We start from the raw sequence: 105929 nt of genomic DNA on the forward strand, positions 1-105929 counted from the left end.
GTGAAGATTTAAAAAACGACCAACCAATCAACAAGCTGATCTTGTCTGTCCAGACCATGCAGATTGAAATAAGATTAATTCCTCCATTGACTTAAAAAGAATCAGGATGAGTACCTTGATTTCAGTAAGTCAAACAAGACTTAGCTCGTGGTCTAAAAGGCAAGGGAAAAAAACAAGCAGAGAAATCTCTTGATACTGTTTTCTGTTAGAATCTTGTAAGTTACACAGAAAATGCACAGCTAACATAAGAAATTATGATTACAAATGATATGTAGCTCTTTCAAGTTTCTCTAACAAAAGCAGAGCTATTAAAAAAAATCAAAATCAAGTGATAGACCTATTCAACACAGCATACACATTCCCAGTTCTCCTAGGTAACTCTTGAAAGATGACAATACTTTTTAGTTGTTAAATGTGAAGAAAGTACACAAGTGTAACTTGGGGCAGATTGAGCAATTGCTTCTGGGTCCAGGTCTTTTGAATAGGCATTGCTGTTGCAATTGAAGGGCAGAATCCACACTTGGAAACACAATGAGCATGGTAAGCCAGTTTTAAGTTTTCTTCTATAAACTTGATGCTTTTCAAGTTGCATCAACTGTAAAATTTTTGCTTTCTTCTTAAAGTACAAGGGTTACATATACACTCATTATACCAGCCATGGCTCCTTAGTTCTGAATACACTTAAACAAAATCAATTCACATAGTGTAACACTAAATTCCACATTTATGTTCATCTTCCAGAACATATTTAGCAAAATGCATAATTAAAAAATGATGATTTTTTCTCCAGGACCCAATTTCTACAGACATGACCAACAAAAAAATACTGGAAAACCTGAAATCATTCTGTCTGCTGTGTTCTGCCAGCTCTTTCTAGGCAAACAGAATGAACAAAGTTTACGTACTTTATACAAGAATACACTTTCAAGAAAATATCTGTAATATACCTATAATTACATGTGTGAGCTTCGAGGATATGAAGTATTTAATCTTTGAGCCAAATTTTGCACTGTTAGAATCACAAAAGATTGATTCTGCTTTAAGTTCAATAGACGAAGTATAAATTTCTACATAATTCTTCTGGAGATTCCTTTGCTTACATTGGTGGAGTTTTCCATCATACAACAAATTTTCTCTTACAAAATATTGTGATATGTTGGTAACAGGCCATGAATTTTGAGAAGGTCATATTTCCTGTTCTGTAGCGAACACGCTTATGTGATTACTACACATACGGAAAGCACATGAATGTAGACTGGGTTCTGGAGAAACATATTATATTTGGTTAAAATAAAAATAAAGAAAAAGACAGAATAATTAATGTCTAACTAAGCTAGCCTATATGCTGAGGTAACCTTAAATATCTTTGGTTTTCTTTATTTGCTGATAAAAAGTACCTTAATAAAACATGAAATAAGGAAAGGAGTTCTGGATGCACTGCCCTCTGACACTGAATATTTTCAACTCTTTGGCTATTAGAGCATCTATATCAGATTGCCAAATTTTATGTGAAGTCCATTTCTTTCAGATTATCCATGAGGTAAACTATAGAGTGGGTATCTGGAAGAAAAACTTTAGGATTTAAAGTATTTACCTGTAACGAAGGTTATAAAATTCATCCGATTATCAGTACTTACAGCAAACAAGTCTTTGGAGAAGCAGTTACCACCTGCATATCAGCTCTTTCTGAACAAAACTAAGAAAAGAGGCTACTCTGAAGGATGAAGTGTGAAACTTCATGCTACAGTTACACATTCTTAATCTAGTTTTGATTAATTCACACTTTACCTAACTAGAAACAGTACTCTGCTGTACACTAGACATTCTGTCCGACGAGATCAAAAATAAATCTTTGGTGAAAAGGTTTTCTTTTTCTTCAGCAAGTAGATAAAAAACTGTTCAAAAATAAATTTTTTAATACTGTATTGTTGATCAACTACATGCTGGAGAAAAAAATTACACTTGGAAGTCTTTGGAGAGATCTGCTGGTATTATAACTTTTTTTAAAGGCTCTCGTAATAACAAGGTAGTTAAAATTGTAGAAGCATACAACTCATCTATGCAATCAACTACTACAATCAAGAACCCCTATTTTTTTGTTAGTAACTACTTTTACAATAAAATGTATTCAGCTCTTCAAACCTATAGCTTTTAACTAGTTCAATTATTTTTGGACAATAAGTGGCTTCCTTCTCTTCTACAGAAAAGTCTTTGGTACCAAATTCTTTTTAAAGCATTTGAATCAACACTGTTATGACAAGGTGAATGTGTACTGTCTGGTTCAGAACTAGCAAACAGTTACAAGGTAAAGAACAACATAAAAGTCAGCGTGGCCTACCTTAGGGTGACATCTTGGCCCCAGTAAAGTCAGTGGGAGTTGTGACAGACTTAAATAGAGCCAGGAGTTCCTATGGCTGCTTTCTTACAACATTACATTTTAAACAATTTTTTAAAGTTAAAACATATGCCTAATTTTTTTTTCTTTCCTTTTTTTTTTTAAAGTAAAACAAGGAAAGGGGAGGAGTGGAGAAGAGACCTGGATCTAGATACCAGCGAGTTTATAACATTGGATGATTCCAACCTCCTCCCTCTCTCCTATTAAAAAAAGAAAACATGATACCCTGTCAGTTTGCTCCACGTTTCCGTGAGGCAGCTTAAAAGTAATAAACTGTTCCCTGAGTACAGGAAAAAAAAAAAACAATGAAAAACAAAACAAAAAAAAAAAAACCCTACTCGAATAACTTTTAAAGGAGGTAGTATAAAACGGGAATTGCATGGGTTCAAGGCAGTAGCAGTACTCACCTCTTTCAACAGACTCTTCAACTAAAGCTCTGGCTTTTTTATTTTGCATGGTAGCATAATCAGAGTTTTCAATTGACATGTGGGTAAAGTCACTTCCTGAGCTAAAATTCCTGGCTAACAGCACACTAGACGAAGGCAAGGAGCAGGCTTGCATCCTAACAACAGCTCTGAGACGTACTACAATGATAGCAGTGCTTGTCTGGGTAAAAATGAACTATAAACTCATGATATAGTTTACTTAAAATATCCAAGAAGCATTTAAGGCATCTTTCTGTACTCCAAAGCAACTATATGAACACTAAAAAGGCATAAGGCAAATCAGTAATTTCATAATATATCATGCAAGGCACCATTGCTAAGAAGTATTGTGATACTGGAATACTCAACATTGTTATCTAGTCCATGACTCTCTGGCAGAGCCAAACTGTTCAGAAATGCTGAGTATTTCTTCATTTTGCCATTATTTTTAGAATTAACTGTCAATGAAGGGGCAACATTTGTCACTATGGGGAACCCAACATGTTCCAGAGCCCTAACGATATCACATACATCCTGTCAGCAGTTGCTGGCACAAGTTTCTGGGTGAAAGGCACTGTCCTAGGCTTACCGAGGTTATGAGAAATCAAGAGGTACAAAAGATTTCATGTGGCTGTATACAGGGAAGCACCAACTCCAGTTTTCAACATCGTCTGTCAACCACATTAAATCATTACATTTTATACTCTGAGGTTTCCTTCCTTTTAAAGACAGAGCTTCAGCTAAACAATCTTGTTCACCTACCTATACAACTCCCTGATCACAGAGTGTGCACGTGCACACTCGCACACGCGCGCGCACACACACACACACACACACACATTCTACACACAACAGAAAACAAACAAACAGAAAAGAAACCCAAAATAAAACACGACTACTAGGAAGTATCATCAGTTCCATAGCTGAGACCAACTAGAACACAAATGAGGTAAAGCAGTCATCATTCAGAGTTCACCTCTCGGCAAACTGAGGTAGATAGTCAGCAAAAGGGCCAACAGCCTTCCCTTTGCTCCAGTGATGTATTTTTAACTTTAGTCAGAAATCTTCACTGTCCTTTCACATTTGTTGACCACTAAACATTCAAAATGAGTGAGTTTTAAAAAAACAAGGAAAAAAAAGGAAAAAAAAGTCCAAAAAACATTCAACAGAAATATGGGATCACCTGCTAGGTTAGTCAGGCTTTCCACAAAAAAAACTTTGGCTCCCTGTTCATTGTCCTTCGAACAGACATGCACTGCAAGAATGTCTGGCGTGGCCCTAAGGATGTCAGTTTCGCACCGTAGAGTGTATCTGAAGAGGAGAGGTAGGAGTCTGGTCAGTAGCAAATGGCAGAGGAGACTCTGTACAGTTACTTATGGCAGGGCTCATCACGTTCATACCCAAGTCACTGCTTACAAAAGGACTGGTAGTGGGAGGAGTGGCACTTGTCACCGAGGAGAGGTGTATGTCATCATTGGACTCATGTGAAAATCTTCCAGAGTCACCAGTCTCGTGGCTTCCTTCACTGTTGGCGGAATGCTCTGTGTCGGCAGCAATGCTGAACGGCACCTGGAAATTAGACTGCTGGCCAGGAGAGCTGGGAGAGTCATCCTCGCTGACCAGCACAGGGGTGCCTGGCTGATACAGACACACTGCCTGCACAAACCTTCTCTGAGGCTACGTAAAAAGCAGAGAGAAAAAGATTGTTCAGCCTCTGAAAGCTCAGCCATAATTTGATTTTTTACGGCATTTCTTAGCTGCTATTCTGCCAGAGTGCCTCTAACAGCATCAGCTCAGAACAATCTGGGTTTTCCTACATGAGGTTAAAAAGAATCAATCTCAAGTCTTGCTTATACATCTCTCTTCCATAATAGATTAAATAATCCCTTCTAGTTAAGCATGGCTAATCAAGAATGATTTCACTGGAGACAGCGGAATGGTATTCTAAAAACACACTCAGTAGAGCTGTCTCCCATCCCTTCATGCATATTCTTTAAGCATTACTCCTTGGATGGTAGCAAATATTTTTCTTATAGAGGCCTCAGAAATATGCAATTGCTTCTGGAAATATTTTGGAATACAAATTTACAAGATGGATATCAAGGCTTCCTATTTCTTAAACATACAAGAGTGCAATAAAAGTTACAATTATTTAACATTATTGATGTTAAATATCTCATAGGTGTGAATTTACATGATAATGTTCAGTTTTCAACTGTTAATTTTCTCATCCAAAGAGCAAATGTATCCAGAGCAACAATTTCTGAAGCCAGATGGCTCTACTCAGATTCTCAATTTTTTCAGTACTTTGGGTAAATAATTTAATTTCCTTCTTTTGGTCAAGCAAACAAAGTTGTGGCTTTCAGGGTAGGAAGGGATTGTTTGTATTTTTAAATACTATTTTTATTTAAGAGTATATATTTAACATATTTATATTTAGATAAAGTCTCTACATATGTAGTACTGTAAATGCTACACATAGACCCAGTACACAGAAATCCTTTTGCTCATACATAAAAAGGCACAGGCAAGGAAGTAAGGTGGAACACTATCCACCTTAATATAGCTGAAACTATCCAGTTAGGACTTAGACCATTAATTATACTTTTCCACAAACAGAAAACTACATCTCTTCCTTTTCAATCACAGGGTATTACAGTAAGGATTGTGCATCTCTGCCCATTAGACCAATTACCTCCATAGTCTTCACCTTCTTAGTATCTTGGAAGAACAGCCACCTTTTCTTGCAGTTCACCTTTGTGACAGGCCCATAGCTGTTAATAATCAGATCAGATCCCCCCTACAATAAAAGTAAACATGCAGACATATGTTTTTAAAACTAATTTTCTAAGACATTTGAAAATGTGTTTCTATTCCTACCTATTAGCTTCATACTGAACAGGAAGACAAATGAAATCTTAGTGCTTAGTCCTGTTTTTGTGGTGTGGTATTCATCCACCACTCAAGACCAGATCCACTAAATCTGGCAAGCCCACAGGCCAGACCTAACAGCTGTAATACTGCAAACACTCATCAAAATATTCTAGCCACTGCTCTTTGTACTACTTTGAACATAACCATTCATAGATAGTGTCTGTGACTATTGGGCTCTATTTCCATTCCCTAGCTTTTGCATGTACCCTCATGGAGCAGCTCCATTCAAGTCCGTAGTGTGCACAAACAAAATCTTAAATGAAGTACGGCTGCATGTGAAACTAAGACCATGTGGTTTTGTCATGCTGGACTCTTGGACTGTAAGATTCTACACATCCACCGCTCCATCCTGCCACTGAGATTAATTTATAATTTGGACAAATATGAGTTTATAAAATGTAACATTATCTTATCAGTAAATATACAGAAAAGTATATTATCTTCAATACCTGCTTAGTGTCATACTTGACTAGATTGTGCTCAGGCACTTTCTGAACTAGGTGCTGACAAGGACTGTCTCAGCTTTCTTCTTGGAGTAGCAGAGGTGACCTAGCAGCTCTAAGTCTATGGAGCTTTTATTGTTTGATGTTGTGCCAGAGTCAAACTCTGCAATCTGCAGAGCACTGTGGAAGACAACTGTATTGAGCTGAATAGTAAGATAAGTCTTGAAAATTTGACCCTGGATTGCCAAACTTGTGCTTGTCTCATTTACAAAAAAAACCCCAACAAACAACAAACCCTCTTGTGGATTCATAGCATAAATATTTTACTTTTGATAAGGACTCTGAATTCTAGAACAGATTTCTGGTTTGGGAGTGAGTAATGCTCGCGGTACCTTAGCATCGATGAAGCTGTTTCCCACTATCATTGGCAATAAGGATTCTTCATTCTCTGCAATCCCTTCACCTTCAATACTCTTCTCCACCTCATTACCACTGGCTAATGAGATGCTGGTATGTGACAGCTGGTCAGTGCTTTGCTGCACAGGTTTAGGAGCAGATGTTTTTCTACACAATGTTAAGCAGGAATAAAATTGACACACAGGGAGAAAACAGAAAAAAATCAAGGATAAACTTCAAAGCTATTATTAATCAAGTAATACTGGTACATTCTTGGCATTTACATTTTGTTACATGATACTCCTACTTCTCAGGGAATTTAAATGTTATTGCTTGTGATAAAAAAACCCCACCTGCTTCTGGTTAATCATATACAGCTTATGTGCAGACAGGAATTGTCATGACTAGTAATATGACTTGGAGAAAGTAACCACTAATGATACAAGAATTTCTACTATGCTACGTATAGTCTATCTCCCAATCTCTATTTTTCCTGCATGTATGCTTAAAAGCCCTTGGAACTAAAACATATTTTCAGTTTTTCAATTTATTATTTCAAGTAACTTTTATTTGTTCTGATGCCAAAGTTATGGGCAGAGTCACTGAGCCAGTTTATGCCCCATAGCAGCTGATGACAAGACAGGCAGTGGCTTGCACCACAGCACATAAACTGCATCATGGAACTGCTTTATATTAGAGTTCCTCTTGTCTAGCAACACCAGAGGGTGAAAGCCTTGCAAACCAGGTCTGGGCAGGCTGGAGGGTTAAGCAGGAGGAGCAGATGATGCAAAGCAGCTTATCTGACTCAAAAGGGATTCTTTTTTTCATTTGTAAACATGCCCCATACTTAGTTGTCAAAGCACCACTGACTCTATGGGTCCTTCCTTCTTGTAATTGAAGAATCATCTCAGGTAGAGTAGGAAAAGCCAAAAAAAGTGCTTTGTTTCCATTGCTGGCAGGAATAGCTGAAGAGATAAGGTACTTCATAGAACTTAGTACTCTTGGAGAAGAAGGCATGTCCCAAGAATCAGTGCTTTGAGACAGAGCTTAGCCTTCAAGAACAAAAAACATACCTGGCTTTACTGCGATAAATTAAGATCAGGATGCAGATAAGGATGCAGGTCAAGGCTATGCAAACCCCAACAACAATGCCAGTCATTGATTTCTGGTCCAGATGGTAATAGTCAGAATAAGCTACAGCAAAAAAGAGAAAATAAGACAAGTTACCCCCCATCCTCTGTCAGGAAGTTAATACAGTTACAGTCACAAGCGCAGAGACAAATGTTTCCTTTTAATGAGATTTCCAGACCTTCTCTGTCATACATTTTGACACTTTTGAAAATAGAACGTGTAGACCAGGCAGAGGAATGTATGCAGTCCTATTGTGGGAGAGGAAGAAGGGACTGTCCCACACCACAGCCTCTTCAGTGACCTACATACAACATGGAGCAAAGGGCCTCTCTCCAACCCTTTCCTTACAGGATGATACTAGACAAGAAAGGGAATAGGCTTGGAGAATTCCAGCCACTGCCACCAGGGAGGGTTGACTTTGGCTTATGCTTTGACATTATATGCCTATTAACCTAATCCTGAGGACACCACTCTCTTGGCTTATTCAGGCCTAAAATGTAACTGAATCCTAAGAGCAAGAAAAATCCCTGTATCTTAATCACAACTCAATGTGTAACCAAGATGAATCCCATTCCGTGTCAAAGACAATGTTTTCTTCTGTTTTTATATGGAGGAAGCACTGATGTTGCCTTAATTTCTGCAAGGTAACACAGGGTTTTCACCAAAGGGCTGCAGCTGGGGTGGACTTCTTTGGCAAAAACATATGCTGGTATATCACTGACCGATGGGTTTATTTGGGTTGCTGAAATACCAGGAACCAGCAAATTTCAACAGATTTATTTGAGATGCCATCTCATCTCTGTTGGACCTAACTGACTCAGTGCTACTGGCATCTCAAGCCAAGTAAAGGACTTAAGTCTTTAAAGGAAGTACCTTAGAAGTGTATCTGCAAAGTTGATGTTGATGTAAAATTCAAAACAGCTGTGTGTTCTGTGTGAAAGGCAAGCTTCCCATTTTTGAGCAAAAGAATCAAGCCAGTTCTGAGTTGAATTGAGATAAAAATTCAAAAATGGTTTCATTTAGAAGGAAACACCACACTGTTATGACTGCCTCAGATTAAACAGAATGGTTTACCCAGGAAGCAGTTATGAGCTAAAACAAACAGGGATCTTTTTTTGAGGTACTTGTTACAGCAGTAACCAAAACATTGCTACTGACTTGTGGTATCTCCTGAATCCAAGCGTTTAGGTCTCTGATTGGACTCTGATGTCTCCTTTGGCAGGACAGCAAGTTCTACTGCATTTGAGAAAGGTCCTTCTCCCACTTCATTGGAGGCTGCTATTTTGACCAAGTAGACATTTCCTGCTACAAGATTTTCCAGCAAAGCCATAGTCATTGCTCCTATGAAAAGATTTGATAAACAGTTCCAGTCAGACAAAATCAGTGGGGACAGACTGACATTCAGACATTAGTACCTATGCTTTCTTTCCAGTTTCACCTCCAAATCTTGCCTGAGGACTGCAATCACTTTGTGTGTTCTAACCTGCATATACAGGGTACAGAATGAACACTGGGGTTACTTGCTTGTCCCTTCTGTCCTCTGTCTCTATACTGCTTGAACAGAGCACACTGTGAAGTTCCAGTACAGTTGTAAACAAAGAAGAATTTGCTACGATACAACATATTAATAAAAAATCTAGTGTTAGCTGCATTTTAGTCTGACAGCATTCATGTTGTGATCATATCCATGAGGAGATGCTCTGAGCATTAACCAGACTTTCAGGTAGAGAAAGCAGAATGTTAGACCTCTCTCATATACTAATCTATGTGTCTCTCTTAGATCCACTGTACCATGAAAATGAAAATTGTCATAACAAAATAATTCAGGTTGAGCTTATCAAATTGCAGGTCTAGTTGGTAAAATGAACAGGACAAACATTATACTATACTTCTAAAATAAAATTAAACCTTATTTAGACCCACATAAACTTCCTTGATTGCTGTGCATCTAAGCTGTGCTACTAAAATATCACAGAAAATGTCGCTCTCATATGCTAAGGATTCATTTCCTAAAGTCCCTGAAGGCAGGTTAAGAACACAAACAGGATTCACCTGGATTGTCTTTAGACAGGCAAAACTCTTATCAAAGTCAATCAGAACTTTCCCTGTCCAGGAACTGCAGATTGCTGCTTCAAATTCCAGTTCTTCCTAAAATGTCCATATTTCTCCTAGCCATAGAAATCGATTCCTTTTCTTTCCCTAAACAGTGGCAGTTACAGGACCAAATCTATCTCTTGTTCTCTTTCCAATATTTCATTCACTTTCTCAGACTTAAGGTCTAAATTTCAACCTTTCAAATCCGTTTTTGAAGTCAGAATTTATAGAATCGTGGGCGCGTATAAAATATAAGGTTGTTTTGTTGACAGAAAAGATTATACATTTGGCAAAAGGGAAGCTACTTCAAAAGCTCTTTCAGCTCTTCCATAAAAAAACACCCATTAGCTCCAAGTGTTTGAAATAAAAAGTGAGGTATCTGTAACCAAAGGAGCTGTAATATTTAGCACCAGCCAGGGCAAAAGGTCATGTTTCAATATTACAGGCTCTTTCCCACCAGCTCCTTTCAAACCTGCTGCATTGCTAAATCAAGTAAGCACTTTGTATTGATTTACTGCACACCAAGTGTGTAAAGGCTGTATCTTCTGAGCCACTTGAAGGGAATTAGGGAAATGGAGGGAGGTGGCTGGAAGATAACTCTTGGAAGAGAACCAGCAATGAACCACAGTTAGTCTTTCAAATTTAGTGTCAGACAAAACAATGCTATTTATTGAATAGGGTTAGCTGATCTTATAAAAGTTAATGCATTAAAAAACTCAAACCCTACTTCTACCTCAAATGACCCATGAAAGGATTGTCACAAGACTATCACAGTATTTGCCCAATTTTGCCTCTACATACTAATTTTCTTTCACACACTTTTTCATCCATACTTTAACAAACAGCATTACAGATTGTCCTAACATATCAAGATACCTGAATTCCATACCATGCCCCAAGCCCTAATATATCTGTCAAAATACAAAATTAGTGACTCTAACACCAATGGACACAGAAACAGACTGAGATTGATAGCTCTCCATTTGCTTATTCCCTCCAACATGTTCAATATGGGAACACATGAAAATATTTAGTGTTATTGCCATCCTCTCATCCTAAAATATCTACAGTAAAATACTATTTGAGATGTTCAGTTTCACAGCCATGGCTTAGCTGAAATATACCTGAAAGCTATTCAGCCACCTTGATGCCTACAAGTGTATCATCACCAGAATGATAAGACTTATTCTTCAAATGTAAGCTCTCTGTGCATTTAAATCTGCTGGGCTTTTTAGTGAGTAAAAATGAATATCAAATTAGTCCTTTAATATGACAACTTTACATCAGTTCTTTCTCTCAAATATTCAATGAGACAACTTTACATCGTTTCTTTGAACAACTTTAATAGCAAAAAAATATGGACTCAATCTTCCCCCTACAGTTAGATCTCATTGATGTTGCAGAGACTATTGATATTTGACAAAAAATGAAGATTAATAGTAATTTTACTGTTGTTATTCACAGCTCACCATCCTAGTTGAGGCCAGACTGACAAAGACCATTCTACTCCAGCAAAGACAACACAGCACTGCCACCTTTCAAAATGGCCGTTGGTCCTTCAACCTCTCTTCGGTAGCAGCACAAGGGACATGCACCAGCTTTGAACTAAAAGAGTTCACCCTCACTGATGGCAAAACAAATTGTCCTCTGTGAGGGCACACTCATTAAGTTTTAGAAATTTTCTCCAGAGAAAATTTAAAGCTTCACTCTCCGCTGAAAAATAAGCTTTAAGCCATGAAACAATATAGAAAAACAATATAGTAAGTTTTCCTGGGCAACCCTCTTAAAAAAGCTACTCAAGACCATGACTTTACTTTGTAATTCTGAGCTTCTGCCTCTGGTTTAATCCATTATTACAGCATTATCTATTCTGAACAGTCTCTAATTTCAATGCCATCTGAACTGTAAATGCCTGTTTCTTATTCTCTGGCTCTAGGAGAAATCTGTTCTTGATGAGGCTCTTCAAATCACAGTATTTCAGAAAGTGCTTATAAAAATTTAGACTATACCTATATCTAATCACAAAGATGTGACTGCAGTTCATATCACCATAGCCACGTTAATTTTAGATTAGTTAGCTGCAGCTCAGCAGTAGAATAGAGCCAGAGAATTAAATTGAATTTGCAGAGCAATTTACTCGGAGTAGGGGAAATTTTATTAAGCAAACTGAGCTAACTGGATTGGCAGTGATCGAAGGAAACATATAAACCCATGCAGTCACATTTATAAATTTATTTCAGGAGAGCAAGGCATCTCAGAGATGTCAGATTTGAAAGAGTGCATTTACAAAATGAAACCATCACGATCATAGTTACAACAGAACTAAGATGAATGTAATTGCATTTATGAGATATTTTGGTTCATAGGCACACATCAGGCCCCAAAGCAATGCAGACAGCCCCTCTCCCCTCATCTTCTGAGTATCGACTGCTGTTTAATATACTTTCACCACAACCATGGGAACAAAACTAAACTAATTATAACTTTTAGGTGAACATTTCTATGAATTTCTCTCTTATTGTAGTCCAAGGGAGCTGAAAGTAACAAAGCATCTTCTGAGTAGCATCACTATTTGTCCAGTTTGTAAGTTTATGATTTTAGTTTACCTTCTCTGTGTAACACTTGCCACTCCCCAGCAATCCAAGACTTCCTGGATGCATAAAGGATAGTATACCGCGTAACAACTGTTTCAGGACCATCAGGTGGCTTCCAGGAAACCAAAGCAGTATCATCCTCTATCAAAGTCACCTTCACTCCTACTGGAGGGCCAGATGGTGCTGTGAGAACAGTAACACAATGCTATTAGGCTAACCTAATTTACATGCAATTACATTGCTCAAAAAGAAACTGATGTGCACATCTAATGGCTACTGCTACATCTCAGATAAAACAATATTGGAATAAACACATACTACTCCTCAAGAGAAACTCTCCTGTTAAGTCTGATCTGGTCAATAACTTAGATTTTGTAAAAGCAAACTTTATATTTTTCTTTCAACTCCAGAAAGAAACAATCATTGACAAAAAAAAACCCCAACACAACAAAACCAAAATAAAAAACAAGTACACTGCAATGCTGAGAACATGAAACTAAAGTTCTTGGTTTTCCCTGACCAAGATGCTAGAAGAGCAAACCAGCAGCTATGGCAATAGATTTGTAATAGTCTCACAGTTTCTAAAACTTCTGCTTTTTAAAATATATATTCATAATGCCTATGAATGCTTCTTCAATACCTATTTTAATTTTTGTATTCAAGTTATTTCCATTCAATGGCTTCTAATGATGTCAGTATATGACATTTTACCTTAAAATTGTTGCTGATTTTAGGTAGATTTTGAAAAAGAATTTCACAGTTTCAAAGCATGGATTTTCCTGACAGCATTTTTCTGTTTCTCATTGAAAACAGTAGTATCCGTATCTCTGGGGAAAGTATTTGTCTCTTACAGACAGTTTAACATTAATAAGCCATTTTTCAGGCCATTTGGTTTACAGAGCTTTCTTTTTAGAGCCATGTGGTCCTCTCCTAGTGCCTTACCTTCTGGAAGAGTAGTATGGTAGACTACTGGACTCCAGGGACTGGAGAGCTGGTCCACATGCAACCGAACTGCAAATTCATACATGGTTTTTGGCTCAAGACCCTGAACTAACATGTGAGTCTCTGACCTGTAGAGATGAAAGAATGAAATAAATGTAATGATAGCAGTTGACTTGAAGATCCCAAACAGAAATGTTATCTCTCAGTCACTGTGAGTAGCTTCTTACTTTTCAACACAAGACAAACCAGTTCAAGTCCAGAAACATGGTCCCTCTGCACTGTCTACCTGAAAACTTACCTGTACTAACCCTGGAGCTGTCTTGATGATTTTATATCTACTGTCAGTTGGCTTGAGCTCAAATTTTTAGGAAGGATGTTTGCACAGCTGATCCATAAGCAAGACCAGGAATACTGTTGCCCAAATCACCAGCAGGTATCCCAAACTCAGCTCTTTCGATATAGGACACTATGTTTCAAGCTGGAGTAACACTTAAACTATAACCAGCAGCAGAGCTAAAAAGGCACATGCTGTTGGCTTCATCTTTGTGGATCTGCATCTCCATTCACAGAACAGACACAGGCTATGCGTGCAACTTCCCCTTCCACTTATGGCCTCTATCCCTTCATGTTTAGCAACTTATCTGTAGAACAAGAATGTTAACTACTCATCTTGTAGGCATATTTGATAATTTATTAATTGTAACATAACACAGAAACACAGAATCATTTCAGTTTGAAAAGACCTTTAAGATCGCGTCCAACCACTAACCTCACACTGCCAACCTCATCACTAAATCATGTCCCTCAGCACCTCATCTATTCATCTTTTAAATATCTCCAGGAACGGGGATTTGACCACTTCCCTGAGCAGCCCATTCCAATGCTTAATAGAATCATAGAATCATAGAATGGTAGGAGTTGGAAGAAACCTTTAGAGATCATCTAGTCCAACCCCCCTGCAGAACCAGGGTCACCTAGATCAGGTCGCATAGGAACATGTCCAGGCGGGTCTTGAAGACCTCCAAGGAAGGAGACTCCACAACCCCTCTGGGCAGCCTGTGCCAGGGCTCCCTCACCTGAACAGTGAAATAGTTTTTTCTTATATTTAAGTGGAACTTTTTATGTTCCAGCTTCATCCCATTACCCCTTGTCCTGTTACTACCTACTATAGAAAAAAGGGATGTCCCAACTTCCTGACACCCACCCTTTAGATATTTGTAAATGTTAAGAGGATTCCCCTCAGTCTCTCCTTCTCTAGACTAAACAGCCCCAGGTCCTGCAGCCTTTCCTTGTATGAAAGGTGCTCCATTCCCCTGATCGTCTTGGTGGCCCTGTGCTGGACTCTCTCTAGAAGTTCTCTGTCCCTCTTGAGCTGAGGAGCCCAGAATTGGACACAAGACTCCAGATGAGGCTTCACCAGGGCAGAGTAGAGGAGGAGAAGAACCTCCCTCAACCTTCTGGCCACACTCTTCTTGATGCATCCCAGGATGCCATTGGCCTTCTTGGCCACGAGGGCACATTGCTGGCTCACGTGTAGTTCATTATCAATCAGGACTCCCAAGTCCCTCTCTGCAGAGCTGCTCTTCAGCAGTTCAACCCCCAACCTGTACTGGTGCAGGGGATTGTTCCTTCCCAAATGCAGGACTCTGCACTTGTCCTTGTTGAACTTCATGAGGTTCCTCTCTGCCCAACTCTCAAGCCAGTCGAGATCCCGCTGAATGGCAGCACAGCCTTCTGGGGAATCAGCCAGTCCTCCCAGTTTGGTGTCATCAGGGAACTTGCTGAGGGTACATTCTGTCCCCTCATCCAGGTCATTGATGAAGGTGTTGAAAAAGACTGGCCCCAGAACCAATCCCTGTGGAACTCCACTGGCCACAGGCCTCCAACTCGATTCTGTGCCATTAATCACCACCCTCTGGGCTCTGTCATTCAGCCAGCTCTGGATTCACCTCACTGTCCACTCATCCAAGCCACACTGCCTGAGCTTTCTGATGAGGATGTTATGGGAGACAGTGTCAAAAGCCTTGCTGAAGTCAAGGTAGATGACATCCACTGCTCTCCCCTTTTCTAGCCATCCGGTTATGCTCTCATAGAAGGCTTTCAGGTTGGTCAAACAGGATTTCACCTTGGTGAATCCCCTTCATAACCATCTTTTCCTTCATATGTTCAGTGATAACATTCAGGATGAGTTGCTCCATCACCTTTCCAGGGATGGAGGTAAGGCTGACCAGCCTGTAGTTTCCTGGGTCATCCTTCCTGCCCTTTTTGAAGACTGGAGTGACATTAACTCTCTTGGTGAAACAGTTCTTCCTAATGTTCAATCTAAACCTCCCCTGCTGCAACTTGAGCCCGTTTCTTCTTGGCTTAATATTAAATGCAATATTGCAGTTTACTATTTGATTACAACATGAATTGTTGATCTTCTGCTTTATTTTGATTCTGGGTCAGGGGGCAATTTTTCCTATACCCCAGGGTTAATTCTGGGTGATACTACCCAAGTTGAGATTAATTTTCAATTTAAAATTGAGTTATTCTACAAATATTGCTTTATTAGAAGTCATTTAGTATTTTCATCTTCTGTATTGCAAAGGCAATCACCAATCACCAATATTTGCAATAGCCTCATCCTGTCATAAAAAGCAGCATTCATTGCCATGCTCCATATTGCACACTAGGAATTTTACATAGTGATTATACTGTGTCTAATCGTTAAGCCAGGAGTTATACAGCAGAGGATGTGTTCTTTGAAGAGAAAACCATCAGTATCTGGATGGAAAATATCTTTGAAGAAAGCATTTTTCTTATTTAGAAGGCTTGAGTAAACCCCAGTACTGAGAGAGCTACACACATATACAGATTTCTGCAACAGCACTATGGCCCCCAGTGTAGGCAGTCACAACAGAGCCAAATCGCCTGCTCCCATCCCACCTGAGCTGAACACCAAGTCTAGACAGAATTTCTTCCCTGTTCTGCCATTGTGCAGCTCATGCATTGCTACTATGAAACGTAACCTGTAGTTTCTACTCACACAGTAACATACTCAACACCTGAAAACTCAAAAATTCTTGTTTCCAGTCTTAAAATCAGACACTGGACTAAGTCCTGTATTTGCTTAGACATGCTACCTATAAAACAGGTATTCAATTTTGTTTGGTTGAAGTAGAGTTTAAAATGAAATTCAACTTAGACAGCTAAAAAGCTATTAACAATTCAAGAGCTTGTCTGGGGATCCAGCACAAGGATCACAGGTAGAGAAGTAAGCTATTCTATAAGTACATCTTAAATAGCCCAAGAAACAGAACTAGCAGCCACTGGGGAAAAATACACAATCCTTTAAGGGAGATAAAAAATTGTTACAGTAAAAGGTTATTAAGAGAGAGCATGAAGAGCAGAAACTGAGTGGGAAGGATATGGAAATGGGAAACCAAGGCTCATTAGTAGCACTGCACTTACGTTTGAAGGTAGAGAACCAGAGAAGCGTTCTGCAGTCCCACTGGGTTGCAGCGGACTGTGTAGTTAATGACTTGGGCAGATGTAAAGGCAGGCTTTCCCCAGTGAAGGTAGATAGAAGATGAAGTGTTAGCTTTGGCATAGAGGTGGTGAGGAGGTGGTGGCGGTGGCACCATACGGTCACGGACAGCTGTTTAAAACAAAACAGGAGTATGAATTATTTAATGAACTGTATACAGATACTGGTAAGATTAAGAGACAGGTCTGACCCCACAAGCATAGATTCAAACCTGCCCTTACCCAGCACTACCTAGTATTCAGACTCAGAAATCTGATTCAGCCTATTAAATAACCATCCTAACCCAAGACATGCCACATATTAGTTCTATACTCCCACTTGTTTAGCCAAAACCAGAACCATAAACAGAAACAAGGGAGAGAGATAAATCTCTCCTAAGATATGTGATATGTCACTGGTTAGATGCAGCTGACAATGTGCTTGGTAGCTATCTTGTGAACTCAGCTGCAGTTCATGAACACAGCAGACTCAGTTGCAGGACAACTAGGATAGTATTTGTTACAGGTATGATCTTTCCAGATCTCTGTTTTACACCAAATTAATTGTTTATTTATAGGTTAAAAACACAGAGCTGCTAGGACCTTGAAACAGCTCATCTCTTAATTAATTCTTCATGCAGCTACAAAACTTACAGACACATCCTGGAGTGCTGACTGTTTGGTCTGCCTGATAACCTTCTTCCATACTGTTATATGCCAGCAACCTTACATGATACTTTCTTCTAGGATCTGCACAAAGAGGAAGGAATAATTAAACTCAAGTAAAAAAATAAGGACTTTCAAACTTTTGCAGATAGCGAGATAACTTGATTCTCCTGTAAGTTTGGTTCAAAATTTGTCCACTACCATCAGCAGATTGCTGAACAGGCTGGATGTCTGGAAGCCTGCCTTTCCTCCAGCCCTGCAAATTTCCCTCAGTCTTTGCCCAGAATCAGTCACACAACTTCCAGTCTTGCTTCTGATAGCTTAAACCAGAAGTTTGTAATGGAAATCAGTGGCAGTAGGATAAAAATCACATTTCTGACTGTAACAAAATCACACCTTCACAGGCACAGAGTTAGACTTAATAGTATGATTTGGCACATTGAAAGTGCTTTCAGACTATAATAATGATTTGTTAAAACAAACAGCATGAGGCCCACCAGCGTGAGGAATCAACATTCATTAAGCAAGCTGTAATGAAGCAGGGCAACCAAAGCAAAGGCAGGAAGATAGGAAGACAGGACTCATGAAAGAAATGGGAAAGGTTTTCATCGCATGTTCTCAGAGGAGATATATTGTGAAACAACAATGATTGTTAATGAAGCCTCCTGATTCAACATTTTTTCTTGAAAGCTGATTCTGCCATTCCTAAAGGGACATGGTTCCCAGCTTGAAGGGTCTCCATGTTTCCCTTTCTCTGGCTATGTCTCTGGGTATCCATATTGCAGTTTGCTGTCTCTCTCAGTTCTGTTAACAATATGCTGGCCTTGATCCAAGTGAAAAATTACTACAGAGAAATGAGTTAGAAAAGAGCCTTGAAGTTTCTGTAAGTGAAGATGGCATGGAGTATCCACAGGTGGTTAGAAGTGAAAACCACCAGGCAGGCTGCAATGCTGCTCTGCAGCCTACATCCTTGCAATGGTATTTGTAAAAAACTTGTTCCACGTAATGATGATTTGCAAAGTGGTAGAGTTTGCTACTACTACTTATGGGCACTCCTAGGTTCAGCTGAACTTCACTTCAATACCGATGAAGGCATTAGGACATTCTCCTATTGTCATTAACTATTTCTTTATATTAAGATTTTCAGAAGGTTCAGATGTTATGTTACCACGCTGATCTTGTTTATTTTTTTTCCTTGCCCATAATATCATATAATAATATTATCCCTTCTCAAAAGAAGCTCTCATTTTAGCTGAGATTTGCATGGAATAAACAGGAACACAACTTCCTGACAGGGCTTTACCACCAGCAGGGCTTTTGTTTACATCAGATCCTTGGCTCCCTCTGCAGTCTCTTCACCAGCAATACAGTCTTAACAACTCATCTGACCTTTCCATACAGACAGCATAGTAATTTCCTCATAATGTTTTCTGTAAAATCTTTCCACATTTATTTTGAAATAAACGATCTTTTTTTTTGCTGTAGTTACCAACATCAGTTTTAAATGAGATATTGCTAAGTAGAGTTTACATCTCTGTGTATTTTTAGAAGATTATTTTACCAAAATCTACGTATAGGTGTAAAAGAAAAGGGGCTCTTAAATTTGTATTGAAGTACTTCTTTGATGTGTTTAAAACAAGACAGCAAAAGGAGCCCATTCCGATTTTTCAAATAAACTTTAACATCACAAATCAACAATATCAATAACAGAATGACAAAAATTAGGGTTTTTTTTCTAAAAACTAGAGTATAATCCTGATTTGCTTTTAAGTTGTTTTTTTTCACTTTACAATATCACTTGAACAACAGAGATGTCAGTTGTTCCTAGCCAACAAATTACAGCCAAAGAAAAGGAAATGGACACAAACACACAGAATAACCTTAAGCATGTGATAAAAGAAAACACAGAATCTTAATATAGAAAATTCAGAAAGATAGTAAGTTATTATACAGAAATCATTGCAATCTCTTAAAAATTTGAAAAAAAACCACAAGAGATATGTGAAGGGAAGATGCACTTAAAAACACTAAGCCCAACCAAAAAAGTAACTGTACTTCAAAAGTATCAAGTGATTTCAATGCACCAAAACCAATTAATGCGACTTATTGAAGCTAATTGGAGCATGCATTTGCGAAAAGCAGAAATATATACCTTCCCAGGCTTCTTAACCTGTGGTAGAAACTTATATTTAGAGTGTAATGGAAATATTCAAAAACTAAGCCAAAATTTTTAAAAGAGGCCATTAAGACATCTTTAACATCTCATTAGGATTATGCTTTGGAGGTTGTTATAATACTCGAGTCTCCCATCCATTGCTACTTTGTAGAGCCTTCTCACCACAGGCAGCATCCCGTGGCCCAGTGCCACAGCCTCACTGCTTCCTGACAAGTTCCCTCAACTCTGACCCCCGCTGCATTTCCGCACTACACGGGATGACAGACATGACCATTTATCATCCTGCCGAGCACCTTCAAAAACTCTGTGCCCTTTGAAAGTGGTCACCCAGAACTGATCATCTTCACTGTGAAATGAAGAATAGCTAGGGTCTAGTGCCCTGCTGAGCTGAATGAGGAGCCTGTGAGGTCTGTTTTTCCTCACTGCTTTTTTTTTTTTTTTTTTAAAAAAAACAACCTGAATTCCTCATTAACACTTGATTGAGGAGGAGAGGAAGAATAATGGGATGGGGAAGAAAGGCAAAAGTGTAACCCCCACACAAAAAAAGCCCCTCAAATGTCTTTGAGAAAAATACATTTTAATAACCTTATTTTTAACTGTCTTCAACATTCTATGTTTAGAAAAAACACAATTTTGAACACTATTCATCTTACTCTTGTAAGAGTTTCAAAAATAATTATCTTTATCTAGAAGAACCTGTTTAAAAGTAAAGTCTCTCAGCTAGTCTCTACCATATAAAAACAAAGTTATTTCCACTTCAGGACACCATGGTTCAATTGGTAGCAAAACTAGTTCAGTCCAAAAGTGATATCAGAATTTTTAGGCTGTCACACATTAACACTTCGATGGTTGAAAAAACAGCTGCTGGTATCTGTAACTGAAACAGCAACTGAGGAGGGCTGTGCTATGGAAAAGTGTAAATGTTATAGCAATCTAAAAAGGAGAATATAGAAGAATTTAAAAGACAGTGTCTTGAGCAGAAAAGAAATGGGTATGCAACTTGCTTCAGGTTACATGTATAACATTAGTGAAGAGCAATTCAAAGTACTTGCTGAGATGCTGCTCCATGTTGATGGAACCACATGCAAAACCAGATAACCAATAGCCAAATATCTGTCTTCCGTTCCAACAGATACTTGCACACTATTTGTTTTATAAAGTGGTGGAAAATATTTCATTTGTCTGAAATAGTCTCTTGTTTAGAATATTTTTAACAATTGTTAGTTTTGTTTCAGGCTCATTATACGATTTATTCCTCCACGGCAATCTCAGTACAAATTTAGCATAAACACTTTGATCAAGCAGTTCATCAGCTGGATCAAACATTCAAAGCCAGACACATCCTTAGAGAGAAAACAAACTTCAAGAGCTTTCTTATCTTTAACCAGTGTAGGTATCCTGAATAGTTTACACATAAATCATTGATAAAAGATTGGGAATGGCATGGCCACCTGGAAGCTGACAGTCTCAGATTTAGTGTATGCCATCCATGCACATTATATAGCAACAGGAGACTTGGGAGACTCAGAAACCAGGAAAGTAAGCGTTGAGGCCATCAGTCATGCTCATAAGAGATCCAGAAGCAATGCATCGTTCCACAGAAGATCACTGCTATTCAGCAACAAACTAGCTGCAGTGATTTACTCAACCCATTCAACACCTAAATTTGGTTTAAGTAAAAAGAAACTCACACCAAGATTTCACCTCTGCATTTTCAAAATTCCTCGGAATACCTGGTAGTACCGAGTCATTTCAATTATTTCTCTGGCAATTGCCAGCATTTTTGTAGTGGTTGAAGGCTTGTTCCCAGATCTAAGGTAAACAGGAACAATTTTGTAGCCTATTTATCAACAACTGGCTGAATTTTTTTGAAGTTCATTTCTGTTGTATATGGTTTGGTTTGGGTTTTTTAGTGCTGCTGGCATTAGGTTGTTGTAAAATTGTTACGTCACCTACAGCTTTTTAATAGGCAATTTTTATTGTTACATAAATCAGCTAATGGAACAAATGCAAAATCTACAGTTTGAACAAATCAAGAAGCCAGCACCAATGTTGATATATATGTGCTAGAGCTAATACATTCATTTTATTACAAGATTGCCTCTGAAATGCATAGAGATTTGTCTTGGAAGACACTATAGGCTGGATGTGACAAACTGGCACAGCTTCACACAGTACAATGAATCTGCCTCACACATCCTTTTTATATGACCAAAACCTGTCAGTATTGAAATCATATAAATAATAATTCAAATAGAGGCATGAATTTCACCTCTTGTTATAAAAAAACTGTAAAAAAATAGCAGGAAAAAGTTAAATATGCCTTATCTTTTTTAATCTCTAATTATCAAAATAGATACTGTCCCAAAAAAATCACTGGTTTAGAATTTATGTAGGATCAGCCTCATTTTACTATGCCAGTTTTTGTAGGTAGGTCACTGCTCCCTGGTGATACTCCTCTGGAATCCAATATTCTATCACTCACTTTCCCATAAAAATCTGCAGTGAACACTGCAGATTCAACCCTGATATGTCTTTCAGCAGCTAGATATGTGGGGGAGCCTCTTCTTTATGAGTTTATGAACGCATTCTATACCTTATACTAAAACTATGAAAAAGCTAAATACTGTAAGTCTGAAAAAAAAAATTTAACCTATAATTTAAAACCTGGATTGTAACTTGGAAAAAACATTGTTACAGCAGCTGAAGCTTGGTAACAGTTTGGATACCACAATTTACTTTTGTGTTTTACTGTCTTACTGCATCCCTGAGATAGAATTTTAGAGATTATGTTGAGCTTCTCAGAAAGAAGATGGGAAGCTCATAGCAGTTACTGGTGTTACTGATATAAAAACAGATTATTCAAGAAAAATACTACAGTACACCGAGATGTTCCAACCCTAGTTTTGTGACAAGTCATTTCATTTCCTGGCACGGAGGGAGAACCACAGCTGCTTACCTATCTGGACTCAAGAAACAGAAACTGCAAAATTATCATGAGGAACTGAGAGTTCATTTATTAGCAGTTCTATTGCTCTACAGTTCATTGGAACAGCCACGTTTTATTGCACCAGCTCAAAGTTATTCAGTATTCTTTACTACTGCTATCAGCCTTCCTTCTACATGGATCCTCCATTTCTCTTTCAGTAAGGAGAGAAGTTGCTACTACAGAGCAGCTGTTAGTCAGAAATACTCATATTCAGATTTTTTCCATTTTCTTTTCCAAATCTTAATATTTTACTGTTCAAATTCTATATATTTATTAGTTAAACAGGGATTAAGCATACAGAGCCCAGATTTCAAAGTTTAGGAAAACATAAATGGTCTAGTAAATACATACAGAATGGGAGGTAAAAGTAACTAGAGTTGCTATCTTCTCAAGCCAGAACTAGTTTTAGTGTGTGTTGGTGTAATCTATGGCATTCCATTGAGTTACTGTATCAAACTTAGGTCTTCTAAAACATTGAGACAAATACACAAAGCTATGTAAAATAATCTAGCATTGTTCCACAACAGAATACATGGTGTTTCTGCTGACCCTTACTGGCCTCCGAAATTTGTCTGCTGAAAAGCTGGGTTTTGCTGGGATAACTGCTGTAGCAGCTACCAACACCGGGAGGAAGTGTGGGGGGAAAAAAAGTTCGCTGTTTTGAAGACAATTCCCTAGTGATATCAAGGTAACATGGGGAGAGGAAGGAACACCTTTCCAGTCAGCATGAGTCAGTTCCGTCTGGTAGAGTTATACCCTATTACTGCCAGATGGTGTCCTCATGCGCTTCCAATGAACACAGCTGGAAAAACTAGAGACATCGAAGATTAAATGCCTGTATCAGCAGTTGAACAACTAAAACCAAAAATGTGCTTCTAATCACTTTGCAGCTGGTGAAGTACTTTTTAAGGCAACCACTTCATTCTTAAATTACCAAGATTGCACAGACTGAACTTTTAGGAAAAGTTACTACAGACAATTAAGTCACTTCCATGTACACAATGGAATAAACATTCCATTCTCAATACCTTATATCACATAATTAAGACCTTCTAAGCTTAAAGCAGCATAACAACACAGCAAATTAAAAACCCTAACCCATATAAATTGCATCCTCCCTTCTCAAAAGAATACATGCAAAGGTCCCAATTACACTTTAACACTGCCTTCAAATCAGCTTTCTGCAAAAGACTGGACTATGTTTATCCTATTCAGATTTTGATAGTTTGTCTTCATACCATTCTTCCGTTTCCAGGTACAATAACAGCATTAAAGACAAGTATAAAATCTTTAACAGCAGGTTCCACAACCACATTGTACACGAGACACACTCTGGGTAACTGCTCATTCAGCTGAAGCTTACACTGAATACAAAAGTAAAGGTCCTAAATCCAGAGTTAGAGCTGTGTTTGCTGATATCAATAGAGCCAAAATTTTGGCTTTCTGGCAAATGTTGCATCGAAAGCATCTGTTTACAGGCTACTTAGACAAGGTTACAAAAGAGTGTAATATTTGCAACCCCTAAAAACCCTGTCATTGTTTCCTTCAGCTGCTGCATGTTTGTGAAGCTTGGAAGGCCTTGAAAGGAGACAGAGCACAGCCAACAGGTCAGGGTTAGATAAAATTAAGAAAGAATCCAAGGTCAGACCATGAAAGAAGCTGGGGTTTTTTTTCCCACCCCTCCAGAACAGTGAGTCCACCTCCAGCAGCCTTTCCTGATAAGAAAAGACAGCACTCTACAATCTGGATTTCAGACTTTTTAAGTCCTCTTTGGGGAGAAGAAAAGATAAGGAAGTCCAAAGAAAATGGATGTTTTACCATCATTTACTGTTAACTCATTAAGACTGGATACTGAACATATTTTAATACCTGTTTTGAACACCCCTGTTCTCAGCACTTTAAAAGGAAAATGTCTATATAAATAAAAGCACTGAGGGCTTTCCTCTTGTTTCTAAAAGAATTAGGATTGCATGGGATTTCTAAAAAAGAACCAAAAAAGTCCAGTGGTTTCATGTTCTGAGTCGAGTTCAGCAACTAGAAAACTAGAAATAATCTCTTAAGCTACATCCAATATGGTGATTCTAACAGTTGGGGAAGGGGATAAGAAAAATATTAAAGTTTTATTCTAGCTTTCATAAAAAGTCTTAAATATTTTTTTTCTTCCTTTCAATTAAAGGCATGAAAACCACACTACATTCAGAAAGCTGGAAAAATAGTTGTTCTAAGGACAAAACTTCTGTGGCCAAATGTCCATTTTTAATTCAATCTTTTTGTTCTGTTGGATTTTTTTTTTGTGTAACCTACAGGTCCATTGTTGAATAGTGGTCTGGCTGGATAGCTCATTGGTCTGGTTTGCCAGGGTGACTGCACTGCCCCCAAGCCCGTCCCTTCAACACAATAAACTCCAGATAATTATTCAAAGAAGAGGCCAGCAGCATGGGCTGCTCTGACATCGGGTCACGGCCTTTGACATCGAATCTGGGGCTAGCCAAAGTCTGCTCCAAGCAACAGAGGTCCAGGGGAATTATTAAGGGGGAAGGGTGGGAAAGGAAGAGCACTGAGAAATACTATCCTTAAAAATGTACTTTTGAAGCAAAGTAATATAAATACAGCAGAAACTTATTAGGAAAATAAGCAAATACATTTCAAATACACTAGACAAAAGGGACAGCAAGAAGTGCATCAAGCCAAACAATAACATAAAGCCAGGAAGCAGAAGGATGATACAGATTCAGATCTGATCCTCTCAAAAGCAGGTACTCCCTCTCAGATTTTCCATACTGGATTTTATTTCTCTTTTCTAAAATATGCCCTTTTACCTTGCTCAGGTAAATATGATTAAGCTAATAAACACAGCTTATCAATCCCATTCTATTACATTTTTTATAAATCGTCTCAAGACTGTGGGCAATTTCTAAGGATTATTACTAGCTTCGGACAATCATGTTTAATTCTGTTTTTAAGGGAGTTGGAATTTGAATTGATCACACATTTTAAATAACAACTTTTGAAATATTATATTAGAAGAGTTGGTAGGGTTACAAATTGACAACATTTTACATCTCATGGTTTCTTTTTCAATTTAAAGGTAAATTTAAGCAGTTAGATGGAACAAAGACTGTCTGTGACACTCATGTTTTCCTTTGCAAACCAAATAACTGAAGTAGAAACTAAGCAATTTGTTCTTTGTACAACATTGTAAAAGTTTATTTTGGTAGAAACTAGAACATGTGACATATGTGAATTGATCCAGCTAAACGGTCTGGCTTTCCACGGCTTTGGATGGCTCTCGCTTATTTGTCTAAATGTGAAAAGGATCTGTATCCCTTTTGTAGCTTTCCACTATCCCCTTAGAGGGCCTCAGGACAAACAACTCCTCACACCCCCTTGCAGTAAAAACATCACTTCTCCTACTGCCCACCATCAGCAATAGCAGCCTTATACCAAAAAAAAAAAAGGTGGGGGGAGGGCTAGCAGGGCAGGATGAATTCCCAGCACACAGCATTTTGGCCGTTCGGAGACTACAGCAACAGCAGAACTGTCTAAATGTCTCTGATCTTTTTAAAAGAAGTGAAGCAAATCTGTAGTATTTTAAGTCTGCTTGATTCCCTTAGAGGTGCAGAACATTACCACTGTGCCTGCAACGTTTTGAATCCATCCCTATGTTTCTCTTGTGCTTGAGAGAACTGTTAACAAGCAAAAAGCTCTCTTCCAGTACTATTCCTATAACACGCTCTAAAACTAGCAGACACCCTTATGTTAACTAGCCTGGCTCACCGTTTTCAAAGTGAGCCCTCAAAAGCTAACTTGAAAGCAATACCAGAGGCCTGGACAAACACCTAATTTTGATCTTTTGTGCTCGTCTTTTCTTCTGAGAGGCCTTTTCTTTTGTTGCTGCCCAGTGGAAAGCACATAGCTCATTGGTCCTGCTTTGAAAGATGAGAGCACTGCCCCTCAGTCCACCCCTCAGAGCACAATCACTTTAATGGAATTATGTAGAGAGGCCATCTCTGAAAGAAGAAAGAGAGGGCAAGGTGGGGGGAAGGGGGGGGGGGGAAGTGTCCGAAGGAGCCAGCAGAGCCTTAATTACCCCCAGTTACCAACACAGATATGTCTACTCAGAATTCATGCATTGGTCCATGTGCCACCCTGTACAACAGGTTCCCTTACATACAGCAACTGACTCGCACACAAGCAACCAAGAGCAGTTAGTGAATCAAATATTACAGTAGAGGGTCAGGAAAAAAAAAGTAAGAAAAGAAAAAAAAAACCAAACCACACAAAGGCTGCTATGAGCATGCCTCAAAGCAGGAGTGTGCTATAACAGGTTCTTTTCTGCAAGATGGGAGAGACTGAAAATATGATCTCCTCAGTGAAGATAGACATTTCTGGGTGGCAGGTAGGACGAAAGTTTAGACAAATTGCCTGACCTTCATGCTAAGATGAAAGCTTCCAGAAAATGCATCAAAACACAAGGCAATAAGCACTCTACCAAGTTTGGTTTAACATCCGTTTAGGTGCCCAGCTCTATCGATACGTATTCACAGCCTGCCTGATATCCAGCATCACCTTACAAACAACACATTTTTACACAATGACAAAGGCAATCTGTTCCCAGTGACCAAACTTTCCCCTGAAGCTAGGAAATAAATTTTCTTTCAGAACCAACATTTTCTGCTGGTCTGTCATGGACTCCCCATGCCATTTTGACCCTTTTGTGCAGCAAAATGAAAACATTATCTATCATTACTTGCACCACAGTGACTTTCTAGTTGGTGCACAGTTTCATTGCAAAAACATCTGTGATCTGATGACTCTTCTCAGATCTCAAGCTTTCAGAGTTGTGCTGTTGTAAGCATGACTGCAAGATGCAAAAGTTTCAGGTAGGGCAGCTAACAGTCTATCTCTCTGCTCCTTGAGACAGCAACAAAGAACTACACTAAATCCACTCAAATTGCTAGATGTAAAACAAGTCAGTCACAACAGGAAAACAAAATATATGCAAGTAGAAACCACACTGTATTTTTCTTAAGGCATATATTGTCTGCCTGGCCTATATCCAGCTGCATCTATAATTAGGGCCCAAACTTCAGCAGGACATTCTGTTATTGCAGGTGCCAAGGGCTATGTGTGCTCCTGCTTACACTGCACTCCCTTTCCCTGTCCAGATACCAGGTTGCACTGATACACCTACTCACCTGATAGATACCTAATCTAAAATCTACCCATGGGTTTTGCTGGCCTGCACAGTTGTGTGAGCACTGAAATATTATCACACTGACACTTTGTATATGTAAATAAAGCAACTGTTTAATGAAGCTCAAAATTTGGCACTCCTTTGTTGAATACAGGGTGGAGGGCCAAATTAAGCTAGAAGGCTGACAAGCTTTAAAGTGAATTTGCTAAACTAACACATATGTCAGACAGATGGTTAGTCTGACATACATTTGCTGCTTCTAATATGACAACTCTTGTACTTCATTTGCTAAAGTTAAATACAGATGCATTTAAAAAAGCTTAAAAGGCTGGCATCAAGCTTCCTTTGTATGTTACTTTCAATGGAAGGTACTCATTGAAAACTTGGCATGTAATGCTAAACATTTACCAATTACATAGGTTAGTAAACCGGGAAGCAGGGAAGAAAGCTAATAGCACTTGTAAAGAGTTCAACTCAAACGCCTTAGCTCAGTAGGTAATGTCACCTGAAGTGTGGTGGCATGAGGACACAGGCTTCTGTTTCTTCAGCCACGAAATGCAATGTAGTATCAAGTCTCCATAGATTAACATGTCTGTTACTTTTCCCTCACAGTCTTCTTAGATGCCTCATTCTCTTTCTCTGACTGGTTGCATATCTTTGACATTTAGCAAGGGTGTTCATTTTAATTACATTCAGATTATGCTGAACTACCTCCCTAGTGGTTTGGCACAGCAGTGTTATTTTTAGCCTTTACATTTCATACAGCACATCCCAGACTTCTAAATCACGCCCTGAAGAAAATTTCCATTTGTAATGATAATAAAAGTATCCAGGACTCTACAATGTCCTTGGCTTTAACACGTGCCATTGTTATATTCCATGGCACACGAGTATGGCCTATTTGTAATAAGAAGTTCTGTGGTAGAAATTTGAAAATAAAGGTTTCTTAGAAGAGAGTAAGTGACAGCGTGTCACCAGGTTACAAACCTTCATATACTACAGGCTTATATTCCCTTTTGAATGCTTCCAGTGAGCTTAAATTTGGTACAAATACCCATCTAGAAGGTTAGGATAATTTGCTTCTCTGTAAAAATCAGGCTAACTTCTCACCTCCATGTTGATTCTACCTAAAGCCGTATTTCAATGGCATCTTGTGTTGATCTCTTTCCAGGCCACGACTCTGCTCTTCTAAGATAATTCACCAGGAGGATTACTCAGTCTATATTAGCAGCAGCTAATATAGTTGTTGTTGTTCTTAGTTAAATAGATGTTAATGGTTTACTTCAAGCCTATTTAATTAAGACCAAATTTCTAGAACAATATTCCTGAAAGCACCGTAGCACCCGTTGATGGTGGTATAAAAAAGGGTTAACGTGTGCAATCTCAACTTGCACTTAATGTTTTTGACAGGTGCTCAAATCCTTTTCTCAGAGTAATTCTCTGAACTGTGTTCTGAGTACTAATATCCTTCTATTAAAATGTTGTTTAATGTCCATACAAAGAAGCACCTGAACAAGAAGAGCATCCTGAAAGTTTTCTGGCTTCCCAAAACTTCTGAAAATCTTTTGCTCTTCTGGCCGACAGCACAGCACCTACTATTTCTTTTACACTTTGTGGTGTTTTGTAAAGATGAAAGTGTATTTTTCCCCCCACTTGGAAATGCATTACAACATGGTTTTAATGTAAATACTACTTAGTACAGGTAAATATTACTGTATTTTAAAGGATGCTCAGAATAGCAATGACAACATGGAAAAGTAAATTACAACTTTGCAGAATCTGGAATAGAATTTCATAGATTGTGTCCCTTTTCCCAAGAATGCCTTTTATGTGTACAAAGTATTTTCCATAATTATATTCATGGGAATTCGGTCTGGCTTAAATTTTTCCTACAAAATATTTTTTTTTTAATAAACAAAATCAATTCTCATGGGAAGTAATGTTGCTGTGAAAAATGTTTGACTGGAGACAAGTTGTAATTTAAAGCTTTCACCCATACCTGCTATATTTCTTAATTAGATTCATGAAGAACAAACATCAAACAATGTATTAACATGTATCAAACATTCTATTAACAAACTGGAAGGTACAGAGTAAAAGACTACTCATAACTGAGGATACTTTTGTTATCTTTTCTAATGCATTCAAGATTTAAATCCAAGCTATATAACTATCTTGATTGGAAAAGGGAGAACAAAATTATCTTGATGTAATTCCTCTGCATATGAAGTTTATACAACACTTAGAAAATGGAAAGCATTCTGACTGATTGATTACTTAAGTAAAATAAACACACAGCTACTTAACTCTTAGCTAGCTTTCTTCCTTTGTACAATTAAAAGGGTTTCTCATCATTAATTCAGTTTTTAAAATGCTAAGTTGAGCCTGCAGTTTGTTGAGAGTTTTAAACCAGCATTAGCCAATACTGCTGCTGAAAGAAGCCAGCCTGCTTTCCCTCACCCTTCAGCCACTCACTCCTGCCACAACCTTCCCTTGCAGAGTAATTTTTCACTCTCACCCTGTCCCTGTGGAACCACGCAAGTGTTAACACAAGCACAGAAAAGAGCAGCACAAATTAGCACAGATAGGTACACAAGGAATGTGGGGTGTTTTCTTCCAAAAGTGCCAGCTTTTGCTACTTTATTGTGCCCTGAGTTGCACCTTGGCAAACTGAGAACTAAGCAACATCCCGAGGTACCAGAATGAGCCAGTGGCAGAACCATCTCATGATGCCCCGCTGTGGCCAGTTGGTCAGGACACAGCATAGTCACTGTGAGCATGTTTCATCTCACACAGCCTGGTGAAACCATGAGCCTCAAAACTATCCACTCCAAGACCTCCAGTGACAGAAAGGCATTATGAATTAATAAAAGACTTCCCTCAAGGGGGAGCCGTTATCTAACAGACTGAATGCAAAGCTGGGCATCTGGAAATACACTCCTCAGTTCGGTCCCCGATTCCAGAGATATCTATCATACCACACTCAGTTTAAACCATCCGTACCCAAGCAACTCTACAAAAGTGGCATTTCTTTTCCTTGTGTTTCAGGTACTCAGTTTGTAAGATGGGACACTGAATGTTCATCCACTGGTGAAACTCATTGGAATAGTTACAAAGCAGTGGAAGAACACTGCACATGTTACTAGCAGAAATAGCAAAGAAATGTGAAAATACGGCTAACTGGCTAAAGAGGATTTTTGTCACACTGCTGCAGGCAGCATGCTTCAGCTGCCTTGCACAGAGGCACAAAGAACAACACAGGCTCTGAAGTTCCACAGGGAAGACTCTTCCTGGCTTCAACAAGGGGGAAGATGACCCTTCAGAAGCAGATCTTCCAACAGGGAGGCTCAAGTGAAAGAGCGAGATGTAAGTACTGCACAGTCAGCTGAAGTACCCTGGACCTGCAATCTGAATCATTCTTCTGTGCTACAGCCTAACTGTGCTTTGGTGCTTTTCTTCAAGTATATTAGTGAGTTGATTGGAAGCATGAGCTGGCTGTCATTTGTAAAGGAGAGGGATGATTATCACTGCACATGACTAGGCTCTTCCAATCACAGCCCATGTGTACCTGTCTACTCTGCTTGGATAGCACACAAAGACTTCATATAACCAAGCCACCTCTGGGCAAAGTTTTCCAGCGCAAATAACTGGTAGGGAGTGCTACAGCTACAGGTTTTCCAAAGCAAGTGATTGTCACCAAGGCAACAAGGACTGGTGAGAAACTCAGAGAAATTAGACAAAGTGTAGGAGGTAAGAGGTATGCTTCTGATGAAGAAGTGCTGGACTAGACTAAGACAAAGAGGACCAGGAAGCCTGAAGAGATACTGTTTTTCTCCCAACAGTTTCTATATACACATGCAAATACAGATACATAGATACGGAGCTAGGCAACAGGCTGTGAGTACATGCCTCCCTGAGTCTTAAATATACAAAAGAGAAAGTGAGGAATTCATGGGTAAAATGGACACAAGGCATCGTAGTGCAACACCTACCCATCTGTCTCTCTTCCCTCATATACACCATCCTACCGTACTGCTTCCAAACATCTCCAGTTCAAGTGCCTTAAAAAAACCCTGGGATCTGATATACAGATATAGATCTTAGTATATAAGATATTACGTCTCCACCCTTGTCTGAATATACAAATGTGTCAGTTGTACAAAGAGCCACAGCATGCACAACAGGATGCACGCAAGAGGCAGAAAACTCATGTCTTTAACTGATCTACCAAACAGGATCAAGAACATATTTCCCTGTCCCAGCTTCTATAGACATGTGCAGCAACATGGAGTTTTTTTATATAATGATAAACAGCTGGAGTGAGGGTACCATATTCAGCTATAATGGTACAAACACTATGAAAGTGAGTAAAAATGGTGAACTACACTTGTAATGCAAAACTTATTTCTACTAAATGTTTTTCCCAGATGCAACATATCACACAGCAAGAACTGTTTCTTCCAACACAAGATAGGTTTTCCCCACTTCCCACATATCCTCCCTTTATTTGCCACGAAAGTGTGATTCCAGGCAGCTAGAAAACAAAACAAACAACATATTGGCTTTTCCACAATTGCATCTTTTCCCAAAATTTTTAAAAAAAGCTTCTGTTAACAATAATATCTTCATGGCAAATATACAACCAAGGTGTTACTCAAGGCAGGAAAGCTACAGAAAACAGCTTATTTTTAGAAGTGCGTATACTTATCACCAACACAGAACTTGCAAAGAGCCTCTACTATTCCTTTTCCCACACAACTATCACAAGTAGTAACCTGACTCCAAAAAAGTTAATTAAAAAAACCTCAGGAGAAATTAACATTTCAATCACATCATCTATTTGTTGTTTAACAAAGGAAGACTATAATAAGAAAAAGAAGGAAAAAAAATTTAAAATGTAACTAGCCCTGTACAGCAAATGTTTTCCTCTGTCCACTCTGAAGTCTCTTTCATGTGCTAATGGTGGCATTTTTTTAAACTCTTCCCCTTTGACTTACTCAGACCTTTAAGGACCTCACACATCTAATGGTTCCTCACATTCACCAAGAACAATCAAGAGAGGTCTGGGGGTTGACATGCAGTATGATTAATGGACAATGTTGATTTAATTTCCTATAACAGGAGTTTTCTCTAAGCTTTCTCCAAGGAGCAGTTTATTTGCAATCCAGGACTTAAGTATTTTACTAATGAAGTCCAATAAATAGCAAATTAAATAATGCTGTCTCCCAGAGACAAATCCTCTCATTTCAGGAGAAAAATAAAAAAACCCTACAACTATTGTATTTAAAGTTCTGTTTAAATCTATCAACGGTTGTATAGCAGGAATGTACATAGCTGTTGGAGTTTTTTTTGTTTGGCTTGGTTTCTGTTGTTGATTTGTTTAAGAAACTTGAGCAATTATCTGGTCTTTCCTGGCATTTTTAACTGCTTGCTCTTTTTTTTGTCATTTAACAGGGGTACACATTTCACTTAATTTCCACTTCCAAGAAATTAGTCTTTATTAATTGGTCACTTGTACATTATAGCTATTACAATTTATAGTAGTACACATTCATTTCAAAAGTTACTTTGAGGGGTTTTATTTAAAATAATTTACAACTTTCTTGATGTAAGCAGTGATCAATACATCCTTTTCATGAAGCAAATTTTAACCTTTAACAATGAAACACTATTTGCATACATCCTAACTCTTACTCAATCAACATGACACAATTTCCCAACTGAATTCCCACACAGGTTTAGCTTTAAATGGTGGAATTTCTACCCCGAGAATGCAGAGCAGCAGACAGCATTTCCTAAAATATTCTAATCGCTTTCTCACCACTGAAAATTTTACCTTTCAATACTTGGAAGACACTACATTTTGCTTTACTACAGGCTGACAAGTTATCTTGCCAGAAAGAAAAAAAAACAAAACAAAACAAAACATCTCCTCCTCCTATTTCCAAAGCTTTGGAGCACCCTTGATTCCAGTTCTTTGTGTTGTCATACAGTTAGTCCTCAGAGAAGCAATTGTGTTCGACTCAGTTATGGGGACAGTTACTAAAGAGACAGAAAGCCTCTCAAAAACAGGCAATAACCCTCCATGCTACTGTAGAGGGTTCATGGAACATAATCTCTTCTTTTGCCTTAGTAAAGCCTATGTCTTCAGATTTTTACCTTTAAAATTGCTACAAGGCATTGTCTCATGAAACAACGACACTTCTCCCATCCTGACAGCTCCCGCTATCTCTTTAGAGAGTCGGGCTTACTTGATCTTAGCACTCTCTTTTGTTTTTTGAAGTACAGTACATTCATTCTCTATTCTGCACTTTATTCTTGCACTGCCCCCTCACCATGTCCTTCCCCTTTAAAGAGCCTCCAGCTTGGGAAATTAAAGTGAATTACTGCAAAAGTGTTGAAATGAAGATGCCAGAACTATTTTCCCAGATAAATGGCTCCAAACTGGTACAGTTCAAAGAGCATGTTCAAGAAAGTTACATAAAAATATATCAGGCAATCCTTCCAACACATTATCTACCTGTTTCTGAAAGTTCTTAAATGTCTAAGAGAGAAAGAATGCATTTTCTGACCCAAGAATAAATGCTTTGCCTGTAGATAAATTAATAATTTTCCATGAGTTGAAGAGCTTCTTTGAATTAACTCTGCCGTTAATTCAAAGAAAGACCAGAGATTCCGTTTAGTCTGTCATATGTAAAATTTTAATCAACACCACAACCAGTTATGCTGCTAATGCATGTGTTACAGATTTCAGTATTCCTGTGTCTACTGAAGTTATTGGCTAAATCAGCATCCTCCTGTGCGCCTTGATGATATAATTTAAGCTTGACAAATACATTAAACATTAACCAAAGATTTCCATTGCAAATGAACTGTATGGAAATAACATTTACTTTCAAAAAATAAAAACATGGGCAGAAGTAACGGTGATGTGATTTTAAAAAAAGAATTGACAAATACAATTTCTTTAATACAGGTAAACTTAAATGTTGTCAGAAAGAATACATGGTAATGTTTTTAAAGAACAAAAACTGAAGTGAAAATATGTCATTACGATCCAAATCTGCAATATCACACAGTGAAAGAGAAAGAACAACAGAACTACACAGGAAGGAAGGCACAACATTTTTACAGATGAGGCACTCCTCAGCAAATCTGTCCAGAACAAGCTTGTATTTATCTAGGATTCCCACTCAGTCATGTGTGTGTATAAGAGTGCTTAAATAAAGCTGAGCCAAAGACATAGTTGTTGTAATGGATGCCATGCCAATAAGCTCCAACAAAGGGCTACATAGTTAAACACAAGCTTCAGTTTTGCTTAGTAAGAATTCAATTTACAACCTAAGTGATTCGATTTTTCATCTGAACAGAGCAGTGCAGTATTTTTCTTCCATAAAGAAAGTATGAACCAAGTAGGTGAGTCTGTGCATCAGTTTAGTCACCTCATGTCAGTATATTTGTGCTGTGCAACCTCCTGATACTTCCCACTTACTTGTCCTGGTACATATCAAGCTGCACATGGACCAACAAGTAGATAATCAGAAATGCTACACAAGACATGGGGTTGATTCCTTCTCTGCCTTTTTCACCCAACCTAGTTCTTGCACAAGCAAGAATAGTAAATCTGAATCTAAAAGAAGCTCTCTGTGACAATCATATCTAGAGAAATTACTAGCACTGACATACATTTGAAACAAAGCATGATGTGACAGTTTGTAAATTCCAACAAAAAAGAAAAAAACAGAACAAAAACCAGTCTGGTCTCTATTTACACTTACATCCTGTAAAGAGGTAAAAGCTTATCAAAGGAGCATTTGCTTTGATATTTTGCAGGTAAAAAAAGTTACAGGGTAATAAAGCTCCAACCCTTCTCTCTCTTCATCTACAAGGGTTTCTCCCCCCAACTTTTCTAAACCTGGGGCAGGGGGAAAAGTGAAAAAAAAAATGATAAGTAGATATGCCACGTCTGCATTTAGAAGACAGGCTCATTTAGAGTGGTGACAGGTCTGCCTTTCATGATTGTGAAGTAAGGACTGTGTGTCTCTTGTTTACTGACATGTTCTAGAAGTGTGCTATCATACCAGGACTAGGCAAGAGCTTGGGTTTGTTCAGTATGAATATACAGAAACTGACACATCTGCAAAAGAGAAAAAGGCCACAGTTAGCTGAGGAAGAGGTTGCTTTCAAATGTGCCCAGTCTACTTCTGGGTCTTTGGGGTTTATTATTGTGCAACATGACCAATTCCTCCTCCCCTCTCTTAGCAAATCCCTTATGTTTTAGCTGATAAGTAGTAGTAGCAAGCCTGTTTCACACAATCAGGAGAATTGACAGATAAGAGGTTTAGTTTAAGGATGTAATCAGCATGAGTAAACACTAGACTGACCCAGCTGTAAACAGTGGAAATAAATGGTAATATTTGTCCTGGTCACCTACTGAGCTATTAGACACTTCTCACTATGTAGCAATGTAAATGTAATAGCTACAGTACACACAGCATACAGTGCTATCATTTGGTTTTCCAAGCAAGAAAACAGGGCTTTTAGTTGATCTTTTTCAAGAACTAAAATAATTTCTGATTTATTTTTTTAAAACAAGGCTGTAGTTTGTTTAAATCAACATTTCATTAACTGTGAACATCTGGTATAAATACCTCAAGCAGAAATAAAGTATATCTATAATACTGTATTATATTTTACTGAATGCTATTTGAGAATAGTTAAATATGAAATTAAAAACATAATCGAGTGTGGAGGGAGAATATTCATGTTTATTTCACCTAACTTCATGTAACTGTAGGAATGTCTGGATCCTTGAATTTGTATGGGAATCCCAAGCTACATTTCCATAGTAACTTTCAACCAAAAAGCAGTATCAACTCCCACATACACAGTTTTGGAGTTCCTAGAATTTTCAAAGACAAGTACATGAGACTACATTTCAACACCAACAAAATCTGAGATAAAACTGAAATTATGGCCCTAGCTATTAGAAATAACTACATTTACACATGTTATGCTCTTAGAGTATTCCTTTGTAATATTAAAGCACATGCAGTCCTTAATGAGAAAGATGTCATCAAAAGTGTCATTAAGTTTCTAAAATGTGCATTTTCTAGCACATACATTTGCAATATGTTGCAAACAAAACCACTGTCACCCCTGACCGTCATATGAACCACTTTAGGAAACTTTAGCACCGTACAGAATTATTACAAGAGACACTTGAGTGATATGCATCAGGCAGTTTAACTGCAGAAATTTTTTGCATTGACTCTTCATTTACACCTTTATTCAGTTCATACAGACTGTAGAATCACCTTGTCACCTTTGGTGCCCTGGACTAAAGCTTAGCTATAATTACGGTTGTAATGTGGTATAAATAGATCCAAGGGAAATCAAACAACTGAAGGCCAAGTCTCTGGGGGAATGCTAAGTGTAACAGTTAGTTGGCTAATTCTTCAGCACAAGCCTCCTTTTCAAAGGACAGTGTCATGTAGTGTCACAAAATGTATCTTTGTATCACTGTCATTCTTCACTTGGAAATTTTGTCTACATCAAGGAGGGCAGGGAAATGAACTTTTCTGTATTTCCCCTCTCTGCAACTGGAAAGAGGTAGGACATAGAAAAGCTTTTAAGCAGGGAAGTTTTCTGGATTAAGATCAAACTTTTCGGAGTAAATCACACAAATGAGTCTGACAGAATCTAACTATTTTTCCAAAGGAACTAGATTTGGGCAAGAGAAAACGCCACCATGTCATGTAAAACTGAAGTATCAGGAGAAGCAGCAAAGGGTTGTAACGCCCCTGATACCAAACAGCTTAGATGACTCCAGTCAGCATAGAAGAAGCTTTCCTAGAGCTAGCCTGCAGTCTCTCCAAGCCTCAGAGGAACCGACACCTAATTTTTAAAAATTTCTTTTTAAGGCTATACTCCACTTCATGGCCATCAAATCATGTAGCAGTTTCTGCCCAGTCCCCTGGGGAGCTCCTGGGGCTACAGCTCCCAGTGCAGAAAGCCCCACTCTGCAGGCTCTCCTGGGGACGTGCCTTCACCAAGGAAAGGCCAAGGTATGTAGGCTCTCAGGCTCTAGGCATTTTCACCAAAGCTAACCGACCAGTTTTTCCATCCCCTAAGGTGTCTGCCTGAAAACGGTTATTTGCTGTGAAATCATCTTCAATGCAACAGAAAGGAAAGAGCACCTACAGAGCACACATTTCTGCCACAACCTGCTTGCCTCAGGGTTTCGTGTGCATTTAGCAAGACCCTATGTTAGCCTTGACACCCACGTGCAACTTTCTGAAATCCTCACTGCAACTGCCACCACTCAAAGTGGAATAGCTCCCAGACAGCACTATGGAAGAATTCAGAGTGACTTCTTGCTTTCCTTCCTCCCTGCAAGCATAGAGAACATTAACGGCCCAAGAACAGGCTGCATTCCCCCATCACAAGTGGCATTCATTCAATTAATTACTAGCAAAAAGACCTGAAAACTAAAACAGAGTTCAGAGAGGGAGACTTCCAGACAGCTCAAAGAATAGTAATCTTGTGTTACAGCATCAGAATTAATCATGCTTTCTTGATTTTGTTAACCAAGAAGTTGAATTTTATTTTATTCTCCCTAGATATAAGTTCAAGTATGAGATTCTTGTCAGTATTAGAACCTAGTTATGAAGAACTCCTGGTTCCAGTAAACTAGATAAGTTTAAAATGGGTTCTCCTGAGTCACTGCCCTTCCTGTATAGGCTCTACCTTCCTATCAGTCATACAGCTGCAATCACAGGGAGGTGTGACAGGCAAACAATCCAGCTAGCACAGTAGTGAGTACCAGCAACACTGAGGCAGAGATGCATATGCACATGCTTAAAATAATCATAAAAAAAAATTAATTTGAAGATATGTGAAAAGGGAGATGAGCTCCTCTGGATGCTCTCTTTGGTTTAACTTTCAGACTTTTCCAATGTCTCTCCTGTTGCACGGCAAGAAGGTTCCCAAACAAACTCTCCCCCCAACAAAATTCACTTCAACTTCTGAAAACACATATTCTGAAACATTACAGAAACAGAACCTGCACCAGTAGACTTATCAAGTCTCATAATGAAAGACTTACTGTTAAGGAAAACTTTCTAGAGCAGGAGGAAGCAAAGGAGGAATTAAAAATAGAGGCAAAAATGCATGGTATGCACCCAAGAGTCTGCTCCTGTGGCAAATTCAAGTAATAATGGAACTTTACACTGGACTAGGAAATAGCCTGCTATTGAAAAATAAATGCCAAGACCTTTAACACAAACAAATGTCTATGTGAAACTGTGGATATTTATTTTGAGAATGGTAGCTCTGACTGATCAGATCATCTAATTCTATTTACATGGTGACTATCACACTAAACAATCCAGTTTAAAAATACACAAAAGTAACTGGGTAGACCTACACTGGAGTAAGAGAGGTCACTTGTCAAAAACAAGGTAGGAACCAATAACATATTAAAACATACAGCATAATAGTCATATTGCTATTATTTCACATTCAGTCCTTGTAACCTGTTTTACACTAGCATTGCTGATTCTGCTTTACCTACCACATTTGTCCTTCCATCAAGAGTACTGTAGACATTTGTAAATCATTTACAGTAGTTATACCAATGCTATCAACAATCAGTGCAATCAACAGTACTTGTAATATCAATGCTCATGTTCTCTTTGATTAGACAAAATGATGAATTCTGATTTTGTAATACACTTCAATTACCACAAAGTATGTGAATTGTCTTCTTTAACTTACACAGATTTTGTACAATTTGCAGCTGTACCAACATCTGCTGAAAGTTCCATGGAAAGATGTACTGACATGCTCTAAAGGCCACTAGAAGTCTATATGCAGTTTATTAACTATGCAAGGGAATGGTCAAGCAGCCTTAGGTCATGACAAACTAAGACATGAAGAAGGAATGCTTGGAAACCAGATAACTTCAGTGGCCACTGAAGTCAGACAGGCACTGTCACTATGAGAAGTCTGTGTGAACTGTTGTTTCCAAGCTTCATCATGACCTAATCAAATTGCCTGTGTCAAGTGAATCTTTTGTAGCTGTGGCAACAAATGCCTTTTTTTGTAAATGCTACAAAGCAAACAAAAATAAGAAATCAGCAAATAAAGTTACATAAAAGAACTTTCAGTATTTGATATGCACTTCAAATAACTCAACATATCCCACTAAAAGTAAAGAAAGATTACTTCTACTGAAGTTATTTGAAAAAAAAACCACTGTTCAGTGGGTCTGACCTATGACAGCATAAATTACACATATGTGAAATATATAAATGATGACAATCAGATTATACGGGAAGTATTATGCTTTGGTCTCCATATATAGACACGTATAGTTATGAAAGAAATAAACACTGAACGCATCACATGCACCATGACTGAATGTTAACAAAAGCACATGAATTCTTCCATGCCCAGTTCTTGTAATTCCTATAACAATGTGACCATGTGAAAGGTGTCATTCCCCAAACTGACATGGCTTTTGTTTTCTCCTCTGTCTACATGCTTAGCGGAAAGAAAAATCTAGTAAAAACACACAGATAATTCACATTCTAATATAATTCTGTAAAATTATATTTTAATCTGAGGGGGATTAGTGTACTGTGAAAAGCCATATGATGTGGATCACATGGTTAGTAAATTTGTGTGTGTGTGAAATTACTGCTTTGTAACTACATAATGAGAAGACAAAAAAAAGGGTGCATTTATGTCCTAGGACACACAGATACCACATCTTTTCAATGCACTGCTCTTTTGTCTCACAGCTCTGTTAAACAGTCAGCTGCTGCCAGATGCTCTGACTAGAAATGGTCACAGATGGTCAGTTGTTCACTTAACAGACCAGAATGCTCTCCTGAAATCTCCACTAAAATAGTATCTCAACTGTATGCAGCAGATGAGAATATCTGAGCATAGTCAAGAGGCCATTTGACCTAGTTAAGGCTGTAGGTCAATTTTGATAATTTAGTCAAGATTAATTCTCCATACTACTCTTAAGTAAACTATCTCAACACACTTCAAACATTGTCAAGACCTGTACTACTTTTGCTGATTACATAATAGATCACACCTTTTTATGAAAGAAACTCTCAACTATATATGCAAACAGAGCACCTTCCACTTAGGGATGATACCAATGCATCTGTATTATACACATCATAAGAGCTACAGGGAGAAAGAGAGTCAGGCAATCAGTGGAAGGACTCCAGTGGTACTCAGCAAGATCTGTGCCTTAATCTTTGTGCTCAATCCTGCAAATATTTACCAGAAATCCTTAAAAATATTAACAGGATAACAACAGGCACAACTTGCTACTATAGTGAGCATGCAGTGCTTGTTGTGCAGTATGGCTGCAACACAGTCTACAAGTAACAGAGAAAAAAGCTAGAAATACCAGAGAAAAAATCTTTGTTATTTTGTGTTATCTTTCAGTTACTAGATCAGACAGAAATATACAAAAGATGGGGAAAAAGTATTAAAATGAATATTAAAAAGAAATGACAATTAGTAGCAGCATTTATTAACTCTAAGTTCTGTATCTTGTGATAGCTGGGTAACTTTCCAACTTACACAAGATTTATAAGATCTGGTTATCTAAGTGCTGTGCAATATGTATTTTGGGAGAGGATTATTCCACCAGCAGCATAACTAAAGCTTGCAAATCTTATTGCTGGAAAAACAGACGGCCAAACCTAACATTGTAGACTTATATGTCTAATGATTTAATCTCTCTAGCATGTCTTTTGACTTCCTGTCTTCTGAAACAGTTAAGAAATAATTGATATACTCACCTAAACCACTGACAGTATACTCAAGATCACTGGCATCCAATAGAATTGGTCCATTCTCTTGTTGGCCTTCTTCCTTGTAATACAGCTTGTACCCTTGAACAGTTGCTGTGTCCTCAGAGTCCTGCTGCCACTGTACCATAATGGTTGTACAGTTCATTGGCTCCAAATGCAGCTCAGGAGACTTTGGTGCTTGTTTTAGAGAAATAAATATTCTTATATTCTAGAACAATTCTTTTTTCACACAAAAATCTGGATGCCCATCAGTCCAAAGTTCACTCAAGAACTTCATTCTAGCTCATCTGTGTACTCACATAACTCTGTTATGATGTCTGCGTCCCTATATGCTAACCTAACGACACAATTTAGGAGAAATCATAGAATAATAGTCTCCCAACAGAAACAATTTTTTAATTCTACATCATAATAAATACATTAATAAAATAAATTTATAAGGCAGTTGTTTTTTTAAAAAAAACAAACAACACTCCAAAGATAGTTATAAAATTGCATCCCATTTTGAAGTGAGTCAGAACAAATGCAATTAACAACAACACACTTCATCAAGTGCTATAGTAGTCAAAACTCAATGAAATCCAAAGTGGATGGATGTGGACTACAGCTAAGAAATAAAGGTACAAAGTAAAATCTACATCTTTTTTCAAGCTACTCATGAATAGCTGAATGCACTTCTGCATGCCATTAGTAAATAATAATGTAATTCAAAACTCAAATATAACAACTTAAATTAGACTTCAAATGTCAAGTCAACTTGTACGTTCAAAACATATGCACATTTTGTTTGTAATACAGACATATATACATCAACCCAGATCCTTTAAATACCTGCACAAACTGCTAATGCAAAATGTCTCAATTTGAAGAAAGATATTTTATACTGAATAAGCAATCAGATTTGGGCTTGTTGGACTTTTAGTCAAATTATATAGAAGAGCAGAAAACTGTGTTATGATTAGAAAAGAGTCTACAAGCTAAAACATTTCTGCAGCTCACAAAGTTTCCTGCCACCATGTCAAGTATGTGAACATCAACATGTGGAAACGATCAAAGATTGACACCAAAATAATCTGCTTTTCCTTCTTCTGTCACATATAAGGCCTTTCATAAGACTAATTAGTTCCTCTCCAACTTTTGATCCTGAAATTATGTATTAACTGCATTTAACTTATTAAAGGAATCGGAAGGTTTTGTAGATTATGCACAGAATTATGGTTAGAACATTACTTTCTTGACCACTAGAACAAGAATATGTAAGAAGAAAACCTATTTCACATCTTTGCACTACCTGTCAGAAAAAAAATGTAGCCTTCAGATGAAGCCTGCAATTAACCCCATCTCTAGGCTCCTGGTAACATTAAGAATTACCTTTCACACTTGTAGCTTTGGGAGTCCGGTGGGAAGTCCACAGAGATGCCTCTCCCCAGCCAATCCTTGTTGCAGCAGTGATACGAACCAAGTACACACTGTCAGGCCTCAGGCCTTCAAGGAGATACTCGTCCGAAGTCCCTGGAAGCTCCAAAACTTGGATTTTGGTCTCTGTGCTGAGGCGGAAAGATAGACGGTACAGGACCACCTGACCTCTCCTGTATTTGGCAGGAATTGGCAGCCAAGAAATGAGAATATCTGTAGGACTTCTGCTCGTCAAACTAATTTCAGGAGCTCTCAAGGGAACTAAAAAGGAAAAGACAAAGCTTTTGAGCTCAGGGAAAAGAGAGATGGAAAATTCTTGTCTGACACTTTAGCCTACGAAGAGGTGCCAGCAATGTAAAATAATCCAAGAAGCTTTGTAGATTAATGTTTATTTTAAGGATAACTTTACACTGCTCATACTTCTCACCTTCTGCATGCTGTATAGCCCTAGCAAGTTCCTTTCTGCAAGGTCCAGCAGTAATGAAAGCCAATCAGCACATTACTGTTCTGACAAACTGACTGTCAAGGTTAGATGCAGCAGCTTAAACTGGGAGCCTAGACAACAACCTGTACTGCTGGAGACTCAGTGCATGTTTTCTTCTGCCAATCATGCAATGAGGGTAGTAATTCCTGGCAAAGATACAAGCAGACGACTGGAACTGGCAATGTTCCACACTGCCAAAGCTTCAACTTCTCAGAATTTATTAATCAGCTCTAATGATCTATAGTAAGCAGTTTGTTGTTGCCATGATTTTCAGATTACTTAAATCACTGCACAGAAACAGTCAGTAGGGTCTTTTACAAAAGTGTGACTCTACTAACAAGCACATAGACAAAAGCAAACAAACAAAAAAAAAGTGGGAGTTTTTTGATACAGCAATTTTTTATTCCAATTTTTCATCCACAATCTGCAAAAGATGCAGTGGATATGCAGTTCGATTGACGTTTCAGATGCCCAAGAGGGCCACAGAGACAAAATCCTAGGCTATCATCAAATTCTAAACACTGAGGGAATGCTCAATGATTTAGAATAGTTATTTACATGACTTACTTAAATGTTTTTCAGCATAGAAACAGGTATCATGTAATATACAACACTGCCCTGTCAGAATGTTAGTTTATTCTTGTTCCTTTCATCAGCTGGCTCAGTCTTACATTGTACACACCCAGAAGTCTCACTGATGTCAATGGAAATTTGAGATCCTGGAGATCTCTTTGCACTGGACAGCACATTTCTATCCAGTATAAATGAAAATGTTCACCTAAACCAGTAACATTTGTCTTACCATCTTCAAGGGTGTGCTGAGTCACATGATCTGACATCTGACTGGCTCCCAGAGGCATATAAGCTACAATATAGAAAGTGTAGTTGCTGGCTGGTTCCAAGTCATCAATAATGTAATGGGTTGTATCATTTCCAATGACCACTTGGTACTCTTCATTATTTAAACCTGGTGTAAAACAAGGGGTTAGACAAACAAAAATTCATGACAATCCCTAAAAAAAATCACATATTCTTCCCCAGCCTACCTCTATTTTTTCAACCCTAAGTAAACAGCTTAGTAAAAGCATTTATACACAGGAGTAACTGTGTCTTGCTGTGGTGTAGATTATGGTGTTCCAGGATTTTCCTGAATTAGAGATGCTGAATGCAATTCTAAACCCTATTTAGAATTAGTCACAACAAATTGTGGCCAATGTACAGTAACACAACAGACAAGCACTAATAGCCTTATCATTCATAGCAAGCTTCTAAATCTATTTGTTTAGAGTCAGAGAGGTTTTTTCAAAACCTATTTACAGAGCCTTTCTATAGCAGACTGCAAGGAATGTGAGGGCTCCACTCCATCAAAAACAAAACAAACACCCCCCCAAAAAAAGAAGAAACAAACAGAAAGAATTTATTCAGCAAAAGGATTTAGCCCCACAAATTCTATTACATTTGATTGACACGCTTTTTTCTTTAATTTGGAGAAAGGTCAATAAGAACAGAACAGAATGGCTTCAGAAATGTTTGTCTCCTTATTGAGTTGTTAAAAAAAAAAAAAATCTCAACAATTCATATTAAAATATGCATAGCAATGTGTGCAGTAGTCCCTGTCTTTGTTGGGCTTTATCCCTATAGAGGAAGGCTATAAAGTGGAATAAGTGTGGTGAAAAGATGCTGTGTTAACGAACAATTCACACCAAGTGCATGTCAACTTAATCAAAACTCTGTAAGAACCATCTCCTCCTCTTCACAACTGAATTTATAAACAAAACGAAAGGCAAATTCCACCATTAAGTTTTCCCACATTTATGAATTAACTTGATAGCATTTTAATTAGACAAGATTACAAGCATCTCACAACAGACTAGTTAATGGCTTGTTAATTAGGAATTGCAAGGCACGATTTCTGACCTGCTAAACAAGATCCTTGAGCTCAGATTAAAAGGACTTGTTCTCTCATTGAATGGATTGCTAGGCCTCATGCAGAGGCCCTAATGAAACAGCCATAATAGAGAACAAGGCTTGCCTTCCACCACAATCAGTGTCCCCTTTGTGCCTTTTCTAAATCACTAACAAGGAATTAACACACTCCAACATGCACGCTCATCAGACCCTTATTCCTCTTGCTACTCTGACCCCAATTTCAATGTAAAATATTCTGCTTAAAGAAACAAAAAACCAAAAACACAAAACCCCCACCTGTTAGTTTCTTCAACTAACTTGATTAAAACACTAACAACTTTTTTTTTTTTAATGGGGAAGAGGATCGAGGATCTGAACCTGTTTTTACAGTGGAAGCTTCAGAACACTCAAATTGTGAAATTAAACAATGAGTGACAGTATCTTTTGTATTCAAACACCTACCACATTGAGAACTCGACAGAAAAAAACACTACAAAACTGCATTTGATTAGTGTATTATCAAGTTTTCCTTTCTGTTTAGAGTTGATGGAATGATAAGCAACTTAGGAGACTTGGCAAGCACTGTTTGATGAAATGTACTTCCCTCACACTGATAAATGTGGTTCCTAACTAAAACAAGAGAGCAATATATGAACATAAATGTATAAAGTATAAAAAGTTACATGAGAAGTTTTAAGCAAGTAAGATATACTCTAGCTAAGTCAGATACATGTGAGATAAACTTATCTTCATTAGGTTCTGAAACAGCATGTGAGGGTGGACTGAGGAAAGACAGGCTGAAAAGAATAATGAAAGCAATAGGTTCCTACAAAGTATTTACACTGATACATAATTATCCAGAATTCTTATAAAGTTAGGTGTTGACAATGTCAACGGTGTATGTTTAGGTCCTCTATGGCCTCCTACGGAGTGAATGTCATCAAAAGATTTTCCTTCATATTTAATTTGTATTTCTTTAAATATAGTTACTTCTAAATTTACACTAGAAAGATGGCTGATGTGATACTTTCTCACAAAGGCATTTTCTGGGTTTTTAATACTTCCTCTGATATGTGGGAAACCTCCTCAGAAAGGTTTACAGACTATCACTTAGAAAGCAATTATTTGTACAGAAGTGCAGTTCACTAGCTTTTGAAGTTCAACATTTTTTTGATAAAACAAGAGAAGATGGTTTTATGTTTCTGATGCAGATTTTCTAGTAGTACCCAATAATGTTGCCAAAGGAAAAAAATGCATGCAGATAACCTACATTTTGATTCCCACCACTGTAATTACTTTTCTTAACACAGCCCTATCTACTCGCCCTGTGTGGATTTTTTTTACTGCACAATAGCATTATATTAAATAAATATCACAAGGCAGTCTGGAAAGATGAAAAAGTGGGTTTTGGAGAAAGTAAGTTCATACAAATCAGAGTTTTTTGGTTGCTCGCTGGCTTATGTTTTAAATTTGTTTGGTTTTTTTCAAAACCAAGACAAGCTACAATTTCATTTCACGGATGGAAACTCTGGATAAGCAAGCAAATAAAGCAGAGACTGCAATACTATTTTGCAGAAAACACATTTCAAAAGATACCACCTTTTACTACTATGAACAAATACACACTTGCCTAAGGGCAGTTTTCTTTGAAGTTACCCATCTTTGCTTTCTACACTGGCACAAGACATAAAATTACCCAGATAACGTATCTAGTGTGACTTTATCCATGTTAGCTTTAAGAGAGAGGGTTGTGAGCACAATACTTCAGTGACTGACAGCATAGGGGGTAATTTCCTGCACCTCTTGTCCTCATTATCTTTTAAAACTCTTTCCTTCCTTCCTTCAGAAAAAGTTTTCTTGCGTCCTGAAATATCTTACTTGCAAAAGCAAAGGCAGCTATTCCTGCATCAGTATTAGAGTAATTAAGCTGTCCTTCCTGTCCTCTGCTTAGCAGATGGCAGACTGGTATTCCACACAGAGCTGAGCATCTGCAGTCCTGTCCTTGAATAAACCACTTACTGAATAGAAATGGAAAAAGAAATCACTCCAAGAAAACAGAGCTGCATCACAGCTTAGTTTAAGCCCCACACCTAACAAATTTTCAAGTCATTTGGCAATCACTCTTCCCACTTCTGAAAAATGCCTGTTTTCTACCACTTTAAAGATTACCTTAAGGCAATTACATAATACTACAAAAATGTCTTATTTTCACTCCAGCTATCCATTCCCTTTCATATTGGAATTCATATATCATTTCAGAGAGTAGGATAAATCATTCATTGCTATTTCAGCATATTTTAGAATCTTTTCTTGAGTATATTTTTCTCATCATAGGAGATCAAGGGGTGAAGGATTTTATGATTGAGCCAATACTCATTCTAAGAGAAGATAGTTAAGCCAATAAAGTATAAGTTATTCTACTCCAAAACACATGAAAGCCAGTAAAGCCATAAGAATCTGGGGATTCTCCCCTGAAAAGTTCAACTCTGTAAGCCTCTAGGATTCAGTTGTATGCTCTGTCCTACCCTGCCAAGGATATACACAGAACAGAGGAGGCAGAAGCTCCTGCTGAGGACTGAGGGAAAACCCAGATAGCATTATGGAGGCCCTAGGTTTTCAAGTCCTTTCCTAATTTCAAAATCTACTCACTGGAGTGATGAGACAAAGGTGAGACAGACGAACACTCAGTCTCACAAATGAGATGACGTGGCAAAAGCATTTTCCCTTAAGCATGCCTGCTAACTACAATATTTATTCATTTACATGCTGGGATGCTCTGATGCAGCCCTGGTTAAGAACCATTCAAATCTCACAGTTTTTGCAGGGACACTCAAATTGTTACCACATGCAAGTAGTTAAACAGGATATAAATCAAACTGCTTACCTTCTGCTTTCATATAATGCACAGAGTATGCAATCACTTTGTCTGAATTATACAGTGGCCTCTCCCATGCTAGGAGGATTGCTGAGCTTGACATCGTTTCAGCATGTACATTGTAAGGTGCACTGGGTCTGTCTTCCGACATAACTACAGTAAGTCTGGCCCTGGAGAGAATAGATCCCTGGCTATTCTCAGCCATGCATTGATAAATGGCATCGTCTTCAGGAATGATCTGGTTAATCACCAATTTACTGAATCCAAAAGGAAGAAAAAGCAATGAGAAAACGTCACATCTTGGATAAACTCAGCTCTGCATAATGCAACAATAGTTATGTTTGCCTCTGCTTCATAAGTTTAGTATAATTGAGATAGATGTCACAAACTCTTCTATTAGAAATGGATGTGCTACTGTGAAATTCAGCAATCTGAAGTGCTCCTCAAAACCTGTCATGTTTACATTCATGTCTGCAAAGCCAGGCACTCTGAAAACAAACCCGTAAACCTATTCCCTGCCTGCAAAAAGAACCTTAGGGTTGTCACTTCTTAACCAGTCTTTAATATGGGCCGTTCACTCTACAGTAGTAGTGAAATGGAGCCTCAAACAACTAGTGAGATTCTGGTCTCTGCTACGGTACTGTAAATCTAGAGCAACTATGTGATGAAACTCTTCATTTCCACCCCAGGTAAGGCAGTGATCACAAAAGCTTTGCTGAAGATTCTAAGTATTGACTAATCTGCATTCCTTCTGCATCCATAACTCCATTTAATCTCCAATTTCATGTTTACTTGAGTTATATCTTGGCTATACTTAGCTACTAGAATTTCATCATTTGGTAACACATCACTAGCACAGCTGTCACACGGCAATTGTAATCTTACCTGTTGTACATTTTTATTCTACCATTGGAGTGTATTCTCCTTCCATTTTTTAACCATGAAATTTTGGGGGCAGGATTTCCTTCTGCCTGACAAGCAAAACGAGCAGTACCAGCTCTAGGCCTTGTTAAACTTTCCGGCCATTCCACAAATGAAGGTGGAGCTACAGATAGATAACAAGGGAAAACAAAAAACCAAAAACAAACAAAATAAGCCTCCACAAATCCAAGGACAGTCAGAATAATAATGAATTTTACACACAGAGATCTCTCTCCTCAGGCCATTCAAATACGCATATGTCTACTCATTAAGAACAGTTCATGTAAATAAATTAGCATGCTTTTCTAAAGATACCTGCTATCTGCACAGATAGCAACATTTCTAACCATTTTTATTCATGCATTTATGAATAGAAACAAATCAATCTGAGTCTATGACATACTGCTCAAAAAGCATACATATATATTCTATATTTCTACTTTCATTATGGAATTCTTTTTTGTGTTGAAAGTCTGTCTTCCCAGAGCAAACATTGCACATGGGTATCTCATAAATGCAAATGAACTGCTAGTTTAGAACTCAGTCGCTGAGTATCTGACATTTCTCATCTAAGTCAACATACAGAAGAAAGCAGCCACAATTCTGTGATCTGTTTTATCTCTGTAGTCTCCCTAAAGCCCTTGGTGCACTGTGAGATAAAAATTCAGCCCAGTACATAGCACAACTCCAAATAGATACAAGATACTAGAAGATGCTGTGGAAGTCAAAGCAGGCTCACCCAGCACAGTGAGAGTCGCCATTGCTACCGTAAAGTTTCGTGTGCCTGGAATAGTGGCTCGACAGACATATATGCCTGCATGCTGCACCTTTACGTCAGAGATCATGAGGTTCCCATTTCCAAGGACACGAGTATTGAAGACATCAATGGACTTATGGTCTATTAGAGAGAGTGGGAGAAGTCTGGTTACAAGACTGTTCATTGTATCTAAATAACTTATCTAAACAGGGTTGTCTAGGCACTAATGGCATGGATTAGAGTTTGCAAATCAAAAGATGCAAAGGGATGTCGTAGATGAGCTTTCAGAAGTTTCCATTTTGCAATTGCTTTGCTCTTTAGTTATCTGATGATTCAGATGGCTGGGTTTCATCACTTGCCATGTGATTTATATGAAATTCACCATCATAGCTAAAAACCTGATGCCATTTTCCCCAATCACCCTCCCCAAATGCCTTGCTCTGTGATTCAACATCCACATCATCTTTACAAATAGGGATCATTTGTCTCCTCCTGAATTATGCTGGGGATGAGTACATTTGATTGCCATATATTTTCTCCTATTTTCACAGCAAATGCTCTATGACTGTTAGGTAAGGGTTTTTTCTTATTTTTCTATAAGAGCCACTGAATCAACCAGCAAATATGTGTTTAATTCTCTTACTTTCAGAAATGAAAACACAAGAAAAAATTCATTATTTGTTTCTACAGGTGCATCCTGACTTTTACATTTAGGCCCATGTCACAATAAAAACAGAGGCAGTTTCCAAAGAAAAATGTGATACACTGATGAATGTTATTATTCTTATTTCATTCCCTCTCTTTCCCTCTTCCATGCAGACTACCCAGGGCTTGACTATAACTATAGTCCAAATAGCCCATTAATACAAGGTACAAATCACATTCACATAATGCTTCTAAGAAGAGGGGGAGAAACATTTACAGGATTGTTTCATCAGAAGCAACCACCCCAACCTGCCCTAACTCATCATTGACTCTGCTCCAAGTCAGAGATCTTCAAAGGTGACCACTCTGCCCAGCACTTTGGCCACACTGCACTGGGAACAGTGTGGGACTGACAACAGAAGCAGGGAGTCCAAAGCCTCAGAAAAATGCCAGGGTTTCTTAACAGCAGGATGGAAGTATGAAACTAAAAGTACTTCACTTATCATAACTACCCTAACCTACTAATCATTACCGACTACATGAAGCCTCAGACAGTAACTTAATTGCTGAAATCCTTTTTTTCCAGTTTCACTTCCTCTCCTTGGGCTGAAGGCCGTAAGCTGTAATTTTAAGACCTACCTAACCGGCTCCATGAGATGATTGGCTTTGGGTTCCCCGTGGCTACACACTCCAGTATGACAGTTTGATGAACAGATGCTGTAATATTTTGAGGACCAGCTATTATAGATGGTTTATGAAAAGGCTTCAAATCTGAGGCTTTGGAAGGAAAAAAAATAATTAAAATCAAAGAAAGCAAGAATAATCAAAGAAAAAAATCAATTAAATATAAAATAAAATATTAAGTTTTTAAGGATGCTTAAAATTAAATTTACATGAAAGCCTTATTTCAGTAAATGTGGAAACTTCCACTGAGTAACATTTTAGCCACAACATACAAGCAAGCAAAATTCTTACTTGGGCAAGTGGGCGAGAGGACAATTACAGCTCTTGAGCATATGTGGTTCTGATATGATGTAAAAAAGAAAATAATGCCATTGAAAAACATCTCAAACGGTGAGTACCTGCAACAACACTCAGCACTGCCTCAGTGCTTTTACGTCTATTGGCTATCGTTGTGGCAACACATCGATAATTCCCAGCATCCTTCAGCTCAACACCATAGATTTGAAGAACTCCTGTAGGTAGAGCAGTTATCCTGTCATAGAAACAAAAAAAAAGAAATGTAGATAAATGTTCAGCCAGTGAACACCAACATGGAATTAACTTCTACATTTGCAAACAGCCATTGCTACACTGACCCAGGAACAGCAGCCTGGAGACTCAAAAACATTCTCAATACATGACTCACTTTCCCTCATTTCTGAACTACAGGCGAAATTCTGCCCAGCAACACAATGAGAGCAGAGGAATTTACTTTCAACAAGCAGATGTCTTGCCCTCAGAAGCAACTATCCCAACTTTCTTCAGACAACTACTATGTTCATACTATGCAGACTGGCTGACTGTTGTCATCAACTGGCAAAACCAGAAATCCACCTATGCTTTCAATTTTTATGTTCCTCTTTTGATCTTCCTTTGCATGCTACGTACCTTAGAAATGTTCAATGTAAGTCACATATCAAGAAGGATGAGAGTAGGTTCAGTGAAAACAATATGTACAGGGAAAGAATCTAGCAGGGAGGAGGCTATAGGCTTCAAGGTAATGAATTCAAGAGAAATCCCCTTGTGCAGAATTTCCCTGTACATACAACTTTTTATTGTCCCTCTAAAACCCAGGTTCAGCATCGATTCTTCCAAAAAAGCAATCCTGCTAGTTCAAACCACTCCCACAGCCAAAGTCCACCTGCATACAAGTACATACCAGTAACAATTCATAGGTCAATGATTACTGTGTAGACAATAGCAGGTGACTCTGGTCTGCACTCATAACATCTATTTTAAATTCATTAACAACATCACTGTTACTAGCTATTTTAGCAGTTGACATAGAACCTTTCTTTATGTAACGGCATTGGCATCACGAGTATTCAGTTTTCCTGAATACTCACGAGCTCAAAATTCCACAGAAAATATATGACGCTCTAAAATGTTGTAACTTCATGTACCTGTCCATGACTAAAGGTAAAGTTGTTCGATTCACTTCCCATGTCACAGTGGCAGGAGGGTTTGCTGTTACTTTACAGGCAAATCGAGCTACTCCACCTTCTTGGACCTCAGTTGAAAGTGGCTGGACTTCAAATGCAGAAATGGCTAAAAATAAGAGAACATTAAATTTAAAGGAAGAGTTCCTGGCTAAACAAAACTCCAGATCATACATCAACTTGCAAAAATATGCAGAAATACTTCAAATAGTCCTTTTTTTCTACATGTAAAGAAAGATATGTCTAATCACCTTGTCAACTTCGCTCAATAGCATGGTTTCATTAGTTGAAGGTTTACTAAAAATAACTTTGCTTTAACCTAATTTGGTAAAAAAAATGTTTCAATTAAAATGGAAATGACACTCTCAAATAGAATTAAGCATACAAATTGACTGGCATGCAGCTGGAAAGCATATCAATTATTAAACTAATGAAATTCATATCAACTGGCCACCTTACACTTGAAAAAAACAAAACTGACTGCAACAGAAAATTTCTAAAACATTTGGTTCCTGATGGTTGTAAAGTACTAGAATCCTTTAATAATACTAACTTTAGTAAAAGCGAATCTAACTCAAAAAAAGATCTCAAAATAAGTTTAATCATGTAAGAATACTTTCATCCCAGCAGCCTGAGTGGTCACCAAGCAGATGGCTGACGCAGAGAGCATCAATATAATTTTGAGCATTTACAGCTTAAGGAGTTGACAAAATTAAGCCCATTGAAGTGGCAGATCAATAAATACCTTCCAGCTAACAAACACCTAAGAAATTGATCAGTAGTTGGATTTCTTTGTTCAGAAAATTATAGCTAAAGGGAAAGGAATACAAACCCCTTTAATTAATTGCTTATTCACTGCTACTTACAACATAATTAACAGAAAACATAACTCCTCAGGGGCAACTCCTTTTGGATAACTTGCAACACAAATAACTCTGTACACATCTCCACCCCCTGTAACTGCAGAAGGAACAACCTCTGTGTGAACTCAATGGTACTGATTTAGTTTTTAAAAAAAGATTAGATTTCAAATAAATTTCTAGTCTTGTATAAATTATACAGAAACATTAATTCAATACATAAATCAATATTAGTAAACTACTCGTGCCTTAACATTCAAGTTTTGCATTGAAAAAAACATTCCTCTGTTTTATTTGTTTATTAATTGAAATGTTTGTTCATCCTATTTAACATGTTCTTAATAATGTCCTTTTGCATAGAGGACACCTACAGTACTGATGCACACCAAGCAGTCTAACTAATGCTCCTCCCCCCCATCATCTTAATACTACCGCATAGCATCAACAGATTAATATCAGAGTGTGAAGGAAATGTGACATCACTTTATTGTTTCCCTCCCCACACACAAACTAACTCCTAAAAGAGGCCCAACTACGTAACTTAAAGACTCTTGTAGTTGAATCAGCACTGCAGAAATGAGTGTTCCTAATGATAACAGCAGAATTAAAGTGATGCAGCTTTGTGAATAGACCCCTAAAGAATGTGATTAACATGACAACCAAAACGCCTTGTACAGCAAAATCATCTGAAGGCAGTCACAAAATACAAACACCATGGCCATTGGAAACAAAGTCTTGCACCTCAACTGTGATCCAGACTCCCAGGATTTAAAGCCTGTTGGTGACAGGGGCAAAAACAGTTCCATCCTTAAACAGATTTTCCTTTAATTGCTAAGGAATCAGAAGAGGAAAAAACCAGAGACTTAATGGTTCTTTGCCTACCCACAGAGCTTCAGCTTCAGAGAACAGAAATACTCATTGCACAGACATCAGTTTGTTCCTATAACTCTAAACTGTCTGGATTTGCTTTCTGCTGAATTTGATGCAGTCCAACTCTCCTGTAGTTTTCCACCACAGAAGAGAGAGAGGCAAAAGAAAAAGAAAGAAAAAAAAGCACGTGTCTTTACTTTCTCCTTTATCCATTCTAACTCTTCCCTACACAGGTAACATATTTGTCAAGTACTGTTCTTAACAGATTTTCTAACAGAAAACCTAGTGCTTTGCATAGAATCATAGAATGGTAGGGGTTGGAAGGAACCTTTAGAGATCATCTAGTCCAACCCCCCTGCAGAAGCAGGTTCACCTAGATCAAGTCACACAGGAACACGTTCAGGCGGGTCTTAAAGACCTCCAAGGAAGGAGACTCCACAACCCCTCTGGGCAGCCTGTCCCACTGCTCCATCACCCTCACAGTAAAATAGCTTTTTCTTCTGTTTAAATGGAACTTTTTGTGGTCCAGCTTCATCCCATTACCCCTTGTCCTGTTGCTAGCTACAATAGAAAAGAGGGATGTCCCAACCTACTGACATCCACCATTTAGATATTTGTAAATATTAATAAGATGTCCCCTCAGTCTCCTCTTTTCTATACTAAACAGCCTCAGTTCTCACAGCCTTTCCTTGTATGAAAGATGAAAGCATGATGTAGGAAACTAGGCAAGTCTGCTTAGCTTTCAAAATAAAATCTCTAAGAATGTAATGAAAGTATAGATAATAAGAACAACACAAATCTATGTAATATGAGTTTCAGAACTATAATGCAGCACAGCTGCATCACATAGTGTCATAAGAAGGGACCATTCTAATGAGGCAGAAAGGTAATTATACAGTTTTATCTAAGCAAAGATCTTACACACCTTAAAAAGTTTAATCTCCATAGGAACTATAAAATCACATCCAGAATTTTCTTACATTAATACATCTATTTAAAGGGACAGAGTGAGATAATAGAAATTTAATACTTGGGTTTCATTCATATATATAAAAATAATAATTTATTTCCATGCATCCAGTACATTACAGCTGAAGATTAAAGATAGAAGTGAGACTCTCAAGAACCACAAAAGAAAATAAAGAAAATTGGTATTTCACAGAACACAAAATGTCATTGTGATAGCAAGCAAGAACAGATTCATCTATATTATTTAGAAAATCCAATGCAAGTTGATAATCAAAGCTGATATTTAAAGAGTATATTTCCACCTGAGTGGGAACAATGTATTTCCTCAGAAAATTAGTATTTAAAGATAGCAAAGTCAGAACTATGGAGAACTGCACAATATCTTCAGAAAAACTCAATAATGTCACTAAATGTGGTTTTGGAAACAAAAAATCCCTACTTATCTCCCACCTAAACTTATATATTGCTTATCAGTTTAGCTCAGTACTTGCTCCTTCTGTATCTTGTTTATTTATGCAAATCTCTGGTTTCTTCTTAATTCTGACTTTATTTGTTCCAGTAAAATCTGTTTTTACAAGTCTATTGCTGTCTCGTGAAACCTGACCTCTTTGTAACAGGCTTGTTTTCATGGCAAGCGCTGATACCAACTCAGAACCCCAAGAACAAGTCATTAAAGCAATGCTGTTAAGAGGCCAGAGCTCTATAAAATGGATAAGAAACAAAGTCTCAAGAGACATACGTTGTTCTTGAAAACAACCCAGCAAAATGCAATAAATGTAAGTGCCTTTTTATTTGAGTTTTCCCTTTCTTCTCTAGTCTATTTAATCATTTTGTTCCCAGATTTATAGCCAAAAGAAAACAATTAATGTTACTCAGAGAAGCTGATGCTCCCATTCTTTTTAACTTGCAAGACACCAAATGCTGCTTACAGAAGACGAAAACAATATCTAGAAACCATATTTACTTTTATTAATTCCTGCAATTCATGTGATGGGAAAATGTGTTTGTATGGTTACTTCTGAGAATGAGTGTTTTTTGATGTCATAAAACACACAGTTCTGTCCAATAAATTTATGTATGAAGAGAGAAATCAGAGCAGTTCTGTTATGGGTGCCTTCATTTACCATTGAGGCAAATACCCATAGGCTCAAAATCCAAATAATTACTTGCTGACAGATGCTGATTAAATATTAGAGAAACACTGCTAGTGTCTCCTACACTGTACAGGTTTAATACCATCCTGCAAGCATGCAAAAACTTCTGGATACCTGAGCGGATTAACATATATTTAACTATTAAGGTATTAAAAAATAAAACTTAAGAAGCTCATCCAGCACATCATTTGTTTATTTGTTTAAATACAGCAGTAATCTTTACTCACTTTAATTAAAATAAAATGAAGTATAAATATGAGAGAGACAAACAAAAAAGAAATGCCAACATCTACTCAATCCCTTCACTTCTGAAATGAAATCCTGAAACTTGTTCAAACACAGGCGCAGGTGGCTTTTTCCTTTACATGCTGCACTTTCTACTCACACACTTTGTGTCATTTTCAGAATGAGCTTTCTTAAGAGATAAAAGAAATCCCAACAACCTACATGTTTATTGTTGTTAAAGCTTGCTGGCTTCATCACAGCTGGCACTAGCCCAAGACTGGACTGCAACTGTACAAAAAAGAAACTGAAAGAATGGAAGATAAAACCTCTGAACTGGAATTACTCCCTGAACTAAAACAGTAGCACAGAATTGGACTTCATCTAACCAGAATGCAACAAATATTGAGAAATCCTCCAGCACATGACACTGATCATTTAAGTGTTTCTCAAGAGATAATGGCCACTCAGATAGATGAACTGCTCAGGTGGAAAGAACAAAAGTGCATAATGCCATTTGTAGAACTTACATGTTAATGCTATTGAGAATTACACAAAAGCCCTAACTCTTCAATTGAAATCAAGAATGTTTTCCTTTTTTCAGATTCTCAGGTTAAGAAATTTTACTTGAGAAAAATAAACTTGCATGTTAAAGAAAAGTAATGCCTTTTGTCAAAGAAATGGATTTTAGGACAGCACATGACAAATTAATATTGAATCTTCATCTAGTTTTCATGGTGCTGTCTCTTTCTGAAATAATGTTTTAAAATGCAATATACATGTGTATTAGATTTTAGTACTAAAGCTAACTTGCACATATTTTCCTGGAGTTTAGTGTGATTTCTCAGTCCTTGCAAGACCAAGGTGTAAAACCAATTATGAAATGAGTTCTGCTGTGCCTTTTGCCTATGTGGACACATATTTACATATGATTTCTTTCTCAGATGGCACACTCTTGTCAGGGTCCAGAATGGGAATAACCTTTATGTGAGTGCTGAGAGATCCAGACATGTTACAAGACTACAGAAACACAGCTATTCTCCTCATTTCTGATGGAGCAGTTGAAGTACACAGAGCTGGAGCTGTCATCAAGTGATCTAATGGGTAGATCTTTGCTGAATTTCCCAGCAGATGCTAGTAAAAACTAAAGAAGTATTTTGGAGCTCAAATCCTGCTTACTACATACAGTTCAGAAGTGAATGACACACAAATGGAGCAGTATCAGTAAAGTTTTTCATAACTGTATGTGAAAAGGGATTAGCATGAAAGGGTGTTCTGTACATGATTTCTTACACTCACCCTTACATTTTAATCAAGTGTTGTTTGAGCTGGAGTTATTAATTGTAAAATGTGAGGCATCAAAATTGAGATATTTCAGGAGAAAACAGAACCCGACTTGTACGTAAGGATTAAAAGAGCTGGGACCTGGTTAGTCCTGGAAAAAGAAACTACAGAAATAATTGACAGTCTTAGAAATACACAAAGGAGACATTTGAGAGGACAGGGAGTGATGACTCTCGTTAATCAGGAAGAGCAGAAAAAGTAGGAAAAGGCTTTAGCTCTAGCAGGGGAAGTTCTGGTGAGGTTCTTAAATGGAAACATATTAGCAAGGAGCAGGCAAGTAAGGGAAGCAATACAACTGCTAGTCAAAGAGGTATCCGGGCTATTACCTAACCACTCCAAGGCAGTGACTGCTCCTGCCACTTTCCTCACACCAATTGCTACAGTAAAGAACCTTTCACAAAGAAAAAAAAATTGTCCTTTCATCCAGAATCTACTAGGAGTTCAGGGTTTTTTTCCTCAGGAAAAAGAAAACAATTCAGAGTAGCTTTATATGCAGCTCTTGGGCTTTCCAGCTCTCCACCTCCACTTCACCTCCCTGCCTTCTCTTCCATTCTTCTTTGCTCATCAGAGCTTTATCAGTGTAGTAAATTTTACATCAGTAAGCCTTAAAAATCTGTGAAGATAATGAAGCTAGTACATAACAAAAGAATATCTAAGAAGAGTCAGTATCAGGAGCACCCCTCAGCAGAACACAAGTTGGTCAGCAAACATCCTGAGGTGTGCCACCACTCAGCCTCACCTGGAACCACTGCTGCTGGACAACAAATCTGTACATTTGCTATTCAACAGCTGATGCATTTGAGTAGCTGTATCAATATCCTTACACATTTCTATTCTTTTCAAGACAAGTCAATAGATTTGAGAGCTGGTCAGAGAGGAACCTCATGAGGTTCAACAAGGACAAGTGCAGAATTCTGCATGTGAAAAGGAATAACCCCATGCATCAGTACAGGCTGGGGGTTGAACTGCTGGAGAGCAGCTCTGCAGAGAGAGACCTAGGAGTCCTGATTGATAATAAACTACACGTGAGCCAGCAATGTGCCCTCGTGGACAAGAAGGCCAATGGCATCCTGGGATGCATCAAGAAGAGTGTGGCCAGCAGGTCAAGGGAGGTTCTTCTCCTCCTCTACTCTGCCCTGGTGAGGCCTCATCTAGAGTACTGTGTCCAGTTCTGGGCTCCTCAGCTTAAGAGGGTCAAGGAACTTTGGAGAAAGTCCCGTGCAGGGATACCAAGATGATCATGGGACTGGAACATCTTTCTTATGAGGAAAGGCTGTGGGAACTAGGGCTGCTTAATCTAGAGGAGACTAATGGGAGATCTCATTAATATTTACAAATATCTAAATGGTTGGTGTCAGGAGGTTGGGTCATCCCTTTTTTCTATTGTATCTAGCAACAGGACAAGGGGTAATGGGATGAAGCTGGAACACAAAAAGTTCCATTTAAACAGAAGAATAAGCTATTTTGCTGTGAGGGCAAGGGAGCCCTGGCACAGGCTGCCCACGGAGGGTGCGAAATCTCCTTCCTTGGAGGTCTTCAAGACTCGCCTGAACATGTTCCTGTGCAACCTGATCTAGATGAATCTGCTTCTGCAGGGGGGTTGGACTAAATGATCTCTAAAGGTCCCTTCCAACCCCTACCATTCTATGATTCTATGATTTATTTCAGACTGAAAAATGACAAGATTAACGAGTACAAAAGGCAGCCTGATACCTCAACAGTGGCTCAACTACACTGGAAATAGCAGGAGAGCCCTACTAATTATAAAAAACAAAACATCAACATACTTACTGTAAATGATACATTCATGATTTGAAAACAAGATGAACTGCAGGTAAGTTTTACAGCAATACAAACCTAAACTGTTCAGTCAAAAAAAACCCCCCATGACTATCTTTAATCAGTACAGGCTGCAGTCTACAAATGAGTGCTGCTTTTTTCAGAAATACATCCATGCAAAGAGAACAAACACAAAAGTGCATGAGAAAATCCAAACCTTTCAAAGTAAAATACTGTCAGGTTGGTTTGTTTCAGGAGGGAGGGGTGTTATTATGGTTATAAGCTGTTATGTTTCAATTTAAAATTAATCATTTTCATTTAAGAAACAAAACTTAAAGCCAACTTTTGCATGCATGCAACATACAATGACCCTAGTTCCATACTGAAGTATGGAACCCTAAACAAACAAGGAAAATTTCTCCAGATGGATATAAAGTTTCAGAAAATAGGATTTATAGGATGCAGATCGATGACAGTTCTTGAGGCATTTAAAATGTCATGTTTTTACTAAGCTGCTAAGGAAGAAGCTTATAGATCAATTCAAGCAGAAACACATAGTCTGTAAATGTCATCTAAGAGGTCACGTGTTTTGCTGAAGGACTTGAGAACACATTGCACCCAGTTCACTAAGAAACGTGGCTACAGGTCAGATTTATATTATAACTTGGATACTTAGATTCTAGATATGAGAAAAAACATCTTTGCATTACCATTTAAAGGCAAGACAATATCCTCCTAATGAAGTCACTGAACTACCAAAAATCTCCCAACTGATTCTGAACACCACCAGTTACCACTAAATATTAATATAATATAGAGGATATAGTCATAAAAAGTATGAACATCAGAGAACTCCCAGGAGGGACTATGTCAAGGTTCTTGATCTAATCTGTCCTTAAAATTCACTGTGTCATGATACACTCAAAAAAATTCAGTAACCATTGTATGCTAGACCAAGACCAAACACACAAACTAGGTTTTTGGGGTTTTTTTCTGCATTTGCTGTACTTTTCATATTTGGGACTGTATCTCAGTTTACAACAATCTTAAATCCATTGACAAAGAAACTGGACTTTTCCTCCCTTCAGGTTATCTTCCTTTTTCTTTTTTTTTAAGTATCAGTTTCAATTTTGTCATCACTAATGCGCAGATTATTCAGCAGGACTGCCATATAAACACAGGTGCTACTGTTGATGAAAGGGATTATAATGCTCAGCTTTTCCCTACAGATGTGTGTTGACTCAAGGACAAAACCAGGAGAGCCATAGCCCTTTTGGAATGAAAACTGGCAAGGGAAGTAAAGGAAAACAATAAGGGCTTTTTCATATAAATCAGCAGCAAAAGGAAGATTAGGGAGAATGTGAACCCACTGATGAACAAGGAGGTTGCCCGGATGACAGAAGATGCAGACAAGGCAGGGCTACTGAATACCTTCTTTGCCTCAGTCTTGACTGCCAATGCCAGCCCTTGGGAAGCCCTGTCCCTGGAAGATAGAAGAATAGTCTGGAGAATGAAAGACTTTCCCTTGGTAGACGAGGATGGAGTTAGAGACCGGCTGGGCAAGTTTAACACCCATGAGTGGTGAGGGAGCTGCTGGTATGACTGCTAAACCACCATTTTTGAACAATCACGGAGGACTGGCAAGGTGTCTGAGGACTGGAGAAAGGCCAATGTCACCCCAGTCTTCAAAAAAGGCAAGAAGGACAACCAAGGGTCAGCTGGTCAGCCTCACCTCCATCCCTGGAAAGGTGATGAAACAACTCATTCTGGATGTCACCTCAAAACACATGAAGCGGATGTCATCTACCTTGACTTCAGCAAGGCCTTTGACACTGTCTCCCATAACATCCTCATCAGAAAGCTCAGGCAGTTTGGCTTGGATGAGTGGACAGTGAGGTGGATTGGGACCTGGCTGAATAACAGAGCCCAGAGGGTGGTGATCAATGGCACAGAATTGAGTTGGAGGCCTGTGGCCAGTGGGGTTCCACAGGGATTGGTTTTGGGGCCAGTCTTGTTCAACATCTTCATCAATGACCTGGATGAGGGGATGGAGTGTATCCTCAGCAAGTTCCCTGATGGCACCAAACTGGGAGGACTGGCTGATTTCCCAGAAGGCTGTGCTGCCATTCAGCGGGATCTCAACCGGCTTGAGAGCTGGCAGAGAGAAACCTCATGAGGTTCAACAAGGACAAGTGCAGAGTCTTGCATCTGGGAAGGAGCAACCCAATGCACCAGTACAGGCTAGGGGTGACCTGCTGGAGAGCAGCTCTGCAGAGAGGGACTTGGGAGTCCTGATTGATAATAAAGTAACCATGAGCCAGCAATGTGCCCTCGTGGCTAAAAAAGGCCAATGGCATCCTGAGACGCATCAAGAGTGTGGCCAGCAGGTCAAGGGAGTTTCTCCTCTGCCCTGGTGAGGCCTCATCTGGAGTCTTGTGTCCAGTTCTGGGCTCCCCTGCTCAAGAGGGACAGGGAACGTTTAGAGAGAGTCCAGCACAAGGCCACCAAGATGATCATGGGACTGGAGCATCTTCCTTATGAGGAAAGGCTGCGGGATCTGGGACTGTTCAGCCTGCAGGAGACTGAGGGAGTACTTCATTAATACTTAGAAATATTTGAAAGTTGTATGTCAAGAGAATGGGGCATCACATTTTTCTGTAGTGTTCAGTGATAGGACTAGGGGTAACAAAAAAAAGCTGGAACACAAAAAGTTCCACTTAAACTTAGGGAAAATCTTTACTGTGAGGCTGAGGGAGCCCTGGCACAAACTGCCCAGGGGGGGTGTGGAGTCTTCTCTGGAGGTTTTCAAAACTCGCCTGGACATGTTCCTGTGCAACCTGAATAGGTAGACCTGATTTAGCAGGGGAGTTGGACTAGATGATCTTTTGTGGTCCCTTCCAACCCCTACTATTCTGTGATTCTGTGAGTGACTTTTTTTGGTCCAAATTATACCTATTTTCAGCAAAACACCATAGACAACTCAGGTAACTTCCATATTAGTGCCAGTGTCTGCTCTACAAAAACTCAGAACATGCAGTGTTGAGGGTCAGTGGGGAAGTGACCTGGACCAAGATTGTAAGAGAAAATTTGCAAGTGTCATCCTGACTTTACCCAATTAATAAATTGTCTGTTTTTAAAGAAAATAGATGGTTTTTAACTAGAAAAGGAGAAAGGGGAGAATAAATGGAAATAACTATTTATTATAACTATGTTGAACTCCCTGCTTGGATTACTGTAGTTAATCAGATCACTTACATAGAAAAAGTACTTACTTTGCAAGTAAGTACAATTAGATTCCAAATCTTAAGTCATTCTGGAAAGCAATCAGGCAACAATCTATTGTTGTCACAGGGGGGGCATTGCCACAGCTGCAGGAGCAAGAGACAAGATCATGAGGAAATAGAATTTTATTGATATACTGTCATCAGATGAAGAGAGCAGCATTATACTAACGAATGTGTCTTTATATAATTATTACCTAAATATCTGAGGAAGAAACCATCTGACATCCTCCTCATTAAGCTGGATAAAATCCAGCAACATTGGATAAAGTATTAAAAAACACACCCAAAAACCCCACACAAATACAACAGAGGAGGAGACTACTTGTTAGATTTTGCTTCTTGGAAAGTATTATCCCTTAACTGGTCCTTCTTTAACACCAAGGATCAGACCCGATTTTATTTCATTTTGCTTTTCTTTGAAATGCAACATTATATGTTAGCTTGGGACCAAAACATTAGTCCTCCAGTCTTCTTGACCACTTGACCATATTTCCTTCTGAACTACAGACCTCTGGCAGTTTTAGCTCATACACAAGCATTTACAAAGACTTTATCTTCTTGCAGTTTCACTCATCATTTGCACTGATATTTTCCTTCTCTTAAGGGCTATTATTTAAGGAAAACAACTGAGTTGGAGACTAGTCTGTAAGAGGAAGTGATATCATCCAGAACACATTTGGCCCTTTCAGGCACAAAGGAAAAGTGTCAGTTCATTCTAACTGTTTATAAAAGACTGCAGAGGAAAAGACTGCAATTTAAACAACATACTGAGAATGGTACTTTTGTAAATTACTAGAGTTTTAACTTTGCTGATAAATTGAAAATGAGGCTTCTTCCCTAAAACCAACTGTTATTTTTAATTTCTGCCAGAGTGGTTGGAATAATAATCTTAATTAAAATACACCTTTTCTATATCTTTGCATTTTAAGGAATTGTTCTGAAATTGCATAGTTCTGTACTACTACTGCTTAAAACTTTAGTTTAATACACTTATATTTAATGAATAACCAAAGACATACACAGTGTCAAAAGCCTGATATTTAAACTCAGTTGGAAAAAAAAAAGAGTATCTTTTTCAAAAAAAGTCAGAATCATCACTAAATAAATAAAGTAATCAAAATAAGAAGAAGGCAATGAAAATTCTGGGTAACACTATAACAGGTTCTGAACTTTTTACACTAGATTTTTAAAACTGCTTTTTTTCTCTTTTCTAATCCATAGCAGTAACTGCTACCACACACTGACACATTAATAAGCTGAGATAGTCTAACAAAACTACCCCAAAATCTAAAAACAAGGAGGGGACTGTAGGGAGGGGACACTATGCATCTCCTCAAATTTATGAATTCATTAATTCAGGCTTTCAAGATGTTTTCATTTGCATGCTTAAAAACACCTGTAGTGCAAAGGGGAGGAGAATAACGATGAATCCTGTTCCAGCTACTCATACAGTACACATGCTCCACACCCCTGCATACTCACAGGAGAGAAGAGCAGAATATTGCATATTCCCTTATCTAACACACAAGGAGGTCTAAAAGTCCCTTCCAATCCTACCATTCTATGATTCTATGACTCTATGATTACAGGTTGCACCTCTAACACCAGTATCCACAGATTTTAGTGTCCTTGAACTAACCTTAGTCCAATCACACCTTCAGTCCCAGAGAGGCTATAACTCCAACTGCTTTTCTTAACATTTCAAACAAGCTTTTCCACACAATTTCACTTCCAAAGTTAACATACATCATAAAGGATTATTGAAACAGTTCATCACAATTTTGAAATCCATACAGTTGTGTGTGTGTGTTTGGGAAACTACACTCTACGCCACACCACTTCACCGCTCTGATACCTTGGGAATAGCTTTGCTAGAATAGCATCTTGTATCCTCTAACCCAAAACTAAACTAAATCCTTTTAATGTGCAACAAGAAGATTGCCGCTGTTTAATGAGGTGCTAACACAAAACTGTTAGACATTACTTGAAAATCAGTATTCACTGGAATTGTTTAAAAATGTGTCCATCTTTGTTAAAGGGCATTCATTTCACCTTTCTGGTTTGTTTGCCAGCTTCATATTTTATCTGTGATTTCTGCCTCGCCTTTGTTCTATCAACCTAGTTACTAAGAACTCACTCTTAGAAACTGACAGCAGTATGCAGACATAAGATTACATGACAGAACACACTAGTTTGCTGTGAGTATAACATTTAATTTCCCAATATGCAAAATTAAATAATTTTCCTGAAAAACCTGGAGTTGTCACATCAAAAATGGGGAGAGGGAGGGAAGAAAAACACATCCAATTCAGATATTACATAACAGAAAATAACTATTTTAAGGAAGAAAGTAAAAAAGACAAGAGATACGGAATCAAACAAACAGCAGTGTTGCGTAAATAAAAGTGCTCCTCAAACTACAGTATCCTGTCAGTTTAAAAGCCCTTATAGCCACGTGTACAGTTTTTACTACATACATTGCTACAAAGCAAGGCTTGGTTGACACCTAAATTAATGTTTCTACATACTAGAGTATATATATTTGATTTACTGAAATTAAATCTGAGAAATAAAAACCTTTCCTTTAGCAACTAAGCAAAAGGTTTAAGTTTAAATTCATCAAAACTTTTGCCATGAAAAATCTGAGTTCCAGACAAAAATTTAAATCTGGGTATGTAATGAGTCTTGTTTCCTTCAGTCTACGCTGAAATGAAAACTATTCACAGAAGTGCAAATAACGCTCCCTTTTTTAATAAACTCTCTCTGCATTGTTCAGGAACTTACTGAACAAAAACCCCACAGTCTGCTGTGTATACTGGAAATATTAGCAAGCAGGATAACATTTAGGCTATCACCATGTTATTTGTGAAACAGATTATACTGTGTATTTTCACAGATATTTCTTGAGTTAAATATATTTCCAAGATAAACCTAACACAAGAAGTTTCTCTTCCTAAAGTGAAAACAAAAAGATAAATAAATGTTCTATGACTTTACCAATATGAAGAAATTCTTAGATTGTGCATGTAGGAACACCATAGTAACAGTTTTGAAGGCACTAGTTCAGACTGAAAAAGGAGCCTAGCCTCAGGTTATTACCTCTGTGCATTGGAATTAAATAATAAAGACATCAAATGAAACTGAAACCGCGGCATTGATTTGATACTATCAATAATTTATATGGATTACCTATTAATCTGCCTATCCCAAAGATTTTTCTGAACCATTTGCCATTTAGAATCTTCCAGCAGGCATTTTTAACATTTTAAAGGTAGAGGCACCAAGAAACCTATCTGTCGATCAGATAAGAAGTCACATGAGGTGTGCTGCCTGCCAGGAACCAAGAACCACGACATGGCTGAGAGAGTGCCATGTCTCATCAGGGCCAAGGGCTACTGTCCCCAATGAAATGATGAGTGCCCCTCAGCCACACCCCAAGAGGAGATGCAGAAGACTGACCACCCTGAGGGAGTATCAGATCAGGGACGATCCTCTTGCATCCATCCAGGGAAACCTGTGTGTTCGAGTAATCCCATGTTGCCTCTACACCAACACACACAGCCTGGGGAATAAGCAGGAGGCACTGGAGATGTGGGTGTGGATGCAGGGCTACAATCTCATTGCAGTTACTGAGATGTGATGGGACAGCTCACATGACTGGAACACAGCCATGGAGGGCTATGTATTGTTTAGGAATGATAGGCCAACAAGGTGAGGAGGTGGAATTGCTCTCTATGTGAGAGAGCAATTAGTGTGCATTGAGCTCTGCCTGGGTGGGGATGAGGGGTGGGTTGCATGTTTGTGGGTGAAAATTTAGGGGCAGGGTAATGTAGGTGATGCTGTTGTGGGAGTTTGTTACAGGCCACCTGATCAGGAGGAGGTGGATGAAACCTTCTATAAACAGCTGAGAGCTGCCTCACTATCACAATCCCTAGTCCTCACAGGGCACGTCAACTACCCTGGTATTTGCTGGTAAAGCCACTTAGCCAAGTACATGCAGTCCAGGAGGTTCCTACAGAATGCTAATGACAACTTCCTGTCACAACTGGTTGAGGAACCAAAGAGGAGGGGTGTGTTGCTGGACCTTGTGCTGACAAATAAAGAGGGTCTGGTTGGGGATGTGATGGTTGGAGGCAACTTTGGCTGCAGCGACCATGAGATGGTGGAATTCAATATCCTGTGTGGAAGAAGCAGGGCACCAAGCTGGGTTGCAACCCTGGATTTCAGGTGAGCTGAATTTGGCCTCTTCAAAGACCTGCTTGGAGGAATCTCATGGGATAGGAACCTAGATGGTAGAAGTGCCCAAGAGAGATGGCCAATCTTCAAGCCCAAAATTGATGTATCCCCACAAGTAGAAAAGCAGGGAAAGGAAGCGGGTAGCCTCCATGCTAGGACAACTCAGGGAGAAAGCAGACATCTGTGAGAGGTGGAAAAAAGGGCCTGATTTCTTGGGAGGAGTATAGGGCCATTGCCAGAGCATGCAGGGGTACAACAAGGAAGGCTAAAGCCCTTTTAGAATTAATACTGGCCAGAAAAGTAAAGGAAAACAAGAAGGGAGACGAAGGGGAATGTGGGCCCACTACTAAACACAAGGGTGCCCTGGTGTCTGAGGATGCAGAGAAGGCCAAAGTACTGAATGCCTTCTTTGCTTCAGTCTTTACGGCCAAGGCCAACGCTCGGGAAGCCCAGTTCAGCAAGGACAACAGGATGGCCAGGACAGCAGAGGACTTGCCCTGCATGGAAGAGGTTAAAGACTTGTTGGCCAGGCTTAAGGCTCATAAGTCAATGGATCCTGATAGGATGCATCCAAGAGTGCTGAGGGAGCTGGCTGATGTGACTGCTAAGCCTCTCCATCACTTTTGAACAATCATGGAGGACTGGCAAAGTGCCTGAGGGCTGGAGAAAGGTCAGCATCACTCATCTTCAAAAAGGGCAGGAAGGACAACCTGGGAAACTACAGGCTGGTCAGCCTCACCTCCATCCCTGGAAACATGATGGAACAACTCATCCTGGATGCCATCTCAAAACACATGAATGAAAAGATGGTTATCAGGGGGAGTCAACACGGATTCACCAAGGGGAAATCCTGCTTGATCAATCTGACAGCCTTCTACAAGAGCATAACTGGCTGGCTGGATGAGGGGAGAGCAGCGGATGTCATCTATCTTGACTTCAGCAAGGCCTTTGACACTGTCTCCCATCACATTCTCATCAGAAAGCTCAGGCAGTGTGGCTTGGATGAGTGGACAGTGAGGTGGATCGAGAGCTGGCTGAATGACAGAGCCCAGAGGGTGGTGATCAATGGCAAGAATCGAGTTGGAGGCCTGTGGCCAGTGGGGTTCCACAGGGATTGGTTTTGGGGCCAGTCTTGTTCAACATCTTCATCAATGACCTGGATGAGGGGATGGAGTGTACTCTCAGCAAGTTCCCTGATGGCACCAAACTGGAAGGACTGGCTGATTTATCAGAGGCTGTGCTGCCATTCAGCAGGATCTCAGCTGGCTTGAGAGTTGGGCAGAGAGGAACCTCATGAGGTTCAACAAGGTCAAGTGCAGAGTCCTGTACCTCTGGAGGAACAGCCCCATGCACCATGCCCCATGCACGATGGCACACTGCTGGCTCATGGTTAGTTTATTATTTATTATTATTATGATTAATAATAAACTAATCATGAGCCAGCAATGTGCCCTCGTGGCCAAGAAGGCCAATGGCATCCTGAGATGCATCAAGAAGAGTGTGGCCAGCAAGTCAAGGGAGATTCTCCTCCCCCTCTACTCTGCCTTGATGAGGCCTCATCTGGAGTCTTGTGTCCAGTTCTGGGCTCCCAAGCTCAAGAGGGACAGGGAACGTCTAGAGAGAGTCCAGCACAAGGCCACCAAGATGATCATGGGACTGGAGCATCTTTCTTATGAGGAACAGCTGCAGGGGCTGTTTAGTCTAGTGGAGAAGAGACTGAGGGGGGACCTTATTAATATTTACAAATATGTAAACAGTGGATGTCAGAAGGTTGGGGCATCACTTTTTTCTATTGTATCTAGTGACCGAAGAAAGGATAATGAAAAGAAGCTGGAACAGAACAAGTTCCATTTAAACATTACTGTTCAGGTGAGGGGGCCCTGGCACAGGCTGCCCAGGGAGGGTGTGGAGGCTCCTTTTCTGGAGGTTTTCAAAATCCACCTGGGCACATTCCTGTGTGACCTGATCTGGGTGGACCTGCTTTGACAGGAGGGTTGGTCTAGATGATCTCTACAAGTCCTTTCCAACCCTACCATTCTGTGATTCAGTGAATTACAGTTTGTACAGAATGCAATCACATTCTATAGTGATTGTTATTATTTTGATATTTTGGAAAAGCCTGCAGAGTGGGAAATTACAGAACTGCACTTTTAGGAGCCAGTAGCTTAACACTGCAACATGGGTTCCTTTGCCCTTCCTACTTTCTTTTTTTGTTTGGTCATAAAACAAGGAATACATTTTTTGGAGCTATTGGCATAACTTACTGGCATAACTTATTGGCATCCATGCACTTTATATTCGCAAATCCTAATAGTCTTACAGTCGGACATTTAAGACTGCTGAAACGCTCTTAATTTTTCACAACTTGTTGACCAGTAGGATTCTTATCCTTAACTTCAATACACTTAGTATCAGGACCTTACCTTAGAGAGATAAGAGACCTTTTACTGATAAAATACCGAGCCTCCTCAATTCTCTAGATGACACACGTATTACTCCAGAACTCTGGCATATATTGCTTTACTGGAATCAGATGGAAAGAAAGAAGTCTGGAAAGGAAAGGGGTTGTTCTAGTTTGTTTTACTAATCACTACCAAAAAAAAGAAAAAAAAGTGCTAAATGCAACAAGACTTGAACTGAAAACACAAACTTCATAAATGAAAAAAAGCTTTTTAAAAATGCCCAAATATTGCAAAAAACTAACAAGAAACCTGATTTCTACAGTGTGAAAGATGTGTAAGCATTCAGAATGAGCCAGGTTTGGCCATGAAATTTGATATTCTCTATACAAAACTGATCCTTCATACCATATGCTCCTCATGTTTCAGTTCACAGTATAGTGTTGGCAGGTTGTAGGCAAAGAGGAAGTTTTTCTGAGGCATTAGTCTGGGAGATCCTCCCAAAATGACATTTTGAGTTTTGAAGGGACCACAAACTGCTCTGCACATAGAAGTAATTAGAGAAAGCTTTCACTGATAAATAGCAGGGAGACCCCAGATGAGTTAACGAGTGAGGATGTGGGCCATCTGCCTTTTCTGCTATTCTCAATTCATTACCTCGACTCTGGACAAATCTTCTCCAGAGCCCTGACTGCTAAGCCAAAGGATGAGCTTCTTTGCAGAGATTATTGCAGTTTCACCTCCAGCAAACTGCTAGTCAATTACATATGGGAAACAGTCTGCTCTGCTGAACTTATGGTCACCTTATTGCAAGAACATTTACTTTTAGCCTACCATATACTTAGATCCACCACTAAAACTAAACAAAAAGAGAGAAGAGCAATAGAGAAAGGAATGGAAAAAGGAAGAAATAATGGTATGTTTTCATTTTTCCTTTCCTCTCATATTCTTGCCAACCTGCTGAAAGATATCTAAAAAACATCATTTGTAAACAATGATTTCTAAGCTAAGATGCACATCACTAAAAATTACTCTTCAATTTCTGATTAGAAGGGAAAACAGGCATCATCAGCTTCCTATATAAAACCTATACTTTTTAAACACAAGGCAAAACTGCTTCTTTGTGTGTTAAGATCTGTGCACAGAAATGTCCAGGACTGCCTCTCTCACCAAAAATAAATAAATAGATAGATAAATAAATAAATAATTTTTAAAATAGTAACATTTGCCCAGTCACAAAAGAGCCACTACTTTTCTGGTGAAGAATGCTATAATCTAAAGGCAATGAAATGGATAAGCAAAGAGGTCAACAGCCTGAGCACCTTTGAACAAAAGTTCCCTTGGAGATGTCAGCTTCAACCTCATTTGTTTCCTCTAACACTTTCAGGTCCCCCTGCTCCTTTCTTTAAAGCTCCTCATTCAATGGCTGACAAATGATCATTTAAAAAAATCTCTGCACAGGAATAACCAAGTCTGAATATGTCCACTGAAGATCACTAAGCTCTCCCCTATTCAGACTGGAACTAGACTCTGTAAAAGTGTTTCTGGCCACACACAGACACACAGTTTTCACCACCAGTTTCTCAAAGTTAAGACCAGTTTGAAGTTTCCTAAGTAGTATTTTCTCTTCCTGAAAACGTGCAAGTCAAGTAGACTCTGCTGCACTAAGTGTTCAGGAAAATGTACTCATTCTTTCTTTCCTACAGCATCCTCTTATTCCTTCTTTCTTACAATATCCTCGGAAAGTAGAAAAGTATATTGTTTTCTCCACATACAAAATTGAAACTATTATGAGTAAGTTTCTGATCTGTCTCAGTGCAGATAGTAAAGAAAAAAGGAGGACTCAGCTGCATGTTGCAGATAGTTGCAGAAAAGGAAAAGAAACATAGCAAGGTAAGGAAACATTCTCCTCTCCCAGCCTTTTCCTTGTATATCCTGACTTTCTCACATTTGTTTTTGTTTTCATTAAAAACAAAACAAAATGTTCTTCTCTTGCAAGAGCCTCTAAAGAGAAGTATGAGGTCTGGAGACAGGGTCTCAAAGGCGAGAGTATCATCTTTGACTGCTCCAGAGAAAAAAAAAAAAAACAGCAGAAAAAGAACAAACAAGGGATGTGTTTCGGCAAAAGCATCCTTTTGGCAACGCAATTTTGGAAATGTAGTCCCTTCCTACACACACAGCCACCACCGAATGCAGGAGCAAGCCTTACAACTGCTATTTAAATATTGTTTCAGAAGCATTCAGTCCTGTAAATGTTTGTTTTCTGGGCATAGGACACATCAAACTCCCATGTGGCTGTCACTCTAAGCTTTACTTCTTGGGTAAAACTGTGAATTCAAAGTTATTATAATAAGCATTACAACACACCAGCAGTGTCTATGATCCTGATCCATTTTTTTCAAGGATAAAGGTAATAATTTCAACTCAGGACATCTTGAAAGTTGTGAAAGATGCACTTTCCTTTTGCTAAATAGGCAGCATATGTTCTGGAAAGTGTTAACCTTAGCAACAGAGAGTTCATTATTAGCATGTCTGCTGTATGTTGAAAAAACCCATCAAAACGTTAAAGTTGTCTCCTCAGACATTGATAATCACCCTTCAAAAAGTTTTCTTAAATACAGAAACATTGACAAAATTACTATTAGACTGTACTGCTTCCTCCTCATTTCTTTGGACCACTGTAACTGACACACAACTTGTAATTCATGACATATTAACATAACTGTGACAATAAATGAGATTCTAGGCAGCACCAATGTTCTAGAGAAAATAACAGGAAGATCCTAACTGACTTACTACCAGCCCATGAGGGCCTTATTTTACTGTTTGTTCTCCGGCCCATGGGGTGCACTTAAAGTCACACTGAGACAAGGATCCAGGAGAATTGCAATTTATGGGCATGCCTGTGAAAGAAAAAAGTACAGGGTAATACATCCAAGTCTTTCTATTTTACCTTGGTCAATGCAGCTAAGGATATTGCAACAATGGCACACTCCACCTCTTGCAGCTTTACATGTAAGCTTCCTATATAATCATGCATATTGCCTTATTACACCTCAATCTTTAATAAGTGGCAAAAAATATGCCACTATCACCCTTGCCAATGCAACCAGGCATACATATGACCTCAGGAGTTATCATTAGCACTGTTTTAAAGGAAATAAAAGATCAAGGCTTTAGAAGTAGTAGAGTTTATTGGTGGTGTAACTAACATACTGTACTGACTCATGTAAACAAGCATGAGAGATTTGATCTTTTCACTTTTAAAGGCGTCCCAGCTGGGGTTTTCCCTTCTCAGTCTATCCATCATCCAGGCAACAGTGTGTGGCCTCAGAAGTGCACAATAAATGCTAATGCACTTATCAAGGAATTCCCCTCTGCTCTTCTGCAGACAAGAACTGTAGGAAATAGTACAGAAAAGGCATACTATAAGCCACATTAACCAGCTTCAAAGCTGTTCTACTTGTGTGGCTGCATGCATTCAGGAGAAAGAAAACACCATTTTAGCCCTTACAAGGACTGCTTTCCTTCAACAGTTTGCCAAGTGATTGCCTTCTAGTATCTATACTTAATCCTACAGATGCCTTTCTTTGTATTTGATGCCATTCTGTGAAGAATTAGTTCTGCTTAACAGCCCAACTGTTGCACAGGGAACATCCAGCACAGTTTTGCACTTCACAACATGAAGAGAAGGATCAGAACACAAGCGGGATTGTGTGACAAAAGACACATACCTTCACAAATATCCTAATTTGGCATCCAAAAAAAAAATCCCCAAAAGCCACAAGAAAATATAGAAAGAGAAAAATAAAAGATTAACTGCTATGATTTTAAGGTTCCTTGAAGAACAACCCCAAAATGAACAGTGAAAATGTAATAATCACTCAGTGCAACAGAAAAACAATTTCAGCACTGTTCAGTAAGAGCTTCCAGCACTGTAAGTCCTAAAGTTGCCCCATTCTAATCAATGAATTTCACTTCAGATGCCAGCAGAAGGGCATGACCTCTATTTATCAGACATGTATCTTTAAAAATAAATAAATGCTATTCCTTGCTAAAATAAAACAAGACCCTAAGTAGAATGCAATACCCACTCTTCACCTCACGCTGCCCAAGCTCATCAATCAGATGAAGCACTGCAGAGCGCATCCCAGGACAGGAGCGGGGCCCTGCACATTCCTCTGTTGCGCCGCCCACCACTGAGCCTTCCCGCACATCTGGGGGGAGGCAGAGGAAGGGCTTTCGTTTCATGCAGTGGCAAACTGACACCATCCACATATGAATGAGCATAAGCTGATATGGCGGTGCTGTAAATCTTCAGACTGTCAGTAACGCTATCCGTGAGAGATATGAGCACTCTCCATTTTTTGCTTACAGTGTTTCAGAATCAGCACCCTAGGATGAAAGACACAATTTCACTGTAAAACGTCGAGGAAAGGAATTCAAGCCTTTCAATCCCCTCTCCAAATGTCAGTGTTTTGGTGTTCCCATGGGGAAAGGAGAGATGCCTTCACTCTCAAGGACCAAATGCCTGCAGCTCATTTCCCTGTCACCAAATGCCCCTCTGCTGCATTAGAGAGCCCAGAGATTTATCCCCCAAACCAGTCTTTCTACAGAACATAGTAACTAACAGCAAAAATCAAAATGTCCTAAAATTCGAGAGTAGCAATGAGAAAAACAGAAAAAAATTTCAAACACACACACAAGAATTAACAAAAGACATTGTCAGTACTGTTTATTTATTGGAGTTATTTAAATCCGCTAATTAGATGTTTATCTGAAAATTTTTGGAGGGTGGGAGGAGGAGGAGTTTACAACTCCTGCAATTTTCACAATAAACACATTAGTGTGGCTTCCAGATAAAAATACACATCGACTTCAATGTCACAAGAATCCTTCTATTCCTCTGCAAGTATTTTTCTCTCTCTTCCTTATGTGTCTGCAAAATATCCTGCAAATTTGTTCTGAACACACCATAAAAACTCTCATAACGAAGGCAAACAGAAGAAACAAAAAAAAAAATTGTCTTTTGAGGAAGTCACCTTCCTCTATGTGTGTTGACTGCTTGAGTGGGAGGCAATACATGAATTTTGAGTTTGCCCAGTCATAGAGCAAGCAAACAAACACGTTCTGCTAAGAAGGTAATGCTTCAATGACAACGCATTTTCCTTTCCTATGATTTTCAAAAGTTTGTTATTTAGCTCTAACTCAAGGAAAGTCATGAATCAAGGAAGACGCTGACAGAAGTGTTATCTGGAGCACGCAGAAGCTGGTACCCTTGTCTCAGACATCATGCTCCAGCATGAAGCAAACAAGCTCTGAGAAAGGGGACTGATCCCCAGGAAATGCAACTGCAGATATGAAAAAAATACTACCAGGCTTCCATCAAAGAAGGAGGCCTACTCAACAGGTGGTGTACTTATCCCAGACTTCTGACACATACATAGAGGTGTATAACAGAAAAGTTAAGCAAGGTTAGATTAGTCAGACCTCCTTCCTCTCTTGTGCCCTTAAGATAGTTAAGCCACTCATTTATCTCAGCAAAGATAAAAGTCTCCCTTTTCCCTCAAAAAGAGGCAGAGAAAAGAATATAAAAGACCAAGCCTCATTTTATTTTCTTCTAAATTATTTTCTTCTAAATTTCTAAATTCTTCTAAATTTTCTTCTAATTTATTTTCTTCTAAATTATTGTATTTCCATCAGCAGAGGTACAACACCTTGGCCTGAAGCCAATCTAAAATCCCTCATAATGCGTTCAATAAACTGAATCAAAACAATACATAGCTTCTAAGAGTGGGGTAAAGAAACTTGAAGGTCATATTTCATCTGCTGCAGCTCATAGGGTTCATTCAAACAGAGGCAGAAGGTTAACTGGTAGGATCTGCTCTTTAATGCTTATTATTTCCAGTGGAAAGAGCTAAGCAACAATGTTCTTTCTCAGTACTTCATGAGGAGGATCGGCAAAAAAATCCTAATGCTACAGGAACACAGCACAGACCAAGGGAAGATGGATAGAAGAGCCTGGCAACATGATGATGAGGAACACATCTCCCTAGTGCAACTTAAAGCTGATTTTTGGATGCATTAGTAAGAAAATTGAAAACATGATTCAAGTTTCATAAAGCATGGAAACATCTCCCTCTTGCTTTAAAAAAATAGTCTAAACCAAGAGACAAATAGACAGACAGCACTCTTGTGCATTAGGAAAATGCTGGCTTTATACAAAAAACTTGTTCATCAGGTGAAAACAGGGGATTGGACAGAAAATACCAGACTCTACCCTCAGCTTTACATCTGCCTGTGTTGTCCAAATTTATTAATTTGATCCTACAGAAGTTATTCTCAGTTTTCTCCACATCTGAAACAGAGGTAACACACTAATCTTTTACTTACTCCAAGTTTTTCTGGATTGCTTAACACCATATATGAGAGGTAGCAGAAGCATTAATATTCATGTCATACACATTAAAACTAAGAGTGATATTAAAAGAAAATAATATTCTCAACCGTATGTCATATCTGCTAATCTCAGAAATTTATGGATCCGTTGGGAAAAAAAAAAAAAGGTGGGGTGGACAAATCATAGAAGGTTGGGGAAAAATAAAGAAAACACAAAACAAAACAGTCCTATGGCACTGATGGAACTGAAACGATCTATCCCTCTTCACGAGCGCCACACTGTGCTGATAAACTAAATCTCTCTTTGATTGAAGGCCAAATTAAAACAGAGTAATGCGGGAACTCTTCTGACCCAAAAGTAATCCACTCAATCATATAATGCATCCCCTTCCTTTTAGTAAAATGAATAGCCCTCCATAGAACCTTTTTCTTCCTTGACAAGTCCTTGACAGAAGAATGTGAATCTGGACAGTTAAATGAATCAATCACCAGCTGCTAGTCTAGGGCCAAGATGGTGAGCCGAGGGGCCTGCCAGAGTTCACTGACCACTGGTCAAAGCAGGACAAAGGCTTCATCTCTATGAATAGCTGGCTTCTGGGATCCAAAGGTCACTTAGCTGCCTTGGAAACGGTCCCCTTTGGTTATTTAAAGTTCTCAGGCTATTCTGCCACAGATACTATTGTTTCAGGTGGTCACCATCTTTCCTCTTCACAAGTTCATCAAAGGCCAGGCAACCATTATTTAGGTAAATGCAAAACAGCGGCAAACATGGCAGCATCAAATAGTGAGGAAAAGAGCAATTAAAATAAGTATAAAAATGTAAGTATAAACGATGCTTTATGCTTCCTCGTGATTCCAGCTTCTGAATGTGCCTGTGAAAAATATTGTCAGAGAAGGAAGGTCTCAGCAGCCAAAGGGCCCACTGACAGCACCCACTGCCTTTGAGATTCTTGACATAAATGTGTCAGCAAAAAGAACAAAAAGAGTATCAGGGCTTTTCTGTAGCCATAATTGCGGGGCTGTATTTCCAGAAAGCTGCCCTATGGCTCAAGGTAAGACCTGTAGCCTAACAAGTATGTGGTACTAGGCTATGTGCTGGAGTAATTACTTGAAAATAGAGATCAGATGAAGGAGAAGATGAAACTCACATATGCGAAATCCTCTGCAGCACTGGAGCCTGCCTGGACCTACCTAATACCATGCACCACAAAAAACGCTCTTCTTCTGTACATGAGCAATAAACCGAATTTCATCTCAGGTCATACAGAGAGTAAAGGTTACACTGACAAAGATCAAAGTGAGTATTCACCTAAGCCCTGTCCACACTCAAGCTTAAACTGTAGTCAAAAGTATAAATTAAACATGGGGTTTGTTAGTAATGTGCTAAAATGGCTTCCTAAAGTCAGACTACGCAACCTGATTGAGGTTAACCTGCTTTAGCAGGGCAGCTGGACTAGATGATCTCTAGAGGTCCCTTCCAACCCCTACCATTCTGTGATTTTGTGATCCTTAGATTACACTTTGATAAACAATGTTGCCAACAGGTTTATAGATGTTGCTGCAAACCTCTACAGTATCTTCACTGTCAGCAAATCTTTCTATAAAAAAGAAAACATTTTCTGGGTATTATTATTATCAGGTTAAAGACATTGCTATCTTTACATGCTTGGACACCAGCTCATCTTTTGGTTGAACCAAAAAATTATTATTTAATTTGTTTCAGGAGTTGTCACAGTGCCCCCTGTTCTGAGTCTTTTTTTCCCCAACATCCTGCCTATTTAAAACTCTAATATTTCAAGTATATTTGTTTCAGCTCTTATTGCTGCATTACATAAATCATTACATAAATCAAGCTAACCCCTAAACTTTCCCACTATCACAGCATTCAATATATATCTCTTACGTGTGTATACACATACACACAATATGAAAATTTCCAAACCCAAATGCTCAGAAGTTAGAAAACTGAAGAAATGAAGCTGCTGATGTAACCAATTTGCTCTGTTTATATACATGCTTCAGGAAACAATCCAACTGCACAATCCCTCTTCCCCCACTATTCACAGCACCAAATGAATGGTGCTCACATAATGAGCATCTATTCAATATTTTGTTTTCTCTTCTCTGTTCAGTGTGTGGCCTCATTCCTTATTTATTACACTCTGTTAAGCACTGCCCTGAAGACAGAGTTATTAACTTCCCTATGTCCTTTTCTGCAAGGCTCTGTGCTACAGTTCTTCACAAATGTTAATGCATCTGTTGGGTATGGACAAACAGTTGCATGGTGGCCCAAAATATAAATTTAGCTGTCCAAGATATGACATGGATCCTTCATGGCACTCCATGTGTTGCAATCAACAGCTTCCCCAACCTGTTACAGCTCCGGCTGATCAAATATCATATCAAACACAGAGACTGCAAGAAACACGTAATCACAGACTCCACGTGAAAAGTAGGGACCAGCTGACTTGTGTCACATATTGTAGAAGCTTCTGGTTGAAGCAGTATGCAATAGAAATTTTCCAAAATGTCCCTGACTGAGAGGTTATTCTTTGTCTTTCTGAAGTTCCCAAGGGAAGTCCAAGGGACACATTCTATGTCCTGAAAGATCAGCTGCTCCAATGGGCACATTCTCTTGAGTCAATGTTTGGTAGCCCCTTGGTCCTTTTCCACACCTAACCTGTACCATGGCAATCTCTATCCCAACTTGTACCCATGGCATTCTCCAAAGCGAGCCAAGTCCAGGCCTCACTCCACAAGCTTTTCCTTAGTACTAGCTGCTTCCCATCAATATATTTCTCTTACCTTTCTTGACCTCTAGACACAATGAGACCACTCACACCTCCACCCCATCAACTTCCACTCCAAAACTTCCTCTCCAGGTAATTAGACCATTGCTTTCACTTCAGCTTTTGATACCAGCTGGTTTCTCCAGGCAGTGTTAGATCACACTTTAGCTCCTCATTAATTCAGAACAGGGAAAAAAGGCAAATCCACAGCTGCCTAGGACCGCTTAGAGGCAAGACCCAGCTCAGTGTTCACAAGCAACATATTCAGCACAAACAGCATCTTCTGTGTGTCTACCTAGTCAAGCTGATTAAGTCTGAACTGAACATTTTCAGACTTTTCCTCAGAACTTAGAGAACAATCAAATTTGAAAATATATTCATTGCAACAGACAAAGCTACTTCCAGACACAAAGATCACTTCTCCAATCACTCCCATATCTCTGTTCCCTAAGTAGACATTGCCATGCTATCCAAGTGAAAAACAAGAATACAGAAAAATAAGTTTCATCTTAGATTTTTTCTAGGGAACAGGATAAACAGTCCTGCAGAAGTATACTGTATTTAAAAAATATATACTGACATAATACCTTTCTGTCCAAAAGGTTAGCAAGTCAGAAACTTAGCAGCTACAGTCCAGCAACAAAAGTATTTGGGAAATTTTAGAGCAGAGTGCCACCAGCTCCCTTACAATAAGATCATCATTTGCACGAAACACCAAAACAGAAAAAAAGTCTACCACTGGTATTTTTTGTGAGACTAATGATTAAAAGCCTTGGCTTCATCTCTACTTTGCAAAAATAAAATTTTAGCACTCAATTCTCTTTCTTAGGCTGGGTGATAAGGAGACTATTTCAGTCTCCTTAGAAGATCATGTTTTGTTATTTTTTTTCCCATTGATGTAACTCTAGGCTCTGTTACTACTTCAGAAAACAGTCCTGCTAGGAGGACTATAGCCAGGCCCTGCTAACAATTCAAACTTATTTCACCTTACCCAGTACAAACATTTTAATGATTTTAAATCAAAAAAACACCTAACTGAACTTACCTTCATACTGCTGTTTCCTGAGGTGGGCAGAGCTAATCCACCCGTTAGTAGCTGCTAGAAAGCGAAGACAAACTCTTCCCAGTTACTCCCAAATCCTGACTACTCTACCTTCTTCCAGCCATCTCTAGCACTTACCAGATAATGTGAAAAGCCAGTTCAAATCATCACAGTTAACCACACTCGTCAGATAACTATCTAGCTAAAAAAGGGTTTTTTTTCTCTCAGTTTATCAATCAGACCCACAAGATATACAGACTGCACAAGAGGTATAGCATTAACTGCATCCTAATCTGCATTTCCAGAATTTAAAAACTAGTGCCAACTGTTTGATGTTTAAGGCATGATTTATTGTTCTCTTTTTGAAAATTTGTGAACTGATTAAACTTCTTCATATTCCATTGCACATTCTTTTTAATAGCTTCATATTTATGTCATCAGTGGACTTTTAGATCTAGTACATACCAAAAATCCCACAGGCTACTACTAATGAAAGGCATTAGAGGAATTGTCAACGTTATAAATGTTCATCTAAACACCAAGCATAAAATTTGGATGATTATCTCAGTATGGTCTACTTCCAGTACCACCTCTGGTGCACAAAGTGTAATATGCCTTTGACACTGTTTCAAAACTGAAGTGCAAAAAAAGTTTTAATAAAAAATACTTTATTATCTTCTTAAAGTTGGCCATTTTCAATAAAATCTCTGACCATAAAAGGGTCTGATATCCTTCCATCTATCTCATAATGATACCTACTATCAGACTGGATATGTCACCTTTTTTTTTGCAGAAAAATAGTTTCCTGCAGTTATTTTATGATAGACGGGAGGGTGCATATTTTTTATTATTATTATTTCTCTTAGATACAGTCATGCAAAACCAGTAACTGTGTCAAGTAAGAAGGAGGGGAATAAGCATTGTGTGGATTTCAGGGATTCACCATCTGAAAGCTTTTATTCTTCCACAGTGAAGGAAAGTTATGACCTTTGACATGTGGCCATGGTGCCAAAGAAACTGCTCATAAATGTGTGTCAGTAAAGAAGCAGAAATCAATAAATTCATTTAATCCAGTGAACTATTATGTAGTGAGACACGATGGATTTTAGAGAGCCAACTGCTCTACTCCTTCTCTTAAAAGACAAAAAAATTATGAAATGGATTTTTTTATATTCAATTTTTTGAAGGTTTTACAATCTAAATGTTATAAGTAATAAATATTTTAAATAGCTATGCCACAGTTTGTTAGTACATTCGTTCCTGGTTGAAAGATCCCTGATACAGTTGGATTCAGGTAGCACAATAGGAACACTAGCAGGTGGGTAGATATCCTATTAACAATCTCTACCATTATTAGAGATAGTTACCCAGAGGAATCAAACACAGGCAGGTGTTAAAAAGTGTGTATTTTTTTCCACACTAGATGCTCAAGAGCAGAATGAATGAGATAACACAGTAATTTTAAAAGAACAAACAAAGCACGACCTAAAACATATACTATAAAAGCTTTCAACAAAGTATTTGGTTATCTACCATATACGTTATGAGAATCAGTAATAAGCAACATCAGGTAAAGACGACGACCATTAAAAACAAGTAATAAATGCCATGTGCTATGTCACAAAACTCCTATGGATGCTACCAAGAATTCCAGTATTTTCTTTTACACTGTATGAATGCCTATCTCTTACAGCATCTAGTATATTCAAGAATTTCAAACACTAGAAAACATAATTACTGCTACAAATAAAGTTCACATCCTTACAAGGAAGAAGAAAAAAAAAAAAAGAAAAAAAATTACTAACTGGAATAAATAAAAAAAAATCTACTGAGAAACAAAACAAAAACATCCCCATAACTAGTTTTGTCTCCAGTTCTTAAATAATTGAAATATATTAGCTTCTGCTCTTAAAATTAGTATCTGAATATACATTCACATGTACGTATTCATAGAGCCACTGTGCACAGAGAACTGTGGATTTCTATTATGATCATTTTTACAATAGTTTGGTCATGTGAGAAAATTGAGCTGTCTTGCTGACACAGACTGGCTGAACTACTAAAAGCAGTATCCACTTTCAACCTTTATTGAAGATCAATGATAAATCTGCTTGCAAACTGTGGGCCACAGAGTTGTTTGCAAAAATAAGTATTAAAGCAAGATGAAAAAAAGAGCTGGTCATATGCTCACGCTTTTAAGGAGGGTGAGGGAAGGAAGTTTCACCCTTGTAATTTGGGACACACTTTGTACAAAGTTTCTCCTCGGGCAAAATTACATGAGTTGTGCCAGAACTCGCATAGAATATTTCCAGTTAACATCAATTTGCCGGATGTCACAGACAAGTTTAATGAACAAAATGATAAATGTCTGTCAATGGCTTCATAAAGTCAACAAATTCTCATTACAAAGAGCATACATAATGCACAGCTCTGCCTGAGGCATATGTTACAGTTATTAGAAGTTTACCAGAGATCTTGATTGGACAGTGAAATAGTAATTTAACAATTTACACTACTTAATTTGCTGATAAGTTACCTAAACAATTATTAATATGTTGAAGATTGTACAAGCAGAAGTAAGCAAAAAAAATATAACAATTCTGCATGCTCAAAACTTTAAGATTAATTTTAAAGTTTCTGTGAAAAGATAATGACTTATTTGGTAACTTCCAATTGTAACAAGTGGAAAAAACAATAACACTGAGCTGGTTTCATTGTACATCGTTACAATGACTATCAAAACAGTTTTTTCTGAATCATATTTATTTCCTGATTTTGAAGTCACAGCCAGACCACTTGAGACATGATATTATACTTCTGTTGAATCATTTTTACCTCATCTAAATTTGGGATCAAAACTGACCTCAAAGTATCTTATGACACTTCCCTCCTCTGACACAGCTGTGAAAATAAGCTCTACTGGAAAATAGTACCTCCTTCCACTCATAAGAAAAGGGGGGTCACCAGAAGCAGTTTTGCAAATCCTAACCAATGATATGGCATATATGTGGCAATTTATGAACAGAAAAAGAATATTTTTAAAAACCCAACAAACTACATGCAGCAATAACAGTCTGCACAAAAAAGAGAGGAAAGAGTGGGAACATGAGAGAGGAGACAAATCATGAGAAAATGTTGAGTGTAAGAATAGATTGGCAATTAAATGAAAAGCTTTTGTATTTCATACTTCTCTCGCTCCATTTTAAGGTGTACAGGAAGCAAGGGTCTCTCAATACAGCTTAAAAGAACTGACAGTCCCACTCTATAAACTGGCACACAGATGACTTTTACTATTTTAGCAGGACAAGAGAGGCTGACCATCACATGTTGTGTGAACCCCACAAGCCTCCACACCCATGACTGTAGGAAACTCAACAAGGTTTCTACTTGTTTGCTACTTTTTACAACAAAAGTTCTTGTCCTCATTTTGCTAGAACAGTGCATTTGCATTTATCTCATGTCCCAGAAGTTACTCCTTTCTTCAAAACTCTGCTTATATGCAGAAATAACTTCATAAGATAATTTTCAAATAATTTATGGGAATAAGCGTGTGTACTTTAGTCAGAAGAGGAAATCAGTTTATGTAGGTACAAATCCAACAACTACAATTACAGAAGATTAAATGACTGCACTCCTCAATGACTTTTTTCCTCTCCAGCAGCTAAGTCATCTCTAACCCTTTCAGAGACAGTGAAGTAGTATCTTGGTACACTGCAACGTTTACCTCAAATTAATGATTCAATTCTGACAACAGTTTTGGATATGAAGCTTGTTCTCAGCATTCTTGTGGTTTTTATCACATGTGCATTTTCAGGTTTTTTTTTCTCAGTTGTTCTACTGCTCTAACATCCAGGAGATAGGAAGGTACTTGCTGCCTACTACCACAAGTGCTACAATAAAGTGTCCAGGCTAGAAGCAAAAATAACTTCCCCAAGCTTACCTACTGAATGTTCCCATCAGCCAAACTTAGACAGTATCTTGATCACAACAGGAGTTTTCAAAGGTGTTTAACAGTGGCACAGAAAGACTCAGTAACTCTGAAATCCTTACCCCATAAACTACAAAGATTGTAGAACCATAGAATCATTTTGGTTGGAAAAGACTTTTAAGATCATCGAGTCCAGCCACTAACCTCACGCTGCCAAGCATGTCACTAAAATACTCTCTGTCCCTTCGCACCTCATCTATGTGTCCTTTGAATATCTCCAGGGATGGTGACTCCACCACCTCCCTGAGCAGGCTGTTCCAGCACCACCTCAGTAAAAAAGCTCCTCCTAAAGTCCAATCTAAACCTCCCCTGGTGCAATATGAGCCCATTTTCTCTTGTCCTATCATTTATTACTGGAGACAAGAAATGGATCCCACTTATCTACAACCTCCTTTCAGGTAGTTGTAGAGAGTACAGTGATCATGTCTCCTCATCTTTTCCAGGCTAAACACTACCAGCTCCCATAGCCCTTCTTATCAGACTTGTTCTCCAGACCCTTCACCAGCTTCATTGTCCATCTCTGGACATGTTCCAGCACCTCAGTGTCCTTCTTGTAGTGAGGGGCCCAAAACTGAACACAGTATTCAAGGTCCAGTCTCACCAGTGCCCAGTACAGGGGGACAATCACTTCCTTAGTCCCACTGGTGACGCTATTTCTTGTACAAGCTAGGATGCCATTGGCCTTCTTGGCCACTTGAGCACACTGCTGGCTTATGTTCAGCTGACTGTCAATTAACACCACCAGGTCTTTTTCTGCCAGACAAAGATTGCACATTCCATAATTCTGGGGCTACGATAATAAGAATCTAAGTGAATTTCATGAGCACACAGCAAACTTCTGTGCATCTGAGGGAAACAACACTTAAATCCTATTCCCCCAAGATACAGATGCACTGATTTGTCAGAAATGTCCAACCAGAACCCAACAGAGATGGGTAATTGAGCAACAAGCACTTTCAAACAGGGTCTTGAGATAGTCACTGAATTATTCAGATGCTACCTAGTTTATTTTGCCCTTATGAGTTTTCATGTTGATAAACCAAAATTTTAAAACTCCCACTCACTTAAGGAGATAAAATTTGTTTTAATTGGAAAGAGAAACTAACCAGAATTACTTTTGAGAGTTATGAAACAAAGTAAAAGTAGTAAAGAAAATCTGTATAGTACTGTTTATCTACATTTTCCTCTAATATATTAGGAAGGCCACCTCCCTCCAAAACTTTTACAGACAGAAAAAACAACACAAAAGAGGAGATTACAGTAATTCTGTAAAGTAAGTCACAGATAAACCCATCACACACTAGTGGCTTTACAATCATCTCCTTCCTATATTTGCTGTTTACCTCCATCTACAAAAGAAAGAAACAATTACATTCATACAAAGGAAAAAAGGTTCCACTATAGATGTAGGTTTTGGAAGGCCATGAAGTGGATTTGTAACTACCAACACAGATCCAGTGCAATATTTTTTTTCTCCTCTAACTCAATTGTTGAAACAACTTTAAAACATAGGCACTGCTTAAAATGCTGCTACTTTAAAAGCTACGCAGAGGTTGACCATAGTAACTAACCATACAACCCACACTTATTCAACAAAATGTGGAGACTTGACAATGTTAATTACTTTTTCACTTAGGTGGTGATTACCCAGTTATAAAGACTGGAAGTAATCAATCCGAATTTAACAGCTGGGCCTATTGATGAAGAAAAAAAAAACAACAATGCAAAACTAAACAAAATATTATGTCCACAGTTTTTGAGATAAGATGTGGCAAAATATGAATTCCCGAGAAAAACACACAAAAACCATGCATGAATTTGTCCAACAATGGAAATGACCATATTTCTGTAGGAAAATGCTCAATAACTTTAAATTCTTCCTCCAAGATTCTCTTTTGTCATTGTCGTAAATTGTTCTGCACACCATCAATAGCCACAGCTGTTAAATTGTGAAGACGTGACAACAAGTCTCTAGGCAAACAACTGCTCAGAGTGAGATCCTTTTCTTTAGGATAATCAGAGCTGGCTGACAAAAGGGGGCCTTACTGAATGCCCTTTCAACAATTTCTACACCAAGAAATGCAGAGAGAGAGAGAGGGAGGGGGAAGAAGGGGGCAGTGTGGGAAAGCACCACACTGCAAGAAGAGAACAGCTTCCTTTGCTGCCAAACATTAGTTTTCAAATATAAAGAAATCTCAGTAGCTTAGTGCACATATCCCATGTAGAAGTTCCAATGGGTAAGAATTGAGTGCTTCTAGTCACAGCTCTGAAAAACTTCTAGCACGGTACCATGGTTTCCTTCAACATTTCTCACATAGGTGAAGGTTTTAGTAGCTGCAGAATACACTGGCAATAAGACTGAGTATTCTTTTAAAAATAAGCTGATAAAAACGTTATAAAGTTACAGTGGTAAAAACTAATAAAAACCATAACAGTTTCGGCCTTAGTAGCTAGGAAGAAAAGCAAGGGTATGAAATGCCTCGGTTTGGCATTGTGCTTGACACAAGTTTGAAACTGAGGTGTTGAGGAAACTCAAAAAGTTCACTTCTCTAATAACATGGTAGTGGAAACACACACTGTTCACCTGCACTAAGTAATGTTTTATACATTTTTTTATCCTAACAGCATAAAAGCCCATCCCTTAGCCTGTGGAAGAGCTCTTACAAGTGCAGACCAGTCATTACTGAAAGAATAGCAAATGCCCTGGTGCAAAAATAAAAGTACCTAGTGGTTATGCTTTAAAAGGATGTTGACAATTTCTTCTTAAATGTGTGTTGTAGGAGTTCAGGTCAAAAGATATCTGGGCCGGTTCTAGAGGAAAGTGCTACAGGAAAGATTTAAGAAGGAAAATATTTCCCAGTTTTCTTATTTCTTCAGTGTATCTCAGTTAAAGAACAAAAATTTTACTGCTCTTCTTCACCTTTATCAACTGGTGTTGCCGACTGAGGCATTAAACATCTTCTTCTTGCCTTAAACACCAAAATTTAAATACACTAAGGATCAGCCATGTGCTCTCTCTGGTTAGAAATAGATTCTCAGGACATTCAAGTCAACTAAAGCAATAGCAATAAGGTATCACTTCTAAAAACTTGAAACAAGAGTTTCCTCAAACTGTCTGTAACCAGACCAGTTCAATTGCATTAAGACTTTGCTATCTTTTTTCAATTTAACATAATTAAACATGTCTTTGAGCTCTATATATGCGTCTGGAAGACACCTGAAATGAAAGATTCTGTACAAAATAAAAACTGTCATGTCAGACCACAGCTATTATTCTCTTCATTTAAAGCAAGAAAATAAAATTATTTCTTTTAAAAGTTAGTAGAGGGGCAAAATTTTTGCTTACACACATTTCATAAAGGCTGTAGTTTGATGAACACTTATTTTTGTGTCAGTCTAAGTTTCAGTAGCTTCTCTCTGTCCCCACTAAGCCTTCCCACCTCCATGTCACTCCTCTCAGTTATGCCAGTGCAGACACTGTGAGTGACTCTGTGACAAACCACATCAGGGATGTCATTTGAACTAAACACCATCTTTTGTTTCAGCTGTATTATTTTAACACAGATCGGTTCCCTATTTAATTAGCTACACATGCATCTGTGCCCACACAAGGAAGGGCACAATGCAAAAGTGGGAACAAACAGCTAGAACTGCTAAGAAAACACGACTGTTACAGTACAGAATGAGGCTCAGCTGGATGCACTCTGAAGTGCAAATACTTAAAGGCAGAGAAAAAGATGTTATTAGGATATCAAAACATAAATACTGCCAATTATTGGCAGGACAGTGGGAGTAGAACTCATATCACTGCCACAGCAGGTAAGCAAAATCACAAACTCTCCACAAAGTACAGCCTGCTACGCGTAAAAGGCCCAGTGTTTCATCAACTACAGTGCAGCATGCACATGCAGTTCCCCTCCAGGAGCATGTTCCCGGAAACCTTCTGCTTGCATAACCTTTCACTCTTGTGAAATGTAGAAACCTGTACGTGAAGAATTGGCCTTACGTTTCCTGTAATTCACAAACATTAACATCAATTCGGCCAAGTTACTAGAGGAGAAAGGGCTATCCAGGAATCAGGAATGCTCCTGCCCAGTTGTATACATCACATCCAATCATCTTAAGACTTTGATTTCCTCATTTTGTGAGAAGGAGATAAACAATGAGCAACACGTCCAATCACTGCACAAAGCCCACCTAACTAGCTTCAGAACATGATCCACGGTTTTTTCTTATTACTGTCTTATCATAGGTCTAGCTTTACTGTGAGAAAGAATCTTCGTTACCTGTGATTAAATAGTTGCAATTTAAAAATGCAGGCATATAAAAATATCAACTTGTTTATTTTTGGCTGATTCAAAGTTGTACCAAAAAGTGGTTTGGATTTCTCCACAGTCTACACTCCTTTTATACTCCACTAAGAGACCTAAGTCATACTGCTCACTATCAGCATTTTAGCTCCACGTGTTGTCTCACAAAGAATCACACAGGAACCTTCTCCTCTCCCCCTGCCAAGTCAATGAGCCTGCTTTGGAAGCAATGTACAAGCATGTACTGAAACTAATATTTATTTCTACCTAAGCAACACCTCAGCCCCACAGTTTCCTTGAAAAAAGTAGGGGGACCTTACCGGGGGGGGGGGAAAAAAAAAAAAAAAAAAGACAGCCCTAAATTAGTCAAATTCTTTTGTGCATGGATGAACAACAGGAAAGCAAAGCCTAGGGGCCTCTGGGGAGGAACCCTGTCCCTGCAGACCTACTCTGATGTGCTCGGGAGATAAGGCTCCATAGTGACACTTAAGGAAAGGCCTGCTCACATTTGAATTTCTGCATTCCTCAAGAACAATTCATGGCAATCACTAACTTTGCAGAGGAGCTACATGAAAGCTTTGGCCAATGAATGAGGGTCATCTGCTCTTTATCACAAGGGTAAACCTCATCCTGGCCAGTTTCTAACCTTTTAACCCTGTGAATTCTTAATTTGCACATGAATAATGGAATTCTTGCCAAGAGTGCAACCTTCAGCTTCCAGTTCCTAACTTTAGAAACCAAGACCTGATCTCCTTGTGTGTTCAAATCTTAAACTCTTGGACAGATTAAAGTTTTTGATTTCCAAATGCAACACTAAACATTACAATTCTGAAGCAAGAGATAAGCGTACTGGCAAAAGTTTTGACCGGGCAAAGTAAAAGAACATCCTCACACCCCGCTGCTACCAGTGACTAAAGAGAGGCTTTGCTTTTTTCCTCCAAAGAAAGAATGTCCATTTAATGCCTATTCTCCACCTGTTTAATATGTATAATTCCTTCCGCATCCTAACCACAAGGTAAATTGCCTCTGCAGTAATCAAAAACTGCTTCTAAACAGAATTGTAAGCCTACTAAATCCCGCACAAGACTTGAATTTATTTAATTTAAAACATCTGCAAAGTTCAATCAACTCATGATATTTGTCAGCAACACTGTAAAACTGACATATAAAAATAATTTTGTTCATGTTTTGTGGGCTTCAAAATATAAAAATACAAATTACTGCCTTATTTCACAGCTTTACAGTAAACATGACATTCTAAAACCAGTCAGATTGGAATATGACTAAAAAGAAGAGTCTGCTAAAGATAACTTCATGTTTGGCCACTAGTTAACCACTTAATCACTAAGTCAACACCACCTACTGTGATCATTGTGGATCCACTATCTCTTCCAGTTTTCTCCAACAGCCATAGGAAACCTTTCAAGTACTCAAAGACGAAAAAGAAACCTTTTGTCCCAGTCTTACAAGGAGTGGAAGGGGTGAAGGGGGAAAAAAACAAAACAAAAGAAAAAAGAGGGCTTCAAAACAAGAGTCTCACAGCACAGCACACAATCTATTGGTTCTCAACTCTTCTTTGACAGATATGTTTATCAAAAAAGAAAAACAAAATTAAACCATCTTTATGGTGAAATAATGTGCATCAGAGAGAAAAACATTTATAGAAGTTCAGTACAGTCCAAATAAAGCCAGATAGCACCCGTATTGTACTACTGTAGCACTCTGAACTATTTCAGAACCTCTCTGACATTTAACTTCTGACAGAACTCACCCTGCAATGTCTCATATTTAAAATGGCCCTGAATTTCCACAGTCCTACACACATAATCCATCAGCCATTGCTTCACTTTACTAACACTAAAATTCCTGCCCTCTTAAGAAAGGTTTCCTCAGCCTGTTTATTAACAGTGCTGACACTCTGAAACCTTATGATGGTAATTTGAATGTTAACAATACTAATACTTCCTTTTGATCAAAAGTATCCAAGAACTGCTTGGTTTATTAACCTTGTATGTAAGATGCCATGACATAGAGTAGTAAGTAACTAGGTTTCTGAAATACAGAGTTCACAGATTGGCCTCTTACAGCACATGAAAAACTCATCACTTGGAGACACCTGCTTCTAGGCTGGTTTTCAACTGCCCAACGCACTGGCCAGCTGAACAAGATATTTCACAGCTTTCTGGGGTATCTTATGGACATCTTTTATAATCAGTTCAAAAGCACCTAGAAAAAAACTACTAACTGTTAACATTCAGACTTTTTTTTTTAAGGTAAGTTAATCTATCCACTGTAGGAACTAGTTTCAGATTGAATTTGGCAAAATTTGTGACTTAAAACTAGGAAGTTTCCATAGAGGTATCAGTATCACAGTTTTGTGCAACTTGTTACTAAGAACAGAGTTGAAGAAGTCAAAGGAAACCTTTTCCTTTTAGATTAAGTTTCTCAGTTAAGTCCTATTATAGATGGAACATGAGAAGACTGCATAAACTATGCACTCTGTGTTATACTGTCTTTGAAATTACTTCATGTACTTGTTGTAGAAGCAGCCTACTGGCAAAACTCTGCAATGGCATGGATAAAGGCATGGCATTCAGTTCCTAACACATACCTCTGGATCAGTACATTTAAAGATGCTAGGAAAATGGCAACACACACTCAGGGTCAGGCTGTTAAAGTTATAAAGGTACTTAAATACAGCTATCTCCTTCACCATTCATCTAGTAGTAGGAAGTCACTCTAGAAACATGACCCTCATTTCCTAGTGGAACCACATAACAAGCTCTTAAAAGTCAGTCCCAGAGGACTGTGAAGCAGTTCTAAACAGGACAGTACCCACATCTGCTCAGGTGAATGCAACACACGTGTCAGAAAAGCAATGCTTTGGCAATTCAGCCCTCACAGTTGCCCAGAAAACCTTTCTCCTTTTTCCTTCTCGAAGACAGCCATCTCTATCAACATTCTACCCGACTCCTTGACACAACACAACATCAAGCTATTGAACAAGGACTAATACATTTTTTTAAATCAAATTTCTAGACAACCCTTGTAAGGCTGCCTGAAGAGTACTTGAGAAAAGAGACTCAGGACTTTTGTAGCAAGTTGCCAGCATGGCTCTGCATCACCATCTGCTCTGGAGACCATGAGCCACCCACATAAGGCACCACTGTCCAAGAGGTGTCACAGGTGGCTATGTCACTCCTGCCACATCAGTGACTCAAAAAGGAGCCACCCATAATCTTTAAATGTTTAAAAAAACCCACAAAGGTTCTGCAGAATTGACTTGCTATTTGCTTTTGTACTTCGTCTTTTCAGGTATATGATCAAAACAATAGGCTGTTGCACGCTGTTCACGGAACTGCCATCACAAACTCAGTGGTAGATTAATAAACAAGAGCTGGAACTTACTTGCTAGTGTGAGGTGACTTTTTTGACTGAGAATGGCCCCATATTTGTTCAGAGCTAAGCACTGGTAAAATCCTTCATCAGACAGCTCTCCTTTCCTTCCTTCCACCTCAGTGATATATAACGAGCCATTGGATAATGTGTAGATCCGTTCACTTTCAGATACCTTCCCTCCATTTTTCAGCCACGTAATAGTTATAGGAGCTTCACCGCGGGCCTGGCAGTCTAAAACCACTGGATCCTTCCTTGAGACTGTAATGTCCCGAGGCTCTTTCACAAAAAACAGTTCACTAAAGCACCACACTCCTAAGAGAGAGGAAGAGAAATATTTTGCCTGTAAGTATGGACGTGCAAGTTATCAAGTGCATTTGCGAGCTGCGCATCATCTTGCTCAACCCACAGCATGAGGTGAAACTTAAAGTTAGTTTTACAGGCCTTTTCGGACTCTGAAAACTCCGAGAATCCCAACTGCGGTACCGCCTTCACGTGGTTAACGCCACCAGGCTGTGAAACACCCAGGCGCTTGCCTCCTGCCTTTCACACGCGTTGTGTCAAGGAGTTTCAGAACCGCGCGGGAGGCGCCGGGTGCCGCGGCGGCCGCCACACAGGTGCGACCGGCACTGCTGCCCGGGGAGCCGGCGCGCCCGAGCCGCTCGCTAATTTTACGAGCCAAAGAGCTGGAGCGGGGCGAGTCGTAAAAGGCTAATTTTACAAGAAATCGTTAGCGAAAGCCTCTCGCGGGCGAGCGGAGGGGCCGGCGCCTCGCGCAGCCCGCCCCGGGGCCCCGCGCGCGGCTAACTAACGGTAGCCCGTGGGCCGGCCCGGGGGGCGCCGTGTGCGCCGCAGCGCGGGAGCCAGGCCCCGCGGCACGCTCGCGCCCCCTGCCGGCGGGGCGGGGCGCCCGCCGGCCCCTTCCGCGCCGCCCGCCCCGTCGCGGCGCGGGGCGAACAAAGCGCGGCGCGGGGCCGGGGCCGGTTCCCGCTGCCGCCGGTCCCCCCGATGCCAGATAAATAAAACCACGTGCGGTGGCGCGGCCCGGGGCCGGGGCGCGGACAGACAATGGCCCGCGGGCGCGCGGGGCGGGCGGACTCACCTGGCAGCGGGAGCAGCAGCGCCCGCAGCAGCGCCGGCAGCAGCGGCCGGCGGCGGAGCGGCGCCATTCAGCGCGAGGTGGCTGGCAATGCCCCGCCGGCCGCCAGAGAGACCGGTCAGCGGGCGAGGGGAGGAGACAAGGGACGGACGGAGCGGCCACGGCGCGCCCGTCCCGGCCCTACTCTCCGCATCTCGTCTCCATTGGCCTTTGGGGAGGAGAGGGGCGAGGGGCAGGGCCGGGCGGGGGGCGGAGGAGGGAGGGACACCGCTGGACGGGGCGGGACGCGGGGCAGGGTGGCCACGGCGGACAATACCCCGGCGGAGGAAGGCTGCGGGGGGTGGGGGGGTCGGCAGGACCCGCTGGTCCAGCGCACGAGGGGCGACGAAGTCCGGCGCCATGAGGGCCAAGCGCCGCCGCGGGGCCGGGCCCGAATCTCTCCCACGGGGGCAACGGCGCTGCCCCGCAGACGTGGCCTCTCTCGGGCGGCGGCGCCTAGGACAGCGCCGGGACCCGACGGCAACTCACCGCCGGCCCCCGCTGGGTCAGCCCCGAGCCGGCCAGGCTCCGATGGCTCGCGAGCAGGGAGATGAGCTGCTCCGGCCAGGGCAGGAGCTGCCCGCCATGCCTTGCCCCAGGGCGCAGGATTGTGCCGGCACACCACAAGCAGCAGCGCTGTCCTCACCCACACGGCGAGCGTTTGCAAAGCGTGCACTACACCAGACATGGCTTTGCTAAAGTCCTGACAAAACTAGAACTGCCCACACAGGGCATCAAGGCGTTGGAGGTGTTCAGCCCGAACTCCATGCAGTGGACCCTGCAGTGCCCGGTGCAGGTGCAGCGATGTCCAGGTTGGGCAGAGCATCACCACACCGAGCTGAAACTGCCTTTAAGGCGCATGTAGATTAATTTTTGAATGCGAGTGGAGTGCTATTTTGTCAATAGTTCTCACAGACCCCTTCATACAGCACAGATAAAACTGCTTCCAGATGGCCAGTCAGGGCAGTGCTCTGCTGCAGAGGATGAGCCATCCTTTACTTGTCTCCACCAGAAAGCAGCCATAAGTTTCCATCTGCCTCGAGTCCAAAATATAGCTTGCTGCAATGCAACCTCAGCTGCAACTACACATCTTGAGAATCATGCTCAACGGAACAGTTTGGGAGATGTCATCAAATTAAATAGTGCCACTATTGTTTAAGATTTCAGCTTCACCCGTGCTCTACTCCATGCTTACAGCCACTGATGTCTAAGCTCTTTTTTTTTTTTTTTTGTCTGTTCTAGTTTCTAAAGATACTATGTAGGAAGGCATCTTCTACTCAGCATATTTGCACCCTGTTTGCATTCATTGTGAGAGCTGCTGACTTCAGTGACAGGCAAGTTTTTACTGCTTTTTGTTCCTGGCAGCACTGAAAAGCTCATGGGGCTGGGAGCTGGCAGCCAAACTTGGTCACTTTTGCTGCATCATCACTGGGACTGGCTCTAACCTTAGTCACTGACTCCTCTGAAAGCCTTTGACAGAAAATCAGAGTTATCTAAACATGACATAAGCCATAGTTTTACCTATATAACTTTCCTTACTTGTCAAAAATACACAGGCAGAAGAGTTCTGATCTTACAACAAATTTTAAGGAAAGGTAATTGGAAAATATTTGCTTTACATCCATATAAGTTACCTGAACGTCAGTTTCACAGCCACTTTGCAGAACAGAACTGTACATGCACTGCTTTGGTGTACAAATACAGCAATAGGATCTACTTGCCCCAATATTTTTTTAATTTTCCTCAGCAGTTTACTTCTATCCAGTCACAAAAGTGTAAACTATAAATAAAGTATCATTTACAAGCAATTTTGCTGATATTATTTTTGAGTATTAATGACTGAACATTCATTCTTTCTCGTGGCAAACTCACAGCTTCCATCTGCATCTCATGCTGATACTGTACTCCATCCTGCTAGACTCTGGTTGATCCATGGCAGAATACAGCAGTGAGCACAAATGACACAGCTAATGGAAGCCAACCCATAAGCAGGACTGCAACTTGCTCTCTCTCTCTCTTGCCTTTTTTTGTCCCGTGGTCCACTAGTACCAACTCCTGCTGAGTGACCTAAATTTGAGATCTTCTGGATGACCTCAGCATCTCTAGAAGCAAACACCAACAACAGGGAATACGTTACCTGGTAACATTTCTATGCCATGCCATGCTTTGGTCCGTTGGTGGAGAGGCTGAAGCTGTCCCTGGTTAGATGTAATGTTATTTCCCTGCAGGGTTTTGCTCTGTGCAGCAGGGCGACCCTTCCTGCAGGCACAAACAGGTGGCTGTGTTGTACTGCTCAGCGCTGGACACTTTGCCACCCATCACAGGAGGGATAACTCCTTACCCAATTCACCATCCCTTTTTGAAGCAGGAGTTCGTACTAGTGGACCAGGGAACAAAAAACGGCAAGAGAGAGAGAGAGTGAGCAAGTTGCCGTCCTACTTATGGGCTGGGTTCCATTAGCTCTGTCATTTGTGCTCACTGCTGTATTCTGCCATAGAGGGGAAAATGCTTTACCAGCTCCCTGGACTACGCTGTGCCAGCAGGAGGTTTTGACTCATGAGATCAAATGGAATATTTGTCTTCAATGCCTTGATGAAGAATAGTGCTTCCTGCTGGAGTGCCCCTTGGGTCTGGGTCTGGCAGCTGTGAACACCAATATTTCTATTTTCACTTTTCTGTTGAGCAAAACAAATAATAAATTCCTTCCTAGAGTTAAGTAGTCCTTTGACCAGGTGAACATAAACTCTCTGGCCTTAATTTGTCAGAAGTCATTATTTTAACACATTTTCCAATAATTAATTGGACTAGAGATAGTGTAGACCTGTGATAACATATCTAAATTCATACTTCACTGCAAGCTGATAAACCCATTGAACCACAGTTTAAAGGTACTGCCAGTCATGGTAAGTAAATATGGAGCCAATAAACACAATTATCTACTTGGCTAATCATCTCACAGAAGCATTATCGTTAGAAAGCCAGAATGGCAGTCCAGAACGAGTACAAGATATTACCAGTCAACATAAACAAAGCTATGCCTACTTTGCTGCAGGGCAGCAATTTTTCTTGTCACCAACACAGACTTTTTTGCTTGACTATTTTTGGTGTATGTGGGAAACTTATGCAAACTTCCCTAGTTTTGTGGTTCTTTTCAGACATTTTCTATACTTTCTCTTAGATTTTGGGGTCTGGAAACAAGCTGCACACATCTTTCAAAGAATAATAACTTGTAAGCAGTAAGCTCCTCAACGTTTTAAAACCCAAGTCAGTAGGAAGAACTGTCTTTGAAGTACTACCAGCAGCTGGAATAACAGCATGCTGTCCAGATTGCTGTCTGTGAATAACCTGATTTACCTTACGCTGCTTTTCAGCCTCAGTCCTAGCAAGACCAGTTTATATATTTCCTGAAAAGGATTTTTTAAATCAGATTGACATGAACAGATCTAGCTCAGGAGTTTGCCCCACTGCTCTTCTGCATGTGTAAGAGGGCAGCTATCAATCCATTCAGACTGCTAAACTAGACTGGGGCCACAAAATGCAGAATTTTGGTCCCATTGTGAACCAGCAAGGAGAGAACAGAACTTTCCAACAGTGAACGAAGTCTCTTGACCATGGTGTTTATACACTTTGTCTGAAGTGTTATCAATGTCTCTAGAAAGGGAACTAATAGGCAGGACTTCTTGCTGAAAATTTACCTGTAGCTGAAGCTTCCCAAGGTGACTTTTGTTTTTATGAGATCTCTGCAGCCACAAGCCCAGGGCAGAGAGTGCAGTTTCTTTCCAGGTTAAAATAAGATTTTTTCTGCTGTTAGACTATTTCTATTTCTTTCAACTTACACCAGAAATAATTCCATTTGCTCTGTGGTCAGTTTTGCACTGAGTATTTCAGCTCCACCTGAGAAAAAGAACAGCATCGCATTAGCTTTCTCATCCCTGTGGTCCTGGAAAAGCCATCACAGCAGCACAGACGGTGTTTGGCATGGCCACAAACTGAGCTGCATACCCACATGCTGCTGTGTCCTGCCTGACCTAACAAGCTCAGAGATGGGAAAGTGGCTTTGCCCACATGATCCGTTCCCCTGGTCTGGGAAATAACTGCTTAGAGCAGTTCAAGTGTCTCCGTTGCCACACATGTAGTCACAACACTATGCTCACTTAGCTGCAGCCTGTAAGAGGCAGTAGTAGGGTCCTGGAATCCAAATCTATTTTCAAACCAACACATCATCATCATCCCAGTCCTCCCACTGCTCCCAGCCCTACAGGCTCAACGCCTTTCTGCTACCAGTACAAGGTCCCAGCTCATCTTTCACCTCTGCAGGCAGGTCACCGCAGGAGCTGTGAGGTGTCACTGCTGGTGTGAGGAAAGCTGTAGCTATAGGCACCCAGGGCAGAGGAGCAGGTACAATCCCCACAGGCAGCTTGGTATGGCTGTGGTGGTGCTGCAACTGAGGCCATTTTTCAGGGCAGGCTCAGAGCAGTGGTAGTTGCTGGAGCCCTGTTAACTATAGGGAAATGTCAGCAAGTTGCAACAGCTCAGCTCTGCCTTCAGTGGTGGAGTCCCCAAAACCCAGCTCATGGGCTGGCCCAGTGCTGCACTCCTGACAGGGTGGTATTAACCTTCTTTCTCAGAGAAGCCCTTTTTTTTCTTTACAATTCTTGCTCTGAGTGTTTTTGATCTGGTGTCTCTGTAAGCACATTTAGACACTTTCTTATTTCTCATGCCAAACTCCCGACCCAATTACAACTGTATTCTCAGATTTACAATATGTTATGCTAACTCTTCTAAGACCCACCATGCAAATGTTTACTTTTGGCCCATTTGGTCACTTAATGGATTCTTACTTCATTTTGAACCCGCATACAGTCACCATCTCTGCTGCCTTCTCAGAGGAGATTCACTCCTTCCATGAGCAGATGGGCAAACATACCTTGGGCTGGGCCCTTGGGATGCTAATGAACTTTCTCTCCAGGGAGCCTTCCTGTACAGGAAAACCACACCTCCTTGACAAAGGGATTCGAACACAGATCTCTCATGTGGTTATAAAGTAACAAATGCCAAAGTGGAAAGAGTACAGTTATTTGCCATATCAGCCTCTTTTTTCTTTCCTTCCAGACACCTTCCACGACAATGCACCACTGTCCCAGACTGGTTGGTATGCCTCACCTAGGTTGTTTCAGAGTGCCCTGGAAGTGGCCTCCAGACATTTACCCCCATCCCTGAAGGCTTGTCATACTACTATGAAGAGGGACCCTGCCATGAATTGCAGCAGGAGAAAGAGGTCACCCTGCTGCTGGAGGTAAACACAGGCAGTTCGGAGGAATAACCTCACAGGGATCTGTCAAAGTGCATTTCCTCACACTCCCATGCCAGTTCACTGCTGCTGGAAGGTGTGAAAAATACTTCAGTATTTTTAGTCAGTCACTCTGCTGTTCCCTAGATGCAAGCCACCAGGTCTGCTTGCTACTAACAAACCACACAGCTATGAACACAGAGGGTATATACCTGAGGACATACCCAATCCCAGGTGCATCCTTCCCTTACACACATATTGCTCTTATGGTGTGGAGTGGGGTTTACTGCACCTCCATGCTCTCTCTTATGGTCCTCATGCCACAGCTGATGCTCCTGTGCCTGCAGTGAGCTCCTCTGGACACATAAACTGCCAGAAATCTCTAGGGGTTTTTGTTTCAGTAGAGCATGTTTCCTCCTGGCTTATCTCTCTAACCTGGCTTTTTGTAGTGTAAAATGAATGGTGAAATACCAAGGATTGCAACATGCAGAGGAAGAAATAGCAATAGCTTAAGACAGTGGCTGCCTAGACTCAAATCAACCAAACCAGCATGAATGTTTCCCCAGGCAGGGCAGCCTGCATGCCTCTGCTATGCCACCTTGGGTTCTCACCCAAAGTGCTGAGCGCTGATTACTTCCTCTGTCCTCAGGGATGCTCAGCACTCCTGGGATGTAAGCCCTTGGTACTCAGCCGGCTTGGAAACAAAGTGACAGCAGACAGGCAGCCACAGCTGGAATCTGTGCACTGAAAAACATGGAGTAAATTCATAAAGGGTTTATGCATCTGTGGAAATGGTAGTGAGGAGCAGGAATGGCCAGCACATGGAGAAGAGCTACTCCGTAGATTGCATTTGTAAGATGTGCATTTTTAAGTGGCTCAGGACAGTCTCCTCTCTCAACCCTTTGCCTAATAAGAAAACAAAACAAAACAAAATCTGGAAATGCTGCAGTCCTGAACTCTGATATTATCTTCCATACATCAGTGTTAATACACTGGGTTGATACAAAAATATCACACCAAGAATAACTGAAGAGAAAGAAAATATCTCCTAGGTTACTCCTTTCTATGTTTCAGTTTACAAAGGAATCTCTCGAAGCTTCCAGTCAGAGGCAGCTTTTTGTTACTGTCTTTCTTGCTTATCATGATGACCCACTGTTCTGCAGCTATTTGTTTGGCAATAGGCATGAAATATAGTCTCCTTTCATCCCTGTATAAGTTACCTTCATTCTGCTGTTACATCAGTAAACAAGCAAATATTTTCTGCCTCTTTTCCTCTATATGTTTGCAATCAGGAAACAATTACTGGAAACAAAATAAATGAAAAATGTGGCAAGTTAGAGGCTGACTAGCAGTTGGGCATACTGCTGAATGTGCCATGCTACACATACTTATTTATTTTTGCTGTGAAATACTGCAGCATTTTCTTTTGTCTTTGCATTTGCAGCTTGTTAACAATGCAGTCTCTCCTCTTATCTACAACTTATCGCAAGGAACTATTAAAAAGAAGGATTGGAGGAGGCTTCCTGGTGGTTATGTCCCATTTCATCTCACAGAGACATAAGGAATTGCTGGTCAGGGAGAGGCCACTTGGCCAAAGCAGCCTGTGCCCCATAGGTTTATCTCCTTGCTGCCAGCGCAGCTCCCTCCAGCGCGCTGCCCTGTCACAGGAGAGTGATCGCCTCTCAGGAGTGTGAAGATAAACAGATTTGAAGCCTTCAAGGCATGTTCCCAGCACCTCCTCCCCCTTGCATGCACACAGGCTCATCCTGCAAATAAACCAGTGCACAACACGGCTTTGGGGATTGATACCTACATATTTGAAGGGCCATGTGAAGCTGTGACTTACACCAGCATGGCTTTACCAAGAATTCAGGCTGAACTGCTAAAGGAAACGCCCCAGTGCAAGGAGCAAGCCAAGGGGGGGTGAGCCAAAAGCTGGGCAGCACAGGGGTGATTTCTTTTGATGCCAAAATTACTGCCTCCATCAGCTGCAGTCACTGGGGTTTAATCTCATCTGTGCTGCGGGAGTCACTTGGGAGCCCATGGGGATTTCTCCTATTTTAGAGGCTGTGAAGGAGCTGTCTGCCCAGTGCTGAAGCAGAAGGGATGGCTGGATCAGTGCCCCGCATGGCCCAGGGGACTAAGGAGAAATGGAGGAGCCCACCTCAATTCCTCTTTTCATTGCATTGTTACTAACCTGTCTCAGGTCTCTATCTGCTCCCTGGCTAGGAGGAGATCAGAGGCTCTGCTGGAAGTGTATCCATAAGCTTTGTGTGATGCAATTGAGCACTTTGCAATTCACAGTGCCTAAGCTGAGTTGACATGAAAGCTTGTGTGGCCAAGGAAGGAATCAGATAACTGATCCTGATGGATGTAACCTGGGGAGAGAAATACAAACTGTTGGGTTTTCTTCTGGAATCAAGTCCCTGGTTCAGTTTAGTATGTGGCATACACAGATGTGCCTGCATAATGCATCAGGAGAGGAACCAGAAGTTATGGCTGGCTTCAGCTGTGCTGCCATCCAGAATCAAATAATTACCCCAAGATTATGCATGCTAAATAACATTTTGCTGTCATTTATGTTCAGATATCTGTAGAAGGTCAGAGTGGCCAAATGGGGGCACAGGACAGAACTTGTATTGGGCAAGTAATACATGTATGGAATACACACCATGTACATGCAAAATGTTCATCCTAAGTAACTAGGGAAAAAAGTGTGTGTGGTAGGAGGTTTATGACACGTTAGGGATTTAAATTGGCCTAATGTGATCAGCTGAAGACCAGGCCAGTACAAGTCACTGAGCTGAAATCCCATCTGAAGTGGTTGGGGCCACACAGGCATGCTGTTCAACATCAGCAAGCTGTTGCAGCTTCAAAAGCATGAGCCCTTGGCCTAACTAGAGGAAAAAAAAAATCCTTCAATATGCAGAGAGCAGCACACATCCATCCCAGGTATTAAAATTCCTGATGACTTCAGAAGGGGCGGAGATGGACAAATGCCCTTTCCAAGGCATCCTGAGCAAACTGCAGCCCCCTCCCTGTTAACACCTCCAGTGCAGGATACCCTGAGTCACATCCTGCAGCTTAGCTCTGGCACATCCCGGCTCTGTTGCAGCTGCAGCCCAGCCTGCAGCCCCAGATCAACCAATGTAGCTGTTCAGTGTTCAAGTTAGATACAGCACAATTAGGATTAATTTCTTTCTAGAGTGAGAGATAACTTATCCAACTTGTTTGCACCTTAAGAGTCAACTAAATAGCTAGACTCCAGTACAAGAGAAGCATTTACATGACTAAAGTGGTGTTTGCTTTCCTAATTCAGGTTTACAAAAGCAGGCAAAAAAATTCAATTTCACCTCTTTTTTTTATCTTAAAAAGATTGTAGATATTTATGTAAGTGAAAATTTGATCTTCTAATGGTTTGTAGTCAGAGCTTGAATTCTCAATGTGGAGAATAGTAAAAATGAATTACTTTGAAAAAAGACATAATTTTTAGCTACATGTTAATAGAGCTCAACTATATTATTTTTGCCATATGTTTTGATAGATAACTTCTGATTACACTGAGAAGAGCAGTTGAAATGGTCTGATAAAGCACAGAGAATTATTTTTTTACTGATCTGTGAAGTATCTGTTCTGTGAATCTTCAGCACAGGGTATACGTGAATGCTTAATACTTTTTTGGACAGGATGCCTATCATTGCTGGACTGAGATCCAACATACAAATTAATAGATTCCCAGTCCCCTGGGTTTTGGTCCATTTCTGTAGATCTACATAGAAAGATCTACATATTTAAAACTCTGCATTACAGCAAGCAATAATGCATTAACAACTAATTAGGAATAAATCTGTTACGGACGGATAACTAATTGCTGAGCAGCAATTCGCAGAAAAGGGGCAACTCAAAAGTCCACCAAATACTTTCTGCAACTAAATTTATTATAGAATGTATAGTAACTAGAAAATAACATTATAGCTACTCAAAGCACAGAAAAATATATTCACAGAAACCATAGCTAGCTTCAGCTAGAGTGCAAATTTTAAGCTCTTCTATGTAGCAACCACTTAGTAACTCTATTACCTGAGTAAAGGAAGAAAGATGTTTTTCAGGACAAAGGGATGGCAAGGCATGGCCAGGATAACCTCCATTAAAGTGGCATAGTTTGTCATATCTGACAACCCACCGAAGAAAGTTATCACTAGTTAAGGGCCTGACCCTGCATTCCTTAAGTAGACAAAAATCCCTTTGAAGTCAATGAAGCATCCTGCTCAGATAACTATATCTGGATTTGGCAATTAATGAAAACTTTTAATTTCTTAAGTAGATTATACAAAGCTTTCCCTGAAAAATAACTGTTACATGTTACTCACGGCCACTCCTTGCCAGTGTTGGTTTGTTTCTGGCAGCTCTTGCAGCACAGTAACCGTTTCTCATTCACTAGGAACTACCAAAGTCAGAATCATATTGTTTTCTATTTGCATCGATCTGCCTTAAGTGTTCTTCTCTAGCTGATGTCTAGTTGAAGGTTTTGACAGCTTTGCACTCAAAAGGTCAGTAAGCAGTCCTCGGGGCAATTTGATTTAAACCTTTAGCATTTTGCATACTCTCAGGCAGCAGCACATACAGGACATGTGTGTTGGCGGCCTCCGAAAGGTCATACTTCCCAGCCCTCAAAACAAAACCCGAGTCACAAATATTTCAGCTTGTAGGAAATATCAGAAGAGCTATCAGACAATTATGAAAACATTTTCCATTAAATTAAACTCAAAAGGGCTTAAGAAAAACAAATTGTGATGTATGTTTTTAGACTGTGGTGTATTTCAACAGAAAGTTCTACATTCTGTCACATTTAGGAAGGCTGCCTTCTCTGTCTTTTCTCAAGAGGCACGCTCACTTACTCAATGTCTGTTCAGGCTTTCCAAACTGCTTTGCCTCCCCCCTCCCTGAAATCTCAAGCTTCTCTCTGGGATGAAAACCTGAAACCTACAATGCAGAATTTGTTTGAAGTCTCATTAAGCAAGAAACCTCAAATTAAGGACAGCTCAGCAAAACAAAACGTTTTTCTACAGAGTCACATGGATGTAAACCAAGCATTACATGGAAGTTCTCCCTCATTATCCCCTTTGTGAGCTGTTTGTATTCCGATTAGTGTGCTAATGATATATGTTCCACGTAGAAAAAGCAATTAAGTCTCCACTTCAAAGAAAAATGCTTTAGTGTAAGAGGACGAAAGCTTGTGCTTGCAATCTCCTACTGGTTTGTGATGCCACAGACCAAGACGGCAGCTGTTAAATGCTAAATTCCCGCTTATAACAATGGAAGGTGCTAGGTGCTGGTTGCCTTTTAAACTTACATACATTTCCCTAAGGTGCTGCTACGGCACCAGAGGTATGGATTCTTCTTGTTAGTAGCAGTCTAACTGCAGATAAAAAAGTGAGCTCCTCTCAGTTCACATCGTAAGAACTGAGAATGTGTTTCAAAATGTTATCATCATAATTATATAACTCCCACTCTAGGGAATTCATGAGAGTATCAGGTATTTGCTAAGAACCTTGAAGTTACACTGATGAAAGTGCAGACGAAAAGAAGGAAATCTGTCCTGATCCAGGACACATTTCACACTGACAGTATGCCAGAGGCATCTGTGGATTTCAGTGAGATAAACACACACAAGAGCTTTGTAAAGACACTATCAAATAGTGAAATAGCACCAAACTGCGGATTTACAGAACTAATCAAATGCCAAGGCACTAAACAGCTTGCAAAGTAGTTTTATGTATGAAACAGTGAGGTTAGAGAGAGAGAAACAGGATAGAGAAGGAAAATGAGTAGCCTAAACTCAAATATTTTGCCTAAGTTTGATGCACGAGTACTAAACCATGTCTTTAGTAAAAAAATAATTTAATATCCAACAGATGTGATTTATTAATAGGAATTAAAAGTAATTTAAGTCATGTGTCCTTCCAGCAGCATAAGCAAAGTCTCAGTAGCACTTAAATTATTGGTTTAGCTTCCTACTAACCCACATCTCTGCCTCACGATGCAAGAACACTGCAGAATCACCTATACCATCCTGAAGAGTGAAAGATTTGATACAAGCAACACCCAGCCTAAAAGTCTAACAGTTGAAAGAAATGAATTTTGAAAAAAAACGCCACAGACTCCAAGTTATTGTTGAATGCTTCTTGCTCATAACTTCAATGCCTATTTCCCATAACACCAGACTACAAAGCATTTCCACATGCATGGTAACCTTTGGAGTAAATGAGAAATTTTAAAGAAAGACAGTATCAAACTGGAACATTTTAAGTCAATTCAAATCAAATTATTTCCCTCAATGGAAAATCAAAGAAAACCTCATCCACAGCAGTCTAAGTAGACCTTTGAATTCGAAACCGTTGATACTGCAAGCTGTCGTTGAGGTTATTCTATACACTTTAGCGTTTTTAGGCTAAACAAAGTCAGTTCCTCGACAGCATCACATTTATTTGTTCACAGAAACGCCGTTCGTTTTATAATGGTAATCACTAATACATAAACAAACGTCACCACCGTCCTTATTTAACATGAAACAGAAACGGTTTCACTCGGCCAGAGAAGTAAGCCCCTGAAAAACCTCCAAGAAATTTTACAGTGTCCTTGGGCAATCTATGCCCACGTTCTCAGCAGCCCGCAGCACAAACCGCCTCCCGCCCGGCTCCGGGCCCACCACGCCGCGGCCCCGGCGCCGGGGCTGGCGTTTGGCAGCGGGCGGGAAACGACAAGCCCGCCGCGCGCGCGGGCCCCGGCGCCCCCCGGCGGCCGGACGCGGCGGCGCAGGAGCGGCCGAGAGGCGAGGGCCGGGCCCCGCGCCGCGGCTCGGAGCACACACCGCGCTGGGCCGCGCCGCGGGGGGGCGGCTCCTAGTAAAGCCGGCTGCAAACTCTATTTACCTGCACAAGCACCGGCCAACAGCCAGGAATGTAAGTCAGCTGCCTTACAGTTTCAGGTTTCCAGAGCTTTACTACAAAAACCACTCCTGAATTTTCAGAATAATCTGTTGCAACCATCTTCTCCCTTATGTTATGGTCCAATCCCTGCTCTAGAACTCCCAACTCTCCACCTAAAAGACAGATTTTCCCCATTTCTGTGCTATTTAACCAGATCTGCACAAAATCTCTTACTGAACATCAACTCTATCCCCTCCCCTTTTCCAGCAGACTGGTACATATACCGCTTACCTACCTGGGAAATTTTTCTGCCTTACCCCTCATCTGGCACTGCTGGGTGTTACGAGTAATGCAATTACAGTGTAAGAGAGACAGTTGTTGGCACACAAGGAAGCAGCTGTTGAGCTGTCATCTGTACTGCCAGAGTAGGTGGCCAGCAGTCAGCACACAGAACAGATTTTCTGGTGAAAAAGAGAAACAGAGAAGCATCCACAGTAACATCTTTGGAGTTGCCCCACACAATCTAAGTGTATGTTTCAGGGAATACAGAGGTGAGGTGTGCACAAATCATGTACAACGGGATATGCAGCAGATCCAGGAGTGCATTTCCCTCGTGTCCTATTTAGCTGT

At 39.6% G+C, this 105929-nt stretch overlaps 1 protein-coding gene across 1 annotated transcript; it reads right to left on the reverse strand.

Moving 5' to 3' along the window:
* Positions 1 to 4107: 4107 nt before the first annotated feature.
* PRTG (protogenin) lies at positions 4108 to 93111 on the reverse strand. Its single transcript, XM_062000413.1, has 20 exons — positions 93045 to 93111; positions 91955 to 92257; positions 52866 to 53010; positions 51822 to 51955; positions 51379 to 51516; positions 50077 to 50235; positions 49302 to 49461; positions 48426 to 48673; positions 44436 to 44600; positions 43105 to 43410; positions 41722 to 41910; positions 17516 to 17611; positions 16808 to 16994; positions 13355 to 13482; positions 12425 to 12595; positions 8883 to 9065; positions 7667 to 7787; positions 6590 to 6761; positions 5516 to 5620; positions 4108 to 4497 (listed from the first exon to the last, which is right to left on the reverse strand). The coding sequence occupies exons 1-20, from the start codon at positions 93109 to 93111 to the stop codon at positions 4108 to 4110; spliced, it is 3567 nt and encodes a 1188-aa protein (XP_061856397.1).
* Between the last annotated feature and the right edge of the window lie 12818 nt (positions 93112 to 105929).

The sequence above is a fragment of the Colius striatus genome, chromosome 7 (genome assembly GCF_028858725.1).
Source record: "Colius striatus isolate bColStr4 chromosome 7, bColStr4.1.hap1, whole genome shotgun sequence".
In the NCBI taxonomy this organism is placed as follows: Eukaryota; Metazoa; Chordata; class Aves; order Coliiformes; family Coliidae; genus Colius; species Colius striatus.

Excerpts from the sequence above, each read along its gene's own strand:
- PRTG (XM_062000413.1), bottom strand. The coding sequence starts at position 93,111 with ATGGCGCCGCTCCGCCGCCGGCCGCTGCTGCCGGCGCTGCTGCGGGCG. Across the intron at positions 92,258-93,044 it reads GCTGCTGCTCCCGCTGCCAG|GAGTGTGGTGCTTTAGTGAA; the intron begins GTGAGTCCGCCC and ends CCTCTCTCTTAG. Across the intron at positions 48,674-49,301 it reads AGAATAAAAATGTACAACAG|TAAATTGGTGATTAACCAGA; the intron begins GTAAGATTACAA and ends TTTTGGATTCAG.